This window comes from Dermochelys coriacea, chromosome 1 (assembly GCF_009764565.3).
Source record: "Dermochelys coriacea isolate rDerCor1 chromosome 1, rDerCor1.pri.v4, whole genome shotgun sequence".
In the NCBI taxonomy this organism is placed as follows: Eukaryota; Metazoa; Chordata; order Testudines; family Dermochelyidae; genus Dermochelys; species Dermochelys coriacea.
The window spans coordinates 218345748-218487360 of record NC_050068.2 but is presented as its reverse complement, the minus strand read 5'-3'; the positions used below and the strand labels follow the sequence as shown (position 1 = coordinate 218487360).

The 141613-nt window shown below is 47.4% G+C and overlaps 5 protein-coding genes and 1 long non-coding RNA gene across 12 annotated transcripts in view; 3 read left to right on the top strand and 3 right to left on the bottom strand.

Moving 5' to 3' along the window:
* NRIP2 (nuclear receptor interacting protein 2) overlaps window positions 1-26245 on the top strand; it is a 32004-nt gene extending 5759 nt beyond the window's left edge. The window contains exons 2-6 of the mRNA XM_043514526.1: window positions 7368-7547; window positions 15287-15369; window positions 15854-15981; window positions 17173-17225; window positions 18955-26245. Of these exons, the coding sequence (XP_043370461.1) occupies window positions 7368-7547; window positions 15287-15369; window positions 15854-15981; window positions 17173-17225; window positions 18955-19047 (537 nt within the window). The 3' untranslated portion in view covers window positions 19048-26245. The remainder of the gene's footprint in view (window positions 1-7367; window positions 7548-15286; window positions 15370-15853; window positions 15982-17172; window positions 17226-18954) is intronic.
* A 2316-nt stretch (window positions 26246-28561) lies between these two features.
* On the bottom strand, window positions 28562-51643 carry ITFG2 (integrin alpha FG-GAP repeat containing 2). 2 transcript variants are annotated; one of them, XM_038370836.2, is made up of 12 exons: window positions 51419-51643; window positions 47640-47735; window positions 47098-47139; window positions 45785-45962; window positions 45268-45407; window positions 44479-44627; window positions 42504-42598; window positions 37396-37449; window positions 33029-33120; window positions 31400-31517; window positions 30487-30660; window positions 28562-30320 (listed from the first exon to the last, which is right to left on the bottom strand). In XM_038370836.2, exons 1-12 carry the CDS (start codon window positions 51527-51529, stop codon window positions 30169-30171), a joined length of 1401 nt encoding a protein of 466 aa, XP_038226764.1. In that variant the 5' UTR covers window positions 51530-51643; the 3' UTR covers window positions 28562-30168. The 2 variants fall into 2 exon arrangements, with proteins under 2 accessions (XP_038226764.1, XP_043370432.1); XM_043514497.1 differs by lacking the exon at window positions 37396-37449 and having other exon boundaries at window positions 51419-51615.
* Window positions 51644-55857: 4214 nt separating this feature from the next.
* FKBP4 (FKBP prolyl isomerase 4) lies at window positions 55858-83002 on the bottom strand. The gene is made up of 10 exons (XM_038380803.2): window positions 82645-83002; window positions 76606-76750; window positions 74649-74791; window positions 63264-63384; window positions 62626-62782; window positions 60503-60593; window positions 58982-59065; window positions 57887-58072; window positions 57110-57349; window positions 55858-56543 (listed from the first exon to the last, which is right to left on the bottom strand). Exons 1-10 carry the CDS (start codon window positions 82726-82728, stop codon window positions 56433-56435), a joined length of 1362 nt encoding a protein of 453 aa, XP_038236731.1. The 5' UTR covers window positions 82729-83002; the 3' UTR covers window positions 55858-56432.
* Window positions 83003-83496: 494 nt separating this feature from the next.
* LOC122460186 lies at window positions 83497-86734 on the bottom strand. 3 transcript variants are annotated; one of them, XR_006281307.1, is made up of 4 exons: window positions 86679-86734; window positions 85412-85496; window positions 83770-83898; window positions 83497-83553 (listed from the first exon to the last, which is right to left on the bottom strand). It is a non-coding gene; the product is annotated as an uncharacterized LOC122460186 (long non-coding RNA). The 3 variants fall into 3 exon arrangements; XR_006281309.1 differs by lacking the exon at window positions 86679-86734 and adding an exon at window positions 86384-86436 and having other exon boundaries at window positions 85412-85523; XR_006281308.1 differs by lacking the exon at window positions 86679-86734 and adding an exon at window positions 86384-86430.
* LOC119846489 (TRPM8 channel-associated factor 2-like) lies at window positions 85182-119035 on the top strand. 4 transcript variants are annotated; one of them, XM_038380280.2, is made up of 8 exons: window positions 85182-85402; window positions 100195-100828; window positions 104269-105260; window positions 106218-106312; window positions 107265-107478; window positions 108503-108742; window positions 114292-114629; window positions 116323-119035. In XM_038380280.2, exons 2-8 carry the CDS (start codon window positions 100212-100214, stop codon window positions 116575-116577), a joined length of 2751 nt encoding a protein of 916 aa, XP_038236208.1. In that variant the 5' UTR covers window positions 85182-85402; window positions 100195-100211; the 3' UTR covers window positions 116578-119035. The 4 variants fall into 4 exon arrangements, with proteins under 4 accessions (XP_038236208.1, XP_038236542.1, XP_043370372.1 ...); XM_038380614.2 differs by lacking the exon at window positions 85182-85402 and adding an exon at window positions 95537-95710 and having other exon boundaries at window positions 100195-100328; XM_043514437.1 differs by lacking the exon at window positions 85182-85402 and adding an exon at window positions 95559-95710.
* An 8649-nt stretch (window positions 119036-127684) lies between these two features.
* LOC119855173 (TRPM8 channel-associated factor 2-like) lies at window positions 127685-129359 on the top strand. The gene is given in 3 exon segments (XM_038400792.1): window positions 127685-127698; window positions 128448-129136; window positions 129139-129359. Coding segments are annotated over 3 exon segments (924 nt in total).
* Window positions 129360-141613: the final 12254 nt, after the last annotated feature.

Here is a 141613-nt window from a genome sequence, read left to right as displayed (position 1 = left end):
TGAGCTAAAGCCATAGGGCCCTTAGCTAAGGCTGTAGAGCAGACTCATTACTCTCTCTTTATAAGTGGTCTTGGTGCCATTAGATGGGACAGAACACCACACCCAGCAGGTGTGTGGGTTACACATGCACCTCTGTCTCATTCCTGATCTGCTTTCTGACTCTCTCCTGGATCATGGGAGGTGAACAAATGCCGTGGGGCAGATTCTGCCCTGCAAAGTTTGAGAGATCTTGATGTCATAGAGAAGTTCAGAGTGTGGAGTTACTTTGCCGGCACCCCAAAATACTCCTCCCTAAAGACACCTCAAATACCAGGGATCAGCGTATCCTAAATGAATCCAACAGTACCATAGAATCCATGCTTGAATTATAAGAATATAGCAGTAGGAATATACTACTGACCACCTGACCAGGATGGCGATGGTGCTTGTGAAATGCTCAGGGAGATTAAAGAGGTGACAAAAACAGAAAATCCAGTAATGGGGGATTTCAACTATCCACATATTGACTGGGTAGATGTTACCTCACGGGGGGGATGCAGAGAGAAAATTTCTAGATGCCACTAATGACTGCTTCTTGGAGCAGCTAGTCCTGGAACAACAAGGAAAGAGGCAATTATTGATTTAGTCCTAACAGGTTCACAGGATCTGGTCCAAAAGGTGAATATAGCTGAACCACTCAGTAATAGCAACATAATGTAATTACATTTAATATCCTTGTAGGGGGAAAAATACCAAAGAAGCCCACCACAGGAGCATTTAACTTCAAAAAGTTAATGAGGAAGCTAGTTAAACAAAAGTTAAAAGAAACAGTCAAAAGAGTGAAATGCCTGCAACCTGCATGGAAATGCTTTAAACACACCATAATAGGGACTCAAACTATATAAACCATCATGGCTAAACAACAAAGAGGTGGTTAGAGACAAAAAGGCATCCTTTCAAAATTGGAAGTCAAATCCTACTGAGGAAAATAGAAAAACTCTGGCAAGTCAAGTATAAGTTGGCAGGCCAAAAAGAATTAAGAGCAACTAGCAAAAGACAAAAACTAACAGCAAAAACTTTAAGTACACCAGAAGCAGGAAACCTGCCAAACAATCAGTGGGGCCACGGGATGATAGAGGTGCTAAAGGAGCACTCAGGGAAAACAAGGCCATTGCAGGGAAGCTAAATGAATTCTTTGCATGGGTCTTCACTGCAGAGGATGTGAGCCAGACCTGAGCCATTCTTTTTAAGTGACAAATCTGAGGAATTGTCCCAGATTGAGGTGCGAGTAGAGGAGGTTTTAGAACAAATTGATAAATTAAGCAGTAAGGTCACCAGGACTAGATGATATTCATCCATGAGTTCTGAAGGAATTCAGATATGAAACTGCATAACTACTAACTGTGGTATGTAACCTATTGCTTAAACAGCCTCTGTACCAGATTACTGGAGGATTGCTAATGTGGCTGATTTTTTTTAAAAGACTCCAGAGGCGATCCCAACAATTACAGGCCAAAATCCTAACTTCAGTACCAGACAAATTGTTTGAAACTATAGTAAAGAACAGAATCATCAGACACATATATGAAACATGATATGTTGGGGAAGAGTCAACACAGCTTTTGTAAAGGGAACTCGTGCATCACCAAGCTATTAGAATTCTTTGAGGGGGTCAACAAATATGTGGACAAGGGTGATCCAGTGGATATAGTGTAGTTTGATTTTCAGAAAGCCTTTGACAAGGTCTCTCACCAAAGGCTCTTGAGCAAAACAAGGAATAAGAGCGAAGGTCCTACTCACGGATCCGTAACTGGTTAAAAGATAGGAAACAAAGGGTAGGAGTAAATGGTCTGTTTTCATGGTGGAGAGAAGTTAATAACAGGGTCCCCCCAAGAACCTATACTGAGACCAGTGCTGCTCAATATATTCATAAATGATCTGGAAAAGGAGTAAACATTGAGCTGGCAAAGTCTGCAGATGATACAAAACTACTCAAGACAGTTAAGTCCAAAGTAGACTGCAAAGAATTACGAAGGTATCTCACACAACTGGGTGATTGGGCAAGAAAAATGGAAGATGAAATTCAGTGTTGATAAATGCGAACTAATGCACATTGGAAAACATCATCCCAACTATACATATAAAATGATGGGGTTTAAGTTAGCTGTTACCGCTCAAGAAAGATCTTTGAGTCATTGTGGATAGTTCTCTGAAAACATCCACTCAGTGTGTAATAGTCACAAAAGCTAATAGAATGTTAGGAACCATTAGGAAAGGGACAGATAAGACAGAAAATATATTGCCTCTATATAAATTCATGGTTCACCCACCTCTTGAATACTGTGTGCAGTTCTGGTCAGCCCATCTCAAAAGGGCTATATTAAAATTGGAAAAAAGTACAGAGAAAGGCAACAAAAATGATTAAGGGTCTGGAACAGTTTCCATCTGAGAGATTAAAGAGACTGGGACTGTTCAACTTGGAAAAAAAGATGATTAAGGGGGGATATGCTAGAGGTCTATAAAATTGTGAATGATGGTGGAGAAAGTGAATACGTGCCATAGGTGCTGATTCTAGGGGTGCTCCAAGGCTCAAGCACCCACAGGGAAAAAAATAGTGGGTGCTCAGCACCCACCAGCCTCAGCTGTTTGGCAGCTGGGGGAGGGTGGAGAGCATAAGCGGGCGGGGCTTTCAGCGAGGGGTTGGAGCAGGGGTGTGAAGAGGTGGAGCGAGGGTGGGGCCTCACGGGTGGAGTGGAGGCAGGAAGAAGTTGAGCAGGGGTGAAGTCAGGGAGGAGGCAGAGCAGGGGCAGGAAGAGACAGAGCCGGGGGGGGGGTGTCTCAGGGAAAGGGGGAGTGGGGATGGGGCCTCGGGGTAGAGTGGAGGTGGAGAACCTCAGGGGAAAAATAAAAGTCAGTGCCTATAGGAAGTGTTATCTACCCCTTCACATAACACATGAACCAGGGGTCACCCAATGAAATCAATAGGCAGCAGGTTTAAAACAAAGAAAAGGAAGTACTTCTTTACACAATGCATTGTCAATTTGTGGAACTCATTGCCAGGGGTTGTAGTGATAGCCAAACGTATAACACGGTTCAAAAAAAGAAGGAAATAAGTTCCTGGAGGATAGGTCCATCAATGGTTATTAGCCAGGATGGTCAGGGAAGCAACCCCACACTCTGGATGTCCCTAAACCTCTGGCTGCCGGAAGCTGGGGCTGGATCCCTCAGTAATAGCCCTGCTCTCTATATGTGAAGCATCTAGCACCAGCCACTGTTGGAGGACAGGATACAGGGTAGATGGACCATTGGTCTGATCCAGAATGGACATTCTTATGTACGTTTCAGTATTACCGATCCCAAGCACTTAAAAATCAAGTCTGGCTTAAAAATCCTGAGATTTCTTTAAATAATAAAGGTTGGAATGTTTATCTCTGCCTTTACGGTGCACTTGCTTCATGTTTTTCAGCTTCTCTCTGCAAACATGAGGGCTAGAAACTTATTTTAAAACAGAGAAGAAAGCTGAGATTCTCAAGTAATCACGTGACTCCAGCAGCTGAAAAATAAGAGGAACAATAAAACTGTGAGACTCGGCCACGTGCAGTTATTTTACATCATAGCTGGGAATTCCGATTGCTAGCAAAGGTGTATTTGCTCGGCAGGACACTGCTGCTAGTCCCCACACTTAGGATTCTGGGAGCTTGGGCCCTGCCAAGGTGGGACTCTCAGTTCAGGAGGTGCAAGGGGAAATGGGTGTGCTGTAGTTCACTGAACTAGTTTCAACTTCTGCTGGCTAAGGAGCAGCACTGACGGGTTCCATAAGGAATACTGCCCAGCCATCCCAGGAGCAGGAAGCTTCTCTGGCTGGGCCTTCTTCCTCCCCTCACCTCCCAACTCACCATCTCTCCAGTTCATCTTCTCTCTTGCGCTGCATTTCTTGTCCTGTCTCCTCTTCATTCCCAGCTCTCCTCAGTGATGCAGGAGACAGACAAGATCATGTTCTCTGCGCTCAGAATAGATGCCCTTGCTGTCCCAAAGCTTAGCTCCCCATATCAATGCTTGACCCTCTCCTGGCCTGAGTGACCGAGGCAGCAGCTGGAGAGGGCTTGCGCTTCCTGTGGGAAAGTTCCCTGTGAGGGAGAGAAAAGCTTGTTGGATGCCAGACTGTGAGAGAGTATAAGGGGAAGAGGATGGGAATATGGAGTCCCTTGCCCTTTTCCCATGGCCCCAGTCTTAGCTGGCAGCCTGACTGGCATTGGGTTATAGTCTAAAGCCTCATTACACTGAGCTTGGAGTATTTAGAGAATAAAATGAAATAGCAGACCTCCCTTTTAGTTTGTAGACTGGAATGCAGGGTGGGTGGGTAGGTAGAAGGGTGTAATTACTTTCATTCTTTAACCTTAGATGGTATTTTTTTTTTAAATCCCAAAGCACTTTACAAAGCTATTATCCTTCCCATTTTATGGGTAGGGAAACTGAGGCGCAGAGGAGTTGAATGTCTTGCCCCAGACCACGCAGTGCATTGTTGGCAGAGTCGAGACTATAGAGCAAGAGACCTGCTTTCATCACTGGGGAAGCGGATAAATCAGAGCTACAGTGGGCTCCATTTAAGATTTAATCTAAAGCCTTATGGTCAAGATCAAATTGACAACTAATGGGATGCAGAGGGATATGTTCTCTGTAAGGATATTACAGTGCATCTTGCACTTGTAGGTAGATGGACTCAGTAGGCCTTTTCCCTCTCAGATATTCACACTGCATGGTGGTAAAAAAGCCCTCAGGCCTAAACATCCACCATCAGAGAGTTGGATATTTCAGAGGAAGGTGGAAGCAGCTGGTCATTAGGGAGAGGCAGCCTGGCCAGATCCAGTAGCCCTTCTCTCTTCCTAGGCAGCTATAACTGAGATCTCCCTTACCAGGTCTGAATCATCAGGTCCCAGGTGGAAGGGTTATAGTCCCCACCACATGGAAAGCAGGCAGAACCACAGATTAGCTGCCCTGATTACTGGATTTTACTCAGCCCTTACATAGAGACTGAGTAGACACTAGATGAGGACTTCAGCAACTGGCTGATGGTGAAGTGAGCTCCCTTTGGAAGCAGCAGACATCACCTCCTACCGAGGTATTCAATGTTGTGTGACAAGTAGATCTTCCCCACCCCTTCCTCTGCCTAGGCAGAGTGGAAGAGAAGTTGCTACTATCCTGTGGGGAAGGGGGATGAGGAGGAATACTTGGCCATTGGTTTTGCTGCAGCTGCTCCCCTTAAGGAGTGAATATATGGCCTTCCAGCAGCCCTCCTGTCATTACCCCTTGCAGGAGGTGAGGCATCCTGCCACTGCTGGGAAGGAGAAGCATCTCTTCTGCCAGGCAGGCCTTAAAATGCCCTAGAAACTTTGTTTATGATAAGCCTATGGAGGAAGACCCCCACACAGAGCTGTAACTAGGCATTTTTAGCACCCAGGAGAAGCAGAAATGGTGGGTGTGTGTGGAGGGCAGTGTCACATGGCCCCCTAGATGTTTTTGGTTGCACACACCCCAACCTTGACAGGCTGGGTGGCCCACTGAAGTGAGTGGGGGGATGCAGGTGGCACTCCCTCCCCAAACCCCACCTGGTATCACTGCTCCCCCCCAACATTGCTCTGCACCCCCCAAGGGAGCATACCCCCCCAGTTTGAAAGTCTCAGTGGGGCAGTCACATACCCCCCAAAAATCTTTAAATTATGCCCCCCCATCAACAGTTACATGTCATCAGTGGGGGCAAGCAAGTACATTCCCCCCCACACACCTTTTTCTTCCAATCCCCATTTTTCCACCCTGCACTTTGTGCCCCGCTTGCCCCAGTTACAGACCTGCACCCACACATCACTCTGAGGCACGTATTATCCTACTGTGTCCTTTGTGCTGCCGCACCAGGCTATGCTGTGGGTGTCACTCTATGGGAGTGTTTGGAAGAATGGACTCACCCCTCACACACCTGTTTGGGGCCTGACCTAGCAGGCTCTCCTTTTCTAGCACCCCTGCCAACAGCCCCTCTGGCCCTGCAGCAGTCTTCCTTCCAGCCAAGTTATGCTTCATCCCACCCCTCCCCCAGGGCAGGCAAAGAGTCCAATGAACTCAAATATCACTCTTCACCCCTACCCAGGGGTACTCTGCCAGACTCTTCACCCCTTTCTGGCCTCTACAGGCCTGTCCTCCCACTCACCTGCAGAGCAATGCCTCCCAGCTCCAATTCAACAGTCTTTCTCCCCCTTGCCTCCCGGTGTTACCGCACCACCTTTTCCAGTGGAACAGTCGTGGATGGAGCCCAGGCTCTCCCTCTCCTCTGGGTTCCAGTCCAGGGACCCCATAGTAAGAGGCAAAGGTCTGCTGCCTCAGACTTCTCCCTACACTGCTCTTCCTTCAGACCCTTTCCTACGGCCCTGTCCCCTCCCTAGGCTTACTCCCTTGCCTCTCTCCCAGTGGCCTGGCCTGGCCTGGCCTGCTCCTAGGCACAAGCTGACCAGCTTGTCCCTTCTCACTCTACAGGCCCCTTCTCCTCAAGGCTTCCTTCCTTTATGGGTACCACCCAGTTCTTCCCCCAACTGGGCTTCATCTTCAGTTAGGCCTGGCCCACCCTCCAGGTGCAGCCAGGTACTCTAAGTGCTCTCTGTCTCCAGTTAACTCTTGCATTGCCTGTGTGGGTACATGCCCCATCACAGAGTGTGATAGGGCTGGGTTAGAATCATAGAATATCAGGGTTGGAAGGGACCTCAGGAGGTCATCTAGTCCAACCCCCTGCTCAAAGCAGGGCCAATCCCCAATTTTTGCCCCAGATCCCTAAATGGCCTCCTCAAGGATTGAACTCACAACTCTGGGTTTAGCAGGCCAATGCTCAAACCACTGAGCTATCCCTCCCCCCAGGTTCTGTGTGTCTGCATGTGCATGTCTGGTAGGGTACGTGTGGAGGTAAATGGGTGTGAGGCGTGTGAGACTGACTCACTGTGGGACTGGATATGTATTTAGAGATGGTGCGTCAGGAGGCTCTTCTCCTGTCGTGACTGCACTGAGCTCTCCAGAGACAAGGCCACACTGGGGAGGACATGGCAGAGACAACCAGTCAACTGCATTTAATTTTAAAGCAGGGGCTGCTGTCTGAGATGCACTTGAAGTAGACAAACCACGGGGAGATGCTACTGTGTGGAAGAGGCAATGGGGCTGGGGTGGAGACTAAGAAGGACACTTCGGACACCCATGCCCTGTGTTGCCCCTGAGAGTAAATTGATCATCTAGGCCCAAAGAGCGTTTGCAGACTGCTTCCCTGGGCCAATAGAGCTGCTGGCAGTAGTGGTGATTTTCTGGCTCCTAGCCCAATACCTTGCTGAGAGTATCCTTTTTCTTTGTGGTGGAGACAGCAGCCCCACAGTGTGGTACAACGGCGCCTCCTGGAGGGGAATCTGAACAAGCTGCAGGGGGAGAGCAGGGAATATACCACAGGGGTTCAATCCCCACTGGTGAAGGACAAGGATGACAGGGCAGAAAAGAAAGAGAACGACAGAAGGAAAGAGACTGTGTCCCTGCTCGTACACTGCAAGGTAAGGACCTCTGCAAGTATACAGTGCCACTTTTATACACTCACTTATATTAGTGATAGAAAATACTCACTGGATCCCATCTGCTCCACTCCCAGGGAGCCAGTGCCAGAGTGTTAAGTACAGGCTGTTCTCTAGTGCTTTTGTCCAGTCTCATTTCAAATGACCCAAGCAGTGGAGGTGCTACTTTTCTGTTCTCCCTCCTGTCCTGCCATTCCTCATCCCTTTTTCTGTGTCTGTCTCATAGCGATTGCCAAACTGGATCAGACCCAGAGTCCATCCAGTCCAGGATCTCCTCTCTGACAGTGGCCAGATTTTTCTTTTTCTTTCTTTTTCTTTCTTTCTTTCTTTCTTTCTTTCTTTCTTATGCTCGTCAGGACAGCTATGTGTTCCCTGCTTGAATTTGAATCTACTTTATTTTGGTTTCTCCCATGGAGCAGGGAGCTCACCTAGTGCTGTATTTTGACTGTATGTGAACAATTAGTAAGGATTCAAAAGATTTCTTCATTCAGTTGAACCCACAAACATTAAACAGCTCTACGGAGGTGGTGTTACTTTAGCTTCTGTAGTGCCTTTCTTCTTAAATTGTTCCATATAAAAAGGTCATCCTGAAGATAGCACCTCCCAGCATCCCCTTGCAAGCTCTGAAGCAAGTCCAGTGGGTGTCCACGTATGTCTGAACCACCATTTAAGTATGTCAAATGCTGTGTGATTAAAGTTATTGGATAACACATTGGATAGATCCAGTTTTTGGTAAATTTTAGGTGACTAGATTATGAAAATACATTTTAAAGCTACATTTAAGTTTCAGTGGCTAGCTTTAAATCCCTTAGTATACTTGTATTCAAAGACAAGACTTTCAGTAAAATATACATCTTTGCACTTCCAGTTAGCCCACTCAGGTACCACAGTTGTATATAAATGTACACACCATCTTCTGGAAAGTTTAAACCCAAATATCTCAGGCCCACGTAACTAATTATTTGTCTGTTTTGTTTTCAGACTCTTGCTGTTAGAGATACTCAGCCTTATCTATGCTGAGTTTTAGCCCCTGGAGTAGCTATGCTGCCATAACTGCAATAGAGCAAACTGGGACTTGCACTGGTGTAAAGTCATGGCTTGAGTTGTTGGACTATATATGGGTAGCTAAACTGCTTGCTCAAGCCCCAAGGTAGTCAAGGCCTCAATTTGGTGAATAAAGGGGTTTGATTATTTTAACATCAGAGAGTCTATGTATTTCCATAAATGGAGAATGGTAGTGGAATTTTTTTGGTCTTATGCTGGACAGATGTCGGGAAGGGAAATCCATCCATAGCAACGCGTAATGGAGTCTTTTACCAACTCTGGCATCAGACCCTGCCATTGCCTCAGTTTCCCTTCTTGGGCTTCCCAAGAACTGCACCCAGGCTCTCATGCAAATTAAATAACATCCTTTCTTGGGGACTGGATTATTAAAACAGCATCACAGTTCAAACATCACTTTGGTTTAAATGGAGTCTGTCCCAGCTTCAGTTTCTTCAGCCACTTGTTGGTCTCAACGGTGCTTTCCCAAAACCCTATCCCTAACTCTGGGCATGGGCACAGCTTCCTTGCAGGTTTCCTTTTCCTTCTCAACTCCCTTATATCTGCCTTAAAGCCCAACACCTGGGGGGAGGCATCTGATAAGGCAAAGATGAGGCTGAGCCCTTTAAGGGCCAGCCCATCCTGTGAGGGGCAGTCTGAATTTCCATGAAAACCCCAGAGAATTTGTAACCCCTTCACATCAATGATTCTGAAGCGCTGAAGACTGTTGTAGTCAGGCCGGTTTTGTTCTGCTTAGAGGTAGTCAAGTGTTATTCATAGAGCTTTCTGGTGTTCCCACCTTAAGACAGGAAGGTACACATTTCCTCTGGTCCTGCAACTTTTCTAACTCACTTCAGGGATAAAAACATGTGCATGGAAACAGTTGTTGTAGCTTTAGAGGGAGTCACCTGAAGGCTGCAGGTTCTGTGTAAGTAGTTAGGTCTGGGAGAAATATTTATTGCCAGCTGTGATTAGGGTGACCAGACAGCAAATGTGAAAAAATGGGATGGGGATGGGGGGTAATAGGAGTCTATATAAGAAAAAGACCCCAAAATTGGGACTGTCCCTATAAAATCGGGACATCTGGTTACCCTAGCTGTGATGTTGTTCTTAAGAGAGACTGAGCACATCCCCAGGAAAGCCTGTTATCTGTGCCAGAATCTGTCTGTGTGAAAATCATTCCTCAGCTCAGAGCTGCTCTTTATAGGTTAACGCCAAGCAAGCAAACAGAATATTGTGTGGGGTGATGTGTGTCCCCATAATGTCACTTGGCTGCAGTACTTGGTATATACTTGGAAATAAAGCTGACCGCAGATAGTCAATGGTAATTAGTATGTGAGGATCCTCAGTCTACCATTATTTTACTCTAAGGCAACTATATAGTTGAATTTCTTTTAGGGCCTTGGTTGGTTCCCGAGATCACAGACAGTGTCCAATAAACAGAGTTTCTGCTGCAGAGTCATTGTGGCGTCTGTTTATTTGATTTATGCGAGTTCTTCATACAGTTCTATAGCAAAGTGCCCCTTTTTCATCACACTGTTTGCCAGCTGCAGTTTTTGCAAGGCATTTTGGAAAGTCAGTCACGTGACTGACTTCTGCACACCAAAAGCAAGACGTTATTTTTGTACCGGGGCTTGTGTATTGTTCATTTGGAAACAGACACTGAAGGAGCCCACAGTGTGAGGCTGTTTTTCCTCTGTGCTGAGCTTGTGCTGCCTCCCCAAGACAGAGCTCAGTTGATGGAGGCAGCTGGCTGGCTTTGAAACTGACATGATTTCTGCAAAAATAGCTGTTTGTAAATGATTGATTCTTAAAAAGTCCCTCCCCTCCTTTCTTTCCTGGAAATTTGGTAAATAAACACTGAATAAATAATAATGGCATCTGATAGCTGCAGATTTAAAGTTTTATAGTAATTCTGAATAGGGTTGCCAACTTTGTAATTGCAGAAAACCGAACACCCTTGCCCCGCCCACTGCCCCGAGGCCCCACCCCCACTCACTCCATCCCCCCTCCTTCCATTGTTCGCTCTCCCCCACCCTCACTCACTCATTTTACCAGGCTTGGGCAAGGAGGTGGGGTGAGGGAGGGGGTAAGGGCTTCGGCTGGGGGTGCAGGCTGTGGGGTGGAGCTGGGGATGATGGGTTTGGGGTGCAGGAGGGGACTCCAGGCTGGGGCTGAGGGGTTCAGATTGTGGGAGGGGGTGAGGGCTCCAGCTGGGGGTGCAAGCTCTGGGGTGGGGCTGGAGATGAGGGTTTGGGGTGCAGGAGGGGGCTCCAGGCTGGGGCAGGGGTGTGAGAGGGGGTGCGGACTCTGGGAGGGAGTTTGGGTGTGGGAGGGGGCTCAGGGCTGGAGCAGGGGATTGGAGTGCGGGCTCCAGGCGGCACTTACCTCAGGTGGCTCCCAGAAACGGTTGGCATGTCCCTCTGGCTCCTGGGTGGAGGGGCCAGGGGGTTTTGTGCATTGCCTCCAGCGGCAGGCACCGCCCTCACAGCTCTGACTGTCTGCAGTTCCCAGTCAATGGGAGCAGCGGAGCCAGAGCTTGGGGTGGGGCAGCCTGCGGAGCCCCCATGGCCATCCATTAGCCTAGGAGCCGTAGGGACATGCCAGCTGCTTCCCGGGAGCCGGACGGAGCCAGGTAGGGAGCCTGCCAGCCTGCGTCAACCAGACTTTTAATGGCCCAGTCAACAGTGCTGACTGGAGCTGCCAGGGTCTCTTTTCGACCGGGTTTTCTGAATGACTATGAGGAAGGCCTGAAACCCAGGTCTGCTCGTAGTCCTCATCTGCTCTTTCACCCAGACTGTGTTATCATTAGGGGATTCCTCTAGGGCAGTTTATCCTCTGGCTTAAAATGAGTTCACGAGACAGTTAGGAAACAATCCAGTTCTTTGAAACATCACTGATCTGGTGGATATTAGTGAATAGTTAACTTTCTAAGAAACTGCCTTTCCACCACGCTCTAAAACAAAGTCCATCCCGTGTGTAATGGCAAAAGCTCACCCCTTCCTGGAGTTTGGTTTTACTAATAAAGCAATTAATCATAACATTACATAAAGTGCAGCTCAAGTCTCCTTCTGAGGTTTGGCTGCTCCTAAGGTTCCTCTTTCAGAATGGCTCAGCCCACATCCTAGATCCTCTGTTCCTAGAAGGCCACTCCCATTTCCCTTTTATCTGGATGGTGCAATGAGATACCTGCCTCAGTTAGTCAGCAGAACCTATTTAACTCTTTCCCAGCAGCATCAACACCTATTAATGGGATGGAATGTTTCAGCCAAATGCTGCCAGCCCACTGCAATCTTCACAGTCATTGGTCTCTATTGTAGTATACATGACACTTCATAAAGATAGCACTGTGCACCCTACTAGCCAGTCAGGAGGCAGATTCAGCACCTCCCCTGTGCTACAGTTTGGTATAATATATGTGAAGGCAGATGCCTTTAGAACACACCCTTTCACTTCATGCTTTATCCCATTTCTTTCCCTAACATAATGTCCCCCGGGTCCTGGGGTGTGTGTGTCGTGTGTGTGTCAGTGTTTCATGAACACCCCATTCAGTGAGCATTCTGTGGCTGAGACAGCTTTTCAGTGTTCTAAAGGAAAAAAGAGAGAAATTTAGATGCGGTTGGGTCAGAACTTGGCCTTCTGGGTACAGTCCAGTTCTGTGAGTGTTCACAGCAGGGACAGATGGTTGGCTCTTCCCATTTCAATAAAAACAAAGAGGAGTCCTTGTGGCACATGTTCTCTTTCCAGCTGCCTTAAGTTTAGGGCACTAGTTTTTGCCATAGGCAGATGCTGCCATGACCCTAGGGGGGCCATGGGAGAGGGAATGAGCACATTGGAGAGTGGACTCCTCTATCGGGCACATTCTGGTGCTTAACCTCAGCGGGTTGGAAGGTCTGGGACCTGTATGAAGTAACTGGCAGCAGTAGCTTCTAGGGGAGCAGCCCTGTCAGCGTCAGGAGGGCTTTTAGCTTCATTTTGTGAGGCTTTAACATCCTACTCCATGTGCCCATGTCCATTGTGTACAAAGAGGCAGGAGGTGAGCATGAATGGAGTACAGCTGAGTAGGTTTGTGCTCTGAACAGGCAGCAGCTTGGCTGGGTCTCTCAGTCCTTTCATGCATGAAATTCATCACAAGGAGAGAACAGGCCTGGCTGCTCAGCAGTATGAGATAGGGCTGCTCATTTGCCAGGGAACTGGAATAGGAGTGCTAGCGTGAACTGGTTGATAGACTCAGTGCTTTGGGCCTCTTCTGGGGCTGGTTTGTCTGCCTTGTTTTACATTCCAGACATATTGCTGCTGGGCTTGGAATATTCATGTTCATGTTCTCCATTCAGCACCTTCCAAACTCATTCTCTCACAGGACACCAGTGTTTTCCTGGCTAGCATCCAAATGATTGCTTAGCACAAGGCGTCTGTAAATGGGAGGGATGCACTGTTTTCTAGGGTAAGCATCATGCTGGGAGTCAGGATTCCCTGAGATCTATCTTGGCACTGACACCTTCTATGACCTGGGTCTAGTCACTTAAATTGTCTGCCTCACCAGAGCATTATGAGTAATAGTTAATATTTATGAAGTGCTGAGTGTTATGATTAATTAGCTAATGTTTGTAAATCATTCTGAAGGTGAAAAGTGCTATGTAAGGACGACGTGTGTTTATTTTTGAAACTGGGGATTATAGTGGAGAATGTGCCAGATTTAAGCCTTTGTAACTGTGAAACTCCCTGGACTGATTTACTTCAAACATACCTGGATGTTTAGAAGGGAAGCTACTCATTGAGATAGGTTGGAGGTTTCCAGTTTCAGTAGTTCTGGTCTTCTCTGTGCACACATTGATTTGAGTCCATCACTAATACTTTTAAATCTCGGACTGCTGTTTATTTTATGACCCCATTTTAGATACTTGCATTTTTTCCCTTACAGCCTCACTATTTTCTCCTCTCTCGCTCTCTCTCTCTCTCTCAAAACTCACCGGCCGTTTGTTTTCAAAATGAAATTTCATATTAGAGTTAGCCCTCCAGGAGGATTAGTCTCTATAACAAGCTTGGAAAGAGTTGGTTTATAAATTGGGAGTCTAGTGGCACCTTAAAGATTAACAGTTTTATTTGGGCATAAGCTTTCATGGGTAAAAAACCCACTTCTCATAAGTTTTATAATAAATCTGTTAGTCTTTAAGGGGCCACCAGACTCCTCATTGTTTTTGTGGATACAGACTAACACGGTTACCCCTCTAATCTTTAGAAATCGAGAAATTATGAACTCCCCCTTTCATTAACCCTTTTCTCTCCATTAGCTCCCTTGGCATAGAGCAGTAGATCTCTACCAGTGTTTTACTCAGGGTTAGACTGGGCAATTCTGCACTGGAGGTAGTACAGAGCTGTCCCCACCTTAAGGGGAGCTCTGGGAGGATTGCTGTTGCCTCCAGCTGGCCCACAGCACTAGCTCACACAGTGAAATGAAGAAAATTAACAGGCAGGCAAAATATATGGGAAATTTTCATGACAGCAAGATTTGTTGGTCTATAGAAGAGCCTTCCTAAGGAAAAGGGGGGAAATTTCATCACTAGGCTCATTTACAATGAGTCCTGGACAAGGCCTTGGAGAGTAGGCTCTTGAAACAGGCCTGCACTGGCTGGGGGCAAGATGGATGGACTGGATGGAGCTAATATGTCTTTTCCTTCACCATGTTCTGTGATTCTGTTCCATTTTTCTCTGATCATGTTTCCTATTGATTCCAGTGTCAATCCACACAGCTCCTGGCAGCCCTGGGTTTTACAATCCCCTCCCAAGTACTGAGAACTGTTACTGCCTCAACGTTAGAAAGCAATGCCACCAGGGGCTGTGGAGAGGAGTGAGCAGGAGTCAAATGGTGACTGCTCCCCTGTGCTCCCTGGCTGAGTGCGAAGGGGAGAGGAGGTAAATCAGGAAAGGAGTCTGTCCCCTTCTAATTCCTGAATGCTGCAGTGGTTCCAGGGCAGGATAGTCAGTCTTTTCCCCGTGATCCTCTCCCAGTACTCACAGGAACTGGAACTGGAGGGAAGAGAGAGAATTCACTCCAGGGGGATAGCAAACAAGAGTATAGTTTCAGGTTTCAGAGTAGCAGCCGTGTTAGTCTGTATTCGCAAAAAGAAAAGGAGTACTTGTGGCACCTTAGAGACTAACAAATTTATTAGAGCATAAGCTTTCGTGAGCATCCGATGAAGTGAGCTGTAGCTCACGAAAGCTTATGCTCTAATAAATTTGTTAGTCGCTAAGGTGCCACAAGTACTCCTTTTCTTTTTAAGAGTATAGTTTGTGGCAGGAGAATGCAAGACAATGTGGCTGGGGCTCAGTGGATAGGCAGAAGGGAGAGTGAAACAAGGGATGATGCTATAGTGAGATGGAAGCAGACCCATCATGCTTCCCTAAAGATGCCAAAAGGAAAGGAGGTGGCGGGTTACTGGGCTTCTCATAAGAAGACAAATAGAGGAAGATGCTGGTGGAGTGGGGTTCACAGAGTCTTGCTGGGGCCTCCATGGGTTCCCAGGAGCACTCCAACTTGTGGATGTTTATCTGAACCCCAAACCTTCTGATGTCCTTTTGTCACTAGTTTTTAGGAATTTTCACACTATTGCCAGGGGTTTTTGTAAGGTTTGTGTCAGTTTAAGCCTGTATTAATTAACCTGCCTTTATGTTTCTTCTAGTGTCAAGGTCAGGTATTGAGAGCTGCTGTTAACACTGGCTGCCAGCAAAACCTTATCTCCATGTGCTGTCTGAAACGGCTGGGGTAAGAGCCTGGTGCAGAAGAGATGGGGAGTGGCATAGAGAACAAGGAATTGGGCATTAAAACCTGTGCTCACTCTGAATATGAAATTACCACTTGCAGTTCTTACCCCAACTCCCATTCACATCGGGAACCCCTGCATTCACACCCGACTGCTTAGAGTGTGGGGAGCCCAGGACTGGAATAGCAGGGGGGCTGCAGGGCAGGACTTAGGGGCATTGGCAGAGGGGTAACAATTTGGCTGTGGATACAGCATATCCCAAGATGACCAGCTGATGCTTTGCACCTGCTCAGTGGAACCCAGCCCCATAGTGCCTGTGGGTTACCCCTGGAGAATCTGGCTCCTGACATCCCCATTATATGAGTGATATCCCCTCTCTTGCAGGCCAGTTCCAAAGAGACTGTGAAGTGCCCGTAACTAGTTGGAGCTCCCATTGTTCTTCCCCCCACGCTCATTTCAGGCAATAACATCCCTTGTGTCTCACAGGCTGGAGGAAGTGACCAATGCTGGCAACAGGGATCTCTCCCTTCCTGTCCCTAGTGTTGTTGGCCAGGTGGAGTGTGTGGAGGTGCAGCTTGGCCAAGAGACGGTGGCATGCTCAGCGCTGGTCGTGGGTGAGCACAGCAGAGCTTCCTTTCCAGATCTCTTCTTCCTTCCTTGCTGAGCACACCTAAATGGATCATCTAGGAGCAGGGGTTGGGAGGAAGGTCACATGACCCACAGGGCTGGGCCAAGGCACAGTCCCGTGTACAATGCAGAGACTTTGATCTTGCTGCGTCCCCCTCCACAAGGAGGCGCTGGCAAATGGGGGCACTGGCTGAAGGGCAGTGGAGATGATGTGCTGTCAGGCCGCAGCCCCATTGTGGGCCATTTCACTTTGTCTCCTAAAAGTGCCCAGATTGATTAGTTTGTCCTGCTCCATGTACAATTCCCAGGGGGCAGGGGGGACTGAAAGAGAGCATGTACGTTACTGCCCCCAACTGGTTGGAATACGTCTGGCCAGCCGAAACCGGGAGATCCATTCCTTTTAGAGACCATGGATGTCTCTGTATCATTGTCGCCCGCTGCAGAAATGTATTGCAGAGGAGTCTGGGAGTCCCTGCCAGTGTCCAGAGGCAGGATCTTGTTGGGAGGAGCTGTAGGGAATGAAGCCCATTTAATAGGCATTGGAGGGGGTGGCAGGGAGGTTGCATTTTTTCCAGGTATGTGATCTCTACATACAACAAAAATAACAGATTGATTCTTCTTTCCATCCCTTCTCCCCCATTTTATTTGTCTTCTCATCCATCCCTGATTTCTCCCGTTGCCTCTCTCTGTCCTCTTCTCCTCAGCCCCCTGATTTACTCCCAGTCCCCTTCCTGTTCATGCTCCTCTGTTGTCTCTTGCCCGCCTCACTGTACCCCTCTCACACCCATTCCTCCCTCTTTTCTGGTTTCTCTCCCTCCCCTGACCCCTTCTCCTCTCTGGTTCTCCTCACCCTTGGTTCTGTCTCCTCTCCGTGTGGGAGAGTCGGACTGCTCCTCTGGCCTCTCTGATGGCTGATTGCTGTAGGAGCATAGGCAGATAGAGTAGCACTTAACCCCTGCAGGCTGCAGCTGTGGAAAGGATGGCGTTTAGACATCTGGGAAGATGGAGTGGCCACACTCTGCTGTGCCTAGCATGCTGACCCCATACGTGCCAGAGTTTCGATAACTTATAGCAAGTTCCAGCCATGGATACAAGGCAGTCACTCAGGTGCTGCATAAGGGAGACAGTCAGAAAACACCTATGCCTGAGCCTGACCCACTTCCTCTCTGTTTCCTCAGATGATGAAATGGTGGAGTTCTGTTTCGGCCTCCAGACTCTGCTGTCTCTCAAGGTAAGGAATGGGTTCCCTCTCATTGCATCTGAACGTAATGTAGGTAAGATGGCACGTCTTGACGAGACCCCAAGCTGGGGCTGCAGGAAGCATGCGATGCTGATGGCCAAACCTGCCTCCTGATCTCTGACTACAGCATACTCTTAGCTAGTATGAATCTCATGAGAATTGAACCCCTTTCCAGTCATTTGGAAACCTTATTGGATGAGGCAGTGGCTAGAGGCCTGTGCAGCCCCATGGGGAGACCTACAGTATCTCCCACTCCTGATGTGTCTTTCCAGGGAGCAGGGGAAACGCTCTGCTCGTGGAAATGGGGAGAAGAGATTTCATCTCTCAGAAGTAATCCCTTCCTCAGAGCATCTTTGCTGGACCTTGAAGAGTCTCCTCCAGTCTCCATCATGTAGGAGGATGGGCCTGTCCATGCATGGAGTGCATAGACTTGGAATTGTTCTGTGGAGGGGAGCTCTCTCAGGGGTTTTGCCTCCCCCCAGAGTAGGGACCCGGAACCCAGGAACAAAGAGCATCTATGCCAGCCGTTCTCTTCCGGTGGGTGCTGATCATTAAATAACCCAGAAACACAGCCTGCGATTTAGATCCTAGCACAGCTTGAAGAGAAAGCCCCCTGTCTCGCTTTGCTGGCGAGCTCTCTTCAGCATGGAACCATTAAACACCTACATACACAGCCCCCCTTACTGAAAACATCAGAGAAATGCTCCGTAGGAGAAGGAATGCTTTCTGGGGCTGGGAGAGCCCCTGTCCTGCAGGCAGAACAGGGAGAACTACCGAAGGAGAGGCCAGGGTGGGGGCAAGCAGAAAGAAACCCAAATGATAACCATGCTAAGAAGGCCTGAGAAGGCCTTGTAGATTGGCAAGGAGGAGGCAGCAAAGATGGAAGAGGCAGGTAAATGGGGGTGAGCATTCCATTGGGAGGAAAAGGTGGGGCTGGGAAGAGGCAGGAATGGGAGCATAGACAGGCGAGTGGGAAAGTGGAGGATGGAAGCAGGGAGCAATGGGGGAAGAGAAAGCAATGGGAAAGGGCACTGAGTGTCACTCAGTGAGTGGGCTGGTGTTAGGCTGAGAACTGAATGACTCCATGAACTGGAGGGAGGGGAAGAGACAGAACCAGGTGCACAGGGTGGGGTAGGTGGAGGTAAAACAGTCAGTGTACCCCGGTGGCCATATGGAGGGATGGGAGAGGAACCCAGTGGCAGAGCAGAGGGAATGAAGGCAGGGGGCTGGGAGTGGAGGGTGACTTGGAAGCTAGGCGGCCAGATTGGAGTTGGATTCAAAACTAATGGAAGGTGATGGAGGAGGGCATGATGCCCTTGGCCCCCCTAAGAAGGGCCATGTATGCAATGTGTGAATAAGGCAGCTGTGCTGAACAAGGTGCGAGACAACCATCTGGGTAGGGCCTTGCTGGGGAGTGGGAGGGAGCAACAGCGAGGGATGGGAAGGAACAATGGAGGTATATTCAGAAGAAGAGGTGCAGGTGTGTTAGGGGGATGGAAGGAAGGGAAGGCCGAGGGTAGGGAAGAGCAGCTGTGAATTTGATGAGAGGGTACTCTCCAAAATCTGGCTTGGCGAGAGGGAGGGAAGGGGGGGGGGGTGCTGATTGCTATATGGGCTCCAGCTTCTCCGTGGTAATAAACACCATACAGCCCACGTACCCTGCTGATGCCTTGTGACTGATATGTACTATGGGTAACTTGCTCTTGTCTGCCCCCATTAGTGCTGCATCGACTTGGAGGAAGGAGTCCTGAGGCTGAAAGCCCTGAGTGAAGAGCTGCCTTTCTTACATGCCTCTGATGAGCATGGGCAGTGAGGGGCCGGCTCCCCATGTCCACAGGGAGGAGACTCTATGGTTTACCAGGGAAACCTGTGGCTGGGGCTGACACACCTGGACCTTGCTGAGTCCTGCGCTGAGGCTTCCATGGGGGAGTGAGGAGGTAAACGGGAGCCAGGTGCTGTCCTGCTGTTGTTGATGCAAGCTGGCCTCTTGTATGGAGAGTTCTTCCTCCCTGCAATGGACCTTCCTGCTTGTCCCCATGTGCTGAGTGGATATTTGTTCTCATTTCTCTCTGTGTCCCCGTTCTCTCTCTGGTTTCTGCTTCTGCCTTTTTAGTGACTTCTTTTTACACTGCCAAATATTGATAACATAGGTAGTGTCATTGTGAGCAGTCTGCAGGGGTTCTGCCTGCAGAGGGATGATGGCTTCTTCTAAAGCCTCTGAAGATTGTTTTAAAAGTTTCCCTTCCCTTTTGGCCGCAGATCTCCCTGGATAGGAGGGACCTCTCTTTCCCCTGCTGAATGGGAAGGGCCCTGTGGCCAATCCTACCTGTCCTCTGGAAAGCTGGATTTCATTATCCTGCACTGGCTCCGAGCAGATTGGAAGGATTTTACTGGAAGCAGCTTAAATTTCAGTCACTGCATTTTGAGAGTTTTCATTCAAAGCAAGAAGATTTCTAGGAAATGCTGAGCTGAAACACTCTGGCAGCGTTGAGCATACATAGGCGCCAGGCCAGCCTTAGCTACTAGACTCCATATTGTATGAGCTCAAGTGCTAGTTTCTCCCCCTGTTAACTGTAGTAACTGGGCTGACACCCCCACCAGCCATGAGCTCCAATCACCAGATTTACACACCCATCAATTCTGCTTCTTCACTCTGAGCTCCAGGGATTCAACTTAGATACCACATGAACTCCAGGCCTACACCTGCCATCAACTCTCCTCCTCCAGCCTGGACCCTGGCGATTTGACACAGAGACACCATCAACTTCAACCACTGGACTCCAACACCCCATTGACTCTACATCTCCTGCATGAAAGCAAAGAACCTGACTCATTCCCAGTATCAGCTCAGGTCACAGAGTTACGAACTCATCTGGGATGGATAGGACCTTTGGTGGGTCACTTAGTTATTTCTTCTCCATACATGTGGGCCTGATTTCATTACCCTAAAAGCATCGCTGATAGATGAGTATATAGTCTCAAGGGACAGACACACCGCCACCATTCTGGGCAGCTCATACCATTCCCAAGTGGATGTATTGGTTAATTTTTGTTTCTAATCTTTGACTAAAATTTTCTGTTCTACAATTTGTGCCCAGTTACATCTTTTCTCCTCAGCAACTAATGAGAATAACTGATGCCAGCCCTCTTCATAACATCCCTTCATCCACTTGTAGATGGTTCTGACGTCCCCTCTGCCATCTTTTCCCTGGACCTAATTGGGTCTCTTTGTGGGTCTCACTTGTCAAACATTTCATTATTTCTCCTGTGCTCATTTGAGTGCTCCAATTTATTTATCTGTCTTTTTTTTTTGGTAAAAGGGTTGCCCTAAACTGGATGCAGGACTCTGAGGCTTAACCAGTGCTAAGAAGAGTGGAATAATTACCCTGCTATTTTACATATACTACTCCTGTCAATGTGACTCAGAATGGCTTGTGCCCCTCTTAATGGCAGTGTTGCACTGTTGACTCTTATTCAGTTCATCATGCATTATATCCTGCTCTCTTTTTCGGTGGCATGGCTGCCTAGTTCATTGTTTTACAATTGTGCATCTGATGATTCCTTCCTATGTGAAGCACTTTACATGTCTTTCCTGAGTAATACCAATGATTTAAAGGCCTTGTCTCATATGTGTCATGATTGTCCTGTATTATGATCTTATCCCTCTTCAGTCCCTCCTGGATCTGTATTGTTTGTGCATCTGAATCTTTAATGACAATACTGACTGGTATTGGAATCTCCTTCAAATTTGACATTGACTCTTGAATGAATACAATTTGTTAAATGTGTTATTCATTTCTAAATCCCATTCTGTAACAACTCATCTAGTCCACAACTCTTGAGTTTCACTCAGAGGATGGCTTGTGGAAATGTATCAAATAAGCTGTTGAAATCAATAGCTGTTATGTCCACTGCATTTCCTTTGTCCATTAAGTTTATTTCATGAAACTAACAAAACCTAAGAGCCCTCTCTAGCTCAGGCTGAAGTCAATGGGAAGCTTTGCACTGATTTTAATGGCAGTAGGATTGGGTCCCATGGTAAATTGGCATGATTTTTCTTTGACAAATTTACTTTGCCTCCTATTTACTTATTTTTGTGGAGGTCTTCAGTAGTTGGCTGCTCCGTTAGCTGGTTGAGCAATATGCCCAAGTACTGCAGATAAATTTACTCATCTGTAAGTCCTGGGAATCCCCCTCCTTTGCTCTCCTTCAAAGCATCCTTTGCTCCTTCTCTGCCCTTCCACTGGCTTCACATTTCTTCAGTTCTGATACGTCTGCTAATTCCGATTTTTCGGTGGGGTGAATTTCACCAGGCCCTATGGCTGCGAATACATTTAGGTTATCTTGCTATTCTGCAATCCCTTCCTCTCCATAATGAACCATTTCAGCTGCTGCCTTTGGCTTGTTTGTTCTCCCCCGCATCGGTAAGTAGCAGACCTGCCCTTTTCTGCCGTCTTCTTGCTTCCCACATAAATATTATAATGATGGTTTCTTGTTTCCTTTGCTAGTATTCCCTGATTTTGTGCCTTTGCCTTTCTGGTCTCTCCGCTCCTCCTCCCTTAGGACTCATACATGTTCACATGCTTGCATGCGGTTTCCATGCCAATTGTGTTGAGGGTGTTTCTGCTTGATTCCTACATTAGTGCGTGGGGGACTCTAATCCCCAATTTGTAATCAGCATCATGGCAGCAGATATGCTCTTCCACTCTCCTCCCTATTGTGTCAGGCAAATGTCTGGTACTTCCTCTAGGTCACCCAGTACTTTGCCCTCTGGCATTTACCTTCTCCCTGAACATTGTGGACCTTTTTGTAGATAACTACTGCAGCATTTCCTCCCCAGCACTGTCTGGATTGCCAAACCCTGACCCAGCCCCAACTCAGAAAGGACAGCAGCAATACAAGCAGCGAGAGCTGCAGGCCTGAATACAATGGGTTGGGATCCCTTCTGCCCCTTCCTTTGCTCCCCCACTTCATTGGGAACTGAATCATGGTGTGACCCAAGCTCTCAATGCCTCCTTTCCTTTGCATCAGAAATGGAACCTCTGCCCTTCTCCCCTGCTGGGCTCCGCCCTCCCATGACAGCATCAAACAAGGCAGCGTTGCCAACTTTCACCATTTCATCGTAAGTTTTGGACGGCTGGTGTTCTTCTTCACGTCCCAGCTCCTGGAGTCATTTGATTACATGAGAACCTCAGCTTGATTTTTTTTTTAAAAAAGTCAGTTTCATGGTGCAGTAACTCAAAAACTAAAGTTTCAAAAACCAGGTGACAAATAAAAAGAAACCCAAATAGATTACTGGTCAAATCTCATGATTTTCAAGCCAATCCCATGATTTTCAGGGGCCTGACGCATGATGTTTGAGCGCTTAGGGTTGGCAACGCTGATGATGGCTTAATACTAGTTTAACTCTGGAAAAGGCTCAAGTGCATTCACAAATGTTTTTTTCTCCTAGAGCCATTGCCAGTGCTAAATCATCCCTGTTTTCCTGAAAGGCACCAAAGACTAAAGGCCTCTTCCACTGGACAGGAAAACCGATCAAGAATTAATATTTGAAGCAGGATTTTACTATGAACTATAAATAATTAAGGGGGTAACTACCAGGGAGGGTGAAGAGCTATTTAAGCTAAAAGACAATGCTAGCACAAGAACAAATGGCTATAAACTGGCCATGAACAAATTCAGGCTGGAAATGAGAAGAAGGTTTCTACCCCTTAGAGGGGTGAGGTTCTGGAACAGCCTCCCAATTGGAGTTGTGTGTGTTGGGGGGGAGGGAGAGACAAATGCATTAGTTTCAAGAGAGAGCAAGATGAATTTATGAGTGCGATTGTATGGTGGGGGTGCTTGTTTTGGGGCGGGGGGCACAGCTAAGCAGCCCTGCGGCTCACTTCTGGTTTATGTCCTGTGTTCCTAAAGCGCATGCTTCAGGGCTTCAGCTGACCACCTAAAGGGGTCAGGAAGCAATCTTTTCCCCCCAATGTATTCTGGGAGGTTTTTTATTTCTTTCCTCTGAAACATCAGGGATGGCCAAGGCTGGAGATGGGACACTTGGCAGGGTGGGCCAGGGGCTCTGAAGTGGGCACCAAGCATTCTCTCAGGGGCTTGGCTGGCTGAGTGTTGCTCACATGCTCAGGGTCTAACCGATCCCCCCAGGTCAGATTGGCAGGTAGCTTATGGGACAGGGGGATTTGCCTTCCTCTGCAATGTGTGGGTGCAGGTTGCTTGCCAAGATTATCTGGGTATATCTCACTTACTCATTTCCCTGCCATTGCAGAAGGCTTGGGCACTGGTGCACTTGGTCCCTTCTTTTCTCTGCCTGTGGCACATTATAGTCTAGTCTCCTGTGGGCTGTAATACTTTGGTCTCATTTCAGTTGGTGGGTTTAGTGTGTGGGTGCTGGTGGCCTGTGGAGGTACAGCAAGTCAGACTAGACTTGGGGGGCAGTCAATTACTTTTTGTCAAGGTCCAAATTTCTTGGTCAAAATATAGTCAAAGTCCAGACTCCAGAGAAAATAATAATAATAATAAATAATAATAAAAATATTTTGGGGTCTGTTCAAAAGCACCTGGCAGTCTGGATTTGGCCCACAGTCCACCTATTGACTAGGTGATCTAGTGGTCTCTTCTGGCCTTAAACTCTATGATTACCTGGCCAGAGCATTGGACATCTAGTGTGGTCTCCTGCCTCCAACACTGGCCCCGATATAATACTTCAGAATAAGGCATGACATCCCCCTAATGCACACAGTTGTGCACTATTATACCACTGGGGGAGCTTCTTTCCTGATCTCCATTAGTGATCAGATCATGCCCTGAAGTATGGGGGCTAAATGGAGCCAAGTCAGTGTCACTGCAGATGCGATTCTTACACACAGAAATGTATCATTCTGAACGGGAGCCAAAATCTGTTCCTAGAAAGTGCTTTCATGCACCCAGACTAAACGTTGCTCATTACGGTCATGGGTTGTGCCCCACAAGGCTTTGAAAGTATTGGAAATCAAGCCAGCCACCGATCCCAGCCATCACTCGGAAGGCTACAGCATCTCTAAATGCCAGACATTTGGTTACGCACACGTGTACCACAGGGGGTGCAGTTTAACCCCCTGTTGCTCAAGCAGCTAGTGGACTCTCAGTTGCCGGCACAGACTTGCAGCCTTGATGGTGTTCAGCTGGGAAGCATCTAGAAGTATTAAAGGGCAATTGGGCTCTGAAAACTGTTAAAAGCAGCGTCATGGGCATCCATGTTTATCGTCTCTCAGGAACAAAATATCTTTTTGTTTGTAAACTGAGCACCATGAATTGGGGTAAGGTCCAGATCCTAACTTCTGCTGATTTCAGTGCAAGTTATATTCCTTCAGGGATCTGGGCCAGCCTTGCAAACTGCCCTGGGATCTAAGTCAAGCTCAGCTCGTTCTTTCTCCTCTGTCATCACCTCTGATAAAGATTCTGCCCTCGGTGACACAGTGGAGTCCTAGTGCCACCAGTGGATTTGCACAGATGTCACTGATCATAATTTAGCAAGGCAGGAATAGAATCCCACTCCCTCTCTCAGCTATGCTAGCTCTGCAGGGAGAACAGGGACCAAAAAGTGGTCCGAGCAGCAACCATGACTCGAATGTACCCTGGGAAGAAGGGGCCATGGTCAGTCACTTTTCATCATAGAGCCTCACTTTAGTGGAAGTTATGGCAGTTAGACTCATGTGGGCTGCCACCATCAATTGCTGGGTTGGGGCATGAAGAGAGGGAGAAGGTGTCATTTGGCACAAAGGCAAAATAAGACTGCCTTGGTTCTCTCAGCAGGAGACAATGCTCCTGTTTTGTACAAGGGGTTCTTATCCTGGCCCATCCTCCTGTGCCTGTAAGGGGACCAGGGGAAAGAAAAGAGTAAACAGGAGCGTCCACTGGCTTTGAGTGCTAGGAACAATCTAGAGTTGGTTGAAAAAAATGGAAAAACAATTTCACCCTCCAAAATTTTTTGATATTTTTGTTCTTCAATTTTTAAGTTTTTCCTTCCCCCTGCATATCTCTTTCCCCCCCCCTTTCTTGGGGGGGATTGATTTTTGAAAATGACTGAAAAGACAAGGAGAGAGGGTAAAAGGGAAAAAATGATAAAAACATCAAAAGAAATGGAAAACAGATAGATAAACTGTGAAATGGACAATTTTGCATGAAAATTTTAGATTGGGGCCATTTTTGGATGAAAACTCTTTTTGCTTAAGAAGTAGACCACCAGCTTTACAGCAGTGTTTGTAAATGAGGCCCTCCCTGTCTTTTGGACAATGCATTCCTCAGCAGCAGGTGATCAAGTGCTTGTACCCATGTGACCACTCCACCAAGTTCATCAGTGGGAGTGGGGGTCACAGGTCAGAGCGTCATGCTGAGTGGCTCGCACTTGCCCTTGCACAGCACTCATTTGGGTACATGTTGCCCAGTCTGGTTGGAAGCAGGTCCCCATCAAAGGGTCATCTCTCTGCATGAGCCCCTCCCTGCCTTACTCAGTTTCCTGTCCCACAGCAGCTACACTTGGCTCTCTTCCTTGGCAACAGTTTGACCTGTGTGGCAGTGCCTGTGTTTTGTATGAACATGCTGCATCCATGGTATCAATGCAGTCATTTGTGCTCGCTTGTCTCCTGTGTTGATAATAAAGATTTCTGCTTCAAGTGGGCAGCCAGAACCAAGTCATTCTCTGTTGTTATTGACTCGGCTCTGCAAACAGCTGCTCTGCAGTCAGGCTGCTGTGAATGCTTTACAATAGCCTGCTGACCGCCCTACCAGAGCCTGGGCTCGAGCACTTGGAAGCTCTGCCAGCCCGACCCTTGCATTGGCAAATGAAGTGTTCCTGGTAGCCGGCTGTGGGAACCCTTTGGTGACTGGGGCCCCATCGGGAGAATGAGATGTAATCTGAGCTGGGATATGTTTCTGCTAGCAACTCCTGCCCACCAAAGTGGGATATGCAGGGACCAGAGCTTGATAAGAGGCACCAAGCTGTGGCCATGCAGAAACAGGGCTATATTTGTGTATATTTGTGTATATATTGTGTATATTTGTGCCCCATATTTCCTGGTGCCCTACACAGCTGTGTAGTTTGCATATGGGTAAGGATGCCCCTGCACAAGAGCAGGTGTGGGACTGGGAGTATGTGTATTTCTGTGTGGAATTGCATGCCAAATGCGGGGAAGGGGCTCATTTCTGTCACAAGCGGTTATGTGCCCACATCACAAAATCATCACAGTCCTGTAGGATTGGCCTTCCATATTCTGGAGTAAAATAGCCGGGGGCGCCACAGGTCAGAAAAGAGGTGCATTGGCAAAGGTGCACTGAGGAAGCCTATGTAGAAAATCTGCTTAGCAGAGCCCAGCTCCATTGGAGTCTCTCTTGGTGCCACTTTCACTGGTTTGAAAATACAACAAATTGAAACCATATAGGCAGCGCTAGGGAGAAAATATCTGAAACATGCAGCAGAACCTTCCTCCCCTGCTGTAACAGCACAGGCTCCTTCAGAGCTCCTCTGGGTGCTTGTGGGGAATGTAGCTATTTTTGCCACTTTATTCCACTCCAGGGACTTGGGTGAGTGTTCCCTGGGATCAGACTAGGGTTGCCAATCCTCCCGCTTTCAGCAGGAGTCGCCCGGAATCACACTCTATCTCCCAGAGGCTACTGAAGCCAAACCAGGACATTTTAGGGGCTGAAAGTCCAGCGGCGCAGTGGGGCTAAAGCAGACTCCCTGCCTGCCCTGGGAGCGGCATGGGGCCAGGGCAGGCAGAGAACCTGATTTAGCCCCACTGCGCCACCGACCATCTAGTGCACTGGTGAGCTGCACTGCACTGAGAGACATGGACTCTGGTGTGCAGAATTTCCCTGATGGACCCTTAGTGACATGGTGGCAGGAGCAGGCTGGCTGTGCAGCAAGTGCCTGAGCAATCCAGCTATGGGCAGATGTGCCTTTTGGGGGAGAACAGAGAAAACCAATGAAAAAAGCCCGATGGGACAGGGTAAGCGCCTCCTGGCTGGAGCCTGCACCTCGCATCCCCTCCTGCACCCCAGCCCCCTACTGCAGCCCAGAGCCCCCTCCTGCACCCAAACTCCCTCCCAGAGCCTGCTTCCCTGCACCCCCCTCCTGCACTCCAACCCCCTACCCCAGGCTCAGCCCAGAGCCCCCTCCCACACTCTGAACCCCTCGGACCCAGCCCAGAGCCCACACCCCCTCCCTACCTCCCGCTCCCAACCCCAGCCCAGTAAAAGTGAGTGAGGATGGGGGAGAGCGAGCAATGGAGGGAGACGGGATGGAGTGAGCAGGACAGCGCCTCGAAGGGGCAGGGCAGGGGCGGAGCCTTGGGGAAGGGGCACGGCAAGCATGTTTAGGTTTGTGTGATTAGACAATTGGCAACCCTAGATCAGACCAACATCTGTGGCAGGAGCTTTCTCTACCACTTTTACAGAGATGGAATTATACTACTGTTCAATGCTCAGCCTCAGAAGCCAGGCTGGGAGTGCTGAGTTTTGGCTGTGTTGGAAACAAAGATCATTGAGTCTTCTGCAAGGCCTGACTGTGCTGGGGCTGGAGACCATAACGGGCTTGGAACCTGGAGGTAGCATGACGGTGCTAAACTAGGGCATGTTTTATAACCTTGTGGGGGTCTCATATCCACTAGAAACTGACAGAAAGTTAAAAACACAGCCCTGAGGAGTGGTTCCCACTATGCTATCACCAGCTGGCATGGTGTGAAACATGGCGGGTCCCTGTTTACAGCACCTACGAAGTCCTGCTCAGTGTTGTGTTCTAGGGTATGTTCTAGTGAAGACATGCCCTTGGATAACAATCCCCAAGGCTTCATCCCCTTACCAGATGCTTCCCATAGACCAGTTGATTCTTCCCAACAGATGATTCTAAGCCTTACAGCTCTGGTTTCAGTTTGTGCCGCAAAACCCCAAACCTTCCCTATCTACAGACGGCCATATTTTCAAAAATCAATGGGACTTGAGTTCTTAAGTCACTTAGGCCCAGACCCTTACAAGGTATTCAGCGACATAACCCCCACTGATTTCTGGGCCTTAAGCACTTTTGAAAATTATACCCATAATGCTGTCCCCTGTACTGGTTACATGGGGGAGAAAAAACCCTCTTTCTCTGTAGCCATGTAGCAGAGTCTGGTGGAGAAGGCACAGGATTTGGGAATTAGGAAAACTTACTTCTATTCCCAGTTCTGTCACCGACTCCTTGGTGTGGCCCAGGGCAGGAGACTTTTCCCTCTGTGCCTCAATTTCCATATCTGAGAAATGGGGAGAAGCTTCCTTTCTAAAACACTTCGAGATCTATGGACAGAACACACTCACAGGAGCTAAGGTTTATTGTCTAATAATCAGATGTTCCACACCGCACCCCCACCCAAGTCTGTCTGTTCCAACCCTAGGCTTCTACCCCAGCAGGCAGGCACTTCCATTCTCCTGAAATGAGTGAGGAATTCAGTCTCCCTGCTGAGGTGCTCAAGGGTGTTTTTCAGAACATGGCGCAGCAGGAGCCCAACAGCTTGTGGGATCCTTACATGTTATCATTTCCTAAGGGCGATCATTGAATTAATTATATTTGCTCGGAGTCAGATCCAAATCTCTCTGTGGTGGGGCGTGGGAGGAAAGCTCCATCCATTATGTGTGTTAAATAAAACATTGCATGGATGAGAGATGATAATGGATGCAGAGCAGCAGGTTTGCCTGCTGGTCTCGTCTTAATGAGTTGAGACTGGTGCTGGACTGAGGGAGGCAAAGCAGTCAGAGACGTACAAGGGCTGGAGAGAGCAGAGCAGCGCCTGCAGAAATTGCAGTGCCACCCTTCCCCCTGTGCAGTGCTGGACCTGGAGTGGCATGCCTCCAAGCTTTGCAGTGGCAGAAAGTGGAGTGCCTACTCCTCCTAGCTATTACACATGTGCAGGGCTGGAAAGCAAAATGATGCTCTTTCTGGCTGTTCCAGGTAGCCAGTGGTGGAAGGCAGGGTAGCACTACTGCAGCTGCTACAGATGTGCAAGGCTGGGAGGCACAGTGGCACTGCTGGTTGCAAGGCTGGTCATTATCACAGAACAACATTTAGAATGGATTCAATTTATTGTCCAGTTCTTGACTGCTCTGTATAAATAGTCATCCTAGGGATGAGCTTGGCCCACAGTCTTTATGTGAGCAACCAGAATGAGGGTTCAACTTTCTCCTGATTGCATTCCTACCAACAGCAGTTTGGGTTCCTTTTGCCAGCACTGTTGCTGGAGCTGCCTAGTTTTCTTCAGGCATCAGCCACACACCTCCCTGTTATCAGTACCACGGGAAACAAATCAGCTGTGTGTGTGAATGAAAGCTGCTGCTGTGAGAGGAGGCCTAGGATCAAGGGGAATGTCAGAATTGAAGCAGGGGTAATGCTGCAGGTCTGTCTAGAGATTCATGCATATGGACATGTGATAAAAAATCCAGAACAAACAAAAAGCCCTCTCTACCACCAGCGAATCCCCCATTCATAAGCTGCTAGGAACTCAGGGGATCAGCTCCACAGGGACTGCACAAATAACGTACCAAGACTAGATGCAAGTTTGCTGCTCTCTGTTTCCCCTTCACAAGCACAACTCTTTGACCAGCAGAGAACATGGCTGCTGAGAGTTTAATTCTAATGGTGGCACCCCAGAGAACAGAAGGAACTGGATCCTCATTGCTTCAACTAAAGGGGCAACGAACTCGCCACCCCTCAATGATAAAACCAGCATCCGAGCGCTCACCTTACCTCAGCCCTGACCTGAAGGCTAATTCTAACACAGTGGCTTGTCTGCTGCTGCTAGCTTGCTGGACTGACAAGGAGGGAAGGATCTCATTGATCCCAGATACAGACTGAGCTTGGTGCAACATGAATGACTGACTGTAGCCAACACCTAAGGAAGGGTCACTACTGTGAGAAGAGATACTATTACGTACACGAGTCTTGGGCAATGGTGGGGTGACTGGAGGAGTCTGCTCCAGCAGGGCCCCGATGTTGGCAAGGGCTGTTCTGTGGCTGCTTTTCTGGGAAGTACAGGGTCTTGTGAATCAGATCTTTGACAGCCGAGACATCATCTCCTTCTATGAGTGAGGCAGAGAAAGAGCAGTATTACCACCAGTGAGAAGCATTTTATCCCCAGTAAGGTACCTAGGAGCCCCAGCTATTACCACCATGTACAGATCCTCCCATTATCCCATCGTCCCATCCCCCTTCTCACTGCACGTCTGCAGACTGCGCAATGCTCACCCACTTCCAGCTGCTGCAGAAGGTCCTTGTATTCTGGGTTGGTCTCTAGTATCTTCAGCAGGTTGGTGGATTCCATTCTTTCCAGCTGCACATCCCAGTAGATGTAGATCTTCTGGTTGAAACTGACGTAAACCAGGCACGGGCTGTTGTGGCCTCCTTTGCATGCATAGAGGCCTGGGGAAAGCCAGGGAGGGAGCCACCAGCAGTTAGTGAAGAGCAGAGGAAATGAAGAGGTAACTTGGGAAGACAAGTAAGGGGGGAGGCTATGGGAGATCAGAAGGCACAGGATGGCGTAAGGCAAACACAATGGAATAGCCTAACTCTCCCCTCTGTGTCCAACTGTGCTACTGATCTAAGATGGGGTAAAAAGTCTCTGGCTACCAGCTAGTGCACTGGTGAGCTGCACTGCACTGAGAGACATGGACTCTGGTGTGCAGAATTTCCCTGATGGACCCTTAGTCACATGGTGGCAGGAGGAGGCTGGCTGTGCAGCAAGTGCCTGAGCAATCCAGCTGTGGGCAGATGTGCCTTTTGGGGGAGAACAAAGAAAACCAATGAAAAAACCCCGATGGGACAGGGTCTCACCAGCTGACTGCAGGGGACACAGCACCCACGGGGGGGGGGGGGGTCAGCAGAAGGTAAAAGTGCCACAGGGCGGCAGGAAACCTGTGCTTCATCAGGGCTGGGTCTCCTAGCATCCCTCCCTCTCACCAGGCCTCTTCCCCGGAGCAATATGAAGAAGAGATCAGCTGGGCTCCCCACACAGTCACCCGCCCAGCAGGGCAGGATTCAGAATCAAGGGGCTTCTGCCTCACCCAGCGCAGCAGTGACATCGTTCATGGAGCACAGTCAGCAGCTCAGTTCACAGCCAGGCCTGCGTGTCTCCGATGCAGGCGCCAGGCAGGCCACTCACCGGCACAGAACGCGCGAACGTTCTCGTCCACTTGGAATCTGGCCACCGTCCGATTGTGGTCGATGACGTATGTCTGGCCATCCCAGGCGCAGGCAACCACCTCCTCATGCCCGTTGCCCTGCCGGAGTCAGACAAGGAGGGGCGTGGGAAGAGCTTTGCTTAGCGCAAGCATCAGCCATCTAGAGAGATACACACGGCATCCCAGCAGCCCACAGCAAGCAGCATCCATTCCTACCCTCTGGTATAATCTGTGTTCAGTGCAGCATCCCAGCACACAGCTGGATAGCCTCCTGATAAGGGATACAGATATTCTGTTCTCAGGGAAAAGGCATCTGCGCTCTCCTTGCGCCAGTGGCCTCTCTAGGTTCAGTCTACCCTACAATACAAACTATAGATGGTGCCAGTCACTTCCTCCCCCGTCCCGTGTGCTCTCAACCCCTCATTCTCCCCACCTCAATCCTTGACAAGCATCCTGACCCCCTACTAGTGACTGCTTCCTCCTCCTTCACCACAAGAGCTCCAAACACTTCCCAGCTGCCTTATTCGCCTACAAGCATCTCAGTCTGAACCTCCCGCTGTGGAGGATGAGAGAGTCAGGCTTTTGAGGGTTTCCAAAGAACAAGAACATAGGAATTACTGTACTGGATTAGACCCAAGATCCATCTAGCCCAGTGTTCTGACTCTGACAATAGCCAGCACCAGGTGCTGCAGAAGATGGTGCAAGAACGCTGGAGGTAAACTGCCCCATACAGGTCTTATTCTGGTGTCTAAGACTTTAAGCCCTGAGGCACAAGGTTAATATTCCTTCCAAATGCGTGGCATCATTAATTATAACTCTGGATGCTCTTGAGAGCCACATATATGTCCAGTTACTTTTGGAATTCTGTTAAGTTCTTGGCTTGAACAACTTCATGTGCCAGTGAGTTCCACAGTCTAATTACTCATGGTGTGAAAAAAGTGCTTCCTTTTCTCAGTTTGGAATTTCCCATATTTGAATTTAATAGAATGACCCCCCTGTTGTGTTATGAGACAGACACAACAGATCTATGTTCTCTAGGCCATTCATTATTTTACATACTTTCAGCATGTCCCCTCTTATCTGCCAAGGCAACAATCTCAATCTTTTAAACGTGTCTTCATAGGAGAATTTCCCCAGGCCCTTGATTGCTCTCATCACCTTTCTCTGAACCCCCTCTAGTTCTGCACCCTCCTCCTGGAGATGTGGTGAAAAGTATTGCACACAATATCCACGGCAGACTGCACCACTGATTGATACACTGGCATTATAATATTATTCTCCATCCTATTCCTTATTCCGCCTAACAACAGGGAGCAAAATCATTCAACTCAGAGAACAGGATAGGCAGCAAGGAAGGAAGAGGAAAGATTATACAGTGTAATACTGGGCCCTCTGGGTCAGAGCCCAGCTCCTTAGCTGAGTGACTACAGTGCATGTGGGATTTGTGGTACAGGCTCCATTTTCTTGGGCTTTCTATGTGAACATGGGACAATCCCAGGATGCCCTGCTCTCTCTTCTGTACAGGAAGTGGCAAAGAGGCATTTCAGTGTCTCCACCCCCAATCACCCTCTCTCAGCGCTGGTCTTTGCTCTGTTCACGTTTACACTCACAGTAACATCCAGTTTTTCCAGAGCAAAGAGCTGGTGATCGACCTGAACAGACCACAGCAGCTTATCCGCCCCTTCCATGAGCTTCAACGTTCCTGAAGGGAAGAAGGAGACGCTTAGACAACATCTAACCACATGAGAACATAAGAATGGCCACACTGGGTCAGACCAAAGGTCCATCCAGCCAGTATCCTGTCTACCAACACTGGCCAATGCCAGGTGCCACAGATGGAGTGAACCTAACAGGTAATGATCAAGTGATCTCTCTCCTGCCCTCCACCTCCACGCTCTGACAAACAGAGGCTAGGGACACCATTCCTTACCTATCCTGGCTAATAGCCATTAATGGACTTAACCTCCATGAATTTATCCAGTTCTCTTTTAAACCCTGTTACAGTCCTAGCCTCACAACCTCCTCAGGCAAGGAGTTCCACAGGTTGACTGTGCGCTGTGTGAAGAAGAATTTCCTTTTATTTGTTTTAAACCTGCTGCCCACTAATTTCATTTGGTGGCCCCTAGTTCTTATATTATGGGAACAAGTAAATAACTTTTCCTTATTTGCTTTCTCCACACCACTCATGATTTTATATGCAGCTATCATATCCCCCCCTTTGTCTCCTCTTTTCCAAGCTGAAAAGTCCTAGCCTCTTTAATCTCTCCTCATATGGGACTCATTCCAAACCCCTAATCATTTTAGTTGCCCTTCTCTGAACCTTTTCTAATGCCAGTATATCTTTTTTGACATGAGAAGACCACATCTGTACGCAGTATTCAAGATGTGAGTGTACCATGGATTTAGCACCTTGGATCTTCAGGGAATGGGCGGGAAGGGGGCAGTGAGGGGGCTGTGCTGCCAGGGGTAGCTTTCAGTATTTGAGTCAAACATGCTCTGACCCTGGGGAGGAGGACATTTGAATATGCTCAGGCCACCTCAAGAAATAGAGGCTTACTCTGTTTATAGCTGAGCAGACTTCAGAGCAAAGCAAGGTGACGTGCCAACATCCCCTATCCCTATGATATGCAGCAGAGCCTGACCCTGTGAGAATATCACTGGGAACCGTAGTGTCCCCCAGCAACATGCTGGGCCCCATCCAGAGGCTTCCATCTGCAAATTCCCAGGGAAAGGCAGCCCTGTAGTGTAGGCTATGGTTGACACACACACTGCTGTCTCTCATCTCCGGAAACGATGATGACCCATTAGCTTGTCAGCAGTAGCTGGAGATTTGGAGGAAAAATGGCAGCAGCTCTGATAATTGGATTGAATTCTGAGACAGCCGGGAAATGGACTGAAATGTTTTCTCAGAATAAGATACAGACACAAAATGAGCCCTAACATCTCAAATCAGACACTGCTTATGCCAGAGGTTTTCCAGCTGTGACCCATGGATCCCTGGGGATCTGGGGAGTTCTAGCTGAGGACTGCAGAGAGCTGGCTGATCACATGGAGCTGTCTCTCCTTTATGTTCCCAGCTGCCAAATTACATTAAGAGACACACTTAAAACACACTTGATACTTTCCTAATATTTCTCTCCCATGTCAGCAATTGCTGTAGCTGGCACAGGGATGTTGCTAGGAGATTGTGACTCACAGAGGTGGTGTGTCGGTGAGACAAAGCACGGAATAAACGCTAATTAATTTCACAACACCCTGTGGAGTCAGTAAGTATCGTTAGCCCCATTTTACAGAGAGGGACACTGAGTCTGAGGGAGGTTAAGTCAGTTGCCTAAGGCCACACAAATCAGTAGTAAAGCCAGGATTAGAATCAGGACCATAGCATAGTCAGCATGTCTCTTCCATGACTGCTGGGCTAGGCCAGGATTTAGGGAGACCCTGCACGGTGACTTTAGGCAGTTCACCAGTCTGGGAGCTAAAGAGCCAGCGAGAATCACAGGATCCCCTCCCTTTCTATTTATCACACCTGAATCCTGTCTATTCTTTATCACAGGGGACATGACAAGGCAAACCTGGCTCCCAGGCCCATGCTCAGTCCACTACACACCACTGCCTCTTCCATGACTTCATTTACCTTGCTGCCTTTGGCAGCAACCCAACCACCTCAAAGAGTGTAAGAAACATGCCTCCCTGCTCTTTTCCAGAGGCTTTCAGAGATGGCATTATTTGTATGGCATTTCAGCTTAGTGTGCAAATGGACTTGGAAGTTTGCCAATGTAGTAGGAAGAGAGCCTAAAATATAAACCCTTGTATCAGAGGCCTGGTATGAGGCCTGAGCTAAAGTAGCAGGCAAGCTTTGCTGATATAAAGCAAAGATAGCAAAAGTCAGGCTGTGAGCAAATGTCAGGCGCTGCCTGCTTGCAAGTTCACAGAACCTGGCAAGAACAGGGCTGATATTGCAGAAACACACATTCCTAAGAAGTGCTAGGCACAGAGTGCTCATGCAAATGCAGTCCAGAAGAGTGATACCAGAATACCCCGATATCAAGGATGGTACAAAAACATTTCCCAAGGATAACAGGAACACACTGACCCCTCCTAAATATAAGGTCAGGATAACAGTGTAATAAATAGAAACGTATAAGGTTATGGTTGGTAACCGGCTACGTCAGAGGGTATCAACTAACTATGTTAAAGGGGCAATATGTAACTTGTTTATACTGATATATAAAATGGTGTCTCAAAAGGAGTGTCTTTGCCAGCCTAGGGGGCAGTGGAAAGTCCCGCCACTGACTGAGCTGCGTCCATTGTCATGGGATACATGTTTTAGTATCCTCATAGAGTCTGCCAGGTGCTATTACTGTGCTTCGTCGACAATAAACCTGGCTGGGCGCCTTCGTACCTTAACGGATCTTGTGGTCATTGAGCAGTTTGCTCGAGGTCTGCTGTGCTAGCTGTCTGTGCAGGGCTGGGACAGCACACAGGGAAAACACACACATGCAGCCGAACATCTAACAACAGTGGTGACCCTGACCATTAAATTCTGTTAATGACTGGCGTCTCACAAAGGGAGTGTTACAGCAGTGGATTGGGAGTCAGGGGATATCTGGGTTTTCAGTCCCACCTCTCCTAAGAACCTGCTGTTTGATTTTAGGCAAGTCACCTGCCCTCTCCAGAGCGCAGTTTGTCTATTTGTGAAGTGGATTTAATACTTCCCTCCCTCGGCAGCTTTGCGTGGCTTCAGCAATTAATCTTTATAAGGTGCTTTGAAATCCATGGATGCAAGGCGCCCACTAGTGAAATGCAGACGACGGCTAGGAATAATTCATTGAGAAAAAACATTTCCGTTTCCCTGTAGAGAACAAACCCCTGGAGCAAGGCCTTGATTCAGTAAAAAACTGGAGCACATGCCTAGCTTCAATGGGACTGCTCACGTGCTTAGAGTTGGCCCTATGCTCACACACCTGGCTGAATCAGGGCTTGGCTCTCTGGTGATGCCTCTTCTCTCAGCTCCTGTGGGCACAAGAGCAAAGGCCTGTGCAGGGAGGGGTGGGGATCTTTTGCCCTCTCCCCATAACATACTCACATGAAAGCATGTATTTGAGATGACGACAAGGAATAATGCCAGCGCAACAACCTCAACGGCCAAATCCTCCTGCATGTCTTGAAGGCATTGCTACTCAGACCTCAGTGGTTCAGGAGCCAAAGTAGTGATCAACATTACCCAAAACAGCCATAGTAGTGTGAATTCATTGTATCACTTACTATAGGACTTTTCATATTTGAACAGTATGACGGGGAAATATTTAGTTTATATTATTCTCACAGCAAATAAGTTAATAACTTAGCGCAAGTTGATAACTTAATTGGTTAATAACATCATAAAAGCATCCTGATTGGTTAATAATTAAATCATACAGGAGACACGAGCCACTTGCAGCTCCCAAGGCTCAGTCCGAGTATCACTGCTCTAAGGGTACTTCAGAGGCCTGATTCCATCCCATCCCAAATCCAGCAGCACTGAGCTTCCAGTGTGCCCTTAGAACTACCCCCATGCTTCTGCTCGGGAGTGGTAACAGGCCTCAGCCAGTGCCGCCCAGAGGATTCAGGGGGCCTGGGGCAAAGCAATTTCGGGGGCCCCTTCTGTAAAGAAAAGTTAGTTTTACTGCCCCAAGTGACGAAGGAAAAAAAAAAGAAAAACCCAAAAAAGAAGAGGACAGTAGGACCAGCTGCCGAATTGCCGCAGAAGACTGAAGCGAAGCAATTGAGCTGCTGTCGAAGTGCTGCCAACGAGGAAGAGAGGGACTGAAAGACCTGCTGCTGAATTGCCGTCAAAATTGCCCCCGCCCTGTCTGCGGGGCTCAGGGCCTGGGGCAAATTGTCCCACTTGCTCCCTCCGGGCAGCCCTGGCCTCTGCTACACCCTGGCAAACCCTTCCTTCCTCTTCCCTCGATCCAAGGGCAGCAGTGGGACTTACCGTCCAGAGTGCAGAGGGCAAAGAGGCCTGAGCCAGCATCCGCTTTAGTGCAGCCTGCAGACACAGAACAGAAGCACATGTTGTTAATGCTTCTGTCTAGCCCAGATCTCAGCAGCAACATTTGGCTGTAGCTTCCCTAATCTCTCACCGTCCACCCAGATCGCCTTCTCCCCCTCTAAATGGAGCACTAGGGCTGTGGTCAGGCAGGGGGGTGTGACAAGCTAGAGGAATCTACTTCCCCTGCTCTCCTGGCGGAGCGGTCACTGTGGTACAATCTCCTCTGAATCTTTGGAGGGAGAGGACGAGCTGAAAACAACACAGAGGGGGAAGGTGAAGGGGAAAGGAAGGGGTTCAGTGAATCTACTCTCCCAAGCTGGCCTTTTGCACCCCCCATTTCTGATTCCTCTTCCTGGGCTTGGCCAGTATTTTGATCTGCTATTACACACAGTCCTGCCCACTCCTAGCCACTGATCACAAAGCCCAGAGAAGCCTGGATTGGCATCTCTTCTCCCCCTACCCCCCAAGGAGGGAGACCTTTCCTCCTGGCCTGTCTCCTTCTCAAGGGCTCCGTGACACTGGCAATTTCAGGAGGAACCTTTTAACATGTTCCACCCCCTTCAGCTGGAGTTGCTACCCAAAGCCCACAGAGGGGAGGCTGAGGGTGGTCAGGGCCCAAAGAGCCCCACTTGACTATCTCCCCACTTCTCCCCAGAATTGTGACTTAACAACTTGAGCTGGAGATTGCCCCTGAGTTAAAGGGCCTGCATCAAGCTAACAACAGGGAGTCTGACTCTGCTCTCACTGACGCTGTGTAAATCAGGACTATTGAATGTTTCTCCACAATACCATCGCCAGCCCACACACGTGGCAGACTTTGGACAGAGACTGGGAGGTGGAATAGCATTGGTGCTGCAGGAGGGACTAAAAGTATCTAGCCTGAGATGTTAGGAGACATTTCTACCGAGCCTTGAAACTTTGCATAATGGTTATTTACCACACTTTCACCATCTTGTTACTATCCTATTTTCTTTATCTCTTTCCTTCCCCTGTAGGGCATCCCTGGCTATTACAAAGCAATGAATTTTAAACAGTTAGTTTACATGTAAGTGGGAGTGGGACTGGCTGGTTTCACTCACTGATCCGAGGATTCCCCATGTAATGTGAGCTGCAGCTAGAGGTCCATGGTGCTTGTGGTTTAATTGCCTCTTTTACACTCCCTTGATTCTCCAGAAATGCACAAGTGCAGGCGGCAGCTCCGCCTGTGAGCAGGAGAGGCCTTGCAAATATACATCCTCTCCCCTCTGTCCTTGCCCTTGAATGCAGTCTGGTGTTGCTGCTGGGGGCACTGTGGGGAGTGCCACAAGGTGGAACAGGATCAGCTGGCTGTATGGGAAACTGAGCACAAAGCACTCCCAAAGGCAAATGTTGAGCAAATCTGCAGAGGAAAGCTGTCCCTCCGGAACAGCTCTCAGTCCCACGCCACTGCCAAGTTTCCCCCAAGTCTGCACTAGGGCAACACTCTGCAAAGCGGCCTTGCTCCCTCCTGACAAGCACTTGCTGGATGCTTGGGAGCCCCACTTTACCAGCTGATTGGCTGGTTGGACACAGCTACTCAGTGGCTTTCACATACTGTGCCCATGTAACTGAGTGCCATGATACACAAAGGCAAGCACAGCACCATTCCCATCGTCTGCAGGCCAGGCAATGCTTTTATTTTTAAAAGACAATGCCAGGAGGGCGGCATGAAAAGGGCATATGTCTCTCCAGGGGTCCTAGCAGAGGGGCAGCCATAGAGACTGGCACTGTTAAATACTGTAACTGAGTGGGGTCCCTTGGGATACATCTATTCAGTGAAAAAAGATCTGCAAGAGCAAGTCTCAGAGCCTGGATCAACGGACTCAGGCTGGCAGGGTTTGCACTATGGGGCTAAAAATAGATGTTCGGTCTTGGGATGGAGCCTGGCTCTGAAACCATCTATTTTTAGCCCCATAGTGTGAGCCCGAGTCAGCTGACCTGGGCTCTAAGTCGTGCTTCCGTGGGTTTTTTTTACTATGTAGATGTTCCCTTGGAGACCAGCTCTGCTGTTGGGATCACACCAGCCACTTACACTATCTTTACCCAGCCACCCAGCTGGAGAGGAAGTGCAGGGCAGTTTGCTAAGGATGCCCATTTTGACTCAGCCACCTTTCTTCTGCAGCTCACATCTTGTCTTATGGATCCAACAGGTGTAACTGCTAAGCCATCTACTGTGCGCATGGGGAGAATCATCCTAGAAGGGTGTGCAATTGCCTAGTGATTGAGGTTTAACATCCACTTTACAGAGGAGCAGCTGCCTACACAAGGAGCACCCGTGGAGCATCCAGCCCTCTGCTTCTACACAGTTTTGCTTTGTGGTTCTCCTAGCCTGGAACAATGCTGTTTTGTCTGGGTGTCTAGTGCTTATATCCAAAACCCAAGTTGTCATTGAAAAGACAGGTTTCAGAGTAGCAGCCGTGTTAGTCTGTATTCGCAAAAAGAAAAGGAGTACTTGTGGCATCTTAGAGACTAACAAATTTATTAGAGCATAAGCTTTCGTGAGCTACAGCTCACTTCATCGGATGCATCCGATGAAGTGAGCTGTAGCTCACGAAAGCTTATGCTCTAATAAATTTGTTAGTCTCTAAGGTGCCACAAGTACTCCTTTTCTTTTTATTGAAAAGACAGTGAGAGGAGAAACCCGAGGCCCCGGAGGACCTGGGGGGACATGGACAGCCTTCGGATAAGCAGGGTCTAGTTGACTGGGGGAGCGCACAGATGACATGCTGATATGTAGCTTCCCCAGAGCCAGCCAGTGCAGCTGAGCAGCAGCCCTGTCCCCTTTCCCTCAGCCACGAGGCAACTATGCAGGAACTCAACTTCACTGTGGGAGACTGGGACACTGAACTGCAGCACCTTTGCTGGCCGGCCTGGGACCGGGGGGGTGTTAGCTAACTCCGCACACACACACACGCACACCCAGCAGGGAAACAGGGACTCTCTTTTGGGTAACAGCTCGTGTCAGGTAAGCAACATTCTCATGTACAGTCACATCAGGGTTTGTAAAGTGATACTGAAAGCCAGGTAGGGCTGGACGCCGAGATGTTTACTGACAGAAACCACTTCCTGAACCCCCTTTACAAAATGTAGGTCCTTAGCCCTTAGCAGTTGGCACTGCTCTGACACCAGGGATCCTTGTCTCCCCTTGTTCTGCACGTTTCCCTTTGCCAGCCGGCTCCACCAATCAGTACGAGGTCCGGGACTTTGCATGCAGTGAAATAACTGATTTCACGTCCTGGTGCTCCCAGTACTTGGAGCCGTGTTTGAGATGCTGAAAATGTGACAGGCCGAAGGGGAGCCCTGCGTGCTGGGATCAGGGAGGGGTTTGGTGCTGAGGATGCAGGCACCCCTCACCACCCCAGCTCCACAAAGCACCCCACGCCTTCCTCAAACAGCATGGCTGGAGGTCACCCTCTCCCTCCCGCACAGCGCAGCAGTAGAGAAAAAGAGGCTGTGACTTGCCCTGACAATTCATGCCTCCTCAAGCACGGCCCCCATGAAGGAGGAAGTCTACAGCAGCTCTGCTAGGCTGGAGTCTAGGAGGGAGAGCCAAGGACCAACCCACAGAGCGCGCAGGAAGGTGCGTGCAGCTAGAGGAGAGCCGGTGGCTGTGTGTGAGGGATGGTTACACAGAAGGGGGTAAGAGGAGCCTGCAGCTGTCCAGGGGTTGGACACGGTGGCTACCCAGACTAAAATGGGAGGTGCAACTGCGCAAGGACTGGAGCATAGACACTGCCCAGGATGGGACTGGGGCTGCGCAGGGTAAGGGAAAAGTGGGCCACAGCTGGGTAGAGGTGTAGGACAGGGGTTGCTAGGAGGGAATGTGGCAGCAGAATGAGGGTGGCAGATGATCAGACTCAGTGGACAGGATTGAAGCTGCTGACATGAAAGCTCGAGGGTGGCACAGGCTGAGCAGCAGGGCATATGAGCCACAGCTGCACAAAAGCAGGGATCAAGGATGATGTTAGCATGGGATGAAGCTATACAGGGTGGGAGATGGGAGCGGCTCCAGTGGAGGGAGCTGCACAGAGCAGGGCATGGGGGCTACAGAAGAGTCTAATGCAGGGGTGGGCAAACTTTTTGCCCCAAGGGCCACATCTGGAAATAGAAATTGTATGGCGGGCCATGAATGCTCACAAAATTGGGGTTGCGGTTTGGGAGAGGGTGAGAGCTCTGGATGGGGATGCGGGCTCTGGGGTGGGACAAGAAATGAGGAGTTCAGGGTGCAGGAGGGGGCTCTGGGCTGGGGAGTGGGGTGCAGGGGGGGCTGAGGGCTCTGGCTAGGGTTGTGAATTAGGAGTTTGGAGTGTAGGAGGGTGTGCTGGACTGGGAGGGGTTCAGAGGGCAGGAGGGGGATCAGGGCTGGGGCAGGGGGGTTGGGTGTGGGGAGAGGCTCAGGGGTGCAGGCTCCAGGCGGCACTTACTTCAGGTGGCTCCTGGAAGCAGTGGCATGTCCCTTCTCTGGCTCCTATGAGGAGATGCAGCCAGGTGGCTCTGTACGCTGCCCTGTCTGCAGGCACCACCCCTGCAGCTCCCAAGGGCTGTAGTTCCTGGCTACTGGGAGCTGCGGGGGTGGCACTTGGGGCCTATGCGTAGGAGCCAGAGTGGGTCCATGCCGCTGCTTCTAGGAGCCACGTGGAATGTCCTCCAACCTTGCTCCCTGTCTGGAGCGCCGAAGTACAGCAAGCCCCAGACCCCGCTCCCCAGTGGGAGCTCAAGGGCCAGATTAAAACAGCTGGCGGGTCGGATCCAGCGCACGGGCCATAGTTTGCCCACCCCTGGTCTAATGTAAACTGTTCAGCTATCATAACGTCCTGGGGCCAGTCTGTAATTTGGGAGCTGGCTAGTGTGGATCAGGCTTCTCTCCAATTTTGTGGCCACCTGCTAGGTATTCACCTCCAGGAATCTGATTTGCTCCTGGATTTATTTATTTAGTTATGTGACATCCCCATCCTCTAACAGAATCCAACAGAATCGATAACTAGAAGTCTATGGTCTCAGCCCTGTGCAATGCTGCAGGCTCCGTCTCTTACCTCGGCCAATGCTGCCAATTAGATGAGTGGAAACGTTCTTGTTATGAATCCTGCCAGACGTCTGGTGAAGGATAACGTCCCGAACTGGGGCCTCCCTAAAAAGAAGGGAGAGATAGAGGGGAAAGGGTTAGGGATTCCAGTCAGAGAGAATCCCGGAGCGGCTCCCTAGTCACTGACCTTGAATCCCAGGGCAGGAATTTTTACACACACTGATTTCTGGGAGCTGCCTCCTGTCCCAGCAGGGCAGACGGGCAGGGGAGATCAGTCCATCTGGGGGATGTTTCAGTCACCAAGAAAGCACAGGGTTTTCAACTGCCTGACTGTATTTATTTGCTGATAAATAACTGGGAAGGGCCTGTGTGGCAAATCTGAGTGCATACATGCATCATGGGGAGGGAAGGAATTAGCTAAGAGCCTTTCCGAACCACTCACAGTTATATTGGACAAACTGGAGAGAGTTCAGCGGAAGGCAATGAAAATGATTAGGGGGCTGGGGTACATGACTTACGAGGAGAGGCTGAGGGAACTGGGGTTATTTAGTCTGCAGAAGAAAAGAGTGAGGGGGGATTTGATAGCAGTCTTCAACTACCTAAAGGGGGGTTCCAAAGAGGATGGAGCTCGGCTGTTCTCAGTGGTGGCAGATGACAGAACAAGGAGCAATCATCTCAAGTTGCAGTGGGGGAGGTCTAGGTTGGATATTAGGAAAAACTATTTCACTAGGAGGGTGGTGAAGCACTGGAATGGGTTACCTAGGGAGGTGGTGGAATCTCCATCCTTAGAGGTTTTTAAGGCCTGTCTTGACAAAGCCCTGACTGGGATGATTTAGTTGGGGTTGGTCCTGCTTTGAGCAGGGGTTGGGACTAGATGACCTCCTGAGGTCTCTTCCAACTCTAATGTTCTATGATTCTATGATATTGGCGGAAAAAATCAGACACCTGAGAAGGTGCTGAGAGATAGCAGAAAAGCCAAGGGAATACCAGTTTTCAGACAAGGAAAGGAAAGATCCTGAGAGTCACCCCCACTATAAAGTCAGAGAGCTTAAGGGCAGAAAAGACCACCAGTTCATCTCGTCTGACCTCCTGTGTATCCTGGGCCACCAACACCACCCAGCACCTGCATTCTAAACCTAACAATCGAAATGAGGCCAAAGTCTTACAGCCGTCAGGAGACTAGACTATTGTGTGCCACAAGCAGGGACTAGGGCTGAGGCCCAGAACAGCAGGGAAATGATTATATTATAAGGCTGCCTTTTATTCACTTGGGAAATTGGCTAGGTAGGACACAAGAAGGTTCTGGAGGGAACAAGCCTGCCCTGGTCCCAGGGAGACAGACTGGATGAACGAATGGGTTTTTCTGTTTAACTCCCAGGATTCAATTTATAAACCTTCCTTTTGACACCTCTGGGAGCATGGACAACAACAATAAAAACCACAAGAGAGAAGTCCCACCTTGGGGCTGTAGATTCAGAGGGCTGACTGGGCCTCCGACTGGCTCCCCCTCCCACTGATCAGGCCCCCAGTGAGCCTCCCTCCCCTTATCTTGGCATTCACTTGGCTTCCATCCACTTCCGGATGGAATTCACAATTCACTTGCAAGATCCAAAAATAGTTCCCAAGCTCCCCCAACTACTTTTGGATCTTGCAAGCCATTTCCTCCACACCCCAGTGGCACCTCCTTGCCCTGCATGCCTACGCCTGATGAAGGGAGCGGAGCCAGAGTGTTCGGTCCATGACAGAGCAAAGCAGGGAGCACTCAAGCACTCAAGGGTTTTGGGGGTGAAGATAGGTGGGCTTTCAGCATGTGGATGCTCCCAGAACAGGGGTAGGAGCAGGAGGGCAGGCAGTGAAGGAGGATGCAAAGTAAAGGGGGCAGACGGAGTGTCATCAGCAATCAGAATGTGGTGCAACCATGCCTCCTTGTGGCAGATCTGTAAAACTGCACCTCTATGTCTGTCCCATTGGATCCTAATGCCCACCTGCTGGTTGCAGAGCTGTCTCCTCCCTCTGCTAGGGGCTGCTTGTCCGGCTTCCAGGTGCAGAGCAGGATAGCATAGCCACAGCCCGGCTGGGACACCATCATCTCGGGGGCACCATCAGGGCCCGGGTTCACAGAGAGGCTGTCCACCTGCCCCAGCCCAGGAACAGTAAGCAGGATTGTGAGTGGAAGGACTGTACACTTCCCAAAGGGAGGGAGAGAGGGAAGGAGGGAGTGTGAGTGTGTGAGAGAGAGAGTGTCCTCAATCAATACTTTGGCAGCATCCAGCGAATGCCCCCATCACCCCCAAGGCAACAGGCTCTCTGGAAAAGCAGGTTTCTGCCAGAAAGTCAACAAGCATTGAACTGAGTTCAACAAAGGAGATGACACATCCAGCCCCATGTTGGGGAACACAATCCTCTTTCCCCAAAAGAGAATGGAAACACCATAGTGGGTTGCCAATTTTGGTTGGCTGTATTCCTGGAGGTTTCATCACATGATGTAATCTTTAATTAAAGACAATCTGGAGGGTTGGCAACCTTAGATTCAGGGAGAGCAGAGCAAGGTTAAAGCAGCTGACTGACTACCCAATCACCTGCACCTGTCAGCTGCCCTGCACACACCACACAAATCCTGGGGGGAAATTCACTCCTGACGTACCCATTGCTGATCTTTTGTTCAGAAGACTGGGGCTTGGCTCCTCTTCCTTTGAAGGGCTCTGCCCTTTGGGAGACCTAGCTCCTGAAGTCCATACTCAACATATCTCCATCTAGGGCACTCTGCTTCCTACCTGACCCTCCAGCAGCCACTTTTTCAGCAGCACCAGCTGGCCGGAGATGTGGTCGGAGCTCTCAGACAGGTCCTCCCAGCGGAAGGCTCGCACCACACGGTCCGTGTAACCCACCACCAGTTCGAACTTCCCATCTCCATCTGCAGGGGACACAGGGAGACAACAATGGCTTCCATCAAGGCATCACAGTCCCACTGCCTGCAGGCATGCTTAGCACAGAGCCACACAAGCGTCCGCTGTACCATGATCCCAAAGATCCTTAGGGCTCAGATACCGCAGTGAAGGGCACATTAGAAAAATCTCAGACCTCCTAGCTCCCCAACAGCTCATGAACTGCAGCACCCCAAAAGCCCCAAGATCTTCTCTCCTCTCTTCTAGGGCTAAGATGGCTTGGGTTCCTGCTTCCTTCATGTCCTGGTACATGCACTATCCCGCTGAGCCCCATGCACCTGTTCTACTCTTACCATCGCCATGTGCTTGAGCTCATGCTCTGCCCCCTTCTATCCCACATACTCACCAATGTCATTGATCAGCATGACCTTGGTGTTGGCAGGAATGTGCTGCTTGAACACTGGCTTCTGCTCATCTGCCAGTGGGGGTTCATGGTGACCAGACGCATCTGGATGCTTTGAGGGTGGAGGAGTCAGGTCAAAGAGATGAAACCAGCCCTCAGCACTTACGGCAACAACCAGATTCTGAGAGGAGAGGGGAGACCCTGAATCAATAGAAGAGGTGGTGAGATTGCCTGCAACAGTCCCCCATGGGGGCAAGGGCAGGGCCATCAAGATGAACTGTGACTACACTGTGAGCTCTATCTGCAGGGCCAATTGTTAGTGATTGGCTAGGTGTGGTCAGTGCAGGGGCTACTGCACCAGAGCCAGTTCGCACTCACAGAGAGATGTCTGGAAAGTACAAAGCAGTGCAGCAGAGCCACAGCATCCAACCTTCTTGGTCACCTTTGCCAGACCAAGGGCTTGCCTGCACTTGAAACGCTAGAGCCGTGGCGCCGCTATAGCGCCTAGTATATGCTACCTAAGCTGGCAGAAGGGCTTCTCCCATTGGTGTAGGTAATCTACCTCCCCAAGATTTAGGTCAATTTAACAACATCGCTCAGGGGGTTGAATTTTTCACACCCGTAAGCAACATAGCTGGGTCGACCTAACTTTTTAGAGCAGATGTCTAAGTCTTCAACTGTCACAGTCCCTTCCTATTTATCACACTCACATAGTGTGACACTCTCTCTCTCTCTAGTGTATAATGGTTCATGAGGCTGCTATAGCAGTTAAGCCATGGAATGTGAGTTTAGATGATGGGATCCAGAGGTCTGGGTTTAATTCTCCCAGATAATGGGAGAGCTGTCTTATTACACGGACTGGAGTCTGCAATGGCACTTGGGCTGCTCTGCATCTCAGTTTTCGCAAGGGCCAGTTTAAGTGCACACAAGTGAAAGGCAGGCAGGCAGCAGATGTACCACAGGGCCCAGCACAGTCAAGTAGTACCCATGAGGATCGGGTGGGACGCTACAGGGTCAAACATGCCCATACAGGTTAGATGCACTAGTCATTGGCAGGTCACTTCCCTAGTAAGGAGTTGGTTTGATTACTCATCAGGGCTGTCTGTGGCTCATACAGGACATTAATTGAGGGACAATGTTTAAATCAGTAGCACTAGCTCTCCCAGAACCAGGGAAGAGTTGTATGGCGAAAGAACCTGGGGGACTCTCCTCCCCACTTAAAATGTGCCGTAACCCCAAACAACTGCGCATGTCAAAGGCCAATCTCCCTCCTCCAGTGTGAGCATTGCTGGGGGGGGAGAGCCAAATGCCCTCACCTTTCCTCTATTGCACACGTCCCCAACACCAACACAGGTGAGCTGCAAGAAAAGGGAAGGACTTCAGAAACCAGGAAGGAGCAAAGAAAATATACAGCAATACTTTGGGCTAAGCCTGCACTAGTGATCCTTCAGCCCTCAGGATCTTCCTCAAAGTCAGCATCCCTTTGGCTGAGGACCTGTCTAACCTCATTCCTTCAGACAAAGGAGTGAGGCCAGGCCCAATGGCAGAACGTGGCCTTCCCACGTGGAGCTCAGGGGCAAAACCCTCAGTACACAGGGGAAAGGACTAGGATGGGGGAGGGAACAAGAACTTTCTCTCGAGTGGCTATTCAGCACTTTGGACAGCACTGCTTGCCCAGAGTGTGAGAGCCCAGGACTGGGGCGGGGAGCAGGGTCTCTGACGCAATTGTGCAGGGCCTCAGGACCAGTCCTGATGCCTTCTTCTCTGAAGGCTTTCCATTCCCACATGGCATTCCAGGCAAACAAACAGCACAGGCTCCAAAGAACATAGAGGAGTGGCAAACTCTGCCCCAACAGACCATTCCTTGGCAGGAGCGCAAGGCCCAGGGCTTGCTATCGTCATTCTTGTACACGCAGAGTTTCCCGTTGGTGTCCCCCACCACTAGCTCGTTCAGCTGGAGAAAAGGGAAGAATGTTAATGATGGGAAATTCACACCCACCCTCATCATCCCCAGGAGGGAAAAAGAAACCAGAATTCAGATGTAAAGCTGCAAAGCAGGAAGCAGAAAATGGAAAAGAAGAGAGAAAAGGGGAGACCAGAGATAACAGGAAAAGGAGGGAAGAGCAGCAGCAGTAGAGACATAAGATAAAAGACAACATTTTACTCCACCAGATAGTGTAGTGGTTAAGGGAGTTCCCTGGAGCTCCTTATTCAAATTCAACTACCAGGGAAGATTTCCCTGCTCCTCCCTGGACATTGTTAAATCAGCCCTGTCATAAATATAAAGGGAAGGGTAACAACCTTTATGTATGCAGTAATATAAAATCCCTCTTGGCCAGAGGTGCAGAATCCCCTGACCTGTAAGGGGTTAATCGGTTCAATTAACCTAGTTTGCACCTGACCAAAAGGACCAATGGGGAAAGAAGATACTTTCAAATTGGGGGGGGGGCTTTGTTTTTGTGCTCTGCGTGTGTTCTCTCAAGAAACAAAGAGAGTAACCAAGCAAGTAATCCAGCTCCTACTGAATGATACATCTAAATTACAGGAATAGTAAGTAATAGCAAGGAAATGCGTTAGAGTATCTTTTGTTTTAGCTTGTGAATTTTCCCTATGCTTAGAGGGAGGTTTATTCCTGTTTTTTGTAACTTTAAAGTTTTTCCTAGAGGGGAATCCTGTGTTTTGAATCTGATTACCCTGTAAAATTATCTTGCATCCTGATTTTACAGAGGTGCTTCTTTTACTTTTTTTTCTTTATAATAAAGGTCTGGGTTTTTTTTAAGAATCTGATTGGTTTTAGAGTCCTAAAAACCCAGGGATTTGCTCTGTGCTCACCTGTACCGATTGGTGAAGATATTATTCTCAAGCCTCTCCAGGAAAGGGGCTGAAGGGGCTTCGAGGGAGTATTTTGGGGAACAGGAACTCCAAATGGTTCTTTTCCTTGAATCTTTGTCTAACTCACTTGGTGGTGGCAGCGAATACCGTCCAAGGACAATAAGGGATTTGTGCCTTGGGGAAGTTTTAACCTAAGCTGGTAGAAATAAGCTTAGGGGGTCTTTCATGCTGGTCCTCACATCTGTACCCCAGAGTTCAGAGTGGGGAGGGAACCCTGACAAGCCCCATCAGAGATTACATCCTTGGGGCTGTTAAAAATGCTCTATAAAACATTTGTCCAGTGTATTGGAGTGGGACTCAGAAGAGCTGGGTTCTACAACTGATGTACTGTGTGACCTTGTGCAAGTCACTTTGCTGCTTTGTGCCTCAGTTTCCCCTCCCGCTCTCTGTTTAGAGTGAAAGCTCTTTAAGACAGAAACTGTCTCTTTCTCATGTACAACACTCAGCACCAAGGACCTCTGATTTCAGTTGGGGCCTATCAGCACTACTGTAATACAAACAAATAATACTTATGCCTTTGGAATGGATTAGAATGCACCAAGTGGCAGGGATTTCAAAAATATCTCCTGGGGCTGGCCATTCCCTACAAGCTCTCCTGCAAGCTCTCCTGGCCCCTTCCAGTTATATGTATTGCATTATGCTAGGAATTTGCTCCGTATAATTTCCAAGAGCAAAATATAACTATGGCTTAGAAAGGGTGTGATGGTACCCCCCATAAGGCTTTATGGAAATATACTTAAGAATGTATATATCACATAACTAGAATGTGTTTTATGCTACATATGCCCATGTAACATATCTCTGTAAAGTTATGATCTACTGAATCTATTAATCCTATTTGTATGCATGTATCTTTTTTGTATTCGAAGTTATAAATATTGGCTGCATACTTGTTTGATTCTGAGTAGGTTTTAGTGAAGCAGTTGGTCAGCTTCCTGAGGAAAGACTATTCTCAGTAAGTGCCCAATCAAGAAGCCCTTAAGCCAACAATGAACTTGGAGATGCCAATCCACATCTGGGTTTTCCCAGGAATGTGGCTTGGCTGGTAAGGAACTCAGTCATGCATGGACATGTGACTTGCCCAGGTGACTCCAAAACTCCATTTTGCATAGGATAAAGGAGGGGGTCTCTACCCACAAGATAAAGTCTATTTAAACCCCTGGGATACCCCTCCATTTTGTCTTCAGCTGGCTAAAGAGAGACCCTCACCGCCCCCAAGGATACGTGAAAGAAACTGGAACAAAGGACAGTAACTACAGGGGGTGTGAGTGATTGCTGGACCCAGACTAGAAGGAGACTAGTCTGTAAAAGAGAGCTTACTGGAACTGGTGAGGTTTTATCTGTATTCAGTTTGATTAGACATAGACTTGTGTGTTTTGTTTTATTTTATTTTGCTTGGTAATTCACTTTGTTCTGTCTGTTACTACTTGGAACCACTTAAATCCTACTTTCTGTATTTAATAAAATCACTTTTTACTTAAATAACCCAGAGTATGCATTAATACCTGGAGGAGGGGGAGGGACGGGCAAACAGCTGTGCATACCTCTCTATCAGTGTTATAGAGGGCAAACAATTTATGAGTTTACCCTGTATAAGCTTTATACAGCTTTATAAGCTTTATACAGGGTAAAACAGATGTGTTTGGGGTTTGGACCCCATTGGGAGTTGGGCATCTGAGTGTAAAAGACAAGAACACTTCTTAAATTGCTTTCAGTTAAGCCTACAGCTGTTAGGGGATGTGGTTCAGACCTGGGTCTGGGTTTGCAGCAGGCGAGCGGGTGTGGCTCAAACCAGGCAGGGCCCTGAAGTCCTAAGCTGACAGGACAGGAAAACAGGAGCAGACGTAGTCTTGGCACATCAGGTGGCAGTCCCAAGGGGGTTTCTGTGATCCAACCCGTCACAGACGGCAGTGACTATTAGTTGCCAAATGAAGCCGCAGCCTTCTATAGTTTTGATTAGGACAGATAGTTTGTGTTTAAGTAGGGAAACAAATTACATGTTCACGATGACCTGTGTTGCTAAGTGGATAAGCTCCTGCATTGTTTACGAAGTGAGTGTTTTCAGGGTCAGTGGCTTTGTTCCTGAATAGGAGCTGTCATAATCAAGGCTGGTGGTCACAAATTTCACTCAGGGAGCCTCATTGTGGCAGCTGACCAAAGCACCCCACTGCAGTGGGGTCTGTTTGCTCCAGATTAGATGAGAGGAACAGGAGTGTTTGAACTGCGGTTCCTGTGACCAGACCAAGGGTTTGCACTGCTGCGGTCCGAGCCCGGTCAAACTGGGGCGGCAGAGGATTTGTGTTGAGGCTGCCACCTTGTACTCCAGAACTCGCCTCTAACCCTTAAAGATGTGGAAATAATGGTCCGGAGGCGAATGGTGTAAACCAGGGCAGCCCCGCTCATTCCAAGCGTGTGCCAGCTCTGCCAGTCAGCAGGTGCCGGGGGGGGGCAGTGCAGAGAGGGCGTCGGGGGAAGTCAGCACCAATCACCCCGGGGCAGTGCCAGGGGAAGGCAGCCCCGCCCCAGGCAACGCAAGGGGAATGAGGGGGAGGGCAGCAGAGGGAAGGCAGCAGCAGGCGGCGCCCCCGCGCGGCCTCCCCGGACAGAACCCATTATGCAAATACCGAGCCAGACCCCGCCCACAGATTCCCGCCGCGGGTCGCGCGCTCGCCCGACCCTCGCGCGCATGCGCCCTGTACACCACCCTCTCCGGCTTAGACTCCGAGCCCCGACGCCTCTTGGTACCGTATCGTTATCGGCGTCTCCCAGGCATATGGCGTGAGGGAAGAGGCTCCCGCTGAACTCGAGCGCCACCCGCTGCACATAACTGACCGACCGCATCTCCCCGGCGACCATAGAGATGGTCTCTCTCTCTCTCTCGGGCGGGCCGGCGCTCCGGCTCTCTATGACCTTGGGGGTGCTACGGGGGCTCCACGGGCTCAAAAAGCGCACCGAGGGTGGGGGAAGAAAGTGAGGCGTAATCACGTGACGGGCCGGTCCCTGCCTGTGGCCAGGCGGGGGCAGCAGAGCCGGGCTCTTGGAGTCTCGCAGCCAGGGGAGGTCGGCGGCCGAGCTCTCCTCCCTTCGCCCCCCGGCCAAGGGCCCCCCTCTCCAGTCCCTCCTGCCCTTTGTGCGCAGGGGTGGGGCCTACAGCCCGAGCCTGCTGTTACAGGGGTCTGCATAAAGCTCCAGCTCCTGGAGCCAGGAGATCTGGGGCAGCTCCCCGCTCTCCCTGGAAAACCAGTGCGGACTGTGGAGAGGAGCTTGGCGCCTCGCCATGGGTGGTGCAGAAGCCGGGGTGCAGAGACCCCACCAGCTGTTAAGTTTTTAAAAAAATCTCATGATTTGAGAGCCAGTCTCAGCTTGTGGGAGCTCGACTCGTAAGTTTTGAAGAGCGAGGCTTGGTGATACCAGGGATTAAGGGACTCGCTGAGGGCATCAACAATGGGGGGAAGGGGGGATGAGAAGAGAAGAGCCTAGCTCAACTCTCAGATCCCAGGCTGAATCTGATGGGCTGGCAGTTAAAAACACATCTCTTCTTACTTCTAAACTGAGCACATTGGCTCTGGAGTCACTGAGACCCACAAATCATGGAGCCCTGTGATGCCATTTTTGACACTTGTCAGAGCCCAGCTTCACTTCAATATAAAGATGACCCTGGTGACTCCAGCTTCTAGCATGTAGTACTCCATAAGGCTACTCACAGAGAGCATTATATGCTGGAACCTCTGCTTTCTCTGGGCTATATGAACACTGGACTAGAAAGCAGGAAATTAAAATTCCCAGCTCTCTAATTTGCAGCATGACTGTGGGCAAATCACAGGTCTCGTCAACTATAAAATGGGAAGGATGCTTACATTCCCTTTTAATGACAGGTTTCAGAGTAGCAGCTGTGTTAGTCTGTATTCGCAAAAAGGAGTACTTGTGGCACCTTAGAGACTAACAAATTTATTAGAGCATAAGCTTTCGTGAGCTACAGCTCACTTCATCGGATGCATTTGGTGGAAAAAACAGAGGGGAGATTGATATACACACACAGAGAACATGAAACAATGGGTTTATCATACACACTGTAAGGAGAGTGATCACTTAAGATAAGCCATCACCAGCAGCAGGGGGTGGAAACGGAGGAAAACCTTTCATGGTGACAAGCAAGGTAGGCTATTTCCAGCAGTTAACAAGAATATCTGAGGAACAGTGGGGGTGGGGTGAAATAACATGGGGAAATAGTTTTACTTTGTGTAATGACTCATCCATTCCCAGTCTCTATTCAAGCCTAAATTAATTGTATCCAGTTTGCAAATTAATTCCAATTCAGCAGTCTCTCGTTGGAGTCTGTTTTTGAAGCTTTTTTGTTGAAGGATAGCCACTCTTAGGTCTGTAATTGAGTGACCAGAGAGATTGAAGTGTTCTCCAACTGGTTTTTGAATGTTATAATTCTTGACGTCTGATTTGTGTCCATTCATTCTTTTACGTAGAGACTGTCCAGTTTGACCAATGTACATGGCGGAGGGGCATTGCTGGCATATGATGGCATATATCACATTGGTAGATGCGCAGGTGAATGAGCCTCTGATAGTGTGGCTGATGTGATTAGGCCCTATGATGGTGTCACACTGAGGTCTACCATTAAGATGCTTATGAGTTGTTGTGCTGCTCTTGCTACAGTGCAGATGACTGAAATCTCCATCTGCATTGTCCTGTGGCAGAAGCAACTTCTTTGAGCAGGTGTAGTGAAACAAATGAAAAGCAATATACAAGTACTATTATAAAAGATGGTAGAACTCTGTTCCCGTTTTGGGCTATGGATCCTGTGTAAAACTTCTCATGCTGAATTTGTTACATAATCAGCTCTGTGGAGGCACTTGCAGATCCAGAAACTCTGAGTCTAATCCAGGCAGTATTCATATTTTACCAGTGGGGAAACAAACCCTGAGGCCCAAGACCACTGACTGGCTGGATGGCCTTGACCTGTCTCCCCACCTTTAAATTGACAATAGCTATAGGTGTCTTTGGTGAGGAAGGCTAATGACATATGACCAGAAATTCTCTCTTTGAGCTGTTTTTATGCTTGTGGCGCATCACACAAGGCCAACAGAGCAATTCTTCCCTCAAACCACTTATTCAACCATTAAGTGTGTCAATATTCAAAGCCTTCCAAGGGGTAGGGATGCTGTTCTCTTACTCTTACCCAGTTCTCTTACTCCCACTGCTGCAAGCAAGGAGGAGTTAGCGTCAATGAAGTCAATGGAATTACAGAATAGTAAGTGGGAGGAGAAGACGGTCATATATCTCCAGTGGGCACTAGGCAGCAAAGAGGGCGCTCTCCTGATTGACTATGCAAACTCTGTTCTTAAAAATAATATAAAAAAGCCCTATTCAGTAGCTTCATTTTCTGGTTTTATTCTTCCTGACATCTTGGGGCTGTCTCAGGAAAACAGAATACATCTTAACCGGAACAGACACTATAAGACCCAATTGTTTTTTCCATCAGAGCAGGGATGTTTGTTCTGATTTCTTAGCCAAATTTCAACTCCAATTATATTTTACTTCCTTGAAATTCCCCCTCATAACTTCAGTTGGGAGACTGTTCTTCATAGCTTGTCCTAAACTGTCATATAGTGTTGCTAACGTTCCACTCAAGAGGCGGATGCACTGCAGTACAAAAGGAAATGAGTCTTGTGCACATACAGTCCGATTCTTCTCCAATTTACATTAGAATAAATCAGGAGTAATTACATTTAAGTCAGTGGTGTTACAGGGTATCAGTGAGATCAGAATCAGGCCCGACGTCTGTAAAATGGGTCAAATTCAGGAGAAAAGGCAGTTACAGTAGAACCTTAGAGTTACGAACACCAGAATTACGAACTGACTGGTCAACAACACACCTCATTTGGAACCGGAAGTATGGAATCAAACAGCAGAGACCAAAATAAATAAATATTGTACAGCACTGTGTTAAATGTAAACGACTAAAAAAATAAAGGAAACATTTAACATGTTTTTTGACACGGTAAAGAAACTTTCTGTGCTTGTTTCATTTAAATTAAGATGGTTAAAGCAGCATTTTTCTTCTGCATAGTAAAGTTTCAAAGCTGTAATAAGTCAATGTTCAGTTGTAAACTTTTGAAGGGACATGTTGTTCAGAGTTATGAACATTTCAGTTACAAACATCCTCTGTTCCCAAGGTGTTCGTAACTCTGACGTTCTACTGTACATGCATTTCAATGAAAGTCATAACGTACATATTGGTTCAACTGAGTTTGTGAGATTTTTTTCCTTTCCTGATTGAAATTCATTCTGGGCTGTTCCTTTCTCCACCTCATTCTATTTCCCCTCTGGCGCATGCTTTCTCCACTGGACGCACAAAGGGGCATTTATACCTACCTTCTCCCCTCAAGGCAAAGATCCCCAACCTGTATCTAAATGATGTCTACTCCAATATTCTGTCCTGCCTAAGTGGACATTCCATTTAAGACATCCAATGTCTGGTTTCGCAAGAATTCTGCCCTCAGAGTGAACCCGCCTACCTCTTTCCCCCTACTGTGTAGCTACAAAAGGAAAGTGCTTCCCCTTGGTTTCACTCCAGGTAGCAGGACAACCAACTGCAGATAAATTTAGAACTGTGCTACATTCCATGCCTGCAGCCAGGAAGCACACTTCACAGTTGGGAGGGGGGTACTACACATAAGGGCTTCCCTGTGGAGCAGTTAACAGGAGTCATTTTGCTACTTTCTTCTCAACAGCTTATGCTAAAGATTTAAAAATCCTGCATATTTCTAACAGTCTAACTTTAATCACTGCTGCTGTCCCTTTAAAACTGATGCATCAATGAAAGGTATTTGTGCAGGCCCAGCTAGGTGCTTCAGAAACTGAGTCTGTTGACAATGATCCCATGAATAGAGATGCCATGTGCAGAAGCTGAGGGCACTGATTTCAAACCAGACTCCCAGTATTTCTAGATACAGTGAGAAATTCTTCCCCTTGCAATTAGTGGCTGGAGAGAGCAAATCTTTTATAATAGTGAATGTAGTGAACACTGTATAATACAGGCTTTCATTAAAACTACCGTGACTAAGATGCAGCTGCATGAATGGGAAGGCTTGGTATAGTTTGGGGATGCTGGGAGAATTTAGTTCTTTCATAGAGCTGTGCACATCTTGCTTAAAAACACAAATTTGACCTTTGGGAGTTTTTCTGCTTTATTGCTCAAGCTTTGACTTCACAGTCTTCACCTTCAGCAATGTGCAAAGAACAGGCATAGCAGGAGGGTTACAACACTTACTCATGGGAGGGGGTCTCTGCTTTAACAGAGGCAACAGCAAGGAGCAAGGTGGAGGCGGAAAAATTCGGTGCAGTGATTTGTTCATAGGTCTCTCAGGTGAGGATTCTCTCGGGAAAGGCAGATTGCTTTAAAAGAAAAAAATCAAATGGGTTTAGGAAGCAGGACTGGGATTAGAATGAGCTGGAACCACAAAAAAGAGAGACACCAATGGCAGAGTGAAATGAAACTGAGCAGAAGGAATCCTGACAGACCTCCCGACAACAACAGAGAGCTAGAATGAATAAATAAAGTCCCTAGGATTACACCAGATCTGGGCCACCACCGAGTTTCCTACATAGACATGCTGTAAATGACTGCGATGTTGTGGCCCTAGCCTCTGCTCCCCTGAAGCCACTATCCAACCAGATAGAAAAATAAAGGTCTAATTCACTGGAAATTCTTCAGTTTACAAAACTAATGGAATTGGGTTTGTTTTTATGCTTCTGCATCAACTTGTGATTTATCTTCGGCTCCGTTCTGTTTGTCTTCTTTCATGGTTGTGTCATCTTTACAGCTGTCACTGGTCTGGAGGGTATCAGCTTCTGGCTACATGGGAGACATTGAAAAAATTGAACAAAACATTCACCACTTCCCCATTGTAGCAGCTTATCACTATAACAGAGATTAATTTGGTGCTCATCAGCAGGGTATCTGGGCTCCCTAAGGGGCTCAGCTGAGACTCAGGATCTCTCATGCAGAGACCATGCACCCTGTTTCCCTAAAGTTTTATCAGTTAGCTAGGAAACCAACAGCAGTTAGGGAGGTCTGGGCAAAGAGGTGCTTCTTGCAGTGCTTCCTAAATGAGGCCCGGTTCATGCAGGGAGCAACAACATGCACATGCTTCTGACTCCATTTTGGCTCTGAATGATGAGGATTTGTAAAAGAACATTTCCAATCTACACAACTCTCTGTGCTGCTTGGCTCTGACAACGCAGCCAAACATGATACCAAAGGGCTGCTTCCATTCTCTGCAGATGCAGTGCTGGGGAGTCCTCCCTTTGTACCATTGGCAGCACTGAAGATGGCAAGCAGAATGCCCCAATCCCTGTTGCCTCTTTTCCTGCATTTATCCGTTCAGTTCTCCCAGGGTTTTGCAGTGTGCTACCACTTACCTTGGCATCCTTGTCTGCAAGCCTCTGGAACATGTTGGCATACATCTTCTTCTCTCTCTCATGCTGCTCCCGGATCTTTTGCTGACAGGCTAGTAGCTGCACTTTGGCTGCTTTGTTGCTAGGGTAAAGTTGTAGCACCTTCTGGAAATCTGCCCGGGCCAATTCAAAGTCATTGACAGCTAGATGGGCCTCGCCACGCCGGAAAAGGCCTTTCTCATTGCTGCTGTCCAACTCAAGCGCCTGGATAGGAAGGGAGCAGCAGGCTGTAGTTTGGTTTCAGGAAATACATCCAGACAATCAGCAGGAGACACTTACGGGATGAGCTTGCTTATTTTACAGGGTAAATACTCCAGGAATTCTGGGCTTAGTAAGACAAAGGGAGGCAGTGTGGTTTAGCAACTAGGGCATCTGACAGGGAGTCAGGAGATGTGGGTTCTAGTTCTGGCTGGGTCACTGACTTTCTGTGTGACCTTGGGCAAGTCATCTAACTTCTATGTGCCTCCATTTCCCTACTTGTAAAGTATAGCTTACCTTCCTTTCTAAAGTGCCTAGAGATTCTCAGACAAGAAGCTGTTAAAAAATCTCCCCCAGAGAATGAAGATGGAAAAGAATAATCATTTCCATTGAGGAATTTGATATATTGGCCCTTCCCAGAGGTGGATCCAGGGTCAGAGAGAGGCACAAACCGACCACAATGATTTGTGTTGCCCAGCTAGTTACAGCAAGATCCAGCTGCTCTGCCTACTTTGCTCACCAGGGTGTATAAAACCTTGTTACCTTGCTGCAGTTTTCCAAGGCTAGGGAGTACTCCTTCAGCTTCAGATGGCACATGGCCAGGTTAAGGAGGGCAGCAAGCCTCAGGCTCTTGGCCTTTGCATCATCCTCTTCAGAGAAGCCTGTTTCGTGCTCCAGCCAGGACACAATCTTCTTATATTGTAATGTTGCCTGTTTATACTTCCCTTCCTGTAGTCAATAAAGTTGGAGTTAGTCCAGCTCCACCCTCCTCTTCACAACACTCCCTACTCCCCTTTTCAACCTAGGAACAGCTACCTTAAGGTGAACAGAGAACTTTTTTCTGTGGCCAAACTCCACACAAGTGCTGTACATGAAGATACAATCATATAGTAATACGCTTCTGAGTGGTTGTGCACAAATCACAGGAACAGGCCAGAATCCCACTGGGGAGCACAGTCCCCCATGAGTGCCAGATGGCTGAAACAGAGCAGGGAAAGACAGGATACCACTGTCCCCCCACTGCACCAGCTGCTGCAACTGCTCAGATGCAGAGAGTGGGGAGCATGCTGTAGTCTCTGAGGGTAGTGTAGCTACCACTCTGGCATGTGTGCCATGGAAGCCCCCAAGAAGAAAGCAGCCATGACAGCTAAAACTCCTCCTGGGGACCCCAGCTGTAACATGGCCACTTCAGGCCCCCCTTGGTGGGCAGAATCTTGCCCATGTGTAGCATTGTCTCATGGCAGCAAATTCAAGCATTGTAGCTTTGCCACATTGTTCCTGCACACTGGAGAACTCCCTGTAGAGCTGCAAAAGCCCCAGGATCGCTAACCCGAGACATATAAGAGAGGAAAATACCAAGTGGGTACATCTTGCAAGGCTCCACCTCCAGCTCTTTGTCCCCAGGTAAAGTGCAGAATGGACACCCAGGAGAGCTCCCTAACAGGACAAAAAAACCTCCAAGGCCCATCCTCCAGCATCCGAGAAAAAACTAAGTACCCCTATCTTCAACAGCACATTGCATGCAACATGCCATCAATGTGTGAGACAGCCCTGCAACAGGGTCTTCTCCAGCACCAATACTGACCTGTAGCAGGGACTGGGCAATGCTGACCACACGCAGGGAGGACTCTAACTTACCTTGAAGTACTGGGTGCCTCTCTCCTTCACAATGGAGCTTTGTTCCAGCTTCTCTTCTGTATTCATCTCCCAAGATTCCTTAGCCTGTCCAGACAGAAACAGTTCAGTCATCCATCAGATATTGGAAGAAACTGTGATGCTGGCAGATCATGTGCCAGTTCATGCCAAGGTATCCATGTCTCAACTCAACACTGACAAATACAGAGCTGGAATCAGTCTGGCTCAACTGTGTGTTAGTATTGTTAAAACAGGTATGAGAATTGTAAGCTTGTGTTCAGTGTTTACACTTTACTGAATACTTGTGAGTTGTTATAGACGTTGATCTCACTTAAAATATCTGTATCCTGTACTGTAAGATAATATTTGAACACTTGTATTGTGAGCCTCTGTGACTATGTAAATCACCAGACAGGAGAAAGACATTAACTAGTGTAAAGTGCTGATCTCCAACAGAAGGGGTTACATCCTACCCAATGGGAAAGGTCCATTGACACCAGACATACTATTGTGGGATGATAAAGAGGACAACAGATGTTTGTCATTTTGTCTCTTTACCCCTCTCTCCCTGTGAAGATGCTGAGCTTTCACCTCAGAGCACAAAGGATAAGAGGAATCAAATCCCAAACAGAAGGAAATCTATGCTGCTTGAACTATGGGGGGCAAGGTTTACTAGGCGTAAGTGAGAAATCCCCAGTGCTTAACCTGGGTTAGCTCTAAAGGTTGTGTAGAGCTTGCTTATTATAGAAACTTCTATTACTTTTCAAAACTTAAGATTTTAACTCATTTGTGTATCTGTTTACCTGCTTTAACCTTGTAAATAAATCTTTAGATAGTTTATTATAGAATTGCTTACAGGTGTTGTCTTTGGTGTGAGATCTAAGGTACAAATGATCTGGGGTAAAGTGACTGGTCCTTTGGGATTGGGAGTGACCTGAATATTGCTGTGATTCTTGGTATAAGGGATGATCTACCACAAAAGTAGCTCACCTGGGTGGTGAAATGGATTGGAGTACCCAAGGGGATGCCTGTGACGCCACGGTTAGGGCTGTTATAATGCCTGAGGAGTTTACACTTGATAATTTGTTGGGGGAAATCTAAGTATAAACTCAAAATCAGTTTGGGGTTTGTGTCCTGCTTCCTAACAGTCTGCCCTGAGGTTGGTACTCGGGCTCTTGAGTCACTGCAGGCAGCATTACAGAAATCAATCAGTATGTGCTGCATCTTTTTATGGGGTAAGGAGAGGAAGGAAAGCATGGAAGAATGGGTGGAGGTATTACCACTGAGCATGAGGAAACTGGATTACAGCAGGAGAGATGCTGTTCAAAGCAGATGTGGGTCCACTGAGAATACAGGGGATTTCGTCCAAGGATTCCTATTCCCATTTCACCTTCCATAGGTTTATTATTTTTCCCATCCTCAGCTGATCAAAGTTCACCTCTTCCTCGTGCTCTCTCAGGCAGAGCCTGTATCCACACACACCTCTCTCCCCATCTCAACAGGATTTCATCCCTTTGCTCCTACCTTTTCAAAGCTTTTCAGTTTCACTTCATATTGCAGATCTGCATTTGGAGGGATCTGAAACTTCTCCTTCCCAGCACTCCCAAAACCGTAGCTGTAAGAGAAATAAGTGGCTTCTAAAGAATCCAGCTAGACATGTTCTCTGTTAGGGAAGCAGAAGCCAAGAGAACATGCCTATATAGATGCATCAAATTCACATTCTGCTCAGTGTTACCAAAGACACAAAGGCACAAGCAGTTTTTGCCTAAAAACAGCAGGGGTGGGGCCAGGGTGACTGTGTGGGATTGGAATGCAAAGTCTTTCATCTATAGGTTACCAGTTTGTATTGATTTTGGGTCAGCAGCCACCCGAAGTTGTTACCATCTCGTGGCTGTTAGGTGGCCTCTATGAAATGAGTTTGCTGGTCTCAGTTCAGTTACTAGTGGATGTGACCACACCATAAAACTACTGGTAACTGGCACTAGATGCCTCTCTTGTTGTGAGGCCAAGAATTTAATGAGCCTGGTCACTGAGCTATCTCCTCCCATCTGAAGGTAGTCCCTCAAGCTCAGGTGCCAGCATGTTGGATTGGGGGAGCATATCTAGCTGCTGCCTGTTCTCTATCCATTCTGAAAATAAACAGAGGAATCTGGTACCAACTGCTGTTTAAGTTGCACTGTTCACTAGCACTAGACTCATTAAAATATTTCAAAACCTAAAACAAGCCAGGGCTTGCAGGAAACTGAGGACAAACTTTTCTCTTGCTTGCAATCCTGCTATGAAGCCTGCATCTCCCCCTTTCCACAGAATCTGTCTTATTTCCTTGAAAAGGGGAACTACTACTTACATGCAGGACCATCAAAAAAATTGCAGTAGCTGGCTCTCCATATTCCAGGCCCAGCCATTCTCAACTCACTCAAGAATGTGTATCTTCGAAACAGCTCCCATGGTGGATGCAGGGTTTGGACATAAACTGGTCTTGTTTCAGAGAAAGCAGAGAGATTCTTTCTTCTCCCCAAAGGCCTCACAAAACGTTCATAGCTGTTCTATCAGCAAAGGGATTTTCTAACAGCCTCTCTCCTAACCTGAGCATCTGTGAGCTGGCTGTTTTTTCACATCGGACTGGCCAAAAGGCTGATCTCAAGAACGTCCATCCTCTACCCCCAGCTCATTCACATGCATCACTGTACACTGAGTATTACTGAGGTAAATAGCTTATTAAGAGTCAATAAAGGGCATGCACATCTATACAGATAGGAACAGCATGTGAAGTCCCAAAGGCTGGGATGAAAATGACAATGGCTGTGAATCCAAGTGCTTCAGAGCATAATAACTCTCGGGGGGGCAGGAAGGAATTGACCACCACAGTTTTGTGCTGAATAGTTAGGAGCAGTATGCAGTTTTTACACCTCTCCCTAGCCCCTGAAGATGGCTAGATTATTGCTCTGTTCTGGTACAGCAATCCCTATGTTCCTACATGAACTCTTTAGCCAATGCTACTCTTCCACCCCAAGAGTGGGGAATGCAGTTAATGCCCACCCACATTCCAGTTTGGCTGCTTCTTCAACCGAAGTTTCAGCTAGCTAGATACTTCCAGGTATCAGGTTTCTGGGGCCATCCAAATTTTGACCAGGGTATTCTGGGGGGCGAGGGGGCAGAACTAAACTAATTAGAAAACACACCCACTCCCCCGAGCTACAATCACACCCAGAATAATCAAAAGACAGAAGTACTGGGACCACAGTCACGTGCAGTGGTTCTTAACTTTTACTGCAGCCTGCATGCACCCCTTTGGTTCTCAAAATATGTTCTTGCACTCCTTATAAAAATCAAAATATGTTCTCGCACGCTTTATCAAAAATCGTTGAAGTAGGTCAGTTCTTTAAACCTAGATATATTTTTGTTTGTATATTACAGTAATCGTTAAAAAAAATGTACAATGTTAATAAATACATAGGTTTGATGAAACAAGGTAGTTATACTTATGTGCCTGTGGTTAATTTGTGTTTTCGATGATTTACTTTCTAAAAAAATCTGGCATGTCTCACACCCCCAGAAAGGGCATCTTGCACCCCCCAAGGGGTGCGTGCACCCCAGGTTAAGAACCACTGGTCTAGTGAAACCACTGGAGTTCAGCAGATGCTTACCTGGGTTTGAGATACACCACAGATTCCTCTGACTTCTCCATTCTCTGAATTGCTTGTTCCAGGCCAGGAGGAAGGTCATAATTTTCTCCTTCTCCAATCTCAAACCGCAACTCCCGCTTGTCAAACACTCGATCTCCATGTTGACCTTCTAGCTGTACTGAGATACAAAAAAATCCCACAGGCAGGTTAGAGGGTATCTAGAGCAGCAAGAGAGAAGCTAGCAGAGGGAACCAGGAGAATGCCAAGCTTCCTTGTATTAAGCAACTTCTTCCCTTTAAAAAGACTGTCTGGGCAGCATATGTAACATCTGGTGCTAAACCCACTAAACCCTTTCACTTGCACATCTGGGTTTTCTTCTTTGTGCAACACTGAACACGTCAGAACCTTCCCCATGCTCTCTATCTTCCTGAAAAATGTCTGGCTCTTCTTGTCAAGGAGGGCGGGCACCTGGGCAGCCCTACAAAGCCTCCTGAGTCCCCAAGTCAGGTTTCTGGTAGAAGGATAAAAGCTGTCCAGCAGCAGAATGAGAGGTGGTTTTGGAATGGCTCCTTTGCTACCTAGTGACCAGCCATCCTGCTACCCACACACAAGGCAACTTCCTTTAATATTCCTGCATTTGCCCCCTGAAACAGATTTACTCTCTACAAGGGCTCCCTCGTTGGGCTTGGAGTAGCCTTCGCCCTTTGTACGGATTCTTCGGATTATTCCGCCATCTTCATCCTCTGTGAGATCCTCTCCCTTAAACTCAAACAGCTCTATCTGCAGAGAAAAGGACAGCCTTACATTAATTCCTGTAGTGTCAACACAGAGATCTTATGGAGTTCAGTCTCCAGTCATGAGAGGAAAAGCCACAGCAGAGAGGCCTTTGAAAATCCCGCTGCCCATAAAGGACTGTATGTTTCAGGCATCAGACAACCAAGGCCGAGGCTACTGCATAAGCAGAGTGTACCTGCCCTTCTGCAAAATGGAGTCAGAGCAGCTCAGGTGTTTGTGATTATATCCAGCCCCCTAGTGGCTGGAAGCCCCCAAAGAACATAAAAGCCTGAATACTATGGACCATTACCAAGCTTGTGACCACACAGTTCTGCCTTCTGTGTACTGTTTAACTGACAACAATGATGCTGTGTGAAGTCAGGATGACACTTTGGGCAAGATCCAGCCCTCGTCCTTCCACAGGCTGTTTAAAAGCAGTGTGTGTTTGTGTGGGAGGGGATGGGGGGAGCGTTTACATCAAAAACCCCATGGAACACAGGCAACACAGCAGAGATAATATTAAAGACTAGCATTTTAAAGCCTGATGGACTTGCTTCACTTGGGTTGCTGCTTTGGTGCTGAGGTAAAGCGCTGGAATTCAGGGCACTACGAGTGGGCATGGCCATGACCTGCTCTCAGATAGGACTCCAGAGGAAACAGAAATGTTAACTGGGTCAGGTCTGGACATGAGCCAAAAAGAAGAGGTAGAAATGGGAAAGATGGGCAGAGAGAGCCAGAGGTGAGGGGGAACATGCTGAAACATCAAGCGCAGCTATGTCAGCTGAAGCAAGCTGCTCACTTGCAGCCTGATCCTGCTCTCACTGACGTCAACGAACAAACTCCTATTGACTTCAAAAGGCACAGGATTGGAGCCCCAGTAGAGACAGATTCCAAGGGGCTGGTTGCACAGGATCAAAGGAAACCCAGGAGGAGCTCTTCAGGGGTCTAGACAGAGCTGAGACTCAGTCCAGCTTTATCTCAGCTGAACTCAAGTGATTCCCAACCTATATTCATTTGCCCTCCTTCTCCCCTTGTGATGGATTGGTGAATGAGGGTCCCCCATCCTCCATATCATCCTTCTCCTAGGCCTTAGCTCCCTTGCTGCTCTCATTTTATTTCCATCCATGTTCTTCTCTAACCTTGCCCACCCTGAAGTGAAGGGGGCCAGGTTGGGAAACGCTACGTTTCAGGTGTACTGAGAAGAGAAGAGTGAAGCCAAACTGACTCTGAGCGTGTAGGTGGCTGGAAGAGAAACGCAAACAGTTGGAAATTGACCTGGCTGGAACATGAACCTGAGTTCTCAATGATAGTGTGGCATGAGAGTCTAGTTCCAGATTTTTAAGAATTGATAATTCTTCCCGAGGGACCTGTCTTAGATCATTGTTGGAAACAGGATATCAGACTAGATGGACCAGCAATCTGATCACCCATGTCAAGTCTTATGTTATGACAATGGTAACAAGAGATGGTTTTGACCAATAAACATGCTGTAGTGAGACTGATGGTAAAAGCAAAGAGTATAAATGAGCAACACGGTTGTTATAATCAGCCTTGTTTAGACTAATGCACCCTGTTTTAAGATGACAAACAAATCTGCCCAAGGTCATTGCGGTGGCGTCCCACAGAATGGACCAGAATGTCTGGATCTGGAAAGGTGTTGACAGTTGTAAACAACAGAACACTGTTCTACTTGCACAATCTGAGGAGACGACTTCTCTCTTGGGACTTTCTTTTAAGGGATAATTTTGAGCTGTGATCAGCCTCTGATTCCAGTTAATTCTTTCTCAACTTGTTTGGGCTCCTGATCCCAGATTAACACTCTGACCAGAGAGAAATGGGAGAAAGACCAGACTAGGACAAGCCAATTTACTCCACAACACTTTGCTGATGACAAGCCTCTGTCCCTGGTTCCGTAAAGTCAAAACCCTATGCTAGCATGCATCTATCTAGCTTTTTCACACTCTGTCCTAGCCCTCTCTTATTTACTTTCGAATACATATTGAATCTGGCAGGAGGAGGGAAAAATGAGAAATGAGAGCAGCTTGTGACCAGTGCCAAATGCTGGCGGGGTGACGAGACAGCTGCTCAATCTCCAACTGCACACTCCTGAGCCTACTGTGTACAAAGCCCGACATGAGAAGGCACTTTCATTTCTGCTTCCCACTAACCCTCTCCCAGGATGCAATGTGTTTCTCCCTCTTTTTTCCATGGCACGTGATGTCACTGCAGGGGAGCTGGGACTTTCTGATTGAGACACTGAAGGAAGGGATTCGCCCCTCCCTACAGAAAAGGGAATTGTTCTACAATAACTGCTCATTTAGTTTGGATTTTCATAACTAGCTTTAATTCCAAGCCATTAAAGGTTTTAATCCTTTGGGTACATCTAACAACTGCTGGAAAGATTTCCTGGGTCAGAGTCTCCGCACAATCCAGGACTGTAGCACTGCTCAAGTGGCATCACAGGGTTGGCTAGTGGCTTTATCCAGCCAGCTGAGAAGCCCCTTGTTTGCAGGAGGGAAGCTCTCCATGGGCATAAAGCTGGTTCTATACCATCCCTCCCACTTGTCCCAGGTATAAGGAGAGGGAGGGGCCCTGGCTGGAGCACTGCTGTTCTCTAGAAATTCTCAGCTTGTCTATTGAGGACTGTGACCAGCTGATCTAAATTAGAACAGCCTACCAGGAACACACTGGACCTGCACAGGGCAAAGAAACAGGGAGTTATAACCGGCTGTGGGCCTGCTCCCCTCTTTTGCAGAATGCAACTTCTTTTGGCTAGCAGATTATCACTTTGTAACATCGTTCCAACTCCTCAATTAACTGGCTAACGTGCAGGTGGTAATAAAGGGAACTTTACATTCTGAGGCCTTGTTTTCATAAAAGTAAAAATTACAGTGGCTTAGTTAAATGGATTTAGAACCTGATTTAGTAAATCAGTGCAACCCTGTGGCGTGGACACACTTACTTTGGTTTAAGTGCCTTATTGATTCCTTCACTGACTTCAGCTAAATCACGATCAGGTGCAGAGGGCAAGGAGTAGGGAGCTCTATGTCTGGGGGATGGTTCCCTTTTTCATTAGTCAGCTGATATAGGGCAGGGAAGGGGGAGGCAGATGGGTGGAAGGACTCCTACTGGGAAAAGAAAGGCTGGAGGCCCCAACTCATGGCTTAGAACACTCAGTATTAGAGCACTCATGCTAAGGGTCTGAGGCATAATAGCAGCGAGGGGAAGCAGAGGATAGGAAGGAGCAGGTTGAGGTTAGTGAAAAGCAGACTTCAGTTCAGAAGAGAAGCTGTTGCTTTTTGGAATTTCTCCCCTAAGGTTCTCAGAAAAGTCATTTGCATCATATTACTGGAACTTATTTCTTTATAGAAAAGCTCCTCCCAAGCTGCTCAGCACAAGCATTTGAAAGCTCAAACACACTTCTCCCCAGGCATAAAAGCTGTAGTGTATTTGCAGTCTTTACTGGGTTAGAATCAAGCTGAGCCACTTAAAATGATTACAATGATATTTTTCCACCAGAGCTTTAGAGTTACTTTTCTTTTTGCATGAATAAACTGCAAAAAAAACATTTTAGTCAGAAAAGTCTTGTATCCCCACAGTGCCTGGAGAGGATGCGGGGTACTGTTGGCTCCTGGGCCTTAAGGTATACAAGACAGTGGGCCAATTTTGTTTTTTGAGATAGTAGATCAGAACAATGCAGCATTTTTCAGTGGGATGGGGGAGGAATGCAAAGTCATCTCCTTGATGCAACTGGTATTCTTATCGAAGTCCCTCCTGGGGATATAAACCAGGTTAAATGCTCTGAGGCAGACTGCCTCCCTCCCACGGTAAAATTCACATAATGGGGCAAAGAGGGAGGAGATCTATGAGGATTCCATCATAGGCTTCCTCCCCAGGCATTCCATCAGGGGGAACAGGCCACAGCTCCAAGCCAGGGACCATGCACATCCCTACAAATCTGTAAGCACATCCATGCAGAGACCTTGTGGTCGCCGCAGCAGTGCATTCCAATGGAGTCACCCAGCCAAGGACTCTCCTGGATCTCCTTTCAAAGGGGAATCCCTGGCCTGGAGGAATGAACTCAGCCCAAAACTCTAGCATTTTTTGTTAGGAAAGTCCTCAAGAAGGGGAGGGAGGTCATGTGTGCATTGGGAGGTGTTTTAGGGGGGCTCCTAGCAGAGCCATAGGAGTACTTTGTTTTGCAGGTAATTGACAGACTTCTCCAATCTTCACAGTTGCCACAGCAATGTCCCAGGCTTTTGATTGCCTCATCAGAACAAATCAGAGCCTCTGGACCAATGCTCCTATGAATGTGCAGGAATGAGTATGGTTTCTAGGTAAGAAACCTGTGGCCTGTTCCCTACACTGGAACATCTGGGAAGGAAGGGAAATATGCGATGGAATCTTCACACTACAAAACATGCTCCCAGACCTGCCTTAAAAGGGGGAATCCCTGGCTTGGAGAAATGAACTCAGGCCAAGGCTCTATCATTTTCTATTAGGAAAGTGCAAAAGGAAGGAAGGAAAGTAAGATGTGGGCCTCCCCATCCCTGCCCCCAACAAAACCACTTCCCCAGTGTTGACAAAGAGGCAGCTGACAGCATCCTCCGTTTCTGCTTGTATTCACCTTAGGGGTGCTGTTTGTAGGAGGGGGAAAAGAGGAGAACTCTCTGCTAGGAAGGATAATCTGGGCTTGGAAACACAGACACCACAGAGACTTTGGCCTAGATCCTCAAAGTTATTTAGGCACCTAACTCTAATTGATTTCAATGGGAGTTAGGCACCTAAATAGCTTTGAGGAGCTGGACCTTCTAGCTTCACCATGGATGATTCAAGGCCACTTATATCATGCTGCAGGGTGAATCAAGGCATTATTTAAAGTAGTGAGGAGCAAAGGGCATTGAGTGCAGGGCAGCCTTCTGGAGAAACAGAGGCCTTTTAATAACAATAACATGCACCTGTTTCTATAAAATGAAGGGTTGGTTTTTTTTTTTTTGTTTATTCACAACTATATAACCATAACATGTTACACAGATCCCCACTTAAGGAAGAATGGGCAATTAGGGAAAGGCTGAGATTAAGCTATACCTGTGTTATTGGGGACTTTAGTAGAATGGCAGCGGAACACCTGAGCTCAGCTTGTGAAAATTTATGTAAATAAAATATAGTCAGTCAATCTCATGTGGAGTTGTCTTTCAAAGCATCCAGAGGAGTGAGACACAGCTCATATTTTCATATTCACGAGCTAGGAAGGTAAAGAGGAAGTGTTTCAGAGCACGTTCAAGCTATCAAAGATGCTCCATGCTTGTTGCTACTCATTCATACTGTATTGACAGTGAATATGTCCATTATACTTTTTTGGAATAAACTTGTATTTTAAATTTTCCTACATCAAAAAGAGGTTAATAGAAGGATGCCCCACAGAGCTGGTTTCAAATAGAGGCAGCATCTTCTCACTTATATATTTAACTGTGCCACACATGATTGCTGGCAGCTAGTATGACTAAACCCATACCTTGTCACTAAGTTGAACTCCTGTGAAATGCAGAGACTCTGCCTTGGGCTAAACCAGGTGTGGGCAAACTATGGTCCTTAGGCCAGCCCCAGCCCCTTAGGGATTTGGATCTGGCCCGCAGGATTGCCCCCCATGGTGCCACAGGCCCCGCACCGCTCTCAGAAGTGGCCGGCACCACGTCCCTGGGGCCCTGTGGGGGTGGGGGGGGGGGGAGAGAGGCAGAGGGCTCCGTGCATTGCCCTTGCCTCCCGGCACCGTCCCCCGCAGCTCCCATTGGCCGGGAACGGGGAACCACGGCCAAATGGAGCTTCGGGAGAGGTACCTGGAGGCATGGCAAGGACAGCGCGTGCCCCAAAGCTGCGCAGGGACGTGATGTCGGCCGCTTCCCGGAGCGGAGTGGTGCGGCGTGGGGCCAGGACAGGCAGGGAGGGAGGGAGGGAGCTTGCCCTGGCCCCGGTGTACACCGCTGCCACCCCAGAGCCGCTTTAGCTAAGCGGCGCTGAGCCGGAGCCCAAACCCCTCCTGCATCCCACCCCTCAACTCTGTCCTGAGCCCCCTGCAGCACCCCACACCTCTCCTGCACCCCAACTCCCTGCCCACACCTTGCACCCCAACCCCTGCCATGAGCCCTCTGCACCCCAACTCCCTGCCCTGAGCTCCCTCCTGCAGTCTGCACCCCTCCTGTACCCCTTCCCTGAGCCCTGTGCTGCACCCCAACCCCCTTCCCTGAGCCCCCTCTTACACCCCGTACCCCTCCTCTGCCCCAACCCCTTCCCCTGAGCGTGTTCCTGCCCTGTGCCTGTTCCTGCCCCAGTCCTACATACAATTTCCCCACCCAGATGTGGCCCAAAACATTTGCCCACCCCGGGCTAAAGAATGAGCTCTGGTTGATCTAGCAGAGAAACAGTTGCTTTCTACTTAGCCATTACTTTCTACTTACACACAGAGCTATACCTGCTACGAGCTGGGTCACTGGAACTGCTTCTTCAACTAGCCAAGTAGCATGTTTTGTTTTGGGGTTTTGAGTCTAATGCCCTGATGTATATTTCTGGTCAGCTGGCAGCTGCTCATGTTCAAGAACAGTTACGCTAAGGTTAAATTTAAATTATTTGTCCCTTTGACCCTGGGAAAATTCATACCCCTGCATTAGAGGTGGGCAAACTACGGCCCACGGGCCAGATGACCCTCCTGCCCGACCCCATAGCTCCTGGCCTGGGAGGCTCGCCCCCAGCCCCTCCCCTGATGTTCCACCTCCCCTTCAGTGCGCTGCGCCATGCTCTAGGCGGCCAGGCAGCACAGTTGCAGAGCCGTGGCCTGACCTGGTGCTCCAGGAGGCACAGCTGTAGCGCCACCAGCGCTTCGGGCGGCAGGGTAAGGGGTCAGAAGGGGGTGGATAGAGGGCAGGGAAGTTCGGGGGTGTGGTCAGGGGTCAGGATAGGGGCTGGGGGGGTCAGAGGGTGGGGAACGGGGGAGTTGGATGGGGCAGGGATCCCAGGGAGGCAGTCAGGGGTGGGAGATCCGGGGGCGGTCAGGGGACAGGGGAAGAAGGGTGTCAGGTCAGATAGGAGGCGGGGGCCACACTCAGCCTCCCCTAACCAGCCCTCCATACAGTTTTGGAAACTCGATGAGGCCCTCAGGCCACCCCTGCATTAGAAGACTGTAACAGTGGAGGTTAAAGCCTTCCAGCATTGAAAGTAGCTTCCTTTTCTCAGGCTATCTTTATAATTCTGCTTGTATGTACATGCACTTGCACACACACACACAAAGATGTATTGTAGGGAACAATACACTGTATACATGCATAGCCCAATAACCTAATACAAATTAACCATAATTAGCTGAAGGGAGAGATCCTGAGTAATGATTGCCAGGTCTTTATTTTAGGTCTAGATTGTGAACCCATTATTCCCATTAGCAAAAACAGTTAATTGCATATGTAGCCTCATTAATTCCAATGGACCTACTCACATGGGCAAAAGCTCATCACTGGGAGCAAGGTTTTACAACCTAGCCCTCACTCCCAATAGTCTATCCCCATCATTCTTCTGTACTAGAAATATCTTCAAGCAGACAGGTGATTTAGTGTGCAGAAGTTAATAGGAGAATGAAGGAAAGACATGTGAAAATGTCACACTAGATTTTATTTACATTCTCAACCGTGTTGACCAGCCTCCATTTTCCATTAAAGATGACTATACTTTTATAGCGTTTTTACATTTTAGAAGTCACTGTACAAACTTTGGCCTGGTCTACACTTAAAACTTGACATTAATTACGTTGGTATAGTTAAAGCAGCAAAGCCCTCTTGCAGAGAGACAGTTATACTGCTAATGCTGATGTAACTTGTGCTGGCTCAGCAAAGCAAAATAAGCTTTACCAGCCTAAGACACTTTAATACCAGCATAGGTGCATATACTATAGATTTGTTTTTTGTTCCTCAGCACAGGTATGTTAGCAACACACTCCCCCCATCCCCTAACAGACAGGCTATACCAGTAACACTTTAATGTAGACCATGCTTTGAACTAGTTAGTCTAACACCTTGTTAAGTAGGCAAATAAAACCTCCTTGCCTCTAGAAAAACTAGAAAGAATAACTAAGTCAGAACCAGAGTCCTTTTGACCTGCACTCCTGCCTCTTAATGATGAATCATTTAAATAAATGAATAAATGTAATAACTGGGGGAAAAAAAAAAAACCGGCATTTTGTTTGCTTTTGCAAGGGAGACAACATTGTCTACAGGGAGTAGGAGATTGTGTTCTAGTCCCACTCTGCCACAGAATTACTATGACAGTGGGCAAGTTGTTAGCTTCTTCTCCTCCCCCACCAACCTCCTGTAAGATGGAATAATGTTAATGACTTTGTAAAAAGTCATCTCTCTCTGATGGAAACAACCACAGAAATGTAAAATATTTTTACTTGCAAGGATCTCGGTTCAAATTCTGAGTTTCTTCTGTTCAACTGAGAACATCCCACAAACCAAGCAGGGAGCTACATTCCTTCCAACAAGGGTAAAGCTTTCCCAAAGTATGGCGAACACATGGATAGAAAGATGGTCACATGGAACAACTCCTCCCCCTCCCCCAGTACACACACTTTTCTATTCACAAACCCAGAATTCCCTTATGGCAGCTGCAGCAACTGCTCACATGGAAAAAATTATGTTAGGAAGAATTACAATACAAAGAACAAGATTTAGCGACTTAAGTTTTGTTCCTTTTGACATAAGTCAATTTCCCCCTCCTATCCAGTCTGTTCCCCTACTCAGCACCCTCATTGCGGATATGTTGCCCAACTACTTCATTCCCTCCCCACCCAGCCACTCCTCTGGTCTTGGTGGCTGGTAGGCTCTAATTCCAGGATGGCTCCAATATTTGAAGGCTGCTCCCACTTCCTCTTATGTAAGAGTGGCTCCTCGTGGAGGCAGGTAAGTTGCCTCCTTCTGTTTCCAACTGCTTTTACAGGTCTCCAGGCTGCTTGCAATAAAGATTCTGGACACCTGTAGCAGTAGGAGGAAGGGAAAAGTGCCAGCACTAAGGCCAAGATCCACAAATGGACTTAGGCACCTCTATAATCCACAAAACCACTGCTTGGCTGCCACCAACTCCTGTAGGTACCTAAACTCACTCAGCACTTAAGTGTCACTGAAAAAGTTGCCTAGGTGCCAAGTTCCTGCCTCTGGGCACGCACGCTGCTGCCTCACTTGAGAAGTCTGGATGCCCATCTCCCGCCTAAATCCTCATGTGATCCTTGAACCTGGGAAAGGTAAGTGTTGCCCACACCCATCTCACTTTTGAGTCCTAATGCGGTAAGCGTGCTCAGAGAATGCTCACTAGATCAGTGCCCACTCAAACTAAGAGGTGGTGGTGGTCCCTCCCTTATAGCTTTGTGTCCTGTGGTTAGAGCACTCATCTGGGACATGGGAGACCCCAGTTCAATTCCACCCTCTGCCTAATGGAAAGAAGAGATTTGAACTGGGGTCTCCCACCACTCAATTGAGTGCCCTAACCACTGAACTATGGGATAGTCTGATGTAGACCTCTCTGCATCTCTCCTGTTGAAGCTGTTCCATTTTTAATGGGTAATTAAATAGTCAGTGGGGTAGGTGGACTAGACCCAGGGTTTCCCATATCCTAAACACTAGACTATAGAGGCCTTCTCTCTTTCTCTCTGGCCTAATGCCTATCTGACAAGTAGCTTTCCCCATGAATTGTATAGGGAGCATAGGTGACTAACCCAGGCTTTTTGGATGCCAGTGATTTTTTTTTTTTTTTTTAAATAAACACTGATGATTGCAATGCTCAAGTCCCTTTGTGGATCCATCTCTCTGCAGATCACCAGTGTACTCTTGGACCACACTGCAACTGCTCCCTTACATTACTTTAAGGATTAGCAAGATATTCCATTCTTGCAGAAGAACTACAATTCACTGTTTTAATGCTACTGATGAACTCAGTGAACATCTCAATTAGAGCTCGTCATAATTTTGGAACAAAGTTGGTTTAGACTTAAAAATCCTAAACTGTCTCTCAAGTTGTGTGAAATTTTGTGGCAAAAACAACTGTGTAGCTCAAATACTTGTCTCTTCCATCAACAGAAGTTGGTCCAATAAAAGACATTACCTCACCTACCTTATCTCTAAGATTTGGAGAGACATTTATCCTATCATTGTTGCTGTTAGTGGCTTTTTTGAGTAAATGAAAAATGTATAGTAGTTTCAATAAAGTGAAAAGTAGGTCTGGTTGGAACCCTGCAAAATGGAAGTGGGTTCTAAACTTTCATTTTTCAACTACTTCAAATCTTAACCAGTTTTCTTCTTTCACTGTTAAGATCCTTAGATAGGAAACATATATAATTTGTAAATGCTTTACTAAAAATTAATTATGCTTCTGAGGTAAAAAAGCACTAGGGTAACTTGCAGCACTTCAGTGTAGACATTACCTATGCTGATAGGAATGCATCCGATGAAGTGAGCTGTAGCTCATGAAAGCTTATGCTCAAATAAATTTGTTAGTCTCTAAGGTGCCACAAGTACTCCTTTTCGCGAATACAGACTAACACGGCTGCTACTCTGAAAGCAGATAGGAGGGTTTCTCCTGTTAGCACAGGTAATCCATCTGCCTGAGAGGCGGTAGCTAGGTTGATGGAAAAATTCTTCTGTCCACCTAGCACTGTCTACACTGGGGATTAGGCCGGTATAGATCCATACCCGAGACATGTAAGTTTCCAGTGTACACCAGCCCTTACTCACATTTTACAGAACCCCCTAACTTAAGTTACACAGCAAGTCAACGGCAGCTGGGAATAGAACCCCGGAGTTCTCATTCTCTGCCCCTCCAGATCATCCTTTCTCCCTCTTTATATAAAGGAGTATTTCACTTTTAATGTATTATTTTGGACTTCCAAGAAGGTACTGTCTTCGATCCTACCCTAGAGTGAGCTACACCTCTATGTCATTCTCCCTTACGTCTGCTACCAGATCTAGAGTGTAGACCAGATGAAGAGTAACAGGTCACACAGTTCTCTCCTCCAGCCCTTTGATCTTTCTGCAGGTTCACAAGATGGTCCTGGATTCTGAGGGCAAGGACCATCCCATTCTGTTCCCACTGACTGACTACCCAGTCTTCCAAGCTAATGAAGGGAATTTACAGATAAGCAAGCATCACCTGGTGGAGTTAAGATGCACTCCCTACATTCTACCGCAAATGCACCATCTTTCTTACACAACGTGTAGTCAATGACAGTCCTTACTTACCTCAAAAATCAGTGTGGCATTGGGAGGTATCTTGGGGGGGCTCCCAGCAGAACCATAGGCATATTCTGGTTTGCAGGTAATCTGACAGATTTCCCCAATCTTCATAGTTGCCACAGCAATGTCCCAAGCTTTGATCACCTCACCTGCACAAATCAGAGCTCAGTCATATACTTGCTAGGCACATATCAAAGAAGTCAACAGCTGTGAGAAAGTGGTCATTACTATTAATATTTATTTTACACAAACACCCAAAAGTGGATTGGGCACTTTATAGAAACTACAGACTTGATTCTGTTCTCACTTCAGCTTGTATACATCAGGATTAATTCCACTCAAGTCAAAATGTGGAAGTAATCAAAATCTGGCCTACAGTGCTGAACTCTAAATTGTTGCTCCCCTCACCCCCCAATCTTTTGTCTACACAAACTGCAAGCCATCTGAAGCAGGGAGCGTGTCTGAAGTTCCTGTCACGCTGCCAAGTGCTGTGAAATAATAATAATAAACTCTTGGAAGAGGAAGGTCTTAGGGTGTGAGATTTTTCATATTTTGAAAACAGACAATCCACAATGATGGTCCTTTCTCTTTGTACTTTATCAATTGGCAGAGGCCAGCACAAATGTTATCCAGATGCCCTTCAACATGAAACAAACATCTAGGTGAAGAAGCTCTGCTACTGCTGAGGACAGCTGGGGCACTAACTCCTTTAGACATCCCTAGAACTTGCCTTCTTCCCACTCCCCCTTCCCCTCAATCCACGCCTCCCCCCAAAAAGATAAAGTTACACACAATTATAAAGGAGGGAAAAGACCAAATAGGGGCCTGAAGCCAGAGACCAAATAGGGGCCTGAACCTCCGATGACATGGCCCCATCAAGCCCTCTTATTCACTGCCCCGTATCCAATTGGTACACTATTCCTTGCGTTAATTATTTTAGGGCAGTCAATTTTACCCTGTCCCCGAATTTTTAACTGTGCTGAAATTTTTGGATTGACAAAATGTAAGTGCTAGGTACAAGATTTTTGGGAGAAGCTGGAGGTTTTGAAATGGTGGAAGAGGTGACTGGACTTCTGGCATCAAGGAGACAGTTGAGGCATGCTTCTCTTCTTTCCTGGTCCCTTTCGACCAAGGATGACTTAGAAGTGTAGGGGCAAAGGGGCTGGTTTCCTCATTCTCTACCTCTACAGCTTAACAGCTGCCCCACTGCAACCTGCTCCAATATCCAACCATCAAAAATAGGCATGCTTGCTTGATGTTTCTTCCAGGATGAGAGGAGTGAAATAGCCAGTGTGGATATTTTAAAGTTATCATTACAGTTCAGAGTGAATCCCCCACTGAGATGAATGTGACAGTTCACTTATCTAAGCTATTGTTTCAGACCATCTGCATTCTTAGGGCTTCTCTACATGGGGAAATTAATCCATATTACAATAAGATGTTATTTAAAGGGGAATAGTTTTTCATGATTAACTTTCTATGTGTTTCAGAGTAGCAGCCGTGTTAGTCTGTATTCTCAAAAAGAAAAGGAGTACTTGTGGCACCTTAGAGACTAACAAATTTATTAGAGCATAAGCTTTCGTGAGCTACAGCTCACTTTATTCTGGAATAAGAAAGCCTTATTCCAAATTACCTTAATCAGCTTGGAAGAAAAATTGAAAGAAGGCATTCTTATTCCATACTAGAAATGTTCATACGGAAAGTTAATTGGGCAGAATTAATCAGGAATGACTTTCCATGTAGACAAAGTCTTAGGCAGGCATTGCTGCATCAACTACACTCCATTCTTCAAAAACCATTGACTAATTTAAAAAAATTAACATTTAGTTCCTGGAGCACAATTATGTAGGAACTTTAAAATGTGCAATTATGGAACAATTAAATAGAGCCACAATCATTATACATGGAGCCTCAGTGTGAATGGTGCCAAACAGACTGTTAAACACAAAACATGGGACATTACCTTTCCCCAGGTCAAATGAGAACTTGTCTTTCCTGTCCAGGCTAGAGTCGAACTTTGTGCCATCCAGAAGCCATCCTGTATAATGGACAGTCACTTTATCACCTATCATGGGAGACTCTGTCCCAGTTCCTTCCGTCTTGATAACCTGAGAAAGAAATGCTCAATAAGTGATACTGAGCTGGATACAAAAAATACAGTTTGGATAACAAAGTCACATAACTCTGCCATGTGTGTAACACTAGGCAGGCCTAAACTATCCTCAGAGGTAACACTTTGTTCTTTAGATTAGAAATTAGGGAAAACAGCTCTCAGCTTCCTTGTATCTATACAGATTTCCTTGACAATACCAACTGGGGAGATTACTACTATTACTGTGTTCTATTCACCCTAAAATACTACCTGGCTACAATAAGATATTCTTTCATTTGAACTATTCTGGGTTGGGTTTTTGCTCTGAAAGACGAAGAACATTTTTGAAGCTTTGAATCTACAAATCAGGCACCCAAATATGTATTAGCCATCTAAATTTAGGAGCCTAACTACAGGCACCCAGGTTTGAAAATTGCAGTCTTAAAAGATGCACTAACTGTCTGAAAGGAAGCAAGTGAAAATATCAAGTTTCCAATGGAGGTGTTTTTTTTTTTTTTTTTTTTTTTTTTTTTTTTTTAAAACATGGTAACTGTAAATCCAGCTACAGGATTTACCCATCACGAAATGGGAAAGTTTAGGAGAGAGAGTTTTATCTCAACATTGGGGATTATTTTGGCAGGGAGAGAAAGGTGGTCATCCCAATTTCTCCCTATTTCATGAATGAGTGAGATTAACTTCCTCTCATCCCTACTGAGAGGAAATCCCTGACATACTCATGGCAATACTTTTATCCCAACATTGACCAAACTACTGTTAAATATGTTAGCAAAGAGTTGTTTACATAATTGCTTCACAGCATAGTGCCTATTTAGAAAAGGGACACTCCATCAGCTAACTTTTCATTCCCCGGACTTTAAAGGGACATCACCCAAAAGTTAGGAAGTGCCAAAATTAAGTTAATCCACAAAATCTTAATTCTGTTTCCTTATGCATATGCTTTATGGCTGTCTTAACCACAGAAGTAGAACTTTGTACTAAAGCATACATGCAGTGAATGAGAAAGAAGCCCTCTCTTTTTCTGAGGACATGTTCTAACATTAGATGGGGAGTTAGGATGCCTGGGTTCTATTCCCAAATCCAAGTGTTATCTAGTTGGAGACAGAGTTAAAGCTCTTAGGTTACAGAGTACTCATTCATCCGTGGACTCACAGCACTTTGTAAAGATAGCGGTGGGGGGATCTCTCCATTTTGCAGACAACATATCCAAATACACAGATTTGGCATATTCTTTCCAAGAAGCACTGCCACTTGGGCTCAGTTCCCAGCTCGACAAGTAGTAACCTCCTTCAACCTCGCTGATCCTCAGTTACTCAAATCTGTAACATGTGAAACATTACTTGCCTTCCTCCTAGGGCACGAGGCCTTACCCAGTAATAGGAACCAGGAAGGTCTGCAAGTGGAGGAGACAGAACTAAAACTAGTCCAGCACTTCAACTAGGCCAAAGAGTATTTGGGAAGAATGGAACACTCCATTTTGCTTGTGTTCCAGCTGTATCTGGAGAGCTACAGGAGGTTCAGAGGAGACAGGTGCATGTGCAGTGCAGCCTGGCAAAACCCAGAATGCCAACAGCTGTACAAACTCATCTGCACATGTGCTAATGAAGACTGTCCCTAGAGCTTATAAATCAGGACAGATTTTCATTGTAACAGTAGGAGACAGGATTAAATTCCACCCAAATTTTGACTTCCTTCTTCAAACTACTGGGAGACTATGACCGTCAGAACCACCGCCCCGCACCCAAAAAAAAAACTTAAAAAAAAAAAAAAATGTACACTGAGTGACCCTCCTACCAGCTTCTTTCTGGAAAAGGACTGAACTATAGCACCTAAGGTAAAGCACAAGCATAGAAAGTTTCAGTCCAGAATGGGAGAGTTTGAAGACTTATCAGCAATTGAAACAGAGTGTTATAATAATGGAAAGCCACCAGTGCCAGTTATAACAGGAAAATATCCCTTACTTGTATAGATTTATATAGGGAGAGAAGCCCAAAGGCTAAATACAGCCTGTGAGCCACTACACGATGGCCAATAGCTGCCATCCCTCCTACCCAATCTGAGCGTTGCTTTTAAAAAAAATAATAAATTGCTGGTGAACTAAGAAACAACTTCATGACATCAGTCAAGAAAGACAGAAGTTCAAGCAACTGCTATGGTTGTAGGCCTCCATTTTTGAATTTAGATAAGTATATGTACATGGAAATAAAGCATAGTCTTTGGGTCTTGGAAAATTACTAAAGTAGCCCATAGTGTCACCAATTGTATGCCTTAGATTTAGATTTCCCCCTCCCGCCCTTAAAATCAATCAATCAATCAATCCAGACCTGAATTGTTAGAAGTGGCTTTTGATGCTGGGGTGCCAATCTGAGACATCCTTGAGGTGGGGTCACTCTCAGAAAGTACTGGGCACCCACTTTGAAGAATCAGGTTCCTTTAAGATGTCTCAGCTTGGGCACTCAAAAAAAAAATCAGTCATGCCTGACCTTGCACAACCTATGTATGGTTTACTTTTTGTGCTTCATTCAGTTTGGACGATAGCAAGTTTCACCTGCAATACCGGACAGTGTTGTCAATTTCCCTTCCAGGAGAATCTTAATTTTTCCATTCATAGTATGACTAAGCTCTCATTTTTAGGTTAATTTATTTAAAAGCCCAAGTGCTGGGCCCAAACTCCTAAGCCTGATGCTGCTTCCAGAAACACCAAGGTACAGCCATTGGGTCTGATTATAATCCAACACTGCTGAGAAACGGGAACAATCACACTGAAACCTAGGGAGCAATTACCAGTGAAAAATTGCAGTATGAGAGATCAGAGTCAGGCTCGCTGATTTCAGTGGGGTTATGCCACACAAACTGTCAGTCTGCAGGATCTGGACAGGTCTTCAACACTGAGAAAAATCCTATTGTTTCACCCCTCCCAATTCTGCTGCTCCTAAGTCAATACGCAAAAGCCCCTTGACTAATTATTAGAGCCTCTTTAGCTACTACAGAGCTATAGCATTAAGAACAGAGGCAGACCACAGTGCTCTTCATGCTTGTTCATGTTGTCACCTAGCCCATGATCCCTACCAAAGTGTATTTGCATTTGGGCCAGTAGGGACTGACTCCCTTTACACCCTGGAGACAGTCAGGAGTGACTTTACAGCCGTGCCTGGGCCTGGTGCTCCAACTCCATTACACTGGTTTCATGCCAATGTAACTCCATGGACTTCTACTGATGTAAGAGAGCCCCTTATGTCGGTCTCTCTCTTTCTCTCCCTCTCTCTAAATAATAGCCCCCTGAAAAACTGATGGATGGACTTCATGTGTCCCTCACACCTTATCGTGGCATGGATGCCATGACTCTTCTGTTCACTGTCTTTCCATCTCTCTTTTTTTCCCCTCAGTTTTTTCACCACCACCACTTCTTTCAGGTACTATTTCACTCCCTTCACTCACTGGAAAGCTTGGGGTGGGGACAAAAGGTACTGCTCTTGAGCCATGTCCTCGTGTTGTGGGAGCTCAGACACAAAGGCTGGATCAACAGGCTACTTCCTGAGTCCATAGCCTGTACCTGAGAGTTGCTCCTGTGGTCAGCTGTATCTTGCACCATCCTTCATAGAAACAGAGGGAAAGTATGTGGCTTGCTGCTTTGCCCACGGCAGCGCAGTAAGTGGTGATGCAGCATCCCTCAGGTGCACTCCTCTGCTCAGCACCCCACACCCTCCTGGCAGGAGAACACTTTGACAATCTTGTTAAAGTCAAAGTCCTATTTTCCTACCCTTCCTTCTCTCCCCACCCCCAATGTAGGACTTTATGGTTTGTGAAATAACAGTCACCCAAATCCATCACATCTCAAAATCTTAACAGGCATCATGCACTGGGGGGGGGGGGGGGGTCAAAGGACACAGCAATCTGAGCTGTGCAGCTAACTCTATGGAGTGGCTGCATTTTAGCCATCCCCATACACACTATGTAAACTTCAAATAAACCCTGCAAGTGTCTGCAGTTTCCATGACATGTGAATGAATTCCCCTCCCCCATTACAAAACCTGCTTACAGGCCCAATTCTGCCCTTGTTTCCTTGAACAGAACACTTCTTGGAGGACAGACTTGATCCCCTGGGTCGTCCAGGATTTTGTTTTAAGAAAAGAAATCCATGTCAGCTCTGGTCTGGGAAAGCAGGCTAAAAGTCTACTGGTTTTCACTATAGATAAGCCAGGGGCTAAGACAGTAATGCCCTTTTAGTGCAAATACACTTATGTTAACACAATTGGTTGCAGGACAGACCCAAGGAAATCCACCCAGCCCAAAAGGAGGGTGGACAAAATCTTTCATTCCATATAGTCTTTACTGGTGCAGTGTCTGGGTGTCCTGACTGACCAGCATGCTCACATTTCAACAAGACTAACCATGATCACCAGAACAGACTTTTGAAAGGGATTCTGCAGTACAGCCTTACAGTGGGACTGGGATCCCGTGGGTCCCGTTGCCATAATAGCAGGAACGGACAAAATGTACTTTCTTGTGGGCAGGCTTGGGCGGGGGCGAGAAACAGACTGCAGTAATTTGCAGGAAAACACTAAACCTCTCACCGGTTTACCATATTAAAAAAAAAAAAAGGCATCTGAATTCCATTTATATTAACAGACTTTTTTGGGTTGTTGGGTTTTTTTTTTGTTAAGTAGCATGGGGGAATTGGTCTTTCCTGTGGGACTTGAGGAAGCTAAGATTTTTGTGGGTGGGAGTGGGATAAAAACGCAAGAAACAATGAAGGAGCAAGTGGAATTAAAAAAAAAAGAGTCCTGTACAGGGCTCTACTCTGCAGTCTGGGTGGAGAAAATGGAGAAGCAATACCAAATAAAGAAAGAACGAAATAAATAAATAAGAAAGAAAGAAAGCTAGTTACACAGGGTTTGTAAATTCAGAGAGTGAGAGACGTCAGACTTCTGCCATTCTGGGTAGAGTGATCGGAAGCACCACTGCAGTCAGCTTGGCAATAAGCCATGCCTCTTAAAGCAAGGGCACAGGGACTTGGCCCAGCTTGCGGCTGCAACAGCTTGCCCACACCTAATCTGTACAAAATTGATATATAGCAGCCTCCCCCTGCCTTTTTCTTTTTAAAAAAAAAAAAGGCAGGTGGGCCCAAGGTGACTACAGGTCCAAGCATCCGGTGTTCCATCTTTGTCTGGGGGGAGACCATTCACATCAAGATGGAGCATCCCCTTCTGGGACCTTTAGGGTCAGATTCTCAACTGCAGTAAATCAGCAGAGCGCCCCGCATTTCTGTGGAGCCAGACCCATTACACCAGCTAACAATGTAGCCTGTAGTCTCTCCAGGGGCTGCATTTGGCTCTCATGGGCCCCTATTGCGCGTAACGTGCAACTCCAGCTGCCTCCCAGTCTCCAGGCAGGGCTGGTGCTGGACCCAATCACGATCTGCATTCGGCGCGGGGGAGGGGAAGAGAGGCGCCCAGCGCCTGCAAGACGGAGCTCGCCGCTGCACCTTGCTGCGCCCCGGAGCCCGCCGGCTGCAGCCACGCACGTGGCCGTGCGCTCGGGAGGGACCGAAGCAAGAGGAGAGGCTCGTATGTAACCGCAGAGCCCGTACGAGCCTCCGGCAAGACGGGCTGGTAGCCTGGTTACCGCCCGGCCCTTGGAGAAGCGGTGCCGGGGCAGCGTTCACCCGGCAGCCGGGCCTCGAGTCCTGGAGCGGGGAGGGGGCAAGGCGCAGGCTGCTGCCAGGTGCGTCCCGCCCGGGCGGGCCCCGGCGCTGCACCTCCCCCCTCGCTGCTCGGCTCGGCTCGGCTCGGCCCGGCCCTGCCCTGCCGGGGGGCGCTCGCGTGCGTCCCCGCGCTGCTCTCCTGACCCCCCCGCCCGCGGGCTCCGGCCCCGAGCCAGCCCCCGCCTTACCTTGAGCACCCCCCCGTCGCTCTTGGGGGTGATGTCCGCGCCCTCCACGGGAGCCCCCTCCGCCTTCATCTCCTCCGCAGTCATGGCGCGGCTCGCTCCGCAGCAGGGGCCGGCGCGCGGGGCGGCTGCACGGGGCGCGGCGCGCGGAGAGCAGGGCAGGGCAGGAGCGAGGAGCAGAGGCGCGGCAGCGACAGGAGGCGGGACTGAGAAGTTTCTAGAGGGACAGCGGGGCCTTCTAGTGGAAAGGCAGGGGAGCGCCGGGGGCCGGGTCTAAAGTCCGCACAGCCCAAGCGCACGAAAAACAACTATTAACAATCCTAGGGGCGGGGAGCCGCAAAGAGGGAGAAGCGCGGAGGCAGGTGTGTAGCAAGCAAAGCTTTGTGCATGGGTGTGCACGCTGCATGAAGGATCCCACAGCTGAAAGAGAGAGTCCACTGTGTTGTTAAAAATCACAGCCTGCACAGTGACACAGGATTTATGGCTTATTACAACATCTGTAACCCGCTAACCCCCACCCCACCCCACCCCCCAACTGCTTCCTCCCCTTTCTTTCCTCCCTGGATACATCTTAACAGGCCATCTCACCTTGAATGAAGAAAAGGAGTACCTGTGGCACCTGAGAGACTAACAAATTTGTTTGAGCATAAGCTTTCGTGAGCTACAGCTCACTTCATCGGATGCATGTAGTGGAAAATACAGTGGGGAGATTTATATACACAGAGAACATGAAACAATGGGTGTTACCATACACACTGTAACCAGAGTGATCACTTAAGGTGAGCTATTACCAGCAGGAGAGTAGGGGGGGAGGAAGAAAACCTTTGTAGTGATAATCAAGGTGGGCCATTTCCAGCAGTTGACAAGAACGTTTTAGAATGGTTTCAGAGTGGCAGCAGTGTTCGTCTGTATCTGCAAAAGGAAAAGGAGGACTTGTGGCACCTTACAGACTAACACATTTATTTTGTCCCTTGAAATGTGTTAAGCACTTATGCTAAACAATCTGTTCCACCTAGTATTTAAGCAGTGACACTTTGAGTACATTTCCCAGACCTGAAGAAGAGCTCTGTATAAGCATGAAAGTTGGTCTCTCTCACCAACAGAATTTTGTCCATTAAAATATATTACCTCACCCAGGTTGTCTCTCTTATTGGGGCCAGTCATTCCCGATTGCCATAGGTGTCCACTAGGCAGTTCTTGTAAATTTCACACTCATGCCTGTCTGTCTGCGCCCTTGACCAGTTAAGAGGCTTCTGCCTGAAAGTGAAAAGAATTACAAGTGATCTGGGGTAGCAGAAGCCAATTCAATTCTTTCAATCCTTTTTTCACCCTTTTTTCTTTGCAGGGAAGAGGAGATGGTATCCTGGAATATTGCATTTAAAAATTGCTTTAAGTATTATTCATCATATTTTACATGTATATATTACATAGCACTTTACATCCATACATCTCAAATTACTTTAAAAAGGAGGAGCCTTATAATTATGCATTGTCACAACATTTTAAGTGTAGTAGAAAAGCCCTAAGTTTCTTCCAAATTTAGTTGTCTTAACTTTAAAATTATTTTCATGATTTGAGGATGTCAGTAACTTAGCCAGAGGTTATGGATCTATTACAGCAGCGGATGGATGAGGTTCTGTGGCCTGCAATGTGCAGGAGGTCAGACTGGATGATCACAATGGTCCCTTCTAGTCTTAAAGTCTACGGTCATTTTACAGATAGACAAACAGGCATAGAGGAGATGTAATGTGCCCAAGGTCACAGAGTGAGAAAATGGCACAATCAGGATTAGAACTCAGCTCTCTGACTTTCCTGTTTAGTGCTCTCTCTGAAAATGGTGACTTTAAAATAAAACAAAAAAAAACAAAAAACAAGAAATGCAAACACTCTCATAGCAGCGCTGACCCTCCCTCTTAAAAGGCCTGTTTGCTAGCCAGACTTCTCTTTTTGCAGGCACAATTTTTCAGCTACAGTGAATTGTGCCTACTGTTTTGTGACTGCCTTTTCCTGGCAATTCACTGTGGGGTAAAATGTTACGTGCAATTTTGCCCCCACAAAAAGTAATGCCTCGTTTGAAAGTAAATATACACAATAGCTGCAATATGGCATAGTTAACTTCCGATCTCATGCGCACTGGTGCAAATAAGGAGTAAGTAATTATACTGACCTCAGTGGAGTTACTTTGAATTTGCACTGATGTACAAGCGATCAGTATATGGGCCAATATTCTTGGGATACTTGATTTCATGTTAACTTTTCATTCTTACCATTACATTAATGTAGGGTTTGTTTGCCTTTTCCTTGTCCTAACCAGCAACTATACAATTTCTCCTGTCAGCTGCACATTTTGGGCCCACACTGTTGCACACAGCATGAAGCTGCCAGCATGTTCCCGAGATTTCTTGCACATTCTCTTCCCATTTCCTCTCACGCTTTTTCAGACGTTCCCTAAGTGTGTGGGGGCGTGGGGTGGGGTTGGCGCTGCAGCACCCTAGCCAGTAGGCAGTGCCCTCTGCTGCCACTTCCTGGTGTCTGCAGGAGACATGCAGAGAATGTTGCCCTGCCTCCCGCCAGGCCCATTGCCCTGGCGTGAAATCCCTGCATCCGGCTTTCCCCCCTCCCCCCCGGGGATCCGACTCCAGTGGCAGCACAGCACCCTGATGCCAGCTTCATCAATCCTCAGGTCTCCTGGTGTGATTCGTTCTCAGGAAAGCTCTGCTCATAAGTGACACCTGCTGCAAATAACAGTCATTATGACAAGGTAACTCACCTACAACCACACAGCCCTACATCCCCCGGGAAATGCAAACAGAAACATCTTTTGTTTGGCACTTTTTCTTTTTTGCTTCTTCATCCTGTTTCACAGTAGCAGCCGTGTTAGTCTGTATTCGCAAAAAGAAAAGGAGTACTTGTGGCACTTTAGAGACTAACAAATTTATTTGAGCATAAGCTTTCATGAGCTACAGCTCACTTCATGCATCCGATGAAGTGAGCTGTAGCTCACGAAAGCTTATGCTCAAATAAATTTGTTAGTCTCTAAGGTGCCACAAGTACTCCTTTTCTTTTTTTCTTTTCTTTTTTCATCCTGTTTGGTTCACACAGGGTGGATGGGTACCTCATGACAGAGACTGACAGCCGGCTAGATTGCCTTACATTAGTGTTTTCACTAATCTCCTCTTCTATGTTCTAAGCCAGGGGCAGGCAAACTTTTTGGCCAGAGGGCCATATCCGGTTTCCAAAATTGTATGGAGGGCCGGTTAGGGGAGGCTGTGTCTCCCCAAACAACCAGGCCCCTGCCTCCTATCTGATTCCCCCCCCTGCTTTTTGCCCCCTGATGAGTCCCCGGGGACTTCTGCCCCCTGATGGCCCCCTCGGGACTCTTACCCCATCCATCACCCCCTGCTCCCTGTCCCCTGAGCACCCCTGGACCTCCCACCCCTGACTGCCCACTGCTGCCCCATCCAACCGCCCCCCATTCCTGACTTGCACCCTGGGACCCCTGCCCCATCCAACCACTCCTTCTCCCTGTCTCCTGAGTGCCCCCAGAATCCCTGCCCCTGACTGCTCCTTGCCGCCCCATCCAACCCCCCCTCTCCTTCCTGACTGCCCCCCCCCCGGGACTCCTGCCCCATCCAACCCCCCTGTTCCCCGCCCTCTGACCACCCCGACCCCTATTCACACCCCCGCCCCCTAACCACCCCAAACTCCCCTGCCCTCTATCCAACACCCCCTACCCCCTTACCGCACTGCCTGGAGCACCGGAGGCTGGCGGCGCTACAGCCGTGCCGCCCAGAGCACTGGGTCAGGCTGCAGCTCTGCAACTGCGCTGCCTGGCCGCCCAGAGCATTGCGCCAGCCGGGGAGTGAGCTGAGGCTGTGGGGGAGGGGGGACAGCAGGAGAGGGGCTGGGGCTAGCCTCCCAGACCAGGAGCTCAGGGGCTGGGCAGGAGGGTCCCGGGCCAGATGTGGCCCTCAGGCCATTGGTTGCCCACCTCTGTTCTAAGCCCTAAAGGGAGGGAAAGGGAGAGGTAACCTTACTGTAACCCCAGGGTGTCTTCTTCCTTAGTATATGGGTGTAGCCTGCAAACCCAACGTCTGTGAAAGAACACGCCTAGGAAACAAACACACAGCTTTGATATTATTTGAGGGGGAACGAGTAAATGGAGTAAGGTTGTGGCTTCTGGGTGGTACCCAATCAGTATTTTCTTTCTTCCTAGAATCTTTTCATTCTGTATTTCCCTGGTGATATACTGTGTCTTTCTTTCATTCACCGTGGTTTGACTGCATCTGGGAATTTCATTTCAGCAGGATGAATGTTTGTACTGAACTCTTAGACAAATGCTCCTTCAGTAAAGGACTTTCACTGACACCACGTGATATTTGACTGCTCTCCTTTGACAATTGCTAGGTTTGCCTTTGACTCACAATCTGGCTAGGCCCCTCACCCTGCAATGATCTGTGGTTGGGGGACTACTGCACCCACATGGCGCCTATTGCAGCAGCAGGGCCTTAAGCAGTAGTGCTCTTACATCTAGAAGGGAATGGATGTATTGTGGGATGAGCACGATCCCAGTAGTTTTCTCCCCTCCCCCCCATTCCCAGCTCTAGAAACTTTGTTTTTATAAATCATAAAGTTGTCCTTCCCACAAACTTTATAATTTTTAAATATAAAATTGGCATTATTCAACACATGAATAATGTGCAATTTCATATTTAAAGTATTTGTAATGTTCCAAAAATGACCCTATATAATGACAATATTTCCATGTCATTACTTATATCAGTCATTCATATAAGTGATAATGTCACACGAAACACACAATGGGACTGGTTTCGCCTTTTGCAAGAAGCAACACTTCCCCAACTGCCCCCACCTTTTCTGCCCTCCCTGCTGTTCCAGGGATTCTCCTCTGCCTGGGACCTACCAGCTGCTCTTGCAAGAGAAATCCTGGAGCGGAGTGTGTTGTGCATGAGCAGTGTGCATTAGGGGAGTGCTGCCAAGGCTCAGCTGCAGCAGGGATGACTTAGGCTCCACTCCTCCCGTAGTCACATTGTGCTGCTGCTATGTCTGGAGCAGCCCTCAAAATTGCAGGAATGGAGAAGCCTCTCATGTTATCCCGAGAGCTCCTCCTGCAGGCTTCAAAAGCCAGTGACTTGTGATTAATTCACAAGAGCTGGCACTACTGAATTTGTGTGTGCTCAGAAAGGGCAATTCCACTATTACCAAAAACTGATACTGCAAAAGAACGTAAGGGTGGTCTAAACTTTAGACTGTAAACTTTGTGCCCTGGGGGAGAGAACATTAGGGGCTCAGGCTACATGCAGAAATGGCACCAATTTAACTCACTTGGTTTGACATGCTAGAAGTGAGAATTTAGAAAAGGTAGAAATGAAGAAGAGGAGAGGAGCTTGGTGAAAAAGTGCTGTCTGGCTGTTCCAGACATAGGGAATATCATGGAAAAAAGCAAGGAAGCAGGACTGCAAGAAGAACATGAAGAGGGTCTTGAAGCTGGTGTCATTGGTGTAGTGAAAGGGATGACACTGAGAGACACAAATCGAGACAAAGGCCCTGTTGCTCATTTACACATGCTTTAAGACCTGTTTATACTGCCAGAACATTGTAAAAGAGACTTCCTGTAAAAAGGGATTCAGGCCCACTGTGAAAGATACAGATCAGAGACGATTGATATAGGGCCTCAAAAAGAAAAGACAAGAAGTATGCAAGGCAAAGGCAGCCAGTGGAGGTATTCAAAGAAGGGAGATGACTTGAACAGAATTCCAGGTGAGGACGAGGAATTTGGCATCTGATTTTGGACAGACTGGAAGAGGAGCAAGGTAATACCGGAGAGGACAGGTGTGAAGTAGTCAAAGTGGCATACGTGGGTATAAACTGGCTATGACTAGATTGAGGTTGGAAATGAGAAGTTTTCTAACCATCCAATGAGTGAGCTTCTGGAACAGCTTCCCGACAGGAGTTGTGGGGGCAGAAAACCTAACTAGTTTTAAGAAGGAACCTGATAAATTTATGAAGGGGATTATATGATGGGATTGTATTTGGTAACAGGGGACTGGACTCAATGATCCAGGAAGATTCTTCCAGTCCTATGTCCAAAGTGGAAGAGGACTAGGGTGTGGGCAACTGCTATAACCACTGGAAAAGTGAGGAAGGGACAGACAATAAAGACAGTGTTTCAAAAGATCAAATAAGTTTTGAAATACTTTGGCCTATTACAATACAAAATGCTGTAAACGTGAAGGAAACTACATTTGAATTATGCATCATTTTTGTTTCAAGTATTTTTCTTTATATTTAATTGCACTTTGCATACCCTTTTCCTGTCCTACGCCCTTTGAAGTCAATGGCAAAGCATCAGCCCACTTCAGTGAGACCAACAGCAAGTCTCAATCAGTAATACAAAGGCGTTTTACAATGTAGGACAATAATTATCAGCCCCCTGCAGGCCAAAAGGCAGTGAAAACTCCTTGGTTCTGCTGTGTGGAAAAGCTATGCTGGGAGACTCCATCACACTCTCAGTGGGATGCAGGGAAGGTCGGGGAATGATGGAAGTATAGCCAGTGAGTCCAGCAGATGGGGCATGCAGTGGGCAGTATTACGGACTGCAGTGAGTCCCAGCTGGGGCTGTGCACCCAGCTGCTGGGCAGTGAGGTAGGATTCTTTCTGTCCCTCCTAAGCAGCCTGTGCAAGTCACTGGGATGCCTGTGTGCTCGGGCATTGGCAATGGACAAGTTTGACCCACCTAGCATAAGCCAGAGGTTCTCAATCTGTTTCAGAACATGGCCCCACGATGATGGGAGGGGGGGTCTCCTTTCGGCGTAAGTACTCCACCGCCCCAAGAGTGAGGCAGTAGCGATGTTGGGGGAGAAGCTCTCCATTCGACATAGTGGGAGTGAGGTCAGTGTAACTGCGTGGCTCAGGGGCGCACGTATACTGCCATAAGTTGCTAGGGTTATGTAACCAAGCCTCACACGTGGCAGTCCAGCATGCTCGCCTACATCTCAGCTGCAATGTCCTGTGTGATGCATTTGGCAGACAGTGGCAGTTTCTCCTCCTGGCTACCAGGGGACACTGTGGTGTCAGTTTCAAGCACTCTCTCCACCTCCCCTCTCTTTGCTCCCACAGCTGGCATACTGCCAAGTGCAGGGTCAAGGTGGCTGGTAGAGAAGAGACGTGAGCCACAGGCAGAGCGGCTGGGGGAGGCTGATGGGGATAGGGATAGAGTGGGAGAGGCTGTGCCTGGTTTCCCCTCACCCCTACTAACCTCCAGGCTCCCACTGCCTCCAACAGCCCTCTCCAGCTTCCCTGGCTCCTCTCACCCCCACTGACCCTCCAGTCTCCTCCCACCTCCCCCACAATCCATCTTCCCCAGCACCCCAACCCTATCAGCACCTGACTGCTTCCTCCTCCCTGCCTGGTCCCCCTGGCTCCTGTCATGGACCCAGTTCCCCCTATTCCCTCCCACATCCTCTTTCTGCTGAGATATGCCGTAAAAGGGTCCCTTCACCTGCAATCATGGTCGGGGGGCGGGTAAAGTTACCACTTGGCCAGTATTTGACTGGCCTGGCCAGGTTTTTTTTATGGATTTGTCAGAAAAATAATTTAAGCTGCCAGGTTTTTTTTATTTTTACATGTGTCTAATGGTTTGCATTATCATCACAATACACTGGGATATCTAATGTTAAAAGTTTCTGTGTTCAGCTAAAGGTGCTGCAGTGTTCCCACTTCCATAGTTTCAGAAAGACAATGATATTATCAATCTTATCTATATATATTCTCTCCCTAGATACTCTCTCTAGAGGCTGTTGAAGTGGAGGGTTGCAGAGTTGCCTTGTGGTTGGGGGTTGGAATTGCAGCTGGCTTGCCTTGGGGGTGCAGAGGGGTGCTGGGTTTTTTGCATTTCAAAGGTGGTAACCCTATTTGGGGGACCCCCGAAGGGGAAATCAATGACTTTTTATCACTGTTGAGAAATATTACATGTGGAGCTGCACAGAATTTAGCAAGTATGTATGTGCCCAGCCTGCTCTCCATAGGTCACAGCTGGAGAACCACTGATGGAAACAGCTATACCATTTTTCCTGTTTTAAAATGATTTTTTGCAATAGAACTGGCAAATTCTGCTCTCAGTTACATTTATGTAAATGTAAAATAACTCCATGAGAGTTAATGGAATTACTCAAGATCTAAACAGGTGATGACTGAGGGCAGGTCTACACTTAAAAAGCTGCAGTGGTGCCACTGTAGCACTTTAGTGAAGATGCACCAGTGCCAATGGGAGAGTTCCAGGGAGAGTCCCATGATAGGTGCAAAGTCTGATTAATTGGGTGCATCTGCTAGCCTGGCAGGTGATGGGGGGTAAGACCTATCACAGGGACCTAAAGAGATTAGAAACATGGTCATAAACTAACCAAATAAGAATCAGCTTGGAAAAATGCAAACTAATGCATCTGAAAAAAATATCTGAAACAGATACAGAATGGGAAGTAGGGGTGAGAGGGAGCAACAATCTAGACACAACTTTGCAAGGTGATATAATAGTAAAAAAGGCCAGTTTTGAGCAGCATAAACAAAGACATGGAGCAGAGAGTTCCTCTCTATACAGGTTTCAGAGTAGCAGCCATATTAGTCTGTATCCGCAAAAAGAAAAGGAGGACTTGTGGTACCTTAGAGACTAACAAATTTATTTGAGCATAAGCTTTTGTGAGCTACAGCTACATGCATCCGAAGAAGTGAGCTGTAGCTCACGAAAGCTTATGCTCAAATAAATTTGTTAGTTTCTAAGGTGCCACAAGTAATCCCTCTCTATACAGCTGTTCAAGCACACCTGAAATACTGCCTCTAGCTTTGAGCACCACATTATAGCTGAAGGGAGTTCAGAAAAGAGAAAAAATATCAGGGATTGGAGGGACTGATTTATGAGAAAAGGCTAAGGCCTTGGTTCAGCAAGGTGCTTAAGCTCCTGCCTAATTTTAAACACTTTTCCAAATCGGGGCTTAAAAGAGCTAAATATACATAGCTGGGCTAACGCAACAAGGTGGCACGTGATAACTATATGTTGAATCTCATTTTGTTATTTTCTTCTTGTTTTTCTCTCTAGCTCCCTTAATGTTTTTCCTCTTTCTGCAGTGCCATGCACAGCTATTCCCTATTTTATATTATATACCAGTTTTGCTGACCTGATGTTTACTCCCCTTTCCAGATCATTAATGTACATTTTAAATAAGACTAGATTCTACACTGATCTCTGTGGTACTCTACTAGGTACTGGTTATCATTATTTTTGTTTATGGTCTTTTAGCCTGTTTTCAAACCATAGGATAATATTTTTTGTCTAATTTCAGAATAGCAGCTGTGTTAGTCTGTATCCGCAAAAAGAACAGGAGTACTTGTGGCACCTTAGAGACTAACAAATTTATTAGAGCATAAGCTTTCATGGGCTACAGCCCACTTCATTGGATACATAGAATGGAACATATAGTAAGAAGATATATATATATACATATGGCAACTTCCACCTTCTCTGTATGTATATATATATATCTTCTTAATATATGTTCCAGTCTATGCACCTGATGAAGTGGGCTGTAGCTTAAAAAAGCTTATGCTTAAATAAATTTGTTAGTCTCTAAGATGCCACAAGTACTCCTGTTCTTTTTGTCTAAGGCATTTTAATGAAGTTTTCAATGAAGTTTTCATGAAATCCAATATACTTTTTTTTTTCAAAAAATCTAAATACAGGGACTCTGCTGCATTTATTTCATCCACTAATTTTGAAATTCTACTTTTTAAAGAGCAATTAAGATTGCCTGGGAAGATTTATTCTGTACAAACTTAATTTTCTTACACTTTAACATTCTGTTTGCAACTGGATGTACCCAAATGGATGAACATTACCGTCACCAAAAAGGTGAAAGCAGGTAGCAGCAGAGGGGAAGGAGAGGCAATGAGTGGCTGCCAGCTATAGGGTCCCTAGGGCCTGCCCCCCCCCCCCTTGCCCCACTGGCCGCCAAAGGAAGTGGCCAGCCAAAGGACTGCAGTTTGCCCCTGAGCGAGGGGTGGACTAGGGGCTGCAGTTCATCACTGCAGTGAAAGGCCAGTTGAAGGACTGTTGGTTCCCCTGGAAGTGGGGGAGACAATGGAATTGGGGCACAGTTGGAAGGCCGTGCCCTGAAGAGGATGTTGTCTGGGAGCGAAGCAGGTCCCCACAGACAGCGGAGACGGTGGAGAAGCAGTGACGGAGAGTGAGAGTGTCCTGCTGATGGACAGAGCTAATTCTCCCTGCCCCCCTCCCGAGCAATCAGCAGGAGGTGCACAGTGGTGAGCATAACCCATTACAGGGTATTATCCCACATTAGCTGCTGTAACTACAAGTGTGACTGCGGCAAAGAGTCCTGTGGCATCTTGTAGGCTAACAGACGTATTGGAGCATAAGCTTTTGTGGGTGAATACCCACTTCATCGAATGCAAGTGTGACTGTTACTGGGGATAAAGATTCTCTGGTCCCTGTTACAGTCCAGGGTTTCAGTGCATGAACCCCATGGCCCAAGAGTCCCGGAGCTGCTGAGTCAGTGTTTTGCTTTGTTTCTTTCCTAGCTCTGCCATAGCTGCCTCATCCCCGCTCGGGGCCCAGAGCTTCCTCACTGCCTGGGAAACTATCCAGATTTGTCTTACTATCTGCGATCATTAATGATTTATTAGAATTATTAGAGAAGTTGTAAATGACATTTTACATTTGAATTAAGGAGACCTTACCAGTAGAAATAAGAGCTATTCATTATTCTGAGAGTTACCCTCGTTATTTTTATTGCTCACCATTAGCAATTATACTTTTTAGCAACAATTTAATATTAGTAAAGTATTTACTATTCATTCTGATCTTTCCCATCACTTTAATTTTGTTTGTTATTCTAGATTAGTTATTATCTTTACTGATTTCTTTGATTTATTATAATTTATTAGTTCACTTATTGTTAGTGACTGTGTATTAGAATGGTTTCAGAGTAGCAGCCGTGTTAGTCTGTATTCGCAAAAAGAAAAGGAGTACCCGTGGCACCTTAGAGACTAACAAATTTATTAGAGCATAAGCTTTCGTGAGCTACAGCTCACTTCATCGGATGCATTTTCGATGCATCCGATGAAGTGAGCTGTAGCTCACGAAAGCTTATGCTCTAATAAATTTGTTAGTCTCTAAGGTGCCATGGGTACTCCTTTTCTTTTTGTGTATTAGAATGACTATTATGTGGTTGGGACCAGTGAACAGATGAAAGGGGAGGCCATGGGCTACTGTCAGGTTATTTTTTAATCCTCTTTCTGGCTTTCCTGAAGATTGGAGCTGCTGTGTCACTGGTTCTGATACTCTATCTTGTCGCCATCTACACCAGGACAGAGGAACAGCCCTATGGAAAGGCCTGACATTAAATACCATCTGTCTGTGTGTCTGGGCTGAGAGGAGAGTTAGTGCTCATCTGTGGTACAGTGAACCGTTGGCATGGGATGGTTGCTCATATACAGGGCCTCTTATAAGTGGCAACAGAGCTTATAAACTCTTAGGTGCAGCTGTCCATCTGACAGAGTTTACAAACCTACCTAGGCCCAATCTGAGGTTTTATTCCCAGCCCTTGGGGAGTGTGATCTCGTCATTAGAGCAGGGTGTGTGTGTGTGTGTGGGGGGGGGGGAAGTAGGAGTCAGGATTCCTTGATTCTGTTCCCAGCACAGTGATGGAGAGCTAGATAGTGTTTGGAGCAATATAGCGTTTGGAGCAAGTGTATCAGGACTATTGGATTCTGCTGCCACTGGGATAGAGCAGGGACTGCTGGGTTCTGTGGGGAGTGCTGTGGGGAACAATTATCTAGTGGTTAGAACAAGGGTCTGGTAGTCTTTTGTTCCATTCCTGCAGCCAGTGGGAGTTCTAGTATTTACAGCAGAAGAGGCCAAGAGCTCAAACTCCTGGGTTCCTTCTATTCCACCATCCTCCCTCCACGCAAATACACAGCATCCCTCTGCTGCTTTTTCCCCACCACACACACTCCTGCCTGCTGAAGTTTCCCTCCTAAGCCTTCAGATGTATTTAGTGTTTCCGCTTTGCACGATGTATTCTCTGTTCTGTCTCTGCACAGAGAGCTCATCTGTTTCTAGTTCTTCTGCCTGCACTGGATCAAAAGCATAAGGCTCATTCATCCCTGCCTCCCTGATTGCATCTCTAAATTGAAATTCTAACTCTGCACCATGCCACTGTGAGTATCCAAACAGATAAGTTCTGTCCTACAAGTTACTGGGCTCTATACAGGAGCTACTGGGTAGTTCTGTGGCCTGTATTCTGCAGGAAGTCAGACCTTAAAATCTATGAATCTGCACAACACAGATCTACTCTTGGACTCCTCTGTCCAATGAATCAGCAGTTTGCAGCCACCAGGGCTGTTGCTTTTAAGCAGCAAGAAAAGAAAAACCAACTTGTTTGCACCAAAACAAGCTCTTTAAACCTCTTTCTGCTGCCTTTTTTGAGTGTGCACTTTTACTGCTTGGTTTTAACATGATGCTGACTGCAAAAGGAGACATTAGCAATCCTAGGTTTCAGAGTAGCAGCCGTGTTAGTCTGTATTCGCAAAAAGAAAAGGAGTACTTGTGGCACCTTAGACTTTGTTAGTCTCTAAGGTGCCACAAGTACTCCTTTTCTATTAGCAATCCTGCAACAGCACAGTGAATAGAGAAAAGCTCTGAAGTTGCAGTGGCTTACTAGAGGAGTGAGAAGTAAGCAAAACAGTCGGAGAAAAACCTCCTCTGTTTTAAGTGACATGCTTGTGGGGTGGGATTTCCCGGACTGACAGCCTACCCTCATGGAATTCTGACACCAGCCGGAGAGGCTGGGAATTCCCTCCCCTGACTCCTCCCCTCTGGCTCCGTCACTCTCTCCTCTTCCATTCCCCTCATTTCCTCGTAAAGAGGACTCTGATTGGGACGGATCTGGAGTCCAAAACATTAATCTGACTATTGGATTTCAGGAAGCAGAGACTTCTGTATGTGAGTGAGTGATTCCCCCTGCTGGGACCCAAGTAAGTGAGAAGGAACTGAGATTTTTTTTCTACATATATGTGAAGGACCAGGGGAGAAAAGGGCTGTGGAAAGATTTATTAGTGGATTAGTCTCCTAAAGGGGAGAGGTTGTTTTAAAACTGGCCTGCCCAAAGCACTGGATAATACTCTAGGACACAATCTTACACTGCCTGAGGAGGGGTAAGATAGGATATGCTCAGTGTGATTTAATAGTGAACCAGATCTTTCACATTTCTGTGATTGTGGTTTTCTCAATCTCTGGGGTGACTCCTATGGTCAGGCTGACAGACAAATGTTTTTCACCTCTCAGGGTCTTTCTTCTTACCCAAGAGCAGAACTGACCTGGATGAGATTCATAGATACCAAGGTCAGAAGGGACCATTCTGATCATCTAGTCTGACCTCCTGCACAATGCAGGCCACAGAATCTCACTCACCCACTCCTGCGAAAAACCTCTCATCTATGTCTGAACTATTGAAGTCCTCAAATCGTGGTTTAAAGACTTCAAGAAGCAGAGAATCATCCAGCAAGTGACCCGTTCCCCATGCTACAGAGGAAGGCGAAAAACCTCCAGGGCCTCTTCCAATCTGCCCTGGAGGAAAATTTCTTCCTGACCCCAAATATGGCGATGGTACATCGTTAAAAGAATCCCCTATTCTTAGTGATGGTTGCCCCAGGAGGGTGATGATACTGCTGTCACCCTGGCCCTTCCTCACTCCATGAACTCCCCAGCTCGTGTCACATGATTATTAATTATTATTTGTATTACTGGAGCACCTAGGACCTCTAGTCAAGGACCACAACCCCTTTGTGCTAGGTGTTATATAGACCTCAGCTGTAACTTGGAAGCTCTTTGGGGTAGGGACAGAGCCTTTCTTTGTCTTCTGCAAGACACTCAGCACATCTTTGGAAGCTGTACAATTATTAATTATTGTAATACTGCTGGTAAAAGGTGCCAGATTAGTTAGGAGCCCATGGAGATTGCAGCCCTGTATTCATTTTAAATGAAGGGGTGGGGATAAGACAAATGTGATATTAAAATTGTATTTTTACATATATGAAAGTCAAGAAATCTAAGTTATGATTGGTGGGCTAATGTAGCTATTATTAAAACAGTTCCCAACTCGTCCACACTGCAGTGACATGCAGTGTTTTGGGTAAGAGTCTGGGTGTGCAGATCCCTTGGCAGGAGCAGGGGCTTCATGTCAGTTTGTATACTTTAAAACAAGAGGAAGTACAGACTAAGGATTTAGGGCCAGATTTTGGTACTCTTACCCCAAAATGAGGAATACCTTACTCCATGAATAGGCGCATAGGGTATTTCTCAGTTTGAATAAGGATACATAATCTGACCATTTAGTCTTTAGAGTAAATGACAGGGAGCCTGATTCTCCTCTCACTTACACCAGTGTAAATCTGTCTGTGAAGTTACACCAGTGTAAAACTGGTGTGATGGAGTAGACAATCAGGCCCAGAGAATAATGACTACTTGGTTGCCTTCCAGTCCCTAGTTCTGATACTGGTTCATTGTGTGACCTTGGGCCAATCACTTAACTAAAGTTGTGCAAAACTTGCTGGTTTCAGTTCACAGCTTGTGTCAAACTTTTCTCATATCGTGTGGTTTCAAACTCTGGAGTTTACCTTTTAGTTTAGGGCCCATTGAAGCCCAGAGTGGCAAAAGTGGAGCTCAGAATGAAACCAGCAAGCATGGTTAAACTCTCTGGATTGGGCATGGTTTCCCTAAGATTAATCGGTACTGCTCACAATTACTAAAATCACTTTAAAAAGGTTTTGAACAGCAACAAAATCTCCAGTATGTTGGGCAAGATGGAGGACGTTCCTTGCACATCCAAGGACAAGCAATGGGTTAATAGGTCCATGATTGTTGGCTGGGACACCATTTCTGAGCCCCTGGGAGAAGGTGATAAATGAATCCGGACGGAAGATCCTGTTCCTCCACACAAAACTGGTGCTAGCAGATGAGTGACTTGCTTTCAGGGCAGCCAAATATTACCTGACCGTTTAGTGGCTGATTGTGAAAGCCAGCTGGGTGTGGCTTCAGTGTTTGCTTGGGACAGCACACGGTGGAGAGGGCAGCCCTGCCCCAAAGCCTGCTGGTTTCTTCCTCTCGCAGGCATTCCTTCACCCTGCACTGAGTCAGCACTGGGGGCTCCTGAGTGGCAGGAGCTGATTGGCACCGACACAAACACCCCACCGCTAAGCTTTGCTGTTTGGACAGTCTGGTAAGAAGGAGTACTGGCTTAGCGATGGAGGTTGTTTTGATTAAGATTTCAGCCAATCTTTTCAAGGCTGGGTGCCTAAATATAGGCACTTAAATAAGGGTCCCGATATGCAAAGGTGCAGACCACAGCCACAACTCCTATCGACTTCAGGAGCATTTATGGGTGACCAGCAGCTCCTGAAAATCAGGGGACTTTTATTTAGGTGCCTAACTTTGGAGCCTTGTGTTTGAACATTTTATCTGAATTCTCTACTGCCTAATAAAAGAGAAAAATTTGTTAAATTGCATGTAGGTAATACACAGCATGTCTCCTGGGGATTAATTCTTTAACTGCAGATCAACCTATCTCTTGACCTCTTTATCTATCTTCAGGGTTTATACTGCCACCTAGCCCAGTAATATCTGAGCATCTTTCATGTAAAATCAAGAGCAATTGCAGTCTCTAGTGGCACTTCTCTATACCACAATGAAAGTCTGAATGGGAAATTTTTATTGCTGCTTGGGTTTATCATTTTTTGCTTTACCTCTTCCCCAATGTGTAGTGGGATTAGTTAGGGCAGTAGTTTTTTTTCCTTGTCTGAATATTTTGCTCTGGTGAGAACTGATTCTGTTCTTGTCATGTCTTTGTGTTTAAATGACAAACACAAAGCTTAAAAAAACCCCAAACAGAGCAAAAAAATCCCCTCATCCGGCCACTGAGAAAGGAGATATGTCCACAAAGTGCTGGAGAAGCAGAAAGGGAGAAGGCAAAGAGACAATGGAGAGCCTGAGGGTTGTCTACACTGCATTTTGGAGCCTTCAGGAGCAAGCGTCCCAGCCTGGGCTGAGAGATTCAGGCTAGCAGGGCTGATGCAAGTGCTCTAGAATTAGCTGTGTAGACAGCACTTTGAAATCATGACTTAGGCACTGAAGTCCATCCCCATCCCTAGGCTTCAGAGTCTGAGCCGCAACTTCAAAGCACTATCTACACCAGAGGTGGGCAAACTACGGCCCGCGGGCCATGTCCAGCCTGCGGGACCGTCCTGCCTGGCCCTTGAGCTCCCGGCCGGGGAGGCTAGCCTCTGGTCCCTCCCCCGCTGTTCCCCCTCCCCCGCAGCCTCAGCTCGCTGCGCCGCCCGCGCTCTGGCCCGCCGCTTCTGCTCTGAGCAGCATGGTAAGGGGGTGGGGAGCGGGGGGGTTGGATAAGGGTCAGGGAGTCCTGGGGGGCCTGTCAGGGGGCGGGGGGTGAATAGGGGTCAGGGCAGTCGGGACAGGGAGCGGGGGGGGGTTGCATAGGGGGTGGAGTCCTGGGGGGTGGTTGGGGTGGGGGCTCCTGGGAGGAGGCGGTCAGGGGACAAGGAGCAGCGGGGGTTGGATGGGTCGGAGGTTCAGGGGTGGTGGTGGTCAGGGGACGGGGAACAGGGAGGGTTGGATAGGCATGGGAGTCCCAGGGAGCGGATAGGGGTCGGGGCAATCGGGACAGGGAGCAGGGGGGTTGAATGGGGGTGGGGTCCTGGAGGGGCAGTTGGGAAGGGGAGTCCCGTGAGGGGGCGGTCAGGGGACAAGGAACAGGGGTGGGGTTGGATGTGTTGGAGGTTCTGAGGGGGGCAGTCAGGGGGCAGGAAGTGGGACGGGGTGGATAGGGGGCGGGGACCAGGCTGTTTGGGGAGGCACAGCCATCCCTACCTGGCCCTCCATACAGTTTCGCAACCCTGATGTGGCCCTTGGGCCAAAATGTTTGGCCACCCCTGGTCTACACAACTATTTTTAGAGCACTAATATGAGCCCCCACAGCCCAAGTCTGTTAACCTGGGCTGGGACGCATGCTGCTACAGGCTCCAAAATGATGTGTACACATACCCTGGGCTTGTCTACACTTGAAACACTACAGCGGCACAGCTGCTTTGCTGTAGCACTTCAGCATAGATATCACCTATGCCGATGGAAGAGTTTCTCCTGTCTCACCTTCCTGAGAGATGGTAGCTAGGTTCACAGAAGAATTCTTCCCAATCTAGTGCTGTCTTCATGGGACCTTAAGTCAGCTTCACTATGCTAGTCAGGGATGTGGATTTTTCATACCCCTGAGCAACATAGCAGGGTTGATCTAATTTTCTGCTGTAAGCCAGCCCCCAGTGTTTGCAGAGCTGACACCCTCTTTTGTAAACAAAGCCCATTTGCTGGGGGCTCCTCGTGGGACAATTAACATGGTCATTGACAATCAATTTTTAGTCGAGCCACACCCTAATAATCCTTTTCTTTCCTGTCAGATAAAAGGAAACTGAAGATGAAGACCGCTGCCACCTATGAGCTGCTGGTGGATGGAGTTGGGCAGTGGGATTTTACTGGAGATTTTGTTCCTTGTGAGCTGTTGCTCACAGGAGATGCTGCATTCCCGGTGTTGGTAAGCCCTGAGAAGCAGGTTCTGATCGCTGTTTCTCACTATGGGAAGGGCCGGATGGTGGTCGTTTCTCACGAGGAAATCCTGAAGAATCCCAACTTTTCCCGGTTCCTTAGGAACGCTGTGGACTGGCTCCGACCCTCCCCAGAGGTGCAGGTCGGAGTCCATAGAAGCCTGGATCCCCTCTCTCAGCTGCTCCTAAGGTCCAGCACTAAAGTGCAGCCTGGCGTGGGGCTCAGTGCCTCTCTAGGGGTGTACTGTACAGATGCCTATGACGATGCTCAGGCAGAGGAGCTGGTCCAGTTTGTAAAGGGAGGTGGGGGCCTGCTCATCGGAGGTCAGGCCTGGTACTGGGCTAGTCAACACGGTGTGGAGAAGGTGCTGTTCGAATTCCCTGGAAACCGAGTGACAAGCGTGGCCGGTGTGTACTTCACTGGCAATACAGTGCGGTCAGGGATCTTCAAAGTCTCAGGAAAGATCCCAAAGATCCCCTTGATCGTCCCGTGAGTAACACTTTCCCATTATTGGCTTTGCCTCCGTAAAGTACAGCCAGGAGAGATTTACATAAATTCCCAAGAAAGGGGAGAAACACCCCATTTTCAGGTATCCAGGGGCGGGGTTCAGATCATTATCCCAGCAGGGAATCGGAGGGTCCTTTAGTTAATCAAACCCTAAATTAAAAAGAGGTGTCCTGGCTAGTCATTTGGCACTGGGTTAAGCTATGGAATCCGAAATGACTGCTTCCCACCCAAGAGAGAATATCAGCAGGGCCATGAGGGTGAGCGGGTCATGTCTGTGGGCACTGAGCACTGGCTGTCTGGTAGGCTCCAGGGAGCCTATTGCACACAGGATGAGGAGAGCAGTAATAGCCATTCTTGGACCTTGCTCTTTTCTCAGCTGTGTACTCCAGGGTTGTGTGACTTTGCAGGCACCTCAGGCAGAACAGAGAGTGGGGCCTGTAGGGTGTCCAGATAGCAAGTATGAAAAACGAGACATGGGTTGGGGGTAATAGGTGCCTATATAAGACAAAGCCCCAAATATCAGGATTGTCCCTATAAAATGGGGACATCTGGTTACCCTAGGTCTGAGGCATTCATCATGCCCTAAGCTGTTTGAGGAGGAACACAATGCATCCCTCAGCTTTGGGATGCCCCTGCTGCTGCCACAGCTCCCTTGCCAACAACAGGCAACTAGCTGTTCCCCTGCCCAGCTCTCAGGGGCAGCTTGTCCCCCTGGATCCCACCTGAGCCAGGTCCTCTCAGCCCTCAGGACATTTCTTCCTTTCTTCAGTCCCCTAGGGATTATGGAACTCTCTACTGGCTGAGTACTGAACTGAGTAACCCAGCGTTTTTCACTGGTTAGCCTCTTTCCCTGCTGCTCAGCCAAGGTGAGGGGAGGGTACTGAGTAGCAAGCCAGCAGGTTCATTGAAATACTGTATTATTTAAAACATAGTTACAAGAATTAATGGATTTAATCTGCAGCAAGGGGATTTCAGTTAGATATTAGGAAACAACTTTCCAAGTCTAAGGATAGTTAAGCTCTGGAATAGGCTTCCAAGGGAGGTTGTGGAATCCCCGTCACTGGAAGTTTTTAAGAACAGGCTGGACAAACACCTGTCAGGGATGGTCTAGGTCAGTGACACTCAGACTGCAGCTGGCGAGCCTCAAGTGGCTCTTTAATGTGTCTCCTGAGGTTCTTTGCAGCACATGATATTACAACACTGTGATTTAATTATTAACTAATCTAAGTTATTAACCAATCAGGATGCTTTTACAATGTTTTTAACCAATTAAGTTATAAACTTTTATGAAGTTATTAACTTCTTTGCTGTGAGAATAATATTCATATACAAATATTTCCCCATCATACTGTGTACATATGAATAGTCCTATAGTAAGTGATACAATGAATTCATGCTACTGTGGCTGTTTTGGGTAATGTTGATCACTAATTTGGCTCCTGAACCACAGAGGTTTAAGTATCACTGGTCTAGATGGTCCTGCCTCTAGATGACCCCTGGAGGTCCCTTCCAGCCCTTCATTTCTATGCCTCTATATTTAAAAAATTCTAATTAACGAATGTGCTTTAGAAAACACACCGAGTATTCCTTATGTTACTTGGATAACGCACCATGCTTTCGGAGTCCCAGTCGCCTCTCACTGAAGTCAGTGGGAAGTCTCCTATTGGCTCTGGCAGGAGTTGGATGGAGCCTTTATGTGTTGTGATAATACATGAAATGCAGCCATCTTGTGGGTGGAGCCCAGCAGACTGCATCAGGCCAAGAACAATCAGTGTAAAGCTTTGGGCTCACACCAGAAACCAGACAAACTCCCAGCTGGCCCCAGAATCCATGCCGTGCCCAGCCATCTTCTTCCTGCCCCCACTCGCAAGCTGTGCCTGGCCCAGTTCAGAATCTGGGCTTCTGACTTACACAAAGTGCAATGGGGTCTTTAATGACCACAGCTGTTGCTTTGCTTTCACTATGTGGCAACTTCATTTCATGTAGTTAAATCCACAGCTGTTGTAAGAAAATTTTTCCCACGGATTTTTGTCGCCCCAGTCCCTTCCCCTTCCCTAGCACTGTTAACGAAACTCCATTTCTCTCTTCCAGCTGCATGACTGGTTTTGTTGCTCTTTAGATGCTGGGTTTGTTTTCCTACAAAGGTAAAGAGAATCTTTGCTGTAGGATGCAGAAAGGTACTCAGGACATAACTACAAATTAATGTAATTAAGTTACTTATTACAAGTTGCTGATTGGTTGTCATGTTCTCACCTGAAGGGCATTGGAGGTGAGATTTTCCTCTCAGGAAAGTTATATGGAGATGATTGTGCTTTGGGAATTTTTACTTAGGGGGGAATTCACCCTATTTTGAGACTTTAAGTGGGGCTTAAAAGATGTATTCACCTTGTTCTGGCTCCCGGCATAGGAGTAAATTTCACCCATAGCAAATAAAACTGAGCTTTAAGGCCACCAACATGCCACAAGGATTGGTGTTCCGTGTGGCAAAGAAGCTGGGAGAAGAAATCAAATGAGGAGCCCAGGGTTTTTAATTCCTGCCCTATGGACACATGGGTGTTGTTTATTCTCACACTCTATCAAGCGGTTGGTTTTTTTGTTTGGGTGGAAAATCCAGACGTTTCAAATAGCAGCAGATTCATCACAAGTGACAAAGGGAAAATTAAGTTTGGTAAAAGGATACAGCAAAGGGGGAAATAAAACGAAAGCACTCGACATGACTTTAACAGCAAGAGCCATGCAGGGGCAGCAGAGGGTAAAATGATAAGTATGAGTGAAGCGAAATAGGAGCATTGGGAAGCAGAAGTTAACGGATAGGAAAAGGGTGGCTATGCTTTACAGAGATCAGAGACTTGTTTCAGATTGAGTCACTGAGACTATATATATACACACATAGGCAGAGGCAGTCCTCTCTTCTGAGCAATAGCCGTGGGACAGTTAAGGAAAAGGCACTGGCAAATCTTTCAGGCTTGACTAGAGGATGCATTTCTGAGGTGGCTTAGGCATGCTAGGCCTCATAGTTTTGCCAACCCCAGGGGTTCAAAAATCATGAGTCAGGCCAGTGGAGATTGGCTTAGAAATCAGAGTTAAAACAACCCAAAACACAGACTAAAGGTTGGGTTCTTTTTCTTTGGTCTCCTGGGTTCGGAGCCTCCAGGGACACGTTTTTCAAGCTCAACTCTGCAGGCTACAAATGGACTCTTTAAAAACGAAGGCTGAGACTGCAGCAACTGGGGAGTTCAGAAAAACTCCACCTGGCACCAGGCTCCCTATAACAGTGTGAGGGGCAGCACCAAAGAGCGTGGGCTGGGGAGGAGATGGGCTAGGGGTGGCCTGTTGGGTGCCCCTAGCATCCCTCATGATTCTGTGATTGTATAAAGGATGTCGGGATTGGGCCTAAACAGGGATGCCTCTTGATTTTGCAGGCACGGGGCTAATCTCAGCCAGGATGTAGAGCTTCTCCTCAACGGTGTGTCAGAACTGGATATAGTGATGGGCGGGGTGCCCTCCCCCCTGCTGGTGCATGGGGTACTGGCCTTCCCGCTCGGCCTGGACAGCTCCCACCGCTGCTTCCTTGCTGCAGCGCACTATGGCCGGGGCCGGGTGGTGGTGGCGTCTCATGAGGGCCAGCTGTGTGCCCCGAAGCTGGCAGGGTTCCTGCTCAATGCTGTACGCTGGCTGGACGCTGGGAGGCAGGGGCTAGTTGGGGTTGCTGCCCACCTGAAGGGGCTGTGTTCCTTGCTGTCCCAGGAGGGCCGGAAGTATCGGGTCTCATCGCTGGCGAGCGACATGAGCATCTACTGCTGCCCTTCTCACAGCGACCAAGAGGCGGAGAAGATCCAGGCCTTTGTGGCGGAGGGGGGAGGGCTGCTGATTGGGGGGCAGGCCTGGTACTGGGCCTCCCAGAATCAAGGTCAAGCTGCCGTTGCCGGATACCCTGGCAACAAAATCCTCAACCGCTTTGGGATCAGCATCCTGGGCATGAACCTTAAGGCAGATAAATACCCAGCGCTGCTCCCGGGGGAGCTTCCCCATCACTACCACTTCCGTCAGGCACTCTCCTTCTTCCAGAGGCACGTGGAAAAGAAGGAGGCACTTGGAGCCCCCCTGGCAGACTGGCTGCATAGGCTAGGGCAGGACTGTTCTGCCTTCCTGAGGATCCCAGCTGAAGACTGTCCAGCGTACTCCTCACTCCACCGCATCCTGCTCAAAGTGCTGCGCAGAGGTGGGATCCCGCAGGTCAGCAAGAAGAACCCAATCAAGAGCAACTCCAAGGAGGCAGCCCTGCTGTGCCTGGCAACACAGCTGTCCCAAACCATGACGGACTGTGCTGTCCTGGTGCAGAAACCCACCGATGGGGTCTGCACGCTCCCATCCAGCTGCCCTATCACCCTGGAAATCGATGGCACAAATACAGGTGAGAGCAGCAGTCTTTCCACCTTCCCCTTCGATGTAGAATTACATCAAAAACGTGTCACGCACACACACACACCCCTGTTGAGATTACACTTTCACACCAAAACTCATACTTCCCCATGTGCTAATAACACATATAACACAGGCTATTTCTGCCAATCAGATGGGTTGGTGTCAAGCTTGTACGTTTGCTTGTGACTGTGGGGCACTGCATGTGTGCGCTGGGAGTGGTTCCATGTTAGAAGTGACAGTGTTGTGGAGTTGCAGTCTGTGAGTGTACGATGTAAGAGGTGTGAGTGGTGGCTTAGTTGGTGATAGACTTTTTTTGGGGCTGGATGTGGAGTCTTTATTCACACTGTTGCACACTTACTCGCACAGGTAGTCCAATGACCTTCAGTCGAGGAGGGGCTCTCCAATCTGGCACTTAGTAATTGTGCTGAAATACACTTGATCAACCTTAACTCCAAGTTAAGGGAGGGTTTCTGCTTGGGCAGTATAAAGAGCTCTGAACTCAGCTGCTTATCACATCTTTACAGTCTCTGCTGGGCAGCTGATGTTTGCAACTCCCTAGGGTGGCTGTCTAGAAACAAGTCTCACTATAGTGAAATGTCAAGGTACCCATGCTTTAGTTAGGGCTCGGGGAAAAAAGCCCCTTATGCTAAAATTTCTCATGCTTTCAGTCAAGCAGCACATTGTCAGCAGGTCTCTCAGGCCAATTCTGAGAGTTCTGAGCAAGAAAAAAAGTCAGATTCTTTCTTCGCACTCTGGCAACTCAAAACTGCATTAATTTAAGCATGGAAATGGGCAGGGGCCAGGAGTGCTGAGTAAGGCCTCAATCCTCAAGGTATTTAGGTGCCTAACTCCCATTATTTTCACTGGGAATTAGGTACCTGCATGCCTTTGAAGACCTGAGCCTAAGTGCCGTGTATTCAGACCTCTCTTCTGTGAGTCCCTACAGGTGGAACAGCATGGATGAGTACAGGACTTTACCTACCTGATGGGAACACAGCAGTGTTAACATTTCCTTGCATGGTGACCAGTGCTGGTCTGCAGGTAATTTCTGTTAACCCGGCTAGCCTTTATACATGGATACATTTGTGAGGTACCCATATCAGCGAGATGAGTTGAAACCGTTCTCAAGAATCAGTCTGTATTATGCCAAGGCCTGCTCCTTTCTCATTCCTTATCCTCTGCTGCCACCTTGTGGCTGTTTCGTGCCATTAAGTTTTTAAAAATTCCTCACAATTTCCTCAGCCCTCTCTTGACTGTTCTATGCCTCCCCATTTTGCTTTGTTGGTTGGATTATTTCACAGCTCTCACTGCTCCCCAAGGTGATGTGCTCACCACGCTGTCTCTGCTTCATTGTAGCAGTGCAGGGAAGCAAGGGAAGGTGGGGAGGGAACCAGGCAGCCGCTGACGCTGAAGCAGGACCTTGTGCAAGAATAAGCTGCAGACATCCTTGTGTTACCTTACAGGACTGAGATGCTGGTGCAATGTGCCCTGGAGACTGAATTTCTCCCTAACTAGGGATGCCAGAGGCAACAGCTGAGTCAGCATCTCACCCACACATTTTACTTTCTCCAGTTTGCTTCCTCTTTGTTCTCAAGGGACACCTCTAAGGGTACGGGGGAGTTCAGCCACTGTGGCCCTGTCAATCCATGGCCCCTGTGCTGAGAGTGCTAATGAGGGAGGCATTCCAGCCCAGGTCCTCAAAGGTGCCAGATTCCCACTGAAATCAGTCAAGCCACCTAAATACCTTTGAGGACCTGAGCCTTAATGCTAGGGCTGTAGATGGCTTTGTGAGGGTTACAGCTTCCCTGTTATGAGCTGCACTGAGCTTTTGAACTCTGGTTTCACATGCAGCAGTCAGACAGCAATTGCGACAGGGCTGGATTGCAGTCAGTGCCCTGCAGCTGTGTGTGCTCTACTGCAGACAGTGGAGGTGGGACTGCAATCTGGAGCCTGGAGCGCCTGACCTTGCTCTTCCCACCCTTATGTTCCCCAGGTGCAGATCGGGTGTCACTCTGATGACCTCACCGCTGCGAAGGAGCTGAAACGGGCCCCCATGGTGATACGCAAGTGTCAGGTCAGCTGCCAGAAGCAGTCAGTCTCCTGCCTCTGGGGCGGCCTCATTTACATCCTCGTGCCAGGGGGAAGCCAGCTGGGCAAAGTGTCCATCACTGTGGAAGGGGCAGTCAAGGTTCCCTACTTCAGACTTGGTAAGTGTTCATCCTTTGGGGCCTTTCCCCTCTCAACGTGCTGTGTGTGGGCACCCAAGCCAAAATATGCAGCATTAAATATAACCAGAGTCCAAATGGTTAAAATCAGAATTGGCAGAAAAATGACAAACTGGGACTGTTTTCTTTCTTTTTTTTTGTAACCATCTTTTTTGCTGAAAACTGTCAACTTTTTATTGCCCTTTTGAAAGATTTCTACCAGCGCTTTTCTCAATCCTCCCCCTTTTCCTCTGCTGCCCGTGTGTGGCCATTTCCTGTCACTACAATAGAAATCGACAACTGCCCCTTTGATGTGTTTGCTGCAGTTCCCATCAGTCTTCGCTTTATTGGTTTATGAAATTTCTTTTTCCTCCATCAGTCCAAACAAAACCAGTGTGTTGCTATTTGATGCCTGCTGATCTCACTCGGTGGAGGAGAAGTCACTTAGAGAAATGTGGACAGCAACTCAGGTGTCCCTGTGAATCATCCTGTATTGATTTGATTTTGCTTTGGTTTTTTTGGGGGGAGGAATGAAGTGGATTTGGGACCCACTTTTCACAAGCCATGGACTTGATTTTCCCATAACGTACTTAAATTGCATGACTAAGTTTGGATGTATAGAGGGAGGACTCATCTCCTATCTTTACATAATAAATAGACAGGAGTCTCAGCAGTGAAATGAGGAAGGATCTAATGCTTAAGGCAATGGGCTGAGAAGTTGGAGATTTGAGTACTGTCCTTGGCTCCGCCACAGCCTTATTGTGTGGCCATGGGCAAGTCACTTAATCTCTGTGCCTCAGTTCCCCAGGTGGACACTACTGGGGGGACAGTGATAGTTCCTAGGAATGCTGTGAGGATTAACTTATTAATGCCCATCCAGCACTTAAAAAATGTGAAGTGCTCTATAAATGCCAACTACTATTATTCCTGAGAGGAATTCATGATGAAGTCACATATTTTCAGCAACACTCAGAGAGTGTAACTGAGAGACTGGGGTACATTTAATGTGTTTTCCATGTTGCTACAGGAGAGACCTGTAAATGCCAGTGGCTGGCCAGCATCCGGCACTACCCTGCTCCCTGGGCCGAACTAGCTACTGAGAACATTATCCTGACTGTGCCTGCTGACAGCATCCGCCATATAGAGAACCCAGAGCCTCTTCTGACCCTCTGGGACCAGATCATGCTGGCTATAGCTGAGTTGGCAGCAGCACCAGCGAAGTTCCCAAGGCCAGAGAGGATTGTAACAGACGTCCAGATCTCAGCTGGTGGGTGTATGGCCGCATGGTCCTAGCAGGGTTTCCAAAAGAAGGGCTTTAGGCAGCAACTTTAATTCATTCAAGGCTTTTTTGTTAAACTGAAACTTCAGACAAATGCAATGAGTCAAATAAATATGCAACCCGCATAGAGTTGAATGTTTCTAGTCCCTCATGGTGCTTCTCTGTGTCCTTAAGGGTGTCCATAGAATCATAGAAGATTAGGGTTGGAAGAGACCTCAGGAGGTCATCTAGTCCCACCCCCTGCTCAAAGCAGGACCAACCCCAACTAAATCATCCCAGCCAGGGGTTTGTCAAGATGTGCCTTAAAAACCTCTAAGGATGGATTTCACCACTAAGATTCCACCACCTCCCTAGGTAACCCATTCCAGTGCTTCACCACTCTCCTAGTGAAATAGTTTTTCCTAATATCCAACCTACACCTCCCCCACTGCAACTTGAGACCACTGCTCTTTGTTCTGTCATCTGCCATCACTGAGAACAGCCGAGCTCCATCCTCTTTGGAACCCCCTTCAGGTAGTTGAAGGCTGCTATCAAATCCCCCCTCACTCTTCTCTTCTGCAGACTAAATAAGCCCAGTTCCCTCAGCCTCTCCTCATAAATCATGTACCCCAGCCCCCTAATAATTTTCATTGCCCTCCTCTGGACTCTTTCCAATTTGTCCACATCCTTTCTGTAGTGGGGGCCCCAAAACTGGATGTAGTACTCCAGATGTGGCCTCACCACTGCCGAATAGAGGGGAATTATCACTTCCCTCAATCTGCTGGCAATACTCCTATTAATGCAGCCCAGTATGCCATTAGTCTTCTTGGTAACAAGGGCACACTGCTGAGGCCTATCCAGCTTCTTGTCCACTGTAATCCCCAGGTTCTTTTCCGCAGAACTGCTGCTTAGCCAGTTGGTTCCTGGCCTGTAGCAGTACGTGGGATTCTTCCGTCTTCAGTGCAGGACTCTGCACTTGTCCTTATTGAATCTCATCAGATTTCTTGTAGCCCAATCCTCCAATTTGTTTAGGTCACTCTGAATCCTATCCCTACCCTCCAGCGTATCTACCACTCCCCCCAGTTTAGTGTCATCCATGAACTTGCTGAGGGTGCAATCCATCCCATCGTACAGGTAATTAATTAAGATGTTGAACAAAACTGGCCCCAGGACCGACCCCTGGAGCTCTCCGCTTGATACTGGCTGCCAACTAGACATAGAGCCATTGATCACTACCTGTTCAGCCCGACGATCTAGCCAGCTTTCTATCCATCTTATAGTCCATTCATCCAATTCATACTTCTTTAACTTGCTGGCAAGAATATTCTGGGAGACTGTATCAAAAGCTTTGCTAAAGTCAAGATATATCACATCCACCACTTTCCCCATATCCACAGAGTCAGCTGTCTCATTATAGAAGGCAATTAGGTTGGTCAGGCATGACTTGCCCTTGTTGAATCCATGTTGACTATTCCTGATCACCTTCCTCTCCTCCAAGTGCTTCAAAATGGATTCCTTGAGGACATCCTCCATGATTTTTCCGGGGACTGAAGTGAGGCTGACTGGTCTGTAGTTCCCCAGATTCTCCTTCTTCCCTTTTTTAAAGATGGGCTCTATATTTGCCTTTTTCCAATCGTCTGGACCTCCCCCAATCATCAGGAGTTTTCATAGATAATGGCCAATGGCTCTGCAATCACATCAGCCAACTCTCTCAGCACCCTCGGCCCCATGGACTTATGCATGTCCGGCTTTTCTAAATAGTCCTTAACCTGTTCTTTCACCACTGTGGGCTGCTCACCTCCTCCCAATACTGTGCTGCCCAGTGCACCAGTCTGGGAGCTGACCTTGTCTGTGAAGACTGAGGCAAAAAAAACATTGAGTACGTCAGCTTTTTCCATATCATCGGTCACTAGGTTGCCTCTCCCATTCAGTAAGGGTCCCACACTTTCCCTGACCTTCTTCTTGTTGCTAACATACCCGTAGAAACCCTTCTTGTTACCCTTCACATCCCTTGCTATCTGCAACTCCAGTTGTGCTTTGGCCTTCCTGATTACATCCCTGCATGCTGGAGCAATATTTTTATACTCCTCCTTAGTCATCTGTCCAAGTTTACACTTCTTGTAAGCTTCCTTTTTGTGTTTAAGCTCACCAAAGATTTCTCTGTTAAGCCAAGCTGGCCGCCTGCCATATTTGCTATTCTTTCTGCACATCGGGATGGTTTGTTCCTGCACCCTCAATAAGGTTGCTTTAAAATACAGCCAGCTCTCCTGGACTCCTTTCCCCCTCATATTAGCTTCCCAGGGGATCCTGCCCATCAGTTCCCTGAGGGAGTCAAAGTCTTCTTTTCTGAAGTCCAGGGTCCATATTCTGCTGCTCTCCTTTCTTCCTTTTGTCAGGATCCTGAACTCGAGCATCTCATGGTCATTGCTGTCCAGGTTGCAACCTACTTCTGCTTCCCCTACCAATTCTTCCCTGTTTGTGAGCAGCAGGCAAGTGGAGCATGGCCCTTAGTTGGTTCCTCCAGCACTTGCACCAGGAAGTTGTTCCCAACATTCTCCAAAAACTTTCTGGATTGTCTGTACACTGCTGTATTGCTCTCTCAGCAGATGTCAGGGTGATTGAAGTCCCACATGAAAACCAGGGCCTGTGATCTGGAAACTTCTGTTACCTCATCCTCCTGTTCTGGTGGTCTATAGCAGACGCCCACCACAATATCACCCTTGTTGATCTTGCCTCTAAACTTAACCCAAAGACTCAACAGGCTTTTTTCCAGTTTCCTACTGGAGCTCTGAGCAATCATACTGCTCTCTTACATACAGTGCAACTCCTTCACCTTTTCTCCCCTGCCTGTCCTTCCTGAACATCTTATACCCATCCATGACAGTGCTCCAGTCATGTGAGTTACCCCACCAAGTCTCTGTTATTCCAATCACATCATAGTTCTTTGACTGTGCCAGGACTTCCAATTCTTTCTGTTTGTGTCCCAGGCTTCTTGTGTTCAAGTACAGGCACCTAAGATAACTAATGGATTGCCTGCTTTCTCAGTATGAATCAGGAGGCCTCCCTTGTTGCACCTTCCTTGTGTTTCCTCCCGGTATCCCACTTCCCCACTTACCTCAGGGCTTAGGTCTCCATCCCCCAGAGAACCTAGTTTAAAGCCCTCCTCACTAGGTTAACATGCCTGCCTGCAAAGATGCTCTTCCCTCTCTTCATTAGGTGGATCCCATCTCTTCCTAGCAATCCTTCTTCCTGGAACAACATCCCAGGGTTGAAGAATTCAAAGTCCTCTTTCTGACACGACCTACACAACCATGCATTCACTTCCACAATTCGATGGTCCCTATCTCAGCCTTTTCCTTCACCAGGGAGGATGGACGAGAACTCAACTTGTGCCTCAAACTCCTTTATCCTTCTTCCCTGAGCCACATAGTCTGCAGTGACCCGCTCAATGTCATTCTTGGCAGTATCACTGGTGCCCACGTGGAGAAGTAGGAAGGGGTAGCTTGATCCGAGGGCTTGATCGGTCTCAGCAGACACTCCGTCACATCCTGAATTCTAGCTCCAGGCAAGCAGCACACTTCTCGAGTTTCCTGGTCTGGATGGCGGATAGATGACTTCGACCCCCTTAGGAGGGAGTCCCTGACCACCACCACCCATCTCCTCTTGGGAGTGTTGGTTGTGGAACCCGCATCCCTAGGACAATGCATCCCATGCCTTCTGGTCGATGGGGTTTCCTTCGGATCCTTTCCCTCAGATGACTCTTCCAAACCATTCTCCACCATAGTACCTGTGCAGAGAGCCTGAAAACGGTTTCTTACCTCTATCTGCATTGGGGTTACATGAGTTTTCCTCTCTCTCTTCTTCTGGAGGTCACATGCTGCCAATTTTCTTCCCCGTTCTGCACTGCCCTCTCTGATTCTTCAGCATGCTGGGCCTGCAGTACCAAATGCTGACTCCTAACCAGAAAGTCTTCATTTTCTCTAATGCAACACAGGGTTGATACTTTGGTCTCTAGTCCTTTAACCTGGATCTGCTGAGGCAGAGTTCTGTAAACTGCACAGATGCATGAAAGTGCAGCTCTACTCTGACAAGTGATTGTGTAAATACAAACCCTTCTTACCTGGCAGTTCTGCTCCCTGGGCATGTTCAGAGTCAGAGCTGCTGATGTTATTGCTCAACTGCATAGCTTTTACTACAGTACAGCTTGGAGAGAGCAATCTGGATTCTGTTCCTCCATCTGTCTCAGCAACAGAATTGTTGATTAAATTTCAGTGATAGGGCTTTGTAGTTACACCTGTGCAAAGCTACTGAAAATAAGGTTCAGCGGGGTCATTGAGGGAAGAATTTAAACTGTAGAACTTTTATTGCTGGTGATGATGGAAAAGAAGGAACAAACCCAGCTTGACTCTGAGTCAGAACAAGTTGCAATATTGGCATCTGGAAAAAAACAGAGCACGTTTTTACTTGTAAACAGAGCACATCTGATCTAGAGTCACTTAGATTTGAAATATGGAGCCTCAGGAGGCAGTTTTTACTGTCACTTTTCAGAGCAGCACTTTGGGTGAAATTCTTCACCATGCAGAGAGTCAGCACAAGGTCTGTGCTCAAACTCCTGACCCCTGGTTAAGTGACATGGAAATATTTTGTTGTAAACCTTAGTGTTAACTTCTGTTATCTTGGGCGGCTACCAGTTAGGGTGATCACATTCTGCCGACTTAAAATTCCTCAGGGATTTCTAATGGACTAATGTTTTGCCTCTTTTTCTTGAGCTCTTGCAAAATGTTGCTGGTGGCTGTTGAACAGCTCCTGTGCTCCTCCCGAGAGGTGACACCGCATGACAGGCGAAGTGATTCTTGAAATGCAGATGTAGATAGTGTATGTGGTTTGTGAAGTGCTTTGGGACCCTTCAGGAAGATGCATTTTCCAGGGCACTCGGGAACTGAACGTGGGTCTCCCTACTCTGCCACAGCCTTCCTGTGTGACTTTAGGCAAGTCACTTAGACTGTATCCACAGGGTGTGATTGCAGCTCATGCAGACCTACCCAAGCTGCCATTCATCTACCTAGCTCAGGTACTGGAGCAGTGTAGCTGCGGAAGCACAGACATTAGTGTGGTTACCTGTGTGAGTAATAATCCAGGGCGAAGGGCTGGCTTGTGCAGCCCGCACTGAAGCCCAGGGTGGTGCAGCCTCACAGCGCCGGTACCTGCGGTAGGTAGATCACAGCTAGCTCAGGGGCACTTGCACGAGCTGCGGCGGTATTGCAGTGCAAACATACTCTTAGCCTTTTGTGCCTTGGTTCCCATCTGTACAATGGGGATAACAGCCCAGCCCTGCCTCACAGGGGTATGGTGCGGATAAAAACATTAGCGATGGTGAGGTGCTCAGATAACTAAGGCACTGAGGGCCTTATTCCTCAACTAGAGGAAAGGCCCTATGGAAATGGGCAGGACTTACTTAGTCATAGTTTAGTAAAACAGCTTCCATAGTGATCAAATGCGCCATAAGAATGTCTGAGAGTTTGGTGTTGGGGTGAGCACTCCCCATATCTTCCCTCTAGGCTGGATGCATGCTGGCTACCCCATCATGGGCCACCTGGATTCAGTGAAGGAGATGGTGAATGTGGAACACATGCAAGCCACCGGCCTGTGGGGCCCAATCCACGAGCTGGGACACAACCAGCAGCGAGCAGGCTGGGAATTCCCCCCTCACACTACTGAGGCCACCTGCAACCTGTGGTCTGTCTATGTGCATGAGAAGGTGCTGGGGATCCCCAGGGACAGAGCCCACCAGGCCCTCCAGCCGGAGAGTCGGAAGCAGAGGGTCACAGGTTATCTGGAGAAAGGGGCTCAGCTGAAGGACTGGAGTGTGTGGACTGCGCTGGAGACGTACTTGCAGGTAACTATGGGAGAGGTGGGATTGGAGATGGAGTGTTTTCATTGCACTCAGTGATCTCTTTGAGAGATAAACGTCCTCAGGCTGGAGTCTTCAGCCCACACAAACATCTGCTCAGGAGCTGGACTTGTCCTAGGTCTATAAAGCACCCAGCAGGCATATGGACGGTTCAATCTGCCATAGTGTTTCTCCAGGCCCTCTCTCTGCTGCAGGACTTTTGCAGATGGCATTGGCTCCTTTGCTTTGGTGGCGAAGCCCATCTCTCTCCTGGGCAGGAAAACAGGAGCTGTTGCTCTGGTTCTTTGCACGTTAACTCAATAGGTGGTTAGTGCCTAAATACCTTTGAGAATCTGGGCCCTAGTTTCTCTGTGGCATCCATGAAACGGGGATAATACCGCTGTCCTCCCTCACAGAGTACAGTGAGGAGATATACAGACATAACAATTGTGAGGTACTTCAGTTACTAGGGTAGTGGGGGCCAGGTAAGTACTGCAGATAAGAGAGGGGGAGCTGTAGTACAGCTGCCTTCCCCTTCTTCCCCACCATCCCTCAAGTAGCCATTGGTTGTACTGAGGGGCAGCAGTGCTGGCAAGCCCTCCCGAGCTGGGCAGGGAAAACAAGCCAGCGTTGTTCCTGCCATCAGTCCGCAGAGCCCCTGAGGCTCTTCTTGCCTCTCAGTGGAGGAGGAGAATAAGCCAGGGCCTATGCATAGCGCTCCCAGTCTGGAAACATAGGAATTGCCGTACTGATCAGGGCTGAGGGCCAACCAGTTGAGTGTCCTGTCTCTGACAGTGGCCTCACCAGATGCTGCAGAGGATGGTGTAAATCCCCCCTCTCCTCCTCCATCATTTAGTAGTGTTTGTATAGTGCCCTGGAGATGCCTTACATACATATAAGACGCGTCTAGATTGTAAGGTCATTGGGGCCCAAATAGACCTGACATGGGCCAAGGAGAAGAGAAGAGGATATGACATGCTTTCTGTATGATCCCCCAGTGTCACCTCTAATTTAACCTAACCTTGATCGTTAACCCTAATCCCCAGCCCATGCCCAGCTCCCTTTTGCTTTGAACTAATTCCTCAATTATTTTTATTTTTGATAACAACCCCCCGAAATCCTGTTCCAGGCCAAAGTATGCCCCACCTACAATCTCCCCTCCCCCATCCCCCATTCCCCCTCCACCCAGCCTTTATACCACCTTCCTCTCTTGACAGTCCTCTCCTTCCCTCAGTGCAAATTACCTTCCGCTGCACATATTAGCAGCTGCCAGACTGCAGGGATGTTCCTGGGGCTGTGAAGCCAGGCTGCTGCTGCTAGCACTGCAGCTTGGGTCTCTGAGCTATTATGTAATTGTGTGCATATGGGAGATGTTTCTTCCTGTCCTTAGGCACGTTGTCTTATGCCCGGAACCATGAGGGTTTGTCACCTTCATAGGTTTTTCCCGTCTAATGTATCTGCAGGTAACATTTTAAAATGAGAATGTCTTCCACTAGGGAACAATGAATGCCTGTGAAGTGAGAGGCACAAAGGTTAAATTTAGATCAGTGAAGGGTTCCGTCTCCATATTCAAGAGGTTGTCATTACTGTTCCTGATTGCATCATGAGGCTTTGCCTGAGGTGGGATCAAGCACAGGCTCTCATGTTATACTCGGGGACCTATATTGTGTTTTTAACACTTCTCCTCCTTGCCCCTCAGCTGCAGGAGGGCTTTGGCTGGGAACCCTTCATCCTCCTCTTCTCTGACTACCAGAAAATGCCCAATGTCCCCAAGGACAACCCCTCCAAGATGAACCTGTGGGCAGAGAAGTTCTCTCGGCAGGTGAACAAGAATCTGGCTCCTTTCTTTCTGGCCTGGGGCTGGCCCATCAAGGATGAAGTCTCCTTGAAACTGGCTTCTCTACCAAACTGGGAGGAGAACCCAATGAAGCTACACGGACCTGGGAAGAAATAAAGTCTGGGCACTTCGTCTTCAAAACTAATCCAACAGCCACTTACCTTTCTTTAAGCTGTACCAGAGTTTGCATTGGTCTAGCAGGTATACTTAATGGTGCCTCAGTGCAGGGGGCTGTTCTAGATGATATCTCAAGGTCCCTTCCAGCCTGACATTTCTATGATCATGCCAACACACTGATTCCGATTTTATATCCACAACCTCTATTCTTCACTGGACAGTGGGATATGGACTTACTATTTCCCTATCTTTGCCCTGAATTCCATAGCTTGTTGCTCTCTGCGTGAAATCCCCTCCCTCCCCTCACGCAGAGGGTCAGCAAAGGTCTATGTGACATCCAAATTTCATGTAAACCTTGAGAACTTACATAGTGCATAGGGCTTGTGCTGACCCTCTGCCTAGGGGGGAATTTCATCCCTAGCCTGTCAGTTTGACCGTGTCATCTTCTCTTTGCATCCCTCTCTATCACATCAAACAGAAGCCTCTGTTCTTTATTTTCAAGGCCTTCCTGGCCTAGCCCCACCCTACCTATCATCTCTCATTCGCTATCGAAATGTTGACTCCCATCTTTGATTGGCCCATGATTCCAGCCTCCCTCGTCCCCTTGTTAAATTTTCAATCAAGCACCTTTGTGCTTTTTCCCATGCTGCCCCTCATGGTTGGGAGGAACTCTCCATAAACATCCACAGAGCTACCTCCTCCTCCTCCTTCAAAACCCTCCTTAAACCTCTCTTTTGCCATGATACCTACACAAAACTTGCCAATGGCTAGGCTGTTGTGCTGTGCTGAGATCACACACTATCATACTGACCAATGCTGTTTCACTGTTGCCTAGTACTCTCCCATCAGCTTGTCTATGCCCATCTGTTGTCTCTTGTCTCATACTTGGGGCAGGTCTATACTACAGTGGGAATCGACGCTCTGAGATCGATCCACAGGCAGTCGATTTAGCAGGTCTAGTAAAGACCCGCCAAATTGACTGTAGACCTCTCTTCAGTTGACCCCTGTACTTTACCCCCGACAAGAAGAGTTAGGTAAGTCGACAGGAGATTTTCTCCCATCAACCCCCCCCGCCCACGGTGTAGACCTTGTGGTAACTCAACCTAAGGTATGTCGACTCCAGCTATGTCATTCATGTAGCTGGAGTTGCGTAGCGTAGGTCAACTTACCGCGGTCGAGAGCTTACACTCTAAGGCTATCTTTTTTTTGTCTGTGTTTGTACAGCTCCTAGCACAATGAGGTTTTGGTCCTTGACTAGTGCTATGGACTAAGGGGCCTACATGCTCTGATAATATAAATAATGAGCAATAAATAATACACAATAGGGATGAAATGGCCACCCAGTGGCAGCAGAGCGTAAAGGAATGAAAGTGTTGTAATTAGATGACTGAACAGGTGCATTGTGGAAGTGGCTGTGGCCGTAGTTAGGATATTTAATGAGAGTGAGCTATGGTCTGACCCTATCTGACAGGGAAATGGGATACTAGATGGTCCTGTGGTCCTTTCTGGAGTGCAGGAAATGGGATAACAAGCTAGATGAATCAGTGATTTAATCCTGTGTCGCAGACGGCTGGACTAGAGAGGACAGAGGCCTGATTTGGATAAGGAGGAGGTTAGGCACTGGACAATGAGAGGGAATTATTTCCTCGAGGAAATGGAATTTCTTTGCATGGTATTTTGAGAAAGAAAGAATGCTACTGGATATTAATTTAGGGTCACAGTCAGTTTTTCTCCAGGGCAAAAGTCAGGAGAGATTCTCCTCCTCTTTGTAGTCTCTCTGGATGGAAACAGGTGTGGGTGAGGGGGAAGCGGTGGGATTTCCTAATAGGTGCACCTCTTGTAAAATCTTATCACCAGCAACTTTAAATAAGGGCCTCCGGCATTTACTGTTTACAAGTTACAGCATCACTTTCAATGACCAGCCTTTTAATTAGACCCAAAGAGATTTTTTCAAGGTTGCCCTCTGAGCCGTTCACTGCTGCGTGTTTGAACCAAGACATTGGTGTTTAGAACAGCAGTAACTCAGGGCCTACCAAAGTCAATGGAAAGATTCCAATAGAGCCTGTGAAATAGACTTGAATGGGATTCGCAGAGCTGAAACAATTCAGAGGCAGCGAGTCTTGAAGCATGCCACTTCTTTCTTATTCCCTTGCACTCCTCTCTTCTTGTCACAGTTTCGTATAATTAATTCTCATTCCCTTTCCTTGTGCTTACTGTAGTTAACATCAGCAATTTGTATTTAACTTTTCAGGAGTTTTCCCCTTTTATTTCCTCTTTGTTGTTTTATTAAACTCAGTCTCTCCCTTTCAGTCAGATAGTCAGAGTCACTGCTCTCTGTGTATGTGTTACTTCTTTATATTGTTTTTATTGCATTCAAGGTAAACAGAAAGAAGATAGTTATATGGGAACTGGAGAATATTAAGTATTAGAGAACACAAAATAAAATCTGTATTATGGGTCTGGGTTGTTTTTTTTTTTTACTGATTTATCCACAGTGATAAAGGGGCATTGTCAGGCATTATTTAGGTTCTAAATCTAGGATTTCTTAATCAAAGTTATATTATTTTTTACAGGGAATGTCAACCTTAATTTCAGCCCTCTTGTTCACATGCATTGTGACACTGTCTTTAATTACATGATCAGATGCAATTTTTTCCACAGGACTCTGACCTCATTCAGGACAGGACAGATGCACCAATAAATCTGGCTTTTGCTATCTTTGGAGTGCTTGACTTTGCCACCTCAGTAACATTTTTTTAGCAATTTTGTATGTTTTTATGTACACATCTCCCCTGCACCACACACACACATATGACAACATAATATTGATGGCAAGAGAACATTTTCTGTAACTACTGTATTTTTTAAAATATGAATGACAAACAATTAAAAACAAAACAATTAAAGAAAATTTGCAAAGGCACTCAGGGCTAGATCCACAAAGAGACTTGGGCACCTAAGTTCCACGTTAGGTGAGATCCTCAAAGCCCCTGCTTAGCAGCCACCTAACTCTGTTGGTACCTATGTTTCTGACAGTATGAACAAAATTGATTCCTCCTGATGCTACCAAGTTGCTCAGTGCCCTTGTTCAAGCTTAAGCCTGGGTGGGCTTCACAAAGCAGGAGAGAGTGTGTCCCCAGTGGTGGGCATTTGCCTGGGATATGCGATCCCCATGTTCAAATCCCCATGCTGCCTAGTTTGCTGCAAGGGCTCGTACCCAGCTCTCCAGCCTCCAAAAAGATTTGACCTGGGCTGTTTCTCTCTCTCTTTTTGGCAAGACTGGGTTGACCTGGTTTAGGCACTTAACTCCTTAACTGGAGAGGGTTCATGGCTGTGAATCTAACTACCTTTGAGGGGTGGAGTTTAGGCCTCAGCATTTCCTATTGGCTAATGTAGCTTGCTGGCTCTGTGAATCCCTTTCTTAGGTGCCTCTCTCTCTCCATTTAATGCATGGGGAGCCACAAGAGCAGATTCACAAAGTTTCTTACGTGCCTAACTCCACATTTGGGCTGCGAATTCCACTGGGTGACATGTTGCCTAGGAGTTAGGTGTTGCAACACCAAAGTTCCCTTTGTGAATATAACCCTCAATGCCTTGTTATTAAGCCTCAGGAGGGAGCATGGATTTACAATGAACAGATCTTGCCCAAAAAACTAGTTTTTGCATTTTGTGACAGAATTACAAAGTGAGTGGAGGAAGGGAATGTGCTAGATGTCCTGATTATGGATTTTAGGAAAGCTTTTGATGGCGTCTCATGAAATCTCATTCTCTAAAGGAATCCAGATTGTTTCGGATATAAATATTGGTTTGTGTAGATTTAAACCCAGCTGAAGGATTGAACGCTAAACAAGAAAAAGGTAATGATAAATGACAAACTATTGTGGGCCTGACTGAATTCCTCCTGAAGTCAATAGAAGGACTCCCCTTGACTTCACTGGGCTTTGGATCAGGCCCTGAGTTTGGAAGAGTGTGTAGCAGAGCACCATAGGGTACATTATTAGGTCTAGCCTTCATTAATTATCTGGAGTGGGGAGTAAACAGTGGGCTAAGTGCAAACCCCAGTGAGGACAGGAAAATAACACAAAGAGACCTCAGTGGGATTTGAGGTCATGTGCTTGAAGTTAGGGTTGTGCTTTGCTGGACTGGGGCCATAATCTGAAGTTATTGTTCTCTCCCCTCCTGTGTTTTAATGTGATATGCTTCAGTGAGCACCAGGAATCCCCACCCATGCTTTTTGACCAGGGCCTACTTTGTCCTAATCTGAGAGGACATTTAAAAGTCCACAGTGTGAGTAGTCATATGAGATCCCATTGATTTACACAGTTTTTTAATACCAGCCTCAGTAGCAAGTTAATTGCTTCCTTTTTCTGCCCTTGATTAGTACAGTTGGACTGGGATGGCAATGACGTGGGGCTCACAGCCTGGAGGCCAACAACCAGAAGACAAGCATGCAGAATCCTTTGTGTCTTTACGCTGTGCAGCCCTGGTTCAGTGCGCTGTTCCTGCAACACAACAGCCCCCACTCTGGTTTCCACCAGCCTTGGTTACTACATGCAAAGGTGACCCCAGCACACTCCCAGTCCCAAATTTCCCCAAAGCCACCTGCCCTGAAGTGTCCAGCCCTCTCCTTCATTCACTCCTTTTGCTGTTTACTCCTCCTTACACTTTCCTTTACTCTATCTCCTTCCCAAAATAAACAAACAGAAAATAATAAAACCATAACCTTTCTTTGGACTGTTCCCAGCCTCCACACTTGTAAATCCCTGACAGGTGTTTTACCAGAGCTTGAGGTATAAACCTCAGTTAAAATAGCAGGCTGTGTGTCAGTCCTGGTTCGACTACGCCAATGTCACATTTTGAGGTGCAATCCAGATCAGCGAGGGATTGTGGCACCTCCTGCTTTGTAACCCTGAGTACCTTAAATGCTCTGCTGCTATGGCTCACCACCTGGACACTGACAGCCAGCAGACAAGTAGGCACTGAGTGTCTGTTTACTTTTGCAGCTCTGGTATGGCACTCTGACCCCAGCACTGTGCCTACATCCCCACCTGAAGAAGAGCTCTGTGTAAGCTCAAAAGCTTGTCTCTCTCACCAACACAAGTTGATCCAGTAAAAGATATTACCTCACCCACCTTGTCTCTCTCATCTCCTGAGATCAACACGGCTACAACAACTGTTATTTTGCAAACTGGATACAATTAACTTAGGCTTGAATAGAGACTGGGAATGGATGAGTCATTACACAAAGTAAAACTATTTCCCCATGGTATTTCTCCCCCCCACCCCACCCCCCACTGTTCCTCTGATATTCTTGTTAACTGCTGGAATTAGCCTACCTGCTTGTCACCATGGAAGGTTTTCCTCCTTCCCCCCCCTGCTGTGGGTGATGGCTTATTTTAAGTGATCACTCTCCTTACAGTGTGTATGATAAACCCATTGTTTCATGTTCTCTGTGTGTGTGTATATAAATCTCTCCTCTGTTTTTTCCACCAAATGCATCCGATGAAGTGAGCTGTAGCTCACGAAAGCTTATGCTCTAATAAATTTGTTAGTCTCTAAGGTGCCACAAGTACTCCTTTTCTTTTTGCGAATACAGACTAACACGGCTGCTACTCTGAAACCTGTTAAAGTGCAGTCATTCAAAGGCTAATGCTGAGAACTGGCCCATGGAGAATTGCTGAGTGATTAGATGGTGTCAAACAGAAGGTGTTGCCTTAGGGCCTTGGGGAAGCTGCCCCTTTTTCCCCCCCTCAGCAGCCCTGCCGTACCAGTTTACTTTCACTTCTGGCTCAGAACATGCCTAATCCCCACCCCAAAAGATTGCCAGTGGAAGAGTTGCCCCCCTGTATTCCCATAGCCCAATGTGTTAGCACACTCATTTAGGATTTTAGAGATCCATGTTCAAATCCTCACTCTTCCTGATTCAATACAGGGACGTAAGCCCAGGTGTCCCATCGCCCACGTGAGCTCTCTAACCAATGGACTGTTGGTTTACAGGGGATGCTCCCTTTTTGGATTTTCTTGAGAAAGGGCTGATCTGGCTTAGGTGCCTAATTACTGGAGAGTGTTTGCAGCTGTGAAATTTTCCATGGGATGGGAATTCCGGTTCCCACATAGTGCTACCTGGAGCAGCTGCCCATGAGGGGGGCTTGTTTTTTTTAACTCAAGCAGTAAATGCTTGTATGTTTAGAACTATAGTTCTGGGGTTCAGATCTCTCTGTCAGTCAGAGTGGTGTATTACACTGGTACACCTGGTGAGAGTATAGAGTCTGCTAAAGTCAAGTCCACTTCCTGTCCTCATCAGTCCCTCTCTTCTCTTTTTGTCAGAATTGAACACCTTTAGCTGAGCCTGAGGACTAGCCAGCCCAGCCTCTGGGCAGATTCATGAGTTTAGCTGGGTTGTGGTAGCCAGCAGGCCAGCTTTCAAGTTCAGCAACAGCAGGTTATTGGCTGCTCAGTGCTTTAGCCTGCAGCTGTGACTGTGCTTGTCCCTGCCCTGCTTCAGTTCTGGCTTTGTTCCTGTCCTGCTCCTGCCTTACTCCTGGTTTCTGACTCTGGGCCTTGGTGTTGGCTCTTGTTTCTGGCTACCTCAGCCTGGTTCTAACCATTGAGCTGGACTCCTGGCACCTGGGCATGACATTAATGCTCTGTAAGCATGATATATTCTGCACAAAACTCATATGCACTTGTAGTATGAAAAGTAACTAATGTCCTAGTACATCTGCTGCTGTTGGATGGGGAGGGTGGGAGGGGGAGGCCACTGAGACTGGGGCAGAGACAATGTGGCCATTGCCAGTGATTGGGTTCAGTGATAGTCTGGGCTTCAGGACATGTTGGGGTCCTAGGTTCAGGTATAGTTGCCTTAAAAGATAATCTGGCAGTGGGAGAATTCTAGCCTTTAATACTGTGATGGTAAATGCAATGCGCTCTCTAAATACTCAGGACTCTGAAAATAATTTTTTATCCCCCACACTTTTTCACAAAAATGTTGTGAACTTGTAGGTTTTTTTACTTGAAAGCATATGAATTTTTTTAATTTTGTGATTTGATGTGAAAAGGTGGGCCTTTGTCTAAATTAAGCTATGAATTTTTAATTTGTAAATCTGGACATTTCTGATCAAAACAAAGACCATTTTTAAGGGAAGATGGAACCATTTTCACTCCAATCTGTCCTGTTTTGACCAAACCCCCTGCTTTCCCAAAAAACTCAGAAGGTTTCTTATTCAATTGAACCAGTTTCATTAAATTAAAATGCCATGTGAAATCTTAGATTTGGAGGTTTTGAGTTTCTTTGACTATTGCTCCACTTGTCATCCATATTTTTCCAATGAACATTCAGAAACATTCCAGCTATTGAAGAAATTTATTATTCTGGTTCCTGGGAGACACCATCTTTCTGATGAAGCATGAGAGCTTGCAGCCATTAATGGTCTTTCTGTATTTCAGGCCAAATTCCAACAGAGGCATGCACATACTGGTGTCCCTGTGCACATACAATTCTCTTTTTGTGTACATGGCCTTTTCTGCACCCATTAACTTTAAGCACCTTTGGTTTTCTTATTGCTTGTTATATTGAGAGATTGCTCCGCTGCCATAACAAACACACTGTCTATCCCACATCTGGTTACATTACAGAATCAGAACTTGTGGTAGTGCTTAACAGTGCAGCGTGGGATGTTATCTGCTCTGCCCTTCATGGTTTCATTTTCTGTCTGTTCTACGTTTAGGGAAGCAAAGAGCAGCAGCTCCTTCAGTCTGACCCAAGCAAGCAAACAGATGAAGATTTGTATGCAGCATTAATGAGGGATTTACTGGTCTTTGTTATGGTTCATCTTTTCTTTGGTTTTCCCTTCTGCGCAGGGATGCATTATGCAATGCAATTGAGGTCATCTTTATCATTTTATTAATAGTAATAAATAATTCAGTGCTCACCAACAGAGCCCACATCTCCCAAGGCCAGAGCCCTGTCCATTAGAGCAGCTACAATCTATCACCTGCTTTTAGTACTGAGCTTCAAGCCCATGTTCTCAAGGGACCAACTCTAGGAGTGAGCTGGGAGATCAGACTCCATGGCACATGCAGTCTCTGCTGAGACTCCCCACAAGAGGCCACCTGTGATGTCTGTTTTGGGGATATGCACCCTTGTCCCACTATGAAATGGATTTAGACCAACTCTTCATTTCACAAAGGTCACAATGAACAAATATCAGATGGAAATACCTTTCCCTTGCCACCAATATGAGCTGGATTTGAACTCATGGCCTAGAGAGGAAAAACTTCCTATCAAAATCTAGCTCTGTAGGTATTTATTTGTCTCCCTTACTGCAGCATCTTGCACCTTCTCACTATTTAAAAAGAGAAATAACCATCACTGAGCATCCGTGTGTTTCTTTAAAACCCATTAATTTCTCAGATACTAAAGTGAGAGGTGAGCTAATGCCCAATATGGAGTGCCAGTCTCCTGAGTCCTCTAGCCCTGCCTTTCAGATGCTTTGATTAAAAGTAATAGTGGGTTTTTTTCAGGTGGTATCTGTTTGCCTACATACTAAGGTACTACTAAACATAAGGGAGGCAGACTCTGACCCTAAATCATTCTGCTGATTATGCAAATGTATCTTTTGTTTTCAGACCCTGCCCTTTGGGCATTTAGCATCCTACATCCAGCCCCTGCAGGAGAAAAGGGAGATCCTGCCACCAGAGTTCCCTCCCCAAGCCAAGGGGAACAGAATGGCCCTATCTATTCCCTCCCCTTCCTGATGCTTTGTAACGTGGAAGTTGGGGACAACCCTTTTGCTCCCTGACATCACAGATCCACTCTCTAGGCACATACACGAATGCACATGTGCACACACATGTAACACTGACAGACCCCACTTGTCAGCAGGTGGGATTCACCCTGGGACCTCTGAAGTTTAGTGCATGAGCCTCAAGCCAACTGGCTGTTAGCTAAGGCTGTAGAGCAAACTCATTAATCTCTCTAAGTGGTCTCGGTGCCACTAGATGGGACAGAACACCATACCCAGGAAGTGTGTGGGGTACCTACTTCCCCTAGCTGAGGAAGCGTGTCCTGAGCTTCAGAGACTTTCCAGCTGAAATCCCAGACAAGCCCCCATTTGTAACGCCAACAGATCCCGCTCGTCGGCAGGCAGGATTGAACCACACACACATACACCTTTGCATGGCTGGCTATGGGCCAGCTTGGGACATGGATTCCTTTCAGCTACATGCATTTCCTTGTCCCCCTTCTCTTCCCCATGCCGTGTCCCATCACATAAGATAATAGGTGGAAACTCCACCACATAGAATATCAGGGTTGGAAGCAGTGATGAGCTGCCAAAATCTTAATAACTGGTTCCCTCCTCACCCTACGAGGGGGCTGTGGCCCCCCCCAGGACCCCTGCCCCATCCACCCCCCTCCCCTGTCCCCAGACTGCCCCTCGAACCAGGCAGGAGGATCTCGAGGGCCACAGTAGTGGGTGCCCACCCCGCCCCTAAGAGCCAGAGGGACCTGTCGAGGGACGAGGTGGGGAGTCCCAGCGGTGCTTACCAGGAAACATCCGGCAGGTCTCTCTGGCTCCTAGGGGTGGGATGGCGTAGCTGGGGGGGGATCAGGGGGAGTGGCCGCTCCCCCCATTGATCACATCAATAGTGGTGCCTTAGGCACCTACTCCGTGGGTGCTCCGGGGCTGGACCACCCACAGGGAAAATTTGGTGGGTGCAGAGCACCCACCGGCAGCTCCCTGCCCCACGCCCGACCCCAACTCACCTCTGCTCTGCCTCTGCCTCCTCCCCTGAACGCACCAACCCGCTCTGCTTCTCTGCGCCCCCCCCCACGAATCAGCTGTTCGCGCGGGAAGCCAGGGAGGGCAGGGAAGCAAGTGGTGGCTTCGTGCTCAGGCCCAGAGAGGTGGAGGTGAGCTGGGGCAGGGAGTGGTTCCCCTGTGCCCCCCCCCCCCACCGGGTTACCTGCTGCGGCATGGATGGCCCTCCTTGCACCCCCCCGCCCCAGCTCACCTCCTCTCTGCCTCCTTGGGCCTGAGTGCAAAGCCGCCGCTTGCTTCTCAGCCCACCCCGGCTTTCTGCGCGAATAGCTGATTCACGGGAAACCGGGGGCGGAGAAGCAAAGCGGGGCGAAGCATAACTCGGGGCGGAGGCAAGCTTGGGACAGGGACGAGGGGAGCTGCCGGTGGGTGCTCTGCACCCACCAAATTTTCCCTGTGGGTGCTCCAGCCCCAGAGCACCCACGGGGTCGGCGCCTAAGGTTCCACTTTTGGCGGGTTGTTAAATTTAGAAGCCCTTTTAGAACCGGTTGTCCCACGAGGGACAACCAGATCTAAAAAGGCTTCTAAATTTAACAACCAATTCCAGCTCACCACTGGTTGGAAGGGACCTCAGGAGGTCATCTAGTCCAACCCCCTGCTCAAAGCAGAACCAAACCCCAATTTTTGGCCCAGCTTCCTAAATGGCCCCCTCAAGGATTGAACTCACAACCCTGGGTTTAGGAAGCCAATGCTCAAACCACTGAGCCCCATCTTTATTGACCCTTAGTGAATCCAGAGCAAAGGTGCTTGATCACTTTACAGGTAAAACAACTGCCTCACACACTCAGCCTGGGATCTGAAAGTCAAGCGGGGCTTTTTCCTTCTCACCCATCATCAGCAGTAATCAAGAGTCCACAGGTAAATTCTACCTTCAGTGATGCTGTGGAGCCCAGCTGTAGTCAGTACGGAGGACACACGTGTACATGAGGGTGGAATTTGACCCTGCTGTTGGAGCTTACAGAAGCTAGTGACTCTGCTCATGAGTCACAAGGAGGAAGAGACTCCTGCTCCCTCTTATGGAGCTGTGTTGCCTCAGTAGGGTGAACAGGAGTTAAGAGTGGTGTCATTACAATAAGCAGACTGGTCTCTGATTATGCTCCAGGAGCAGATTTGCTGAGTAAAAAGGTGCTATTTTTGCAGTCACTTTTCAGGGCAAAACCATGCTTCAAGTGAACGTACAGCCGAGGAGTGTTGCTTGTTGTGGAGCCCACACAGCAGTAGTACAAGGTTCTCTCAAACAGCACCTTTCACCAGTGTGCTCCACATCACAGCTGAAGGGATCATCTATGGGGTTAACAGGGTATCCATGCTCATTCGGTGCTTGGCCTCTAATGACGCTGTCTTTTTATGGAAGCTACTCAGATACCATGGTGATGGGAGACTTTATAAAAATCTAGATGTATAAATAAGATGGATAGCCAGACACACTGTGGATTAAAGCACATGCTTCAGAGTATGATGGAATAGGAAATAAGTCACATAGTTGTGCAGTGATATCCTTGCCTGTGTATGTGAGAATTTCCTTCCTGATACCAGCTAGTGGTCAGTTTATACTATGCATCATGGCAGTTGATAACCCTCATCATTTTAACCTTGCTAATATCACTGCAGATGCTGTTCCTATTATTAATGCTAGCTAGGGTAATATTCAAATGTTTTAAAAAGAGATCAAGGTATTTGTCTCAATTATATCCTGAAACAGTGAATCATAGAAGTTAATTATACATCAGACAAAGAAATACACGACTGAGTATCACTTCCATCCTTTAGGAAGAGGCAAAGGAGAGGCAGTGTTGCCTAGTGGATAGATCCCTGACTAAGGCTCAGAAGACCTTGATTCTATTCCCAGCTCTGTTGCTGGGAGATCTTCGAGAAGTCACTTCCCCTCTCTGTGCCTCAGTTTCCCCATCTGTAAAATGGGGATAATGACATTGAGTTTCTTTGTGAAGTGCTTTGAGATCTACTGATGGAAAGAGCTAGATACTAGCTAGGTATTATTATTTGATTATAAATCACTCTCGATGACAAGGATGTCTCTGGTTTTTCCAGGCATGGATTAAATAGTAAAAATGATTTAGAGAGTCTTCTGAAAGGAGTGACTGAATTAAAGGTGGAAGAAAGCAATGTCCCCTCTCACCTGCTGATCCATGGGTCTTTAGCATTCCCTGTCAGATTAGATGACTCCCACCAGTCATTTCTTGCAGCAGCTCACTATGGAAGGGGTCGTGTTGTGGTAGCCAACCATGAAAAACAGCTCTATGCACCAGCAATGAAAACTTTTATCCTCAGTGCTATCCACTGGCTGGATGCAGGAAAGGGAGGGAAAGTTGGCCTTGGAAACAACAGGCAAAACCTTTGCCCTCTGCTAAGTCAGGAGAAGATCTTGTGTGAGCTAGCAGACCAGAAGGACAACCTGTGTGTGTATTGCTGCACAGCCTATAGTGACAGAGGGGCAGAAAAGATGCAGGAGTTTGTTGCAGAAGGAGGTAGACTGCTGATCAGGGGACAGGCCTGGTCATGGGCTACAGGCAATACTGGCCATCATGCCATTGCTGAGTATCCCAGCAACCAAATATTGAACAAGTCTGGAATTGCAATCCCGGAGAAAATCCTTGTGGTATTGAAATACCCAGCTGTATGCTTTGAAGGTGCTTCCTCCCATTACCACTTTCGCTGGGCACTCTTTCAATTTCAGCAATACCTTAAGAAAAAAGAGCCTCTAAAACCCCATCTTCTTCATAGATAAAGAAGCTGGGTGAGGATTTGACAGCATTCATAAAGATCCCAGCTCAGGACTCTCCACCTTTCTTCTCCATTCAGAAGGAGCCGGCTGAGCTGGTCCTGGCTAATGGAGTCCCCCATGTCAGTGCAGAAAACCCCATCAAAGGCAAGTCTGAGGAAGCAGTTTTAATCCACTTAGCTGCAGAGCACTACGATATCTTCCCTGAATTCCAAAAATAAGCACCTCCCCTGAGTCAAAATCCTCTAGAAACTCCCCTGGCCCATCCTGTGACTGTTCAGATTGATGGAAGAAATGAAGGTAGGACACATCTTCCTTTGTTTTTACTTCATCAGATTGCCTCTGCCGATCCGCACTGGATGAAGTTGGGTGCTCTGGCTGGCATGCTCAGCACCTGCTCTAGGGACATAAGGCCTGGTTAAGCTGTCTCAGGTTGGGCACTGAGGCATCCCAAATCACTAGTCACTTTTGAAGATTTAGGCCTGGACTCTTTTCTGCCTCCTGCATCACAGACAGATTTGTTATTTCAGTTCTAACTGCAGGGCCACCTGGTCTGCAAATTATGCCATTAGTTACATCTGTGCAAACCAAATCTGGAGGCAACAGGGTCGCACGGGTGTTGAGGGTGTAATTTGAAGATCCCATGTACAGTTTTCATTCTCTCATAACTCAAAAGAGGCAAAAGGGTTTTTGCTCAAACGTATCAGAAAAATTCAACTTCAGCCATAGTCCACGCTTGGAAAGTTTCACCCACCCAAAGTAAAAGCTTCAGAAAAATAAGCGCATGCAAAATCCGTAAATCTGAAGGGAAACTGTTATTCATCCTTAACTCTGAAGGTCATGACCCCTATCATATGATCTACCTGTGTTTCTGTCATGTCAGCTGCTGTGATTTCTTACAGGCATGGTGGTGTGGAGAAGTACTGGACTCTATATTCCTCCAGGAAAAACAGCCACTCTGCTATTCCACTCCACTGCCATCAGGGCTAATCTGATGGTGAGTACTTTCCATCTGAATTACAGCCAGACAAACCATTCTCATTTCCTTGTGTTACTCACACACCTTCTGGGTGAAGTGTTCTGTCCCATCTAGTGGCACTGAGACCACTTAGAGAGAGAAAATGAGTCTGCTCCACAGCCTTAGCTACCAGGCAGCTGGCTTTTAGCTCATGCGGTAGAGGCCCATGCTCTAAACTCCAGAGATCCCAGGTTTGATCCTGCTCACCGACAGACTGGGGTCTGTTGGCGTTACACTTGCACTTTGTCTTTTGCTGTACTGACACCAGATACATGAGCAATTGCTTCTCATGTTTATGCCATCAAAATCCTGGAAGGTGGCTCTTTCCATTGCCCGAGGCCACGCTGCCGTGCTTCTTCCTCTCAAAAGTTACTCCATCAAAATATGCAAACCCAACACATCATCTATGATCTCCTTCATCTGCTCTAGACTATTCCCACCAGGCCACACAGATCTGGCACTTCACTTCTGACCAAGTCTTTCCTCCCCTTGAGGCTGCTTTCTCTGCAGAAACTCCTGTGCCTCTATGAATGGAAGAGATGTAGCCACCACTGCCAGTCATAAATCTATAGCCTCCCCCTCACATTTGAAAATGTCTATCTCTGTCTTTTGCTTCCATCCTCCCTTATCTCCAGGCCTCCTAATTCTAATAACTTGTTTTCCTTCAGGATTTATTTGACTTTGTTATAGGACATAAGAGTAACTGCGCCAGACTCAGTCCATGTTCCACCTAGTCTAATGCTCTCCGATAGTGGCCCATACCGAATGGTAAAGGGAAAGGTATAAAACCCACCGTGCATGCACATAATGCTATACTGTGGCAGGCAATTCCATTCCTTTAAGGGGACAGCAATAGGAGAAACTATGGAACAGATTGTGCCTGTCCCTGAGTGGATGTACAAGGAGCCTTCCCACTCCACTCTGACAATCACGATCACATTCCTTGCACACAGGTGACAGCATAGTCACAAGATAGGAGTACTGTGGTTCTGAAGAAAAAAAAGATCATGGATCTCATAATATTTGATCCCGTGTTCTCTTCGGCCTTGGGGATTTGCCCCAATTTCAGCCATCAATGGCCAGTCCTCGAGGTTGCATACGCCTAGTGTTGATAGGGTAATCTGCGGCAGATTTTGCAGTCCTTTGCAATGGTGCAGTTTACCCCTGTTTCCAGCAGGGGTAAGCTCCATTGGTCCAAATAGTGGCTTTGCCTATCCATGTGAAGTGTTTGCATCTGTGCAGTGATGCCGGTGAGAGGGCACAGGTGGGGCAAATGACCACTGTAGACAAAAGCCTAGTCAATTGGAAGCACCCCCAAAGCGAAAAGCCTCCTGTTAATCAGCACAGGGAAGGAGGATTTTGCTTCCTCTGTGGCAACCTAGCTGGAATGTTTGGTTTAGACACTTGGGGCTCAGTTCTGCCTTCAAACTCCTCCATGCTGCTCTCATCTGAGTCAACGTGAAGGGTCCTCGCCTATCACAAGGAGTGACAGGGTCCTGTGCTGTGTAATACTGGCACTAGCCAATGGAAAGACGAGTGTGTTGCTTATGGGAGCTGGGTAAATATATTAAGTTCAGGGCAGTGGCATACCTAGGATAGGAAAACTGGGTGGGCCCCGGCTTTTGGGTGGGCAGGCAATGACAGGGGGGCCGCATCCCATCACAGAGGGGATTACGGTTTTGTGGGGTCCTGGGCCAGGACAAGTGGGGGTTCCTCCCCATTCCTTCTGCCTGCAGGACCCCCTCCTGCTGGAGAAATGCGGTTGGGGTGTGGGAGCTTGCCCCGCTTCCCCTCACCCCCACTCCTGCTGGAGAGCAGGATCCGTGAGCGGGGGCTTGCCCTGCTCCGTCTCACCGGTGCACCTGCTGGGGAGTGGGGTCAGGGTGTGATTTGCGTGGGCCTGGATGCTAAGTGGCATGGGCTGTGACCCACCCAGATCCACCCCTGTCTACACCCCTGGTTCAGGAATGAATCATTCCAATCTGTTGCCTCTCTGGTGCCTTTAGCTGAACCCTAACTCCTCCGGGTGCAGAGTGGCTGTCACTCTCCTGACCTCGGGGATGCAGAGGAGCTGAAGCGCCCTCCTGTGGTCATACAGAAGTTTAACATTGAAACTGCAAAGATGGAAATCCCTAGTCTGTGGGGTGGCTCCTTTTTTCAGGCTTGATAAGTGGACACTATCCCTAACTGAAGACAAAAGAATAAAGACATATTTCCATGCTGCTGACTTGGCCACATTTTCCTGCATTTTCCATGGTCATATGTTATATCGTCTGCAGCTGGAGACAGCATAGTCCTAGGGATAAATGTTGCACCAGGGGAATTGCCCACAAACTTGTTGCAGAAAGTGTTCTGTTCCTAGCCTGGAGTTCTATTTTATCGGTCTGCCTACCCCCACCTCTGTGACATTCATCACCATCTGACTATCTGAGCTTCCTAGCCTCATTTGAAGTGGCTTGGTATTAAAAATGTTTCCACTCTTCAGCCAAACAGTGAAAACATACATGAGGGTGTCATTGGAACTAACAGTCCCCAGCACATTTTATAATACATCTCCATGATGTCTACCAGTTGGTGTGATAGAAACAACCCTATCCAGAGGGACTATGAAGTTAGGATGATTCTATTGGGTGGGTTTTGGTGGAGCCATCCTTCTTTTATTTACGTATAAAAAATCTTTTCAACCAATGACATTTGGCTTTTAATGCTGAATTAAGGGAAACCAGCATATCTGCCTGGCAGGACACTGTCTGTCACTACCCTGCTCCCTGGGCTTAACTGGCTAGTTGGAACATCATCCTGACAGTGCCTGCTGATGACACCTGCAATATAGAGAACCCGGAAACTCTGCTTTTCCTCTGGGAGCAGATCTTGACAGCTGTGGCCAAACTGGCAGTCAAACCAGCAACTTTTCCAAGGCCAGAGAGGATCGTGGCAGATGTTCAAATAGCTACTGGCAAGAATAATAATCATAACATTTTACCTTTCTCTAGGATCAAAATTTCTAAAGGGACCCTAGTGCATTAAAGTTATAACCAGATCTTGCAAATCCTTATTTATATGCATCATTCCATCGACTTCAGAGGATAGCCATGTGAGTAAGGATTACTTGTGTGACGCAGATTTTCCTCTATACATGTCACATCACCTGATACTGAAATGCAGCCAGCTCAGGGGAAGAATACAGTAGTTTTTTAGAGAGAGAGACTGGCAGGCAGATGTAGGATAACAGGTAACCTATGCATCATTGCACCTACTGCTGTGGGAGTGAACCATGGTGAATGGGGATGGAAATAATAGAGTTGGTCCACTGGGACCTTGTGTTAAATTAGGGCATTCAATCAAGCTTTAGGTAAAAAGAAAAGGAGTACTTGTGGCACCTTAGAGACTAACAAATTTATTAGAGCATAAGCTTTCGTGAGCTACAGCTCACTTCATCGGATGCATTTGGTGGAAAAAACAGAGGAGAGATTTATATACACACACACAGAGAACATGAAACAATGGGTTTATCATACACACTGTAAGGAGAGTGATCACTTAAGATAAGCCATCACCAACAGCAGGGGGGGGAAAGGAGGAAAACCTTTTATGGTGACAAGCAGGTAGGCTAATTCCAGCAGTTAACAGCAGTCTGGATTTCTACATAGACTGCTTCCGCCGACGTGCATGAGCTGAAATTGTGGAAAAGCAGCATCGCTTACCCCATAACCTCAGCCATGCAGAACACAGTGCCATCCGCAGCCTCAGAAACAACTCTGACATCATAATCAAAAAGGCTGACAAAGGAGGTGCTGTCGTCATCATGAATAGGTCGGAGTATGAACAAGAGGCTACTAGGCAGCTCTCCAACACCACTTTCTACAAGCCATTACCCTCTGATCCCACTGAGAGTTACCAAAAGAAACTACAGCATTTGCTCAAGAAACTCCCTGAAAAAGCACAAGAACAAATCCGCACAGACACACCCCTGGAGCCCCGACCTGGGGTATTCTATCTGCTACCCAAGATCCATAAACCTGGAAATCCTGGACGCCCCATCATCTCAGGCATTGGCACCCTGACAGCAGGATTGTCTGGCTATGTAGACTCCCTCCTCAGGCCCTTCGTTACCAGCACTCCCAGCTATCTTCGAGACACCACCGACTTCCTGAGGAAACTACAGTCCATTGGTGATCTTCCTAAAAACACCATCCTAGCCACTATGGATGTAGAAGCCCTCTACACCAACATTCCACACAAAGATGGACTACAAGCCGTCAGGAACAGTATCCCCGATACTGTCACGGCTAACCTGGTGGCTGAACTTTGTGACTTTGTCCTGACCCATAACTATTTCACATTTGGTGACAATGTATACCTTCAAATCAGCGGCACTGCGATGGGTACCCGCATGGCCCCACAGTATGCCAACATTTTTATGGCTGACTTAGAACAACGCTTCCTCAGCTCTCGTCCCCTAATGCCCCTACTCTACTTGCGCTACATTGATGACATCTTCATCATCTGGACCCATGGAAAAGAAGCTCTTGAGGAATTCCACCATGATTTCAACAATTTCCATCCCACCATCAACCTCAGCCTGGACCAGTCCACACAAGAGATCCACTTCCTGGACACTATGGTGCTAATAAGCGATGGTCACATAAACACCACCCTATATCGGAAACCTACTGACCGCTATTCCTACCTACATGCCTCTAGCTTTCATCCAGATCATACCACTCGATCCATTGTCTACAGCCAAGCGCTACGATATAACCGCATTTGCTCCAACCCCTCAGACAGAGACAAACACCTACAAGATCTCTATCATGCATTCCTACAACTACAATACCCACCTGCTGAAGTGAAGAAACAGATTGACAGAGCCAGAAGAGTACCCAGAAGTCACCTACTACAGGACAGGCCCAACAAAGAAAACAACAGAACGCCACTAGCCATCACCTTCAGCCCCCAACTAAAATCTCTCCAACGCATCATCAAGGATCTACAACCTATCCTGAAGGACGAGCCATCGCTCTCTCAGATCTTGGGAGACAGACCAGTCCTTGCTTACAGACAGCCCCCCAATCTGAAGCAAATACTCACCAGCAACCACACACCACACAACAGAACCACTAACCCAGGAACCTATCCTTGCAACAAAGCCCGTTGCCAACTCTGTCCACATATCTATTCAGGGGATACCATCATAGGGCCTAATCACATCAGCCACACAATCAGAGGCTCGTTCACCTGCGCATCTACCAATGTGATATATGCCATCATGTGCCAGCAATGCCCCTCTGCCATGTACATTGGCCAAACTGGACAGTCTCTACGTAAAAGAATGAATGGACACAAATCAGACGTCAAGAATTATAACATTCAAAAACCAGTTGGAGAACACTTCAATCTCTCTGGTCACTCGATCACAGACCTAAGAGTGGCTGTCCTTCAACAAAAAAGCTTCAAAAACAGACTCCAACGAGAGACTGCTGAATTGGAATTAATTTGCAAACTGGATACAATTAATTTAGGCTTGAATAGAGACTGGGAATGGATGAGTCATTACACAAAGTAAAACTATTTCCCCATGGTATTTCTCCCTCCCACCCCACCCCTCACTGTTCCTCTGATATTCTTGTTAACTGCTGGAATTAGCCTACCTGCTTGTCACCATGAAAGGTTTTCCTCCTTTCCCCCCCCCTGCTGTGGGTGATGGCTTATCTTAAGTGATCACTCTCCTTACAGTGTGTATGATAAACCCATTGTTTCATGTTCTCTGTGTGTGTGTATATAAATCTCTCCTCTGTTTTTTCCACCAAATGCATCCGATGAAGTGAGCTGTAGCTCACGAAAGCTTATGCTCTAATAAATTTGTTAGTCTCTAAGGTGCCACAAGTACTCCTTTTCTTTTTGCGAATACAGACTAACACGGCTGCTACTCTGAAAGCTTTAGGTAGTTTGGTAGATAATGTGGCTCTGGAGATATGCATGCACAAAAGCTCTTAAAGCAAGATGGAAAGTGGTGTGTTGTGTATCAGCAAAATGCTGCTTTCAGTTGTTTAGAAAACAAATGCAGCTTTATGACAATTCACTAATGAAATACCTGTTAGAAAGTAGATCCTAATGGCTCTGTGCTCTAACTGAAGTGTTGGTAATAGGTAGTAGAAGCCCTCTGAGAGCAAAACTTGCCAATTCTCATAGTTGTACCTGTTTTAGGGGATCTGTTTTAATCTGATCACAAGAGCAGCTGCTACAATCTCACAATTTGTTTCTTTATGAAAGATGGCAGCCATCTCTAACTGGTTTCAGTGGGTTTGAAGCTAAGCTACTCTCAACTAGGCTGATCTCCATAGCTCTACAATCTCTGCAGGCAGAAGAGATGTTGCCCGAGGAAAGATGACCACTATCTCTTATTATTTGCAGCGCTGCGCTCAAACAAGCTACTTGATGCCTGTTCTCCCATATGAACAAAACCTGAAAAGATGTTCTTGTTTGGAAAGCAAACAGCTTTTACTCAAAGGTAGACAGGGGTCAGATATACTGAGAGCTTGTTTTCACTGCAGAATTATCTCGAGTGATAACCCAAGTGTTGCCCCTAACTTGCATCCCTTCCATGCAGCCACACACATAACCCCTTTCCTCGAGTGTGGTGGTGCTTTTCGCTTGATTTGGCTGGCCTGTCAGGAGGTATAGGGCATGTTTACAGAACAACTAGACGCCTGTGGCTTCAGCCCGAGCTTTCGTACCTTCCCACCCTGCAGGGTCCTAGATACCAAGTGCCAACCCAAGCCCAGACATCTACGCAGCAGTGAAACAGCCCTGCAGCCCTAATCCTGTGAGCCCAGGTCAGCTGGCATGGGTCAGCCACGATAGTCTAGTTGCTGTGTAGACATACCCATAGACTACAGCCTGAGTTAGCACAGCTTGTCAGCTAATACAATGTGCATGTCTACATTGCATCAGGTTGTGTGAATGCAGCACACAAAGACATACCTGAGCTAGCTTTAATGTATTTAGCGTGGGTACCGGTAGCAGTGAAGCCACAGCACCATAGTCTTCAGTGCAGGCAATACAAGCCTGGGACCCTGGGTAATTAATTAAACCTGACCTCCAATTTTACTGCTGCAATATTACATACATTTCTGCCCATTCTTACTTGTGAGTGCAAAGTATCAAATTTACATGCAAAACCAATCAGCGTTGTGACTACCCAACAGATGTGTAAACACTAACAGTAACCCACAAAGTCAGAAGGTTTTAAAATCATGCCCTAAGCCTACCATGGCTGTCTTTGCAAGAGTATGTTAGCTCTGATTGTCCTTGCCAACTTCCTGTTCTGCTATCATTCACCCTGCATTGTAAACAGTCTTCTGCATCTTTTTCTGGCCTGAAGTATGAACTGGAGTGATGCTGTACAAACAGAAGTGTTACATCTCAGAGATGCCTGCATTTCAGTGACAGGAGAAGGGATTCCTCCATGACTCTATGTGTGTGTGCATAGAGGAATGGATATGTGTGCAAAAAGGGATGGGTAGGTGTAAAGTGTTGTGAGATCCTTCCAGGTGAAAGATGTTATATAAACCAGCTGTCTTTGTGTGTGTTTTCATATAAATATATAGAATTAAAACAGCAAATAGAAAGTGCTCTTTAGAGAAGTGTTTGCTAACTAGTTTAATAGCGCTAAAGAGTTATTTTTATTTTTGTACATGTACTTAGACTTTTTCAGACAGCCATGTTTGTAGAAAAGAAAAGAAAAATATTTCAAGTGAAGATCAGGGCCTGCTCCACCCAGCAGCGAAAGACCTACTCGTTGTACAGGAAATTTTTTCTAAAATATTAGGGAAGGGAATTGTATTTTAAATTATGTTTTTGTTTTGTTTTGTTTCTCTTCTGACCTTCAGCAGGAAAAGGCCTTTGGATGGGAATCCTTCATCCAAATCTTTTCTGAGTACCAAACATTGTGCCACGTCCCAGCAGACAATGACTCAAAGTGAATCTGTGGGCAGTAAAGTTTTCTCAGCAGGAGCAGAAAAAATTGGGTCCTTTTTTTTAAGGCCTGGAGGTGGCTTATTAAGGAAGAGCTTTCCCAGCAGCTGGCCATATCATTCCCAAAATGGCCAGAGAATCCAATGGAGCAGTATCTTTCCCAGTAAGCAATCAGTTACAAATGTAAAGGAAAAGAAGATAAGCACAGTGCAGGGGGATGTAATAGTTGACCTCTCAAGGTTCCTTCCAGCCCTACATAGCTACAAGTCTATAATTCTATAATTCCACTTTATGACTGATCCAAGATTCTGCAATTGTTTTAATTGGCATCTGAATGGTACAGAGTTAAAATGAATCTGAGTGATGGCTCTGCATCACACAGGGGATATAGGCACTTTCTGCTTAGCTTGTCCTCCCCCCGCACCTTGAACTGTAGCCCTGCATCAATTTCCTCTCTTTAGCCATGGAAGAGGGAAAGACATTCCCCCTTTTAAAGCTTAGGAAACCAAACACACAACAATTTCCCCTCTTCTCTTCCTCTCTGGCCTTATCTCTAAAGGACTATGGGGTCTGCATTTAATTTGTGGTTGGAAAAAATAGAGTTTGTTACTGTAAATGATCAGATGAAGAATGAAGACAGGGAGGAAAATGATGATAAATACAAAACCAGGAGGATGCCAAGAATAATACAAATAGGCATCAATATAACTGTAAGGGTGAAATTAAGGCTAAAATAGTTCTAAGAATAAGGATTCGTGGCCAACACATTTATGTTATGTTAGAAAATACCACATTCTACAAATGCCTGCAAGTTCTAAGAGCTGAATTGCCTTTGTTTTTCCCAGAATTCTGTTCACTCATGCTAAGCTACATCCCACAATTCCCTGCAATAGCACAACTCAGCATTTGGCATACACTGCTAGGAAACTTGTCAAAATCAAGATACATTTGTTCAATGTCTTGGTACAAGCTGCTGGGGACGGTATCTTCATGGACTGGTACCTGCAGTGCTAGTAAAATGGATAGGCCAAACATTCTTGCTTTTTGTTATTTTGAAACAGGTTTCTCTCCTCTTATAGAAATGACAGTTTGTTAAACTAAAAAAGAAAAGAAGTACTTGTGGCCCCCAAAACTATGTGATTTTTGAAAAAAAAGGATGATATTATAATTTTTGGTCTTTTGATTTTTGCATTCCCCTCCTCCGTGTGTGTGACAGGTGTGGTGCTGCCAACTCCCCCAGATTCATACAGGAAGGTGATTCTGGCCTTGCTGCAGGTGCTCTCTGGCTGCCTGATGGTTCAGAGCTTCCAGCTTCCCAAAAAAGCCAACATTCTAATCAATTAATTCTGTGCTCCCCCAGCCCAGCAGTGAATCGCGCTGATCAGCTAATTCTGCTCCCCGCTCCCCTCCTGTGAGGATGGTGACAGCTGCTCCCTCCCATCCTGAAAACTCCTCTGGCTCCTGAGTGGTGAGGGGGAGAGCTCTGCTTGCCTTCTTCAGCAGACTTGACTGGCTGTTCTTCTCCAGGAGTCAGGATTGTGGGGAAGAGAGCCCATCAGAAGGGGCTGTTCATAAAGACTCTCCCATGAATGCTTGGAATGCAGAACTTGCAGTGTCAGATGCCCTAATCTGTCTGTCTAGCTGCTGAACATTTGCAGCAAGGAATGCAGCCACCTCAACCCATATGTGGTCAATTGTATTGCCCCACCTTAACAGAAATTGTAGAGACTGCAGCATGCAGTTATTGTAACACCAATATCAACATGGTTAGGTGGGCATAAGGAGGTCCCACTAGGGGATGGAATGGCCCCTTCTGGCCTTTAAATCTCTGACTCTCCAGTTCATTTTAAGCTGGTCAAAGCTACGCTCCATCACTATCCAGCATGTGTTAACGCTGTGGTTAAACCTCTGTTCATCTGGCTTTGTTGAGTCTATGTATGGCTTTGTTACCAGGAAAGCGGAGAGTATGCAGGGTCCCCAAAATACCGGTAGGGGTGGATACACTGTGGATATCAATGTTGTGAGGAGAGAAGAGTGTGCCATTATGTCCATGCCTAAAAAAAATCAGACTTAAAAAGTTCTGACATCATACCCTTTACCGGCTTAACCCTTACAGACATCCAAGAACTGTCTGCAATGGTCCACCACAGCTTGCACCACAATGGAGCTGCAGAATTTCTCTTAACTAACTCATTGTGCTGGTGGCATGCATACAGAATGAGCCTGTTCATACCATCTAAGTGTCCAGCACGGTTTGGGAATCGTTTTTCAAATCCCTCAGTGAGCTTGAGTACACTCACCACCTTGATCACAGAGCCCTGCAGCATATTATGTGCTGCCATACACCATGGTACCCACTGTAGACATCCCGACCTCAAACTGGTGCCTGCCTAACCAGTAATTGGCATCTACAGACTCAGTTTTCATAGAGCGCTCTCCATGCCTCCTTGAATGAACCCCTCTTTTAAATGCACTGATTTGAAAGTACAAAACGCTCAATAAACTCAGAGCAACTTTGATTTGTTTCTTCACATTTCCATGATAAAATTGATAGTTGCAGCAAAATTTTCTGGAAATGCCAAGCACTGGGGAAATTGTGAGTAAGAATTTGAGTTGCCTTATAGCACCAATGCCATCACAAATTCCACATGAGGTCACTACCCTGAATTGTGACATCACTGTTATCAGAATCCTCTGGTTTGAAGAAAAGAACCAGTTAAACAACTTCTCCCCATTTTGCTGGTCCATCAAGGTGACAGAGAGACACAAATTAGCAGAGGGTTACTGAATATTTTATTAGAACTTTATACAACAAACAGAGCTGAGGCCTAAAAAAGCAAACAGGAAGCAGTTAAATAAGGCTCTAACAGTCAATGTATTGTTTAACGGAATGGTATCAGGATAAAAATAATTTGTTCCTTATGTTATAACTACCCCCTTAGGCTATTAACTCTGAAAGAAATGTAAGAAAAATTAATGTATTTCTCTCTTCTCTCTTTATGCTGTTTATTTATCCTTTGCCCCTCACTCATCTTGGAGAATGACTCTACATGAGGTCAATTTCATTTCTGCTCTGGGTCAGTTTCACTCTTTGGTCATCTGGTGTTAACCACACGTCTAAAGTAAAAGAAAGTATTCTCTCTTCTCATTACTTGTGTTTTAATTTTGTTCATATTGGCTTTTGTAAAACTCTTCTCCTTCCTCCCTTTTACGATTCCCTACATCCATTTTTATATCGAAATATAATCTAGCTCTACAAAAACCTACCTTTTAGGGCTGAAACTACTGACCGTATAATCCTCAAATCCCATTTCCACCCTGGGTCTCTTCCCTTTTGCGCTTTAGCTTTACCCATCCTAGTTATTCTTCAGGGGTCTGGAGTACTATACAATCCCCAGACGATATGTCCCAATGGGAAAAAGTATTTTACCAGACTCCTTAATATTTGGTGGCGATGGCAGTAGTTGGGATATGTAGATT

Bases quoted from the DNA above. Each gene is read 5' to 3' on its own strand.
- ITFG2 (XM_038370836.2), bottom strand. From the start codon at position 51,529: ATGGTCGCCGGGGAGATGCGGTCGGTCAGTTATGTGCAGCGGGTGGCG. The intron at 45,963-47,097 runs GTGAGGGCATTT...CTCTCCTCTCAG, and splicing joins ACGTGTGCAATAGAGGAAAG to AATCTGGTTGTTGCCGTAAG. The intron at 37,450-42,503 runs GTAAGAGACGGA...CTGTGTCTGCAG, and splicing joins AATTGGCAGCATTGGCCGAG to GCTGCACTAAAGCGGATGCT.
- FKBP4 (XM_038380803.2), bottom strand. From the start codon at position 82,728: ATGACTGCGGAGGAGATGAAGGCGGAGGGGGCTCCCGTGGAGGGCGCG. The intron at 74,792-76,605 runs GTAATGTCCCAT...TGATTTGTGCAG, and splicing joins CTCATTTGACCTGGGGAAAG to GTGAGGTGATCAAAGCTTGG. The intron at 63,385-74,648 runs GTAAGTAAGGAC...TTTTCTCTGCAG, and splicing joins ATGCCACACTGATTTTTGAG to ATAGAGCTGTTTGAGTTTAA.
- LOC119846489 (XM_038380280.2), top strand. From the start codon at position 100,212: ATGAAGACCGCTGCCACCTATGAGCTGCTGGTGGATGGAGTTGGGCAG. The intron at 108,743-114,291 runs GTGGGTGTATGG...TCTTCCCTCTAG, and splicing joins AGACGTCCAGATCTCAGCTG to GCTGGATGCATGCTGGCTAC. The intron at 114,630-116,322 runs GTAACTATGGGA...CTTGCCCCTCAG, and splicing joins CGCTGGAGACGTACTTGCAG to CTGCAGGAGGGCTTTGGCTG.